At 44.3% G+C, this 122,682-nt stretch overlaps 1 protein-coding gene and 1 long non-coding RNA gene across 7 annotated transcripts; both read left to right on the forward strand.

Annotated features, from left to right (window-relative positions):
• The first annotated feature begins 741 nt into the window (after positions 1-741).
• Positions 742-20,239, forward strand: LOC148004277 (uncharacterized). The gene is made up of 3 exons (XR_015627366.1): positions 742-996; positions 12,710-12,835; positions 19,651-20,239. It is a non-coding gene; the product is annotated as an uncharacterized LOC148004277 (long non-coding RNA).
• Positions 20,240-29,689: 9,450 nt separating this feature from the next.
• On the forward strand, positions 29,690-121,577 carry Sh3bgrl2 (SH3 domain binding glutamate-rich protein like 2). 6 transcript variants are annotated; one of them, XR_015626900.1, is made up of 5 exons: positions 29,729-29,882; positions 59,255-59,440; positions 75,027-75,107; positions 79,252-82,459; positions 82,549-83,356. XR_015626900.1 is itself a non-coding variant. In NM_001389250.1 (4 exon segments), coding segments are annotated over 4 exon segments (324 nt in total). In that variant the 5' UTR covers positions 29,690-29,837; the 3' UTR covers positions 79,264-83,356.
• The last annotated feature ends 1,105 nt before the right edge of the window (positions 121,578-122,682 follow it).

Consider the following 122,682-nt stretch of genomic DNA (forward strand, 5'->3'; position numbering starts at 1 on the left):
TAGAATCATTATGGAAATCACCTCCGGATATGTCTGCTTATGTACTTCCAAGTAAGAGTGAACTGAAGAGGGATAGCCCACCCCAAACTTGGGGTAACCAGCCCATGGGCTAGGGGTCTGCATTGAATAAAAAGGAGAAAGTGGGCTGAGCCCCAGCAATTAATTCTCCTTGCTTCCTGACTGCAGCGTGTGTGATGTGAGCAGGTGCCTCCTCCAGCTCCTGCCACCATGACGCTCCTGCCTTGACAGTTGGCGTCCTCAATGTGTAACCCAAAATCAACACTTCACTCCTGAAGTTGCTTCTGTCAAGATAGAAGATCAGTGGACACACATATTAACACCTCTAATTAGCAAAGTGGTTCTTACCTTGTTTTCTTTTGAAACCAAGTTCTAGAAGTTGATCAGAAAGGAAACACTCATTCACACGTTTGAAAAGCATTTACTGAATACTTACAGTCATCCAAATTGTACAGAAGACACTGAGAATACAGTGTCAAACATTTCAAAACCGACTTTACCTTTTAGTGTTTGGTATTTTCTGGGAGAGACAAAAGTAATTAATTATTAACTAATAGGGACTATATAATTAATTGATAGAATAACTGAGGACTGGGAAGACCTCTTGGACAAGATGGCATTTAAAAACCAGGTAAGAGATGAAATGCCGTTCCCTCCCTGAGGTCTGACCGGGAGGTGTAGGGTTCCCACAATGCTCTTACACAAGACTTGACTTTGAAGTGCAGAGCCCAGAATATTCCTTTGTCAGAAAACTTGCTGAGTAAGGCCATAGACGGAAACAAAGACACAGCTTTGTAATCAATGCCTCAGTTTGTAATCAGTGATCCCTGAGGAGGCTCTAGGTGAGAGAGTCAAGAAAGGCGTTAAAGACGAGTGTAGCTGGAGGTTGGATTTTTCTCAAGAAGGCAACAGCTGCTTCTAATCTTTAACAGTGTGCATACCTGCTTGGATCCCTGTGACCTTGCCTCTGCTCAAAGGGTAAGAAAATTAGTCTCGCTTGGGTAAAATTTGGCTTTATAATTACCACACATATTTTACTTAAGTAAAAGAAAGACAAGTAAAATATGCAGTTATGTGATCAAAACGGTGCAGCTTGATATTTAAGATTTGAATAGTTTCCAGACTGTAAGCAGGGAAAGAGTTATTGAGAATCTATTTATTTGTTCTTTAGCCATCAGTGATCTGAAAGGGTGAGGTACAAAAGAGGAATTAGAAGGAGAGAGAGAGAGAAGGAGAGAGAGAGGGAAAGGGGGGGGGGGAGAGAGAGAGAGAGAGAGAGAGAGAGAGAAAGAGAGAGAGAGAGAGAGAGAGAGAGAGAGAGAGAGAGAGAACATAAAACGGGTATGATGTTGAAAAAAACTGACAGGCAGAAACAAGCTTAAATCTTGTTGCTATGGAAACTCTGTACCCTCTGTGTTCTACCCAACAATCAACACCGAACGGTTATATGACCTAGTAGTCAGCTAAATATTAAAGTGGCCCTAACAGTGGAAGGGGTTGATTTGTTGTTTCTGAAAATGGAATCTCAAAGTCAGAATGAAGTACTGTAAACCCCTCTTTACATCTAGTCTGAGAGCAATTTCCTTTGAGGGTCTCAAAAAAAAAAAAAAAAAAAAGAAGTCCCACGAAGGCATTGGTTTCCCAACCCTGCAAAGTACTGTTTCTATTTACCTCATAACTAGGCGATGTCACAACGCTTGATGCATTAATATGCTTCCGATTGCGATTGATTTAGCATTAAGCCAAAGGCGATCTGAGACAAAGGCTGTCCTGGACAGGGCAGGGAGACCCGCACTGATTAAAGGCAAACCTAATTTTCCTCAAACGTAGGAATGCGCAATCTACTCTCCTGTCACAGGAAAGAGAACACTTTAAACCCACACCGCTCACTAGAAACAGAATCTTCTAGACCAAGTTCACAGGAATTGTGATAAGAATTGTGGAATCATGCCTGACAGAAAGCTCAGCCGTTGCCCAGAAATATGATATGTTAGAACTGCCAGCCCCAAATAAACAGCTCCCAAGCCATAATAAGCTAGAACTGGGTAGGTATGGGATTTTAGCAGTTTCAACCAGACCTCTTCCCAGTCTCCCTAGAGAATCTACTTTGAAGATCCCTTCAATACCAACCATTTCGAACCCTGTTTGTGGACATGGATATCACTGAGGCATCTCAAGGATTCATGTGTCTAAATATTGTTTTAGCTTCCCCACGGGGTATTACATGTCTTCTCTATCTCAGGTACTATCCAACCTGGAAAAGTCTAAACTTCCTTAATGTCCTTCGGCTGTGGTGCCTCACCTCTCACCAGTCAGCCTAGATTTTTACTGGTTAATAAACAAGTATCTTTCTATCAAGTTTACAAGACAAGTAAAATGGGAAAGTGTGTGTGTATGTGTGTGTGTGTGTGTGTGTGTGTGCGTGCGTGCGTGTATGTGTGTGTGTGTGTGTGTGTGTGTGTGTGTGTGTGTGTGTGTGTGTGTTGGTGGTGGTGGGGTGTTCAGAATGATGCCTGCCTCTAGTAGATGCTCAGGAAGGGACAGTGACTTTCACAGTCACTCCTGGCCTAAAGACTTCACAGGATCTTAACCCATCTTCCCAACTCCAGCTTCCCTGACTCTTTCTGTGTGGCATTCTCTGCCCATTTAGAACTCCAGTTTCATAGAATATTTGTCCCTCACAGCCTTCCTGCCCTTGTTTCTTTTTTATTCGATGTCCATGTGGAGAAGACAAGTAGCCTAAAAAGTTCACCAGCTTCCCAAGAGAAAGCGCTTCTGAGCCATTCCTTTGAAGGCTTCGTCTCTTTCTTTTGTACCCGGGTGATGACTAGACCCTAGACTTTGAGCAGGCACTGTTCCAGAATAAGCCTTGGTGGGAGGTGGTGACCAGTGTTTCTCTAAATGAAAGGAACACGACTTAGCAGAGAGGGAGTAGTTTCAAAAGGAGGCTTTGCTGGGGTTTCATATCCCATAGGCCTTTTGCAACATGATTTTCCTCTTTTCTCCTCAAGAGATGGACTCTCTTTTCTCACTCTTTGAATTGGGTTGGCTTAGTAAGTTGCTTAGATGACTAAAAGGAGGCATCAACAATGTAGATCTCAAGGCTTTGGTGTCATAGGTTCTAAAGCACTGTTTTTCAATCTTGGAGTGATTCTTCTAAGAATGTTAGTTTATGAGATCTGGTGGCTCTAATTGCAGGCTAAGTCAAGAAGAACACAAATCTCAAGCCTGCTGAGGCCACAGAGTGAGCATAAGGCCATCCTGGGTACCTTGGTAAGAACTGGTCTCAAAGTAAATAGGACTCGGGATGTGCCTCAGTAATACTGCCTTGCTCAGCATGCTTCAGGTCCTGAGTTCAAGTCCCAGTAACTCCTGCCTCAGAACAAAGACAAACCCAAGAAGTATAACAGAAAACCAGGACACTGCTTAAGACCCCACACTACCAGCTAGTTCTGGTTTTCTAGGGATGGACACATCGTCTATCACCACACTGGGGCTCACAGCCCCAGCTAGCCCAGGTCCCAATCAGCCACAGGGATGGAACTACTACTGGTGCTGAGAGAGATCAACAGAAGAATCCTCCAGACAATGACAGAGTTGTAGGGGAAATAGCCATTCGTGGGGCTCTCAATGAAAATTTTCATGGTCTGGTCCCAGTCCTGTCAGAGTTCAGCCTTTTATTCCTGTCCTTGAAATTGCATCCTGAAGTTAGACAATATTATTATGATCATGACTTTTTAAACCCAGCACTCAGGATGTGGAAGCAAGATCTCTGGATTCAAAGCCAGCCTGGCCTACATAGCAAGTTCCACAATAGCCAGGGCTACGTAGCGAGACTCTGTCGCAAAAAAACAAAAAAATATTTTAAAAATCATAATTTTTATCACAGTGTTATCTGAGTCATTTTGGATTTTCAAAGTTATGGTAAATATGTAATATTCATAGTTACTTTATAATAGGAGTTAATCCGATGAATAGTACCTAAATTCAAATTTTAGGTTCCTATATAAAATGTATTGGGATTCCAGAAACCAAATAGGCAGTTCTCCTATACAGGAGCTGCTGCATAATAGTCTGTGGTGGATCCTCAACACAGGAAGTAAAAGTTTAAGTCTCACAAAGATCTTCAACATGTGTCATCACCTTAGTCAGTCTGATTAGATAAATGATACATTATCCCCGTGGAGTGATTAAGAAACAAAACACATGCCAGGAGGATTTATAGTCACCAGGAAACAAATTTCACCTGGACAGAGAATCCATATATATATATATATATATATATATATATATATATATATATATATATATATATGTGTGTGTGTGTGTGTGTATATATATATATATATATATAATCAGGATATATATATATCAGGATATATATATCAGGATATATATATATATATATATATATATATATATATATATATATACCAGGATATATATATTATCAGATATATATATTACTTCTGTTACTTTCTCCTGGGTATTCATTTACAGCATATTTAAATCCCAGATCGGAAGCACCCAGGGGCTGGCTTAAAATAAACAGCAGAGGGTTCAGTTGATAAAGGCATTTTTGGCTTAGCCTAACAGCTCAAGTTTGGTCCACAAGATAGGAAGGGAAAAACAGGCTCCCTGCAAGTCGTCCTCTGACCTCCACATGTGCCCTGGGGCACAGCTGTGAATAAATGTAAAGGAAATAAATGTAAAGAGTAATAAATAAAATAAGCAATGATGTATTGACATCTTGTTATCATTTGTAGACTAATGAGAGACTGGTGGGCCATGAGAGCCTGAGAACGGATACCTAGGGTGCACATGTGGCCAGAAGTGGAAGTCAGGCAGAACGGCTAGTTAGTGGAAGTTACAAACCATCCGGCCTATGTCAGCCTTTCTACTGAAGGAAAGGAAAAGTCTAGTGTGTTTAGAATTCCTGGTGTGACTAAGGAAAAATGCCTCCACACCACCAGTAGGGTAGGGTAGTGAGAAACAGCTTTTGTTTTCCCTCTTTGCGGTAACGTATATATTTACTTTTGTATACCTATCTCTTTTGTGTTGTCAGGTCTCTGGGAAACTTATGCTTTCATGTTCAGTGTTAGATGTCCTTTCTGGTAGAATCTAGACCTTTCTGTTGTCACAATTACATTTACAGTACATTTCTGCCACAACAATGAACACAGCTGGCTCCTGATTCCAGGGCTGACACTGGTGTTTCCTCACAGAAAAACAACCTGGCCTCTTGGTGCCTGGTTCACTGAAAGTCTTTTCAGAAACCACATTAATAATAATAATAATAATAATAATAATAATAATAACAATCATAATAATCATAAAAATAGTTTTATATAATTATCATAATAGTAGTAAATAATAGTAAAAATAATAAATATAACTGTAATGTATAATAAATGCAATAAATATAAAATGAATACAATCATTATTAATTACAAAATAACAATGATCATATAACATATTGTTATATAATTGTGGCATAATATAATTTTGTTATTATGATGATGTCACAGGTTACTGTGACAAGAGCATTTGATCTTTACCATTTTAGAAATCAGAAACCTACATTTTTCCTTTTCAGTTGATACTATAGTTTTGTTATTTAAGCCCAGGAGGACTTAGATAAGTTTTTATCAGTTGACAATTTTGTCATTTATTTTGTATGCTATAATTCTACTAAAAATATACATTTTTAAAACATTGTAGCAATGCATCCTTTCAATTTAAAAAAATCTATTTTTGCTGTTTTGTATCCATTATTTTTAGAACTAAGCATAAGACTTCAGTTTAAAGAAGGACATAAACAATTTCTTTCTGGTTGTTTAAAAACAAAACACACTCTGCCTCTTCAATAGAACTGAAACAAACACCATCCCAGTGTATTTTTTGGAATCTGTTGGATCTTTCCAGGGGACTCATTGTTAACTTTACTATGTGACTCCAATTTATCTCTTTCCTCCCTATGGGTGCGTGAAAATGAACCCTTTGCACATGGGCCTGGTGGCTTCTAGTTGCATTGTGGTCTCTGCCCATGACTTTTGGCTCAGCTGAAATTCCTTCAACTTCAACTACCTGCCTGTGAAGGTTTGAGAAGGAATGGCCCTTGTAGGCTCATATTTTACTGCATAATCATCAGGGAGTGGAACTATTTGAAAGGATTATAAGGATTAAGAGGTGCGGCCTTGTTGGAGAAAGTGTGTCACTTGGGGTGGACTTTGAGGTTTTCAAAAGCCTGCAGATCAGGATGTAGCTCTCAGCTACTGCTCCAGCGCCATGCATGCCACCGTCTCCCTGACATGGTGACAATAGAGTAAACTTCCTAAAGTGTCGCCAAGGAAATGCTCTCTATTGTAAGAGTTGCTGTGGTCATGGTGTCTCTTCACAGCAATAGAACAGTAACTAAGACTGCTCTGATGACTGTGGCTTTGAACTCCAGGAGCATAGCTCAGGCTTTGCTGGTCAGTAGGAAAGAATTAGAAAATCAGCAACTGCCTGTAGAGAGAATCTCTTATAAACATCACCTGTCAATAAAAAAGCCAATGGCCAATGACCTGAGGCAGGAAATTGGGAGAGAGGATTCTGGGAAATAGTAAGAGATAAAAGAGAGATGTAGGGAGAGTCACGAGAGATTGGACAGGACTGACCAGAGAGACAGACATTAACCAGCAAGTAGATGAACTCAAGGAGACACTGAGAGCGACTCAGAGGAGACAGGAAGGAAGGAGGAGGCAGGGGCTGAAAGAGAGGTAACTAACCAAGTGGTAGACATAGAACAGTTTAAATAAGTTAAGAGCTCGTCAGGGAATGAGCCAACGTTTATGGCCTACCCAATTAATAATTCTAGAAGCAGGGGCTGGAAAGGAAAGAAGAATTTAAAAGTTATTTCAGCAACCATCAGACAGAGCCAAGGGTGGGCTGCAGAGCCTACTGAATTAGGCTTCAAACTACCCTGCTGTGCTTCTGAATTACCAGACAGAAGACAGACTTCTCCTTTCTGAACTGCAAGTGGCTCTTCCTATGTTTTTAAACTTTTTCTTTTATTGACCATAGATGCTTTCCTCATACAATGTATCCTGCTCATAGCTTCCCCTCCCTCCACTCTCATCTTACCATGTTTATTATCACTCTACCCAGTCTTTAAACCAGCCGAGCATTTACTGTCGAATACAGCCAATCCTTCCCCTCCAAAATGCCTCATTCTGACACTGTGAGAGCGGTGGCACCCGGGACACTGCATGCTCTAGTGTTTGCTCTATTACCAGGAGAAGTACAAACAGAAGCTACCATGTGTCCCTTTTGGGATAGTTAGCAATGGCACCAGGACCACCTCCTCAGTACCTTTTGCTCTTTCAGTCTCTGGATTTCTGCCTGGTTGCTCATGAATGGAAATCCGTCTTTCTGCAGAGTGGGTTCAGTGTTAGCTTCCTGCAGATAGAAACACCCTTAGCTTGTGCTGCACAAAGGGATGGTCACATTACACCTGTTCTAAGAAGTTCTGACTGAATGTGACCTAGAGATTCTCTCAAAGAAAATTGCAGCTTTAACCTAGGGTCCTGACACCGGGTATTGTGACCATAGTTATATAAATATTTATACAATGCCTCGGTAGTTATTATTCTGGGGGGATGTCTAACATATAAACATATGTGTGTGTGCATGTGCGTGTGTGTGTGTGTGTGCGTGTGTGTGTGTGTACTCATGCGCACCCACACACGTGCACACACGCGCGTGCACGCACTCACACTGCTTGAAAATTCAGCCCAGGGGTTGGGGATTTAGCTCAGTGGTAGAGCGCTTGCCTAGAAAGCGCAAGGCACTGGGTTTGGTCCTCAGCTCCAAAAAGAAAGAAAGAAGGAAAGAAAGAAAGGAAAGAAGGAAAGAAGGAAGGGAGAGAGAGAGAGAGAGAGAGAGAGAGAGGGAGAGAGAGAGAGAGACAGAAAGAAAGAAAGAAAGAAAGGAAGGAAGGAAGGAAGGAAGGAAGGAAGGAAGGAAGAAAGAAAGAAAATTCAGCCCAGGAGGATGACTTCTCACCTTGGATATATCTTAGAAGTACATGGAATGCTTGGGGTTTGTTTGTTTGTCTGTTTTCCTCAGTATTGGGTATTGAGCTCCCAGGATGCAATGCCAGTGGCTCTCCCCCTGACATATATCCACAACTTCACCCCCTTTCCATTTTCTTTTCAGACAGGAGCTCTCTAAGTTGTCCAGTCTAGCCTAGAACTCACCCTGTAGCTCAGGCAGGCAAAGAAGTCATGACTGTCCTACCTCAGCTTCCTAAGTAGCATGGATTGCAGGTCTGTGCAATTGCAGGTCTGGATTGTGGGTCCAGTTTGGAGTGTTTGCTCAAACCACAGATGTCACCCCTACTTAGATTCCTTCATTACAAATTCGGACTCATTAGACAATAGATTCCAGCACCGTGTGGCCAATGCAATGGTATCATACCTGTTGGGTCTCAATACACTGTCCTCATAGAATGCTGATATGCAGAGGCCAGTGCTAAAAGGGGGGCAGAACCAATTCTCGCCCCATGCAGAATGGCTGGGGAGGCTGAGGGCGCAGCATTCCATGGGCTTAACACTGTGCTTCCTGTCAGGGCTGGAATAGGGAAAAGTGAGGATCAGGTCAATTGTTTATGCTGAGCATGCGTTGACTAACAGAATTTTCCATTCTGTGATAAGCACCTTTCCGTGTAGGACATGTGATTTTAGCACACCCGTTTGTGGCTGTTTACTGATTGTCACTGTAGTTAGCTTGCATTGGCTAGAAAATGAAAGTTCTGTTGGGGCAAAATAAAAGTATGTGTAAAAGGAGGGGATCGGTGCTGGTAATATCTGAAAAGTCTCCCTTTACCTAGTGAGGTCACTGCTGATGCAGCTGAGTGATTGACTAGAAGAGGAAAGGTCATATCCAGGACTGGCATGAATTCAAGAATTTGTCTTCGCTTAGCAGACCTGGGTCTAGATCCGCATCTGTGCTGACCTCTCCCCTAGATGGTCTCCTGCCAGGTCTTCTCCCCACTGTCAGGAGCTTTCCCAGTCAGAGAAGTTTGCCTTTGTTCCTTGCTTTTTCTGCTGCAAACGTCTGTCTGGCTTTATCATCCCTGGTAAACACGCACGGATACAGCATCAGAACTATCAGAGTTAGCAGATTTTTTTCTGACAATTATTAATGGTTCATTCCCGCACAGTTGATCTAACAGACACATCGATCCAAGCGAGCCCCATAGCTCCATTCCTCTCATTGGTCAGGATTTCAGACGCAGAACCGGTCACATGTCATCCTGACTGTCGGTTTTCCAAAGACAGTGTTGATTTCTTCTAATGCGGCAAATATACTGTGGACACAGAGCTAGACTAGGCCGGCTAACAGCTTATCCACTTATTGACTGAGGAAGGCAGGCCACTCAAGGACCATTTCCCTTGGATTGCAGCAAACGGAAGTGCGATTGCATTTCTGCACACACACGGAAAGTGCATTTCTAATATCAAATTAGAGGACTGTAGAAATATCATTATCCAATCTGTCTTAGGAAAAATGCTTACTTTCCCAGACCCTGGCTTTACATTTGCTTCTTCAAAGATTGCAAGGCATTTTGCTGACATTCGTATTTTACAGAGAAGTGGGGAAGGGCAGGATGATACAGTTCTTTGTTGTAAAGGGTGAAAAACCCCAAAGCAGCAAATCGGGAAGATAAAATAGAAATCAGACTGAGGCTGCAAGTTCAAGACCTCTGTTAATTAGTTAAACCAGGCTGGATGTCCATTTAACCCATGGGCTCATCATTTGCCTTAATCCCACGTTTCTTCAATTCTATGTGTTTCTTAAAAATGCACAGATTAAAAATGGAAGATAATTTTTTTTTAATTAGAAAGGCTAGAGAGATGCCTCAGTGATTATGAGTCCTTGTTGCTCTTACAGAGGACCTGAGTTTAGGTCCTGGCGCTCACACTGGACTGCTCACAACTTCCTGGAACTCCAGCTCTATGGGGACCTGATGAACCTGGCCTCCACAAGCACTGTATTCATACTCAAATACTACCACACTGACACACACACACACACACACACACACTATATATATATATATATGTATATATAGTATATATAATTATACTATATATCATTAAAAATAATAAAAATGAATCTTTAAAGTGTGTAGAGTCTTACAGCCTCACAAATTAAGGGTATCATGAGCTCACTGCTTCAGCTGGGAGAGACAGCAGCCTTGAAGCCAATGGGACAGCTGCAACCTAAGCCTGCCTGGTGCACAGTGGGCTCTGCTCCTCGTCTTCAGGAAAACTCACAGTAGATCATAAATCATGCACATGGCAAATGTGGCCCATTGTTACAAACCCCGATGCTTCTCATTAGCCTTATTAATGTCGTTAAGATAAATCATCCTTGCATTCAGCGAGGACTGACATCCAAAGGTTTGGAATTCATTTCTCGAGAGAGAAATCAGTCCGACCGTAACTTAGCATGGCGGTTTCCACACTCACAGGTAGGATCGGGCCTCAGCTGATGCTCTGGCTCTGCCCATCCCCTCTGGCTTCAGGGCAAACTGAACGTTTCTCTTACGGTGATCCATATCTGGTTTAGGTCTCCTGTGCTGACTGCTTACTCTGTCCTACCTCCTTCTGTTCAGGATCTGTGTGAGGAGTGAAGACCTGGCTACCTATAGATCATAGATAGTCATGTGAGAATTATCTGTTCAATTGAGTCTATATTTTAGCTTGGATTCACACCTCATTAGATGACATGTGAGTCTAGAGGTCAATGTTCTCAACCCATTTCTCCCCATGTAAACGTAGGGGCATTCGGATGAGTCACCTTAAACAGGTTCCAACCCATTGTTTTATCTTAGTTTTAGCCTCAACTTGGATCCAAAACCAAGTTTTCCTAAGTGAGGCCCCACCCCTCCCCCACCTGCTCCATGAAAGTGTGGTACAGATCCTCTCTACTGGTTGTCCTCATCTGTAGAGGTTAACAGCAGTGAGATTCGTCTGTGGCTTAAGTGAACTGAGGATCTGAGACACCTAGAAAACAGTCCGAAGGCACTCAACAAATGACACCCATTGCTGTATTCTCTGTTAGGTGACAGTTTTTCCCTTAATTGCTCAATCAATTTGCCTCCAATTAACTGTAGTAAATAACCTAAATCTTGAGTCTAAAAATAGTTGTTATAGACTTAAATATTGAGCAACCCCAAATTCCAGGGACAGTGTAGCTATTCCTGTGTGGCCCCGGATGGGTCACATGATTATTCAGAACCTCAGTATCCCCATCTTTTAAAATATAAAGCATTTTACTGGGGAGATGCATCAGTGGGTAGGTAACATCATTTGCCATGACAGCCCGATGACCTGACTTCAGATTCTCAGAACCCACACACAATCAGGCATTACGGCGTAAGCGCCTGTAGCCTCAGTGTATCGGCCCAGCTGGTCTGGTTTCTACAGTGCAAAGAGACCCTGTCTTAAAGTGGAAACACAAGGACTATCACAGACAGGCTGTCTGTCTTCTGACCTCTACACACGTGACACAGCATGTAGGTGCTCTCACACACACATGAACACACACTTGCATATTGCAAATGTACACCAAAAAAAAATTTTTTTTTCCGGAGCTGGGGACCGAACCCAGGGCCTTGCGCTCGCTAGGCAAGCGCTCTACCGCTGAGCTAAATCCCCAACCCCCAAAAAATTTTAATTAAGTGCATCATTTTTGTATCTTTGGTTCTCCATAAGGTCATTAGTATAGGTATAGAATTTGCCAAAAAAATGCCCCAAAGAAACCGAAACATCATAAATTCAGTGTTAGACCAAGTGAAACCGGGGGTTTTATAACTTCATCTCTGGGGAAGAATATGTTTGTTTGCCCTATTAAATGCTATTTTCCTATTTGTAGCATGTAATGACTTTTGCCAGGATTCTCCACAATAATGTTATTCTCCCACCCCACCTTGGCCCGAGAACTCTCAGTTTGTCAGGGATCTGATAAGTGGGTGGAAACATGTTTCACGAGATAGGACAGTCACTGGAGGCCCTTCCAGCGATGATGCCGTGAAACACAAGTCCCCGTGTAATGGAGACCAACACACAACACAGAATCTCATTGTACTTCAAACTGAACTTACTGTCTCACTGTATGGTTTCTATTGCTGTGCTAAACACTATGACCAAAAGTGATTTGGGGAGGGCAGGTTTTATTTGAGCTTACACACCACAGGCCATCCTCCATCACTGACAGAAGTAAGGTAGGAACCCAGAGACAGGAGCTGGAGTAGAGACTACGGAAAATGCTACTCTGGGTTTGCTCAGCCTGCGTCCATATACAACTCAGGCACACTTGCTGAAGGCAGCACTCACTGCTTCCCAAGGGCTGGGCTCGCCCACATCAATCATTTAAAAGAAAAAAAGCCTACACACTTGCCCACAGGCAATCTGATGGAGGTGCTTTCTTTATTCTTTTCTTTTAAGCTTTTAATTGATTCTTCGTGACTTCCACGTCATACACACCAATGCCACACATCCCCCTGTCCCTTTGTATCTGCCCTCTGCCCTTGCAACCTTACCCCCAAAATGAAATGAAATAAGATTTTTTAAAACATCTTGTCATGGACCCTCACTGTGTCCCACAGTTTACCCTCCTGTGTGCACACCTTTCCTTGCAGATGTTCCTTGCAATGAGTCGTCCGTCTGTTTCGAGGCCTCTGGCTTCTGCTACACTGTCAACAGGATCCTCATGGTGACTCCTCTTGGATATCTTGCTGCTGCTCAGTGTCGTGGAGAACCTGCAGGTTTGGATCTCTAGGGCCAGCCTTCTTACCTGCTCCAGCAGAACACAGAGGAAGTAAATGTTGGGAGGGCCAACCCAAAGCCTTGGATCTTGGCCTGGGTGTAGCTGAGTTGGTCAGCCCACCAGCTCTCGTGCACCTACACATCAGGATGAGCTCTGGAGCACTGCCCCAGCGAGCTCACCCATTGCCACAACTGTCCTGCTCTCATGTCCTTGAGCAGGCTCACCTGTGCCTGAGCCACCAGAGCCAGCTCTACAATGCTGCCCAGGCAGGCCCAAAGGCCAAGTGCTCCCAAGTGCTGCAGCCAGTGAAGGGCAGGGCCAGCCTTCCAGCTTTCATGATCTCAGGGCCCGCTCACCCTCCTGTCCCAGGCATCGAGGAGGGAAGGGCAGGGGCAGGGCATCTCTCCTTCACCCCAAGGCAGAGGAGGGGTGGGGCTTCCCCTCTCATTCTCACACCTGGAGGCATTTTTTTTTTCCGGAGCTGGGGACCGAACCCAGGGCCTTGCGCTTGCTAGGCAAGCGCTCTACCGCTGAGCTAAATCCCCAACCCTGGAGGCATTTTCTTAATTGAGGCTCCTGTCTCAGAAAACTCTACCTTCTGTTAGGTTGACAATAAACTAACTGGCCCACTCAAGATGTTTAGCAACAAATGTCCCCTCTAAGTGCTACTTAAGGTAAAAAACAGTTCCCATTACTTGAGCTCATATCATCAGAAAGCAGGAAGAGGCACCCCAAAATCTACTTGGTTTCAGAGAAGTCCACTTTGTTCAGTGTTGTTCAACAAATCCTCTAACACAAATCCTCTAACAATCCCCAAAATGTATAGACCCAGTATTTGTCTAGTCACTGGGTGGGAAATGCTGCAGGATACTGAGTCTATGAGTTTAGCAGACACTGGCCAGCCCCATCCAAATGCATCCTTCCCGACTACCAAAGGTCTGGGATTAGACCTCATTAGACCTCATTGCTGATTCCTCATTTCTCATCCTGATTCGAATTGTTTTGGCTGCAAATATGTTTTCCACTACAAAGGTGCCCAAGATAAACAAGTTATGAGGAGGAAAGGTTTACTTTGACTCTTAGTTGTAGACATGTCAGTTTAGCATTGGTCATCCCTGCTGTTCTGGGCATTTCATGGTGGGAGTGGGAGGCACTTGTCTCATGACTAGGATGTAAAAAGGAGAAAGAGGATGTACCCGGCATCTCCTTTACCCTGTTCAAGGACTTGTCCACAGTAAAGGCCTCTCCCTAGATCCTATTCTTAAATTTCCTACAACCTTCCCAGGCCTGGGAACAAATCTCTAATACATGTGCCTTTGGGGGACATTTAAAGTACAACTCATGGCACTTGTGAGTAGAGGTTCTGACAGCCTGTGGACAGCCAGTCTGTCTGGGACTTTTCTTAACTGAGACACAGGGGGAGGAAAGCTTGGCAGAGCTGGTTAACCACCAAAGCAAGCAACATGCAGCTGATGAAAGACAAAACCAGACCATATCTTTCAGAACCAGAAATGAAAGTAATCTGTGGTTCAAAATGAAGCAAGTTTTGAAGTTCCTCTTCATTTTTATCCTAGAACCAAACCCTGAATCAAAGTCTATCTGTTCAAGTATCTGAAATTTCAATCTTAAGATGCTTGAAAAGCACAGGCTCGTTTTAAACCATTATCCAATTGTTTATAGTATATCTTACGGATTTTCATTGGGAGGGGCAGACTTCAAGGGAACTGTGTGGAAGGGGGATTAAAGTCATTCGTTCTCTGCATCTGACACTATTTGCTCCCAGTGATAAGGCTCTTTTGTAAACTTGAGACAATGTTTGCGTGGACTTTGGAACACCTACTTGCAGTTACTCCTGGGTAGAGGGGGGAGATTTGGATTTCGCCTTTCCCTGAAGAAACACCATTCTGAACATTTAAGTGATGTGAGACAGGGTCCTCTCTTACCTGAGCTTTAACTCCAGAGAGGTGGTTGGGAAAGAATTGTGTTGGGCACCTCAATGAGAGGGCAGGAGACTTCGGTGGTACCCAGGGAAGATGCTCTATGCATATGTGATACCGTGGTTGAGCATCACCCCAGTTTATAGCTTATGGTTTTTCCTCTGTAAGCATTCTCTGTGCTCTCCCAAGTCTCCAACATCATCGTTGCTCCAGGGAGATATGGGACACGATGGGCAGTCAAACCCTTGGAAGAGGAGCTGGTGATAAGGACAGGCAGATGACTAGGGGACATGTGAGGGAGAGCCACCCAATCAGAAAGAGCCAGCCTTTCCTGGGTCTTAACACAAGAGGACAATGAACACAGTTGGCCCTACTAGAATTCTGTGTTAAGGATGGGGCCATGCCTCAAGAGTGCTTCCTATAAGGACACTTCAGGTTGAGCAAAGAACATGTGGCAGGTGTAGAGTCAACAGACTTCCCCCACCGTGGAGTTCCTAGAACACTGTGGACTGAGTACCCATGTCTTAGGAAACCTGGCCTTTAGGAAGTGTCTTAGTTAGGGTTTTACTGCTGTGAACAGATGCCATGACCAAGGCAAATCTGATAAAGGACATTTGATTGGGTCTGGCTTATGGGTTCAGAGGTTCAGTCAAAGTGGTAGCATGGCAGCATCTAGGGAGGCATGGTGCAGGAGGAGCTGAGAGTTCTACATCTTCATCTAACAGCTGCTAGTGGAAGACTGACTTCCAGGCAGCTAGGATGAGGGTCTTAAAGCCCACACCCACAGTGACACACCTACTCCAACAAGGCCAGGCATATACAAACAATCCAGGAAGCAATCAGGCATAAAAAGGGTGTGGATAAACACTCTTGGTGATTAGATTATGATCTTGAGAGATAAGATTTGAAATTGTGCTTCCTGCAGGAGTCAAATGCAGGAACTTAGCAAAACTAGAACTTCATTTCAGTACGTCTTACTACCACACTATTAGTTTATAATAATTGTGACTTTAAGGAGGACTAGTTTTCTCATGATACACAACAGGAAGGGAACCGTCTACAGATTGTAGTATGATTTTGGAAAAAAAATAATTCTTTCTCTTTTTCTCCCCTCCCATTTTTGTTTATGTATGTTTGGTGGTGGTGGTGGTGGTGGTGGTGGTGGTGGTGGTGGTGATTGTGGTGAGGGGTGGTGGTGGGGATGCTACACATGCATACAAAGGCCAATGTTGATGCAGGCTTTCTTCCTCAATCCCTCTTCACCTTATTTACTTATTTGAGTCAGGGTTGGCCTCTGAATCTGAAACATGCCAATTTGCCTGAACTGGCTGGTAGCAGGCAAGCCCCAGAGATCCATCTATCTCTGCTTTCCAGTGCTGAGATTGCAGGCCTGAGTCTCCACAGCTCCTGTTTATGTGAGAGATGGGAATCCAGACTCAGGACCTCATACTGGTGTGGCAAGCACTTTACAGACCAAGCCACCTTACCACTCGACTTTCTCCTCCTCTTACCCCTCGTGATGGTTTGAATACGTATGCCCTCCATAGACTCATATGTTTGAAAGATTGGTCAATAGGGAGTGGTACTATTAGGGGTGGCCTTGTTGGAGGAAGTGTGTCACTGTGGGGGTAGACTTTGAGGTCTCCTATGCCTAAGCTACATCCAGTATGGTACACAGTCTTCCTCTGCTCTCTATGGATGAAGACGTAGAACTCTCAACTCCTCCAGCACCATATTTGCCTGATGCTGCCATGCTTCCTGTCATGATGATAAGGAATGAGCTTCTAAAACTGTAAGCCAGCCCCAATGAAATGTTTTCCCTTATAAGAGTTGCTTTGTCTCTTCACAGCAATAAAATCCTAAGACATGCTCCAGCCCCCGCTTTACCTTTCCTTCTTGCCTTGGAATAGCTGTATTTAACAAGGAGCTTCTGCTCACAGGGCATGTTCAGACCCTGAAGGACTTCTTTAGCCCCAGCAGACAAAGATACTGAACTAGACACCACGTCACCCGAGAAGTGTGGCGCCTGTTATTGTCCTATCATGAACTCTTGAATCGAGGAAGTACAGCCTAAAACTGCTTCATTAGCAGGATCTGAAGTTGCTAGACATTGGTGTGGATCTCTTTTCCTTAAAATATCATTTCCTGCTCATTCTCAACTTTAGATTTGAAAAGAGGCGCCCCAAACATTCTACATGTTTTTTTGTCTTAGAGCTGGAAGTTCTTTGAGAAGAGTTTTAAGTGTTTCCACCAGCAAGAAAAACATGCAATAGGATCCCCCCTCATGCCAAGACTAAACCCTAATCTCTATATGTTCTCTTGTTTGCTGTTTATCATCCTTTTAAAAACTACATTTGTATTTATTTTGTGCATATGAAGTGGGGGCTGGGCCCATATGCCAGAGAATGCCTGTGAAGGTTCGAGAACACCTTGGTAGATTCAAGTTATTTCCTTCCACCAAGTGGTCTCAGAGGTCAAACTCAGGTCACCAGGCTTGGTGTCAGGCACTTTTACCTGCTGAGTAATCTCATGAGCCCCTGATTGCTGCTCATTCTAAGTCATATTTTACTATTTGCTTTGACCTGTTGAGTTAGGTCCAAGCTAAAAAATGCTATCCAAGTTACAATTCAATTTAAATCACTTGCTCAGAGTCACACAGAAACAGTTATAGAAAAATGAATGAGGAAAAGCAAGAACTAGAACTCAGGCCTTCAAATTGACTTTCATGGTGTGGTTCAATTATTGGATCCACAGTGATAAATCATTAAAGAAGCCTCTTTGGAATAGACAGTGTTTGATGGAGCCAAACTGACCAATCAGGAGTTCCTTATTTTTTTCAAACCAGTGTAGAAGTAGTCATTCCTTCTCCAACTCATGCTATTGGAGGGTAAAGCCAGGGTAACATTTATCCACCATATTCATCCATCCATCCATCCATCCATCCATCCATCTGTCTGTCCATCCATTCACTCAATCCCTTCCATCTACTTAATAGACCTAATGTTGAAGGGAATGAACTTGGATGTATAAAGATAATTAAATCTAATATTTGTAGTAAAGGAGATCCTACTCCAATAATTTATGATATAAGAATCGTGGGCTCAGAGCTAGCATGGGCTTTCAGGGTGCCACAGAAGAGGATAGTTTGCAACTTTAATTTTTTTCAAAGCCTATTTTTAATGACGGTTCTTAAATGCTTCAACCTCTCTTTTAGTTCACCACCCACCAGAAGTCGAGGAAAAGAAAGGATATGAGGGCAGGGACAGAGAGGTTCTTTGGAGCAATTCCCATCTGTGTTGTCTAGAAATTGGCAGTTCAGTTCACAGGTTAGCAGTAGCAGCTTGATCCACTTGCAAACATGGGTATACCAGAAGTCTAGTTCAGTAGAGTTGGAAGAGCAAACACAAGTCAGCAGCGATGGCCCTACCTAGCAGAGACAGCCAGGCCTCAGCCTCAGCACAAGTCAGCAGCAGGGATCAGGACCAACAGGAACACCAGAAGCAAGCCAAGCTCTGCCTCCATCACTGTCCATTGAGTCCTGTTTATATCTCTTCAAACATCAGTGTACTCCACCGGTCTTACGTCAGCACATGCCTTGCCTCATCATATATGTCTGTCTTCGCTGACATCATCTGCCAATCAACTCGAAGTCTGAGGAAGTGGCAAGAAACCGCAGCACACCCCCAGAAGTTTTTTGGTGTGTTTCTCTCTATGGAGTCCTGACAAACGGAGGTCAATGTGACGAAATGTAAAGTGGACCAATAAATGATGTCATTAGCAGAGAATCCCTCATCACGTGCCCTTTTCACATGCTTGCTTTAGCAGAACATCCTTTCTCCTGTGTCTGTTTCAACAAAACATTTCTTCACAGGTCTGCCTTAGCCCTTCACCTGTGTCCACTTTGGCTAAGCATTCCTTCACGTGTTTGCCCCAGCAAAACACAACTGACTTTCCAAAGAACTGTTAAGTTTCCACTTCAATAGTTAAATAAACTTGATGAATCTAGGAAGATTTCCCACAGTTGAGTGCTGAAGAAAGTCCCTTGACATAGTTTAGGCCAGCTTTTCTCAACCTGGGTCTAAGAACCCTTCAGAGATCGAATGACCCATTCACAGGGGTCACCTAAGACCACAGGAAAACATAAATACTTACATCATGATTCATAACAGCAGCAAAATTACAGCTATGAGGTAGCAACAAAGATAATTTTATGGTGGGGGGTCACCACAACACGAGGAGCTGTATTAAAGGGTCACAGTGTTGGGAAGGTGGAGAACCAGAGCTGTAGGCAAAACCATAAAAAATAAAGAAAAGAAACAATTCCAAAAAAGTGAGGAAGTAAGATAGAGTGGAGAGAGGCACTGGGGGCGTGGGGTGGAGAATGAGATTAGTAAAGTTAAAATATAAAACCCCATGTACTGAGGAACACATTCTGCCTTACAAACACAAATGCCCTATCATCTTTGAAAGCACAGGACAAACCTTCCAAATCTGTTTATGCTTCAAACTGTCTTGTGAAAGGAGAAAGTTTCATCCCTCAGAGGGCTGTCATGAGGATTAAGTGTGAACACACCAGCAGAGTGCCTCTTCTAGCTTCTGACACTCATTAAACATTTGACAAATTATTTTTAACTTTGGAAGCCTTTGGCTCTTCCTGTGTGGGCTGTAGCTCGCGGTTACACTAAATGTCACATTTTTCTGGGTTTGTATTTTCTGATATTTTGTATTTGCATAGGGGAAAAAATCTGTTTTCTAAACATCCCCAATGTCTTCGGGGTTTTATCTGATGGTTATGTGGACTGCAGCCACCTCCTTCTGTTGTGCTTGGAAAGCAGCAGGGCCCTGAACAGCTGTTGGTGACATTTTTTTCCCTCAGCAGAACGACCCAGCATGGCTCCCATCAGATGGCAAAGCCTGAACAACCCAGGAAAAGCAGGAGCTCATTTGCACGACAGTCCTGCACATGGCATGACTCCTGAGTACTCACTCCATCAAGAAGGATGCAGAAAAGGTTATCTGTAGGAAAAGCACCGAGGCAGAAAACACAGGGAGGCTGCGGAGGCCCTGGGGGCCAGTAACAAGGCCAGGCAGTGTGGCAGTTGGATCTCCTCTGAGTCCTTTGTACACATTTTTTTTTCTCCCCCTCAGTTTATTCTCACAATGGCTGTGTGAGAATCGTTCGCCATCCTTGTTAACTGATGAGGAAGATGCGTCTTAGTGACATTAACTGCCTTGCTCAAGATGTGCAGAAAAGCCTTGCATCTGTGTCTCCCTCTTTCTGGAGCTCTGTCTCCCAGGAAGAACAAAGCCTCAAGGAAGCTAGGCCTGACTCTCTAACAACCTCTGTGTTCGGGGCCTAGCTGTCCTCGCTCATGGCATTCTGGAGTAAGAGAATATGGTCTCCACACCCCCTTCCACCTCTTGTGTGCTCCCTGGTCACATTGGGGAGCTCTGTTTGATTTTTCAGAAAAGAAAAAAGAAAATGCATGGACTGTTTATGTGGTTCTCAGCCTGTAAGTCATGACACATTTGTGGTTGAATAACCCTTTCACAGGGGTCGCCTAAGACCATCTGCGAATCAGATATTTATTTATATTATGACTGTAACAGTAGCAAGGACAGTAATTTTATGGTTAGGGGTCACCACAACACGAGGAACTGTATTAAAGAGTAGCAGCATTGGGAAGGTTGAGAACCACTGTCTGTTTGTTAGAGACCAGATATTATCTCTGTCTCTACTTTGTATGTGAATTTTCACTGAACTTTTGATCATAAAAACATCACTTTGATTTAATAGTTAATACTTTGCCATTTTTTGATTCTTTGGTATGTATGCATTAACAACTAGGTTCATTTTTTTTACATCAAGTAATAGACGCCTTGGAACTTCACCCCTGCAAATTTCATCATGAGTACTAATAGACGCTAACAAGCTGCTTTTGCTCTACGCCGTTGATGCCTCCCTAGGGCCCACGCAGTCACCAAAGCACGAGGAAAGCCTGGCATGGATGTCTTCATTTTTGTGTGTCTTCCTTGTTTCAGATCAGACTCCTGCTTAATTTTGATCAGGCTTGTCAATCACCAAGGTGTGTCCATTTTAAAACAGGCAATACCTACCTTGTGCCATTTCTTTTCGGTACTGACAAGTTTCGAGTCCTTGTTCAAAACCTACACCCCCCCTTAGAGTTCAAAAACTCCAAATCCTTGCAAGATAGATCACCCCTAAAAATGAGTTAAATTTTCTCCGATGAAGAGGCAAAACCCTAGAGCAGAAGTGACATCTCACCGGAACCAGATTCTTCCTCCTGCTAGTTCACCCAGTGAGAAGATCACTACTACAATTTTGAGCCATATTTGGAACAAGCTTTCATTAAACACTGACCAGGGCGACAGACTCTAGCCAGGTCCATTCCTGGGATCCCACAAAATGACAATGAATCACATTTTGCTGAGGCTTACAAAGGCAAACCCATAAGGCCATATTTCCCACCCAGTCCAATCAGGGGCAAGCATATATCCTGACGTACTTCCTGCCTGCAAACTATCCACCTACTTGTGGTCAAGCACATCCAGTGTTGTTTGTGGGAGCAGAAAACCTGTGACTTGTTATCTTCTATGAATAGCCTCCAGCATCTCAGGAAGTATCTATCCTTGGGCAAGGGGCTTCCAGACGGCATTTTTTGTTTTATGGATCCCTTAGGCACAGTAATTAAAACTGAAACTCTAACTCTGGCTCTGACACTCCCAAGGGAGGGCAGTGAGAACACCTTCTTTGGACCACTTTGATGACCAAACCCAGAGATAACCAGAAGCGTTTTAACGAAGGCTGCTTGTAATTCTTCATCTTTAAATCTGAAGCTTATGTCAGGATCTCACAGATAGGCGGAATCTCCTTACCTGCTCGTCTTGATTTTGCATAGATCACACCTAGAAAACACCATTAATTCTTTGTTTTCCATCATTAAACCACTGTTTCCTTTTTATCACCTTCATGAGTGTTTTTAACAGTGCATGCCTCTCCTTCAGTTACCGCGTCAGGGTTCAGCAGCCCTGTACCCTTGCTAGTCTCTGAACAAAGCAGTTCCGCTTGTATCGCTTTGCTGTAGGCCTTTTGCTTTTATTTATCCCCTCTCGTCCTCTCAGACAGCTGAGGTCTGGACCAACTAAGGCTTTCCAGATGAGCTGAGCAGGCAATGTCCGGTACAGCTGAGGCCTACAGGATGCCTGCTGACAGCCCCACTTGCCCTTGGAGGAGATACAGGCAGATAAGGACCCGGCTGCCGCCACTGCTCTCCTATCAGATCATTTCAACCACAGTGCTGGGCCCTATTAAGATGGAAAGATGGAGGAAGGTAGGGGCTTTGATGCAGCCTCTAGTAGGCACAAGTTACTGCTTGGATTTTATGGAAAGTGAGGAAGAATTACTCTGTATGAAAACTCCCGTTTTCAAAGCAAATGTTTCCTATTTCTCAGACTAGGATTCGGCGTGTGCTCGTCCGATCGCTCTCGGATGGTTTTTCCATGCTCCTCTCCAAAGCCCACAGCACACAACTCCCCCCGCTTTCCTCTTCCTGTCTTTGGGTTTCTTTTTGTTTTATTTTTTCCTCTTTTAAGTAGGGAAGCGTGATTTTATTGTTTTATTACAAGTGGAAGAAATTGATGTTTGGCGAGAGTCGATAACTTTCTCAAATTCATAGTCACAGAGCTTGTAAACAAAGATATTTGAAAAAGATTAAGCAAGGCAACAAACGCAGTGGAACCCAAAGACTGTGCTGCTCTTAAAGAGGACCCTGTACTCCCACATTGCTCTGGCTAGGGCGTGGGTTCTCCTCCAAGGGTTCATGTGCTGGTATTCAGGGTGGCTGTGTTGAGGGACAGACTGGTAGGAGACTGGGCTGGGGATGTAGGTCGGCGGTAGAGCTCTTGGGCACCTGCGTTATGAAGGGATGGTGAACCTCCAGTCTTTCCGGGACCTGTTTTAGCATGCATTCTCTTGTTCTCCTGTGGTTGTCTGCTACAGTGGCACCATCCACCATGAGGCCTTATCAGAATTGGTGCAATTGCCGTGGACCCTCTAGACCTGTGAGCTTAATATCGCCCTTCTCCTTCTAGTTACCCAGCCTCGGGGATTTCACAGTAGACACAAACAACGGACCAATGGAACCTCAGTCACTAACTCATCTTAGACACTCACTGTAATGATAAGAGTTGAGTCCCCCACGCCCTCCTTTACGAGTTGAATTTGCAGCACCTTTGCTGAGACTGTGTTTAGAGAGGGGACTGTTAAAGTTACAGGTTAAATTAAGCCCTGTGTGCATGCAGAAGGGGGGTTGAGGTCCAGTCTTGGGTGTAGCTTCTCTGGAGGTATGGTTTTCATTTTTTTGTATTTTGAGAAAAGGAGGAGGAAGAGGAGTGGTAGTAGTTGGCCTTTGGGCAGCTAGTGAGCCCCCACATCTATGTATGGTCAAAGTGATAGAATCCTGACGAGATTCTACCATGAGGCAGGCAGGGAACAGGCCTTCCTTCACTGGACACCTAGGCTGCTGTTGCTTTGATGGGGACTTTCCAGCCTGCAGAACTGTGGGAAATATGTCCCTGCTCTTTGCATGTTCTTGGACACATTGTTCCTATTTTTTTTTTAATAAAAACTAAATGTCACTACTGTTGCTGGAAGCTTGTCAGGTTTAGCTAGGTCAAGTTGACTTGAAGCAGAGGTGGATGGGGGAACAGAGAAGCCTGTCTTTAAGACTGACAGGTTGCTACTCAGTACTGAAAAATGCCATCTCAGACATTGGCTATCTCCTGAACTTAACTCCGTGGCAGGCAAGCAGGCAGGCAGGTAGGCAGGCAGGCACACACACTCGAACACACACACCCCTAAGTAAAATGTGGCAAACAGAGGAAGCAAACACTGGGGATGTTTTAACTATCCAAACTATGACTTTTCTACTGGTCACTTTGCTCATACTACAACAATGTTTTTCAAGGGACTCACATACAGTGTTCACTTTAAATAAGAAGGCAGAAACATTATTAACATTTTCCTGGACTTGAAAATTATTAAAAATTGCCGAAGAGAGGAATTTGATGGGTCACTAATGGGGAGCGTGTCTTCAACAAATAATTTGAACGAAATCAAACGGGCTGATCTATTTCCAGCAAATGTAAGCTTCGAATAAAATGACAAATCATTTATTTCCCTATGTTGCTCTCTGAAGAAGAATTTAATGAATTTTTCAAACATGTCAGATTTACAACAAGAGAGAGATTAACACCAGATGGCCTACCCTCCATTAATGAGTACTTTATCTTGTCAAGGACTTAATGGCACCTGGATGAGATCAGAGGCTCAGAACACAGGTAAACTATGCTCAGAGAGAAGCATTCCTCAGACTTCAGTGTTAAGGGAATTCCACGTGGTGCAGGAGGATGCAACTTTAACCCCAAAACTCTGGTTGTGATGTAGTGTTGGGTGCTGCACTCCAATTGGACTCTGATTGGCTGGGGAGGAATGATGAGCTCCTATCAAGTTGTTCCTTGTCCTAATTTACCCTTTGGTTTTACTTTCAGGAAAGAGTTGAAGAATTAAAAGAAAGCCCTGTTACTCTTTGCAAAATCGTGTGTCTTCTGGTATTAAAAATCAGGGAAAAAGCCAGGTACAGTGGTACTTGTCTGAAATGCTAGCACTGGGAAGAGTGGAAATAAGAGGATAAGTTTGAAGTCAGCCCAGGCTATATGTTGTCTTTAACAACAACAACAACAACAACAACAACAACAACAACAACTAACACCAAATGTGCGAATTTTTCAGTTAGCAGGTCTTTCAAAACTTCAGGAAAAAAAAAACGATAAAAATATAATTGCTACAACAATTCGATTTTCTATAATTATGTATATAAACATCTTCTTATACTTTTGCTGTTGCAATTGTCATAAATGGCCTTTATAAGCTTGGCATAATGAGAAATTAAATTGAATTCAGGAAAGCCATTAAGAATGTACTTCTGAGGAATAGAAAATAGTTTCTGAATTCAGCTAGAACCTAAATGTAAAACGTTATGTTTATTGTAACACGGTAATTGTTTACAAGATAGCAGACTAGTAACTAAAATTTAGAGCATTAGAAATTTCTATAATCTGTGTCACCTAGAACTACTTAAGCAATAACCTGTTTTAAGGGACTACTTTTATGTTTTGTTATGTGTATCTGTATGTCTGTGTGTGGGCATGTGCATATGTAAGTGCCTAATGAAGACAGAGGAAGGTGGAGTTACAGACAGATGGTTTAGTCTCCAAGCATCAGTAAAGATCAAGATGACTTTGAAAAAATGAGAATATTCAAACAAGTAGGTAAATTAGATGTTCTGTGCAGCCTACTCTGCTCCTCATGCTGGAGGGCACTAATGCTATATGAATATATGTCCCCTGAGCCCTGCCTCTGTCACTAGAAGAATTCCAAAGAAGCATTACTAATTGTCCATGCTTTCCTGGGTGTTCTGTTCCACTTCAGCTGGAGGGACCTCCTTACACCAGTGCAAGATAAAAGGGAGGGGTTAGGAAGCAGCAACTTCTGGGTAGGGGCTGACAGACATGGATCTGTGAAAATAAAGACTGGGAATGAGGCCACGGAGGCAGCAGTCTCTTAGCTTGTCTTTCTCCCTTTGACACAGCATCTCCCACCCTACGCCAGCTTCCTCTCCTCACCCACCATTTTAAATCTCTTATTGCCCCGACTTACACAGGGCGTCTTGCTCTCTTCTCACAACATCACAGCATCCTCCATCACAGTTCACTACCTTTTCAGGATCGCTACTGTAACATCCCGAATGAGGAACTTGCTGGACCACGATGTATTGTCAAGCTCTCTCCCATTCACGCCATAAGCTGCGTTAGGCCATCTTGGACCAAGACAGGGCTCAAACACTCCTGACTACACAGACTAAGAGGCTCAAGTGTGATGCGAAGTGACCAGACCGAATTGACACCAAACAAGTGTAAGTTTATTGCAGCCCTAGGGCAATGTTCACCCATTCTAGGTCATGGAGACTCTGGGGCCAGAGAAATCTCTAGAAGGACCAAAGATGGATGGCTCTTACGGTCCCAGGCAAGTGGAAGAGTGATGTGTCAAGCAAGAGCTGCCTTTTTTCCCATATATGGACCTTGGTTGAGTGTCTGATGGTTGCTTAGGAGGGGCTTGTGCCACCGGAACTCGGTTTTGGCACCATCCATCCGGTTAAGCGGTGTTACAATGTGGGCGGGGCTGTAGGGAGCGGCTAGGTTTTCCAGCTTCTAGCGCAACCCAGATGAATAGTGTAGTATCTGTTGCTTTTAGTGATTGGCTAGCCCTTAGCTATTATCACGTTTCTGAAACCTAAACCTTTTGGATCCTGTGCTACTGTCTTCTCACTTCTATACTGTTCTGATTGTCCCCCATCCCATCCTTTTCCAATGCCATGTTCTTTCTCCAATTCTCCTGTCTCCTCGTATACTTTCTTCCTTTGCTAAATCTTGGCTTCTACACATTTGGATACAGCCAGACACCAGGACTGCTCAACCTAGGTTTCCTGGAGCCTCTTCCCATCCCAGCCTAAAGGCCTTATAGGTGCAAGTTAGAAGGTTCATGAACATGACTGAAAGAAAAGACCACGTCCTTGCTTTGTCCTTGAATACTAACTAAAGGACACCTGTGCCTTGTCTTAAGCATTTGAGCACTCTGCAGTAGCAACACTTGTGGTTTTGTTACCAAGTCACCATATTTTTATGTTTTCAGATTATCATAAATGTCTTAAAATTTTTTCCCCATTATTACTTCAAACCCATGTGGCTACCTGATTGGTCAGCAGAGCTTCTTCCTGAATGCAGGTACGAGGAAGCATACACCTATACCAATGTGTGCTTAAGATTCTGATAACCTTTTGCGATAGTAGCCCTTCCTCTGTACTCTGAGTTTGGTTTTTTTAAAACAACCTTAAGTACATTTCTTTTGGAGAAAGGATCCAGGGTCCCCTGGTTTTCTCCTTGAAATGCTAAAGATGTTGGCAGATGGTCTAGTGTGAGCCCTGGAGGAGATCAAGCCTAATGTGACGAGGTTGCAGTTCTGAATCTCTTGGCCTCCTGAATCTGGTCATCAAGCTTGACCTACCAGCTTGATCTATCCAGAGATCAGGATCTCAGGAGCTCCAAGGTACCCCTCCAGTTTGTTCTCTATCTCGGTCTCTGCTTTCCTCACTTGGTTCCTGGATTGAGCATATATTTTGTCTTGCATATAATCTCTAGAAATCAATTTTTTTTAAAATCAGAGGTAGAAAAAAAAGCCCCAGAGTTATTATCTCAATAATCTTTAATTTGTCCTTGGACTATTACAGATTAAGTATGAAATTGTTTGGGTTCTTTGTGCAAAACAAAAGCCACTTGTGATGGCTTAATCGAGTCAGAGAATTTATGATATAGACAGAGGTGTGTCACCCCACTCCAGTCTGTGTTAGCAGAACAGGCTAAACCAGAAATGGGTTGGCAAATTTTCTCTGTAAAGGGCAAGGAGATAGAGCATCAGACCAGGAGGACTGTGGCGTCTTTCATATTCTGCCCTAAGCAATATGGAATGTGTGCCGATAAAACTTTATTTGTAAATATGGGCAGAGGGCCAACATGACAGGTTGTAGGGTGAGAACCCCTTAACTCACAGCGTTGCCAGGGTTGTTGGTGCAGCTGTCAGTCCCCATCTGCCTTACTGTCCTCCTCTTACTGGCTTGCTCCTTTAGCTTTCTGGGTCTTATAAAGCAGACAACAAGACCTGGCTTCGATTTTGTGAACATCTCCCAACGGCTCATGCACTGAAGCCTTGGTTTCCAGTCTGTGGGGGCTCTACTGGGATGCAGTGGGACTTTTAGGAAGTGAGGCCTAATAGAAAAAAGGCTAAGTCACTACAGACATGACCTTGGAGGCACACCATTGAGATCCACTCCTTTTCTCTTTCTTTGCTCTCTGGTGCCATGAAGTATGTGGTCTCACCTCCTCCAGCCTTGGTCTCCCAAGTGGTGGGATCACAGACCTGTGCTACCTCACCTGGCTGACCTTCCCCTCTTTAAGTTGTCCTAGGTGATCTGTCACAGCAACAGGAAGATGACTGACACAGTTCCCCAAAGCTGTGAGTTCTGTCACAGCTTCATGCTGCCTGACTTCTCCAGCCCCAGTTCCAATTTGCTGACTGAGGAAATGACTTAGTCAATTCCTTTTATCCATTCTGCTCAGAGTGCTTCCGAGTTTGGCTGTTAGGCTGTTAATCTCCATTGCTATATTAATTCTATACTGCCGGAAAATGGTTCCTTTTGTAAAGACCCACATTTATACAGGAAATAATGTATCTACTTCTGTGAAAATTACTTCACATTTCATATGCCTTCGTTTCCATGTTTGCGATAGCAAAGGTTAAAGAAATTTACAGTGTTATAGCTACAGCAGAACTAATATTTAGGTTTTTAACATTAAAAAGAAATAAAGACCTGCCAGGATTATATACTCTCATTTTACTAAATTTAAAGAGGCCTATGACAAAAGTGGATTAAGATAAGCAATGAAGGGGCCAGTGAGATGGCTCAATGGGTAAAGACACTTGCTGCTAATCCTGGCCCACAGGGTGGAAGGAGAAACTCCTACAAGTTGTCCCACAACGTCTACAAGTATGCTGTGCTGAATGGATCTACACAAACAAAATACACACACACACACACAACTGTTTAAAACAGAAGCAACAGGAAAGTTTGGAAACTTGAAATATTAGTAAGCCTAAAAAACAAAATCCTTTAAGAAACCATTTGTCCCAGAAACTTGCCAACGTGGGCGACTTCCTTCTCTCTAGAATTAATTAACAGCGTTCCCAGAACGCTGCTAAAGTCCCCTGCTGAAATGAAGAAAGTAAGTACAGTAATGTGAGGAAAACTGGTTCACTTCTACAAAACTATGAGCGGCTTGAGCCTTAGCCAAGCCAATACAACCTGCTAAAGCACTATTCGTAACCTCTTAGCCACTTTGTGAAAGCTTTCTCTTTAATGGTATTCTCCTGGGATACAGCGCTGGAATGCACAGAGGCTTCGAAAAAGGCAGAGATTTGGCTCAACTGTAAATATCAGTAGGGACACAAAGGCAAAGGCATTGTGAGGGGTAGGGGGTGGGGTGGGTGGGTTCTGATTCCCAGTGTTGATAGGAGGATTTTCATTTCTATCGGTACTTTTTTTCTACTACAATTACAGTTTTGCAACGAAAAATAAAATATCGGTTTTGTTCTCATTTGGGTTTGCAATTTTCAGTGTCTTTAGAATAAAGGTGAAAACCGGTTTCATTTACCTAAGAGATTCCCTTTGCAAACTAGGCATGGTGATACCTACTAGGGAGGCTGAAGGAAGAAAGTGAGTTCCAGGCCAGCCTGGGCTACACAAGAAAACCACTTCCAGGAAAAACAACAACAACAACCACCACCCTTTTCCCACGGTTGTTCAGGGTTGCAGGAAAAAACAAAGCTCAAACCACTGTCATGCCTGTCTAAGCCCCTGAGCTGCTAAGGTCTCTGGGGCGTGCCTGTGCACGTATCTAAAACAGTGGGTCTCCGCAGCTCTGTGACTATTTCTTATGGAGCATGCTCCACCCGTCTCCACCGCAAACAAAACCCAAGCTTTGGTTGGACTATGCACCACCCAGCCTTTGTCTAGTTTGCTGCTTCCTCGTAAGCTGGCTTCCCGCCACATAGCTTCTCCGCCTCCGGGTCCTTCCTAAACCACCTGCGTGTACGATTAATTTACCAAAAGCAAGCGTGGGGTGGAAGGGGCGCAGTGCCTGGTCACTCTAGGCGCCACGGAAACTACAACTCCCGTCAGTCTCCGCGGCCGCCTGGCCCCACCCGCCTCCCGCTCAGCCCGCGGCGGAGGCGCTGGGCTTTCATCCGCGGAGCGGCGGGAGCCAGACGTGTCTCTGCGGTCTTTCCCGACGGTCGCTCGGGAGTCGGCAGCAGCCTCAGTCGCGTTCAGCTTCTGTGTCCGTGTCAACAACGATCCCTGACGCAGCGAGAGGATGGTGGTCCGCGTGTTCGTCGCCTCATGCTCAGGCTTCGTGGCGGTGAGCCGGGCGGGCGGGATCGCGGGAGACGCGCGGCGCGTGCGCCCGTAGAAGACGCGCGGGCAGGTGACCGCCGGGCTCGGACCCGGTTGACGCGCTGGGGTCACACTGCCCGCGCTGGCCGCTGGCGAGGGGAACCATGGGAGCTAGTCCCCTGCCGCAGGTGTTGGCTCCAGCGGCCCTTTGCTGAGTTTAGAGGTTCCAGACTTGGAACACCCCGTCGGCTTCTGTTTTTTATGGGAGTTTAGACTACTTTGATTTGCTGACCTGACGTCTGGAGGAAACACTTTTTTTTATTTTAATTGCTCCTCATCTTCTCGATCCCAGCAACTCTTTTTTAGTTTTACACCTGAGCAAAGAGTAAACCACCTGAGTAAACCACACTTGTCCTGTTAAAGCAGTTATTTGATTTCTTTGTCGCTTTTTAGCCTAGGGTGTTACAGATACTTTTTTACATTTGCCCTTTCCCTTGTTCTTCAGCTATGGTAAATTCCCTTTTAAGAATAAATAGTGTTTTCTATCTTTAGCTACTCTGTTTGTCGAGCGTTGACTTCTTTGGGGAATATTGTTCTTTAAAAGAAGTTAAATCACTAGAGATGTCACACTTTAAGAATTAATGGACATGTGTGATGGAAAGTCCACTGAGACACACGTAATGCATGTGTAGGGGGTCAGTCATGTTTTACTTAATTATTAAGACTTGATTGCCTTAGTTAAGAGTTAAACTGTATCTCTAAAAGTCTCCTTTGTCAGATACTTAATCAGATGTGGAAGAAAGTACAAGAATGATTGTTGTAAAGTTTAGTCTGGCTAGTTGCCTGCCCAGTAGGCAGATTGTGTTAGAATTTAAGTGGGTGGGGTAGAGGGCAGAATAAAATACTACTTAGAAAATCCCCGTAAACCACTGAAACTCTTAGCCCAATCTTTTTACTAGAAGGACCAAGTTTTTACTGGACACGGTAGCTGGGGAAACCCTGCCTTACCTGTCTGTGCGGGCAGGTTTCGGCTCTCAAACTCCTCGATTTTTTGCTATTGCTTAGTCATAGGTGCCTCTTAAACATTTTTTCCCTGTTAAAGCCGAGCCCAGTGGAATGTACTGTCTCCCACATAGATTTATTTAAATGGATCACCATAGAGCTTTTGGTCCCACCAAGAACCTACCTGCTTCGGTAATTATTTCAAAAGCAGTTTATTGATTTCAGAGGTGACTCTTTCGTTGTGTTGGGAAAGTCAGAGGTGAATTACCTGTCTTCCCCATCATGTATCCAGACCTGCATCCTGTGACTTGGATTCATCAATTCCATTAACACACGAGTATTTGGTGTCTGCCTACTGTGGGACTTGAGTCTGGGTTTAATGTTTTGTACATGGAACTTAATTGAAGAAGTAAGTTCTAGTGTGCTGCCCAGTGTGGGGACCAGCGCCGCCCAAGCTCTGCCCTTCTCTCTCTCCTGGGCCATGAAGGCTTTTGAGGCCTGCAGAATTGTGCTGTCCTTTCAAAATGCTTTCATCCTGTCAGTTGAGTGAATGTGGGTGAAGCTCATGCCAGCTTGTTTCATTTGAACTGTAGACTGGTTAGCTTCAAAGTGGAGTTCTTCCACTTTGGTTTTTTAACTGAGTCTCAGATCCCCGTGGTCTGATGTGGTTTTTCAGATTGGGAGGTTACCCCCAGTTACCACATAGACACAGCCTGTAAACACTAATTATGCACTTTGGTCTGCTGTTTGAAAACGTACTCTTTTCAGGTCTTAGAAACACTCATCTAGTCTCCCCATTTTGTAATATAATCTCTTATTTCATGTACAGTTTTTCTGTGCAGCAGTATTGATATTTTAGGTTATATAAAGTTTATGCTTATCTGCAAGAATATTGACTTCTTAGCCATAAGGAACTCTTAGTTGAGGAGGCTAATGGTACTTACAATATTAATCTATATTAAGGTTTTGTGGGAAGGCTGTGATTTTCTTCTGCTGGTGTTGGTTGACTGGTGGCACTTTTTTTTTTATCCTGTACCCGTCTGTGAAAGAACAAACAGTGTTAATTCCCATCTCAGATTGGTTTTAGCTAAAGTATGTTAAACTGCAAGGAAGGAATGTGACGGGAATTAGACCTAGCTAAGTAAACCCAGGCAGCAGGACATTTACACAGAGTGTTTAGGGAAAGTCCTCCTCTCCTCTGGTTCTCATGAGCTCTGGAGCTTCCACAGTAGGAATGACTAACATGAAGGGTCAGTGTCTTTTCAACCTCTCCAGCTTCAGGGAGAAGCCTGCTTGTACTAGGTAATAAAAACTACACCACATTATACCATGGGCATGTTTACCATTACAGGTCATTTAAAATATTAATTTATGATGTATGTGTACCTGACAGGGGAGGTCTTGGTAACTTTGTCCAGGAAATATATTAAAATATTTGTGACTTTAATTTTAAAAGGTTATTTTCACTCTTGTACTAAACAGAATTTGCTTTGGTCTGCCCCTACCCTGCCCAGCTCTGTCCTTGATCTTGACAGGGAAGCCTAAGAGATAGAGGTGTGGTCTCTGTTCTTGAGGCATCCACAGACCAGGTGAGGACATCAGCTAGAAAAGGTGCAACCTTCCGTAATGACTTGCAGCTCAAGGACATACCTCTTACGGGAATGGGAATATCCTATAGAAATGCCACAGGCAGCGGAGGGATATATTGCTGGATGTAAGATTCGGAAAGAATACGCTAGGATCATAAAATATGCACGTGGCGGCAGCCTGCAGGGAGAGTGCTCTGGAGCTCGCTTTCTCAGGCTGGAGGTGGAGGTGCATGGGAGGAGGGTGAGCTGCAGATGCCCCTGTGGACATCTTCAGATGACAAGGTGGACTCTTCACGTTCCCAAAGGAAGCCTGTGGATTCAGACTCCACAGTGCTCTGCAGCTCGGAGATGTTTTTAGCATCTGCAGCCTGTCTGCTCCTTGGTGCCTTTTGTCCTTCAGACAGCAGGGTTCTGCCCTTCACGTGGAGACTTCAGGCAGCAGGGTTCTGCCCTTCAAGGGGAGACTTCAGGCATGGGATTTTCAGAAGGCTGCTTTCCTCCTTGCCTGGGACTAAAATTTATCAACAAGCAAATAAAGTCTTCATTGACGCAAGAGGTATGCTTTTTGCATGGCCATCTTTTGACCATTTATTAAAGTTCTGTGGCTCCGTTGAGAGTTAGCAGGAAGCCCAGATCTACAGAAGTGAAATTCAACCACAACAGTTTCACACAGAAGGGAGCTTGGGCATAGAGGCGAAGTGATTTGCCCTAATGTCATTTATGAAGTCAGTGCACAGTAAGATGCAAATGGAAGCCAGATTCTTGCGTTGATTGATTGATGCATGTGCTTATTTTAAACATCGAAACCTCAGTACCAGGCTCGCTCTCACTCTGTGTGTGTGCGTGCGCGCGTGCACGTTGTAGAGGCCAGAAGAGGATATCAGACGTTCTGTTTTATCGTTCCCCACTTTATTTCTTTGAGACAGGGTCTTTTCCTAGAACCTGGAGCTTGGCTGCTGGCCAGCAACCCTCCTGCCTCTACTGCCCATAGCACTGGGGTTACAGGTGTGTGCAAGGCTTCCTTCCCTGGCTCTTTAGGTAGGTTGAAATTCAAACCCAAGTCCTCACAGTTGTGTAGCCGGTATCTTACCCACTGAGCCCTAACCCTACTACCAAGTCAGATGGTGTTAAGTACTGTATTCTAGCTAGGATGGTCAGGAGAATAGACACGGCCCAAATCATTGCTGCCTTCAGCTGTGCATGCAAGCTAAGCTGTCAAGGACTGCCAGCGGCTCGAGGGATGCTTTCCTGAGTCCGGGAAATGGGCTGGATGGCAGTATATTGTATATCTCCGAATGTTGGAGAGTCACCATTCGGGAACAAGACAAGATGACATTGGAAAGGAAGGTTGGAAGCAGAGAGCTTGCTGTGGCCTTGTGTTAAGGTGAGGTGGGTGTGAAGGGGGAGGACAGCCAGACACCGCCTGGAGTTGCCTGGCTCTTTGCAGCTGTGTCCCACGTCCTTGCTGCTGTGCACAGCTGATTATTATCTTAAGCATGCAATTAGCAGTTCAAGCTGTTGCTTCCCTGTAGCATGTGTTCAGTGAAGCTCTTCAGTAAGAAAGCCTCAGAAAAGTGTTCTACAGAAGTAAAGTTGGGACAGATCATGCGCAGTAACAGGACTCTAGGCTAATTCGCTTGACTCTCATAGGAGCTAGCAAGCTGTTGCTTGGGCTCTCTGGGACTTTTACCTTCTTAGATCTTCACTGTCCTATGGCAGGATAGCTATTGCCGGGTCACAGGTGACGAGGCTGAGGAGAACCGACTCAAACCAGATCATGTTCAGTTGCTATCCTGACCCAGAGTCAAACCCTGGTTGACAGCTGGCTCCTAAGCTTCTAGAGTGAAATTCTCTCCGTGGTCTCTGTCACATTGTACACACACACACACACACACACACACACACACACACACACACAGAGGGAGGGAGAGAGAGAGAGAGAGAGAGAGAGAGAGAGAGAGAGAGAGAGAGAGTGAGTGTGTGATGCTGACATCCTGCAGTTTGCAGGTCAATCTGCACAGAGAGCTGCCCTGTGGGTCAGTGGCTCCCTGGCCAGAAATGGTGCTGCAGGGCACTGGTGGAGGAGTGAGGAGCAGTCTTCCAGATGAGGTTGTGCAAGAAAAAATGCAAAGAGGCAAGGATAACTTGAGGCCCAAGGGCGTGGAGGTGAGGGGAGACTGCGATTGTTTCCTAGTGCTGTGAGGCTTGATTTTATCAGAAATGGGTTTCATTCTTCTTGCTGCTGGAGTTAGAGATCCAAGTGTTGGTCTTCTGAGAACTGTTAGGGGGAATCTGCCCCTCGGATCTGTTGGCATGTCTTGGCTTTTGTGTTTATGTGGCATTCTCCCTGTGTGCATGCTTATGTCTGTCTTGGTGTTCAAATGCCCTTTTCCCCCCTTTTCCTTTTTTTTTTTTTTTTTTTGAGTTGTTGCAGTAGGTCCTTTTCTAAAGACCTCATCCTAAGAAACTCATCCACAAATATCCTACTTCCAAATAAAGTCGCATTCACAGGTACGGGAAGTTGGAACTTCAGTATCTTTGAGGCACGTTTAATTGAGTCTAGAGCCATGTCCAGTGTGAGGGTTGAGCTATACAGTAGAATTGTTCTCTTTAACTGGAAAGATTCTGGGCCAGTTTCTTACACTTACTTTAAAGTTAGCAGCCAGATTGCAGCTTGCATGGACATGTAGTCTGTGCGAAGTTGCTGCTTGGAATGGAGACTATTACCATCGAAGGGGAACTCCTGGCCTCAGGCTTCCTGTATGTCTTAATGCTTCCCAATTTTGACACTTCTACCAAAAAATTAAATTTGTCCATATGAGTATGACTGAGAGCATGGATTCCTTTGTGAAATTAGGGACTTTTTAATCCATTTGTGTTTAGATACATAGAGTCAGCATTTCAAACCATCTGCCTAAGCTCTATCTTGACAAGTATTTGTCATATGAAGTTCAGGGTGGTTTCTGCACTCTAGGCAGAGTCCAAGACTACATCATTCTTGTTTTGTTTTTCAATTTTTTAAAAATAAAACAAGGGCTGGAAAGATGGCTCATTGGGTCTGTTCTTCCAGAGGTCTTGAGTTCAATTCCCCGCAATCACATGGTAGTTTACGACCGTCTGTACTGGGATCTGATGCTCCTCTTCTGGCGTGCAGGTGTACATGAGCAGATAGAGCTCTCATATAAATAAAATAAATACATAAAAAGAAACACAAACAAGGAAAGCTAGTGTGAAAAAGACTCAAAAGTTCAGTGGGAGTGTGTGTGTGTGTGTGTGTGCGTGTATGTGTGTGTGTGTACCCTGAGGGAGGTGTACAGAAGTTCACACACATGAAAGTGGAGGCCTAGGTCATCCTTGGGTGTCTGCCTTTATCACACCCCACCTTACTATTGAGAGAGGGTCTCTCACTGATGGTGAGCCTGACCAGGGTGGGTCAAGGACCCTCCTGTCTTCTCTTGACTCCATGCACTGGGATTACAGGTAGTCAGATTGCCTGGCTTTTTTGATTTTGTCTTTAGACACAAGTGCTGGAGATGCAAACACGGGTCCTCATGTGTGCCCGATGAGCACTTTGTCCACTCTGTGCTGGAGTAATGTCTCCAGCACAGTTACAGTTAGTTTCTTTTTTTAATATTTCATTTATAAAACGTTATACTTTTCTCAGATTAAAAAAAGAATGACAGAATAGAAAGTCTATATTTACAAAGAGATTTTACTACTTAAAATGAAAATTGGCCTGATTTACCGATCATTACATATACGGAAATGTTAAGTATTATATTTTGAAATGCAGATTTTAAAAATGAGATCAAGAAATTATTCACTTACCAAAAGTCAGTTTATAAAAACTCAGCAGACTGTTGGGGAGAGGGCATCATTCTCTTCAGTGGTATAGCTACTGGCTAGAGGCCCGTTCTTCAGTAATAATCTCTACCTGCTTCAAGACACTCCCATTAAATCCAGTGGAACAGACAGACAGACAGACACGCATGCGCGCACACACACACACACACACACACACACCCGTCGTGGAAGGAGAGCCCATTGGGAGGAAGAAAGGGTTCAGCAGGAGTGCCAAGGAGATCAAGCGAGGGTAATGGAGGGTGCACGTGATCAAAATATCTTACATACATGTATAAAACTGTCAAATAATAAAATATTTAAAGATGAAAGACAACTGACTAACCACACACAGAACACATAGGTCCATTACAGTTCTAAATAGGTCTGGGAGCAAGAACTACGTCCCAACATACTCTCCTGCAGCAGTCTACTGAGTAGTCTGTCCCCGCAGCTTCCCTCTCTCCTCCCTAACAAGCTTATCTGCTGGCATCTGCTGCTGACTTAGGAGCTGACTAGTACTGAAGGGTCAGAAGTGTTATCTCTTGTATATTAGGTTATTTTCTTCCCCCAAACTCTAAAAAAGAAATCCAACTTGGAAAAGCATGTAATTGAATGTTTCCTTTCTGGAGTCGGAACAACTTTGCAGTGGAACCAAAGGCTGAATTACAGCCCCGTCCACCTGAAAGGCACTTTGAGGGTCTGTGTTGTCCTGTGATGTCATGTGCTGCCTCCTCACCCAAATCCGACAGTTTTGACGGTCACCACTGACAGCTTATCCCTGAGGGAATCTGACTGTTCAGGACTGGCTCAGTGCCTGGCAGAAATTAAGGAGGGGTTTCCTGGAACTGACCTGCTGATCAGGCCTAGGGTGAGGTGTACATCAGGGTGTGTCTGCGTTGTTATAGACCTTGGTGGCCCCTGGCCAGCACTACTTTGGATCTCCCAGAACAACAGCACTGTGTTGGCCATGACTGAAGTAGCCAATTCTGACTGCTGAAGGATGTTTCCCCATGGGTGGTGGCCCAGTGCTTGGAAGGGGCAGAAGTTTTTTTTGTTTTGTTTTGTTTTGCCCTTTTGGATGTGGTGAGCTGGAGAGAAGGATTGAGAATAAAAGACCCAGTTAAGTAGCTTGCTTGACAGGTCAGATCAGTGGTGTTTGGTAAATGTCATATGTAAGGCAGCAGCTACTGCTGCATTCCAGCCTGAAATAAAAAACAGAGCAAAGACAACAGCAGCAGCCAGCCCAGCCGGCCCAGCCAGCACCCGGGTGGGATGCAGAATACTTAGTTCATGGCATTCCGCTGTGGCCCGCTGCTGCTCAGAGCCTCTTTGCTTTAGTGGTGGTGCTCCTTTGAGAATTGACTCCTCCACAAGCCGGGAACCCTGATTGACAGGAGCCTGAGTTTCATGAGAGCTTGGGAGGAGGGGGAAGTGTATGTTCATATGGTACATATATGTATGCATGTGTATGTGAAGGCTAGAGATCAACCTTTAGTCATCCCCCAGAACCATCAATCTCCATTTTGTTTTTATTTTATTCTTTTGTTTTGTTTTGTTTTCTGTGTCAGGATCTCTCGTGGTTTGGGTTTCCCTGCCTCAGGGATCTGCCTTTCTCTGCCATACTTGGGCCAAGGTCTACAAGTATGCACCACCACTCGGACTGTTCAGATGGGTTCTAGGGATCGAACTCCAACTCTCAGGTTTACACAAGGAGCATTTTGCCAACTGAGTTAACTTCCCAGCCCTACACATTCCTAATACTTACTATTATTTAAAAAAAAGAATAACTTTGTGTTGAGTATGAGTCATCTTACTTAATTTTAGATTGGATTTATGTTCAACCCCTACACACACACATCGGTTCATGGGATAGGCTGTGCACATTGTGGTTGAAGCAATGACTGTCAGAGTCATTGGCACCACTGATGAAGGGTGAATGTGCTGGTTCATTTGTCAGCTTGATACAGACAAGTCTCCTGGGAAGAGGGAACCTCTGTTGAGGAGTGGCCTCCATAAGATTGGCCAGCGGAGCATTTCCTAACTTGTTGGTTGCAGTAGGAGGATCCAGCCTGCCTGGGAGTGTGGGGCTGAGCTGTATAAAAGGAGCTGAGGCAGTGCAAGGAGAAGCAAGCTGGTAAGCAGCATTCCTCAGGACTTGTGCTTCACTTCCTGTCTGGAGTGACAGGTCGTGACCCAGAGGTGGAAGGTAAGAGCTGGAAGGTAGCTGAGAGACCTCAGCTGCTCATCTGTAAATGTGGGGTTTGTGACAGATTAGATTGCTGCTGTGAGAGTTACCCCACAGAGTGCCAGGATGATGCACTGTCCTGGTCACTGTCATTCTCCTCAGAAGCAGTGGAAGAGTATAATAGGTGCAATAAAAAATCATGACCTTGAACCTCGTGAGTTCCTTAAGCATCCCCAGATGGATCGAGTAATGCTCAGCTGAGAGTGCGTTTTGAGATAATTTTAGGAGAGTTTTGTAGTAATTTAAGTGTAAATGATTTTCTGTTTGAACTTAAATTAACAAAGAGCATATTATTTGGACATAAGCAATTACTGTGTCTTGCCATAATTTTTTTTCACTTTGTTAGGTGATTCATTTATTGTACTGTCATTTAAAGCACGGCTTATTGCGGTGCCAGTGTGTAATTTGCCAACGGGTAATATGCCCATGAGTACTCTTCTTTCTCTTAAAGTGTCCAGTTTTAGAGTCCTGGTTTGACTTACAGTTTCTGAGACTTGCCCTGTTTCTTCCTAAATGGCATAAAGGACTAAGGGCCAGTGTCTTCCTAGAGAGCTGCTTTGGAGTCTGTGATGAGTAGGATGGGTGACTTCTAGTGGGACCTACAGGCTTAGAGGAACGAGGGTCCAGGCTGGGTCCCCAGCTCTTATTGAAAGGTCTTAGACTGCACTGTGTTGTGTCTTTGAGAGTTGTGTAAATGGATGCGGAGGATTTCAAGTCTATTAGTAACAGGGATGAGAAACATGAGACACGGGTAGAATCCATGGGTAAGTGGCAACAGTCTGTCTTACACCCCACAGTGGCATTTTCCACAGTTAAGACTCTGAAGTTGAGGTGCCTTTGTAATTTAGGGCAGATACTCTCAGCCCTATCAGATGGGCAGGTAGGTGGCGGTAAAAGAGGCAGAAGGAGGGGCCTTTATGGAGAATACCACGGAAACAGGAGGAACAGACGCCTGGAATAGGCGTTCTGATTCCCAGACCTGTAGTGTTTAAAGGATGGGTGAACAGTTATTTTTCACCTGTACACAGCAATATGGTAGGGTTTTTTTTCTCTACTTAATCCTTGCAAGTATCCTCTAAACTGTGATTAGTTAGGCCAGTTTTATAGACGAGAATGTGAAGGCACAGGGTGGTCACATGTGCTGAGATCTAAGCCTCGTCCTTTAGTTTTGTGCCCTGTGCTTTTCCCATCCCCACGTTGCCCACCAGAAGAACCCCTGACTGGAGACCGGGAGAACATGTGCTGTGGTAAACCATCAAGCTGACTAGAATAACTGGAGTGCGCAGGCTTGAGTTTTACAAATGGGGTGGGGCAGAATTCTCGAGCAGTTCCAGAGTCCCCACTTTGCTGCTTAGTAGGTAGCTATAGGCACAGTGTCTATAGGGCAGGAGAAAGCTATGGTTCTGCTTCTGCAGGAACTGGCAAATGTTGAAAAGGGATAAGGTTTGAAGTGGAAAGGTAAGATTTCCTAACAGTAATAGTGACTGCCATTTATACCACATGTAGGAAGATCCAGGGGACTTGGTGTTTATTACTTGTATTCCTTGCAGTAATAAGATGTAGTCATCATTCAATTTCCTGTCTCTATCCCAGAGGAAGAAACCCTATTAAAGGGAAGGGAGAACAACTTAAGGGACTGTTTAATGTTTTGTTGAGTGACATGAAACTCAAATGTGTGATTTGCTTCAAATATGATGGTACTGCTGTGTGTGACAAAGTCAGGTAGAACTGACTGTATGTGTCAGATTGGAGGGAGATAGGGTAAAAGGAAGAAGAGCGGTTGAAGGGATGTCTGGAACCCAGAGGTGAGGTCAAGGGTGGAGATATTTGATTTAGTGGGGCCGTGGATCAGTAGGAGATCTGCTGGGTTAGGTGGTAGGTGGATCAGTGCCCTCCTCTTTTCTGTGTTGGACCTTCAGTTCCTGGGAGAAGAATGCCCACGGCCTGGTCACTACTGTACAAAAACAGTATCCAGGGGGCAGTGTCAGTATGTTGCTGTGAGAGTTCAATGCAAGAGAGGAGGCAGAGAGTGGAGGCAGTTCAGATTGTTGGTGACAGAAGGCCTGTTGGAATGTGGGTGGCCTCCTAGTGCAAGGGGAAGGATGTGACCAGCACATCTGCCCTCGGGCAGGAGTGGTCGACTCAGTTTCAGGAGATAATAATTCTCGTCTTTGTGATTCTCCAGCTTTAAGTGAGCTATTAGATTGAAACGAGGAAAGAGTTCCTGTGGTAATCAGACAATGGATCCAGAATTAGGTTGAACCCAGCCTCAGGAAGACCTACAGCTAATGCCGCTTATGGAAGCTAACGTGGACTCCACAATTTTGGAAATATTGAGCAAGTGTATTTTAGGTACTGTAAGGTATCTGTGTCACAAAATCATAATCAGGGTGGCCTCTCTTCCTGAGGTGGGTGAAGAAATCCTGTGGTCCTCACACCTCTCCTCAGCATAGCAGCATGACACAGGTCCCCCAGAGTTATGTGGGTGGTACCTTCATCAGGAATTAATACCCTTGAAGTCTCCACAGCCCCTACCACTCCCAAATTTTCCCAACTGTAAGATTTGCCACTGAGCTTGTGCCTTTTTTCTTACAGTAGACGTGGGCATGCGCGTCTGTCAGAATCGGGAAACCCAGGTCTACGTTGATGGTGATGCATGCTCTGTGAAGACGGGAGCCAGCTTTGGGAAGGAAAGAAATAAAATCCCCAAATGCTTGTTAAATGTCGGTGGGCTTCATTGCCTTGTGTTGGCTGCCTGACACCCTGACGTTTAAACAGAAGCAGTGTGTTCACACAGTCCGTTATGGGTTTGTTGCACAGATAAAAGTGAGCACTCCCGAGATTGGTGGTAGTGAAGTTCTGGTCTTGCAGTCAGCAGCCGCAGAGCTGCTGCTCTGACAGACCCTCATGTGCGTTCTCACTGTGGCGCTACTGGTAGATTGGGCTGGGTAGCTCTTTCCCATGTGACAACAGTCCTGTGCATTCTAGACAGAGCAACATGTATGGATCCTATCTGCTAGGTCACCCTTGGCCTCAGTGCCTGACAGCTAACATGTTTCCAGACATACTGAAATGCTCCCTGGAGGTAAAAGCACCCGCTTCCTGTTGAGAAGCACTGCTCTGCCTATAGGACCAGCGGACAGACAACATTGCATCATAAGGTTGCCTTAGAGTGAGCAAGCTGGGCTCAATGATGTACCCTGTTATTGTTATCCCAGGACCCCAGAGGCAGAGGCAGGAGGATCTTGAGTTTGAAAATAGACCTGGTTACCAGGGTGACAGTATCTCAAAAAAAAAAAAAAAAAAAAAAAAAAAGGAAAGGGAAGAGAAATCTGAGTGTGTGACTGTGTGCTGTGTGACTGTGAAGTGCCTGGGTTGAAGCTACACTCCTTTTTTAGCTCATAACGTTGTCCTGGTTCTTGTAGAGGTGGCTGCTGTGGGCTCCAGAGTGTAGCTGCAGTGGTTTCCTTTAGTCAGCTCTGAGTCTTGAACAAGATACTTGACTCCTAAGAGATTAGACTTCCTCTTGTATTATTGTTTGTTTGGTTGGTTTTTTAATTGCGGTGTAATGCACATCCTGCAAAATTTGCCTTTTAAAATTGTACATTTAAGTGGTTGGAAATGTGTTCACTCTGTTGTGCAACTATTTCATTCCAGAACATCACCTGAGAAAGCCAGCTCATGTCCTTTACCAGTCACTGTCCTCTCCCTCCTTCCCCTTGCTACTGACAGCCACTATCCTGCTTTCTAGCTCCCTGTCTGCCTTTGCTGACATTTTGTGGGGGTACAGTCATAGAATATGGACCCCTTAGGTCTGGCCTCTTTCACTTAGCACAGTGTATTCAGGGTTTGCCCCTGCTGTAGAATAAGCCAGCGTTCTTTGTATGGCTGTTCTCTTATTGTATATAAAACATTGTGTCTGTCCGTTTACCAGTTGATGACTATTTAGGCTGTTTTCACTATTTGGCTATTATGAATAATGCTTCTGTCCACATTTGTAAGTTCTTGTGGGCACAGGTTTGTAGTATGCCGAGGTGTAGAATTGGTGATTCCTAGGATGTGTGTGTGTCTTAGGTTTTTCAGGCACAACCATATTGTTTTCCAAAGTTATTGCATTTTACATTTGCATTGACAGTGTAGGTATCCCTGGCTCTGTATCCTTGCCAACCCCAGTTTTCAGTTGTCTGTCTTTTCTTTTTTTCTTGAGACAAGTCCTTGTATAGTCCAAGCTGGCTTTGAACTACCAAACACATCCACCTTTTGGTACTGTGCAATGCGAGCATGATAACAGCTGCCCTACGGCGACACCTACCCTTTTGATGCTGCAACATCTACAGAGCTCTTGCTCGGGAACCATGAAATCAAGTTTAAAAGCGGAAATCACAAACCGCTCCTGCTCTAGGTAAACATAGTGACTTTTGTGTTGGGCTTACTCATAGCTGCCCCAGGCAGGACATGTGGCCCAGGAGACACAGGCTCAACATGCCTGCACACCATATCGGCGAAGATGGGCTTGAGCTCCTCCCGTTTCCACCTCCCAAATGCTGAGATCACAGACATGCGCTGCCAAACCTGGCCCTCTCTTTCTAATTCTCACCCTGTTAGTGGTTGAGGAGAGGCGTGCCGGTGTGACTTCTAAGTTGAATTTTTCCAGTGGCCAATAAAGTTGATTTTTGCTTTTTTGAAAAGTTCTTTTGTAGCTCTGAGGTCTCAGATTCTTCTACCTCATACAAACCGTTGTGACTAATGGCTCAAGCCTGGAGGAGATCATATCTTGGAAGTGATTTGAGTTGGTGAGTTGCTGTGTGTTTCCGGGGACTCTTACTTCCTAGTGTTTATTTTAGGATACAGAGTGAGTGTGCAGCCGTGATCCCTTCCTCCAACTACTCATGGTCTGTTCATGGAACAGAAACCAAGTATCAAGGGCAGCGTGGGGTCATGCGGAAGCTAAGCATAAACTTTCCTGTCCTTTAGGTAAGTCACAAGGCCAGATGTGTTTAGTTGAGTGAAGGCCACATAGAAATTTTGTCTCTTAAGTTAAGATCCTGTTTTTATGGCTGGAGAGATGGCTGAGTGGTTAAGAGCACTTACTGCTCTTCCAGAGGTCCTGAGTTTAAATCCCAGCAACCACATGGTGGCTCACAACCATCTGTAATGAGATCTGATGTCCTCTTCCGGTGTGTCTGAAGACAGCTACAGTGTACTTACATATAAAAAAATAAATCTTTTTTAAAAAAAAAAGATCCTGTTTTTAAGATTCTAGAAATATTTTAAGTAAAAGCTTCTGGTGGACAACTAAAAGACATTTTCTCCTCCAAATATTTAACCTAAGCTTGTGAAATGGAGTGGATGCTGTGGGATTTGTTCTTTCTGCCACAGAGATGGCGTGACTTGCCTGCCTCATCACCCTTTGCTGTAGGCCTGAGGTATCCTTTCCTGCTCATATTCTGTATGTTAGCGGCAAGGCAGATGGAGACTGCATGCTTAGTCTCGTGTCGACCTTTTACTGGTGAGTACCAGGTTCTAAGAGATAATTAACAGAGATGAGGTGATTAGTAATTTACCCTTTGAATTCTGCTTCCGTGTAAAAGGAAAAAAGTCATTCTGTTAATGAGATGCAGTCCCTGTGTTAGGTTCAGGTGGCCTGGCAGAGTCCCATTGGCCCTCAGTGGCTAACACCCAAATGTCTGGATGCTTGGCTTGGCACTTGGGCAGTCTGACCTGTTCTAGTCTATCTGTGCAGCTTTCTCTCACCATAAATACGCCAGGTTCCTCCTCCACCCTGACTGATCCTGTGGTCTTGTCTGAGAACTCCTTATGTGACATCCAGTTCCCTTCCCTCCTCTCTTCAAAACATAGTACAGGGCTGTTTCCCCTTGGTCCCTTTGCCTCTCTCCCTTCTTGCTGTCCAAAGTGGGAGGGCTCTTCCCTCTCAGTCCACCATGCTACCTGTAGGGTGGATCTCAGGGCCTTCTTCTTGTGACTTATTGGAATTCTAACTTCTCTGGGTCAGGGCCTGGCCTGTGTGTGCCTTTTGCTCTTCCAGATTTACTATTAGAGATCTTGGCATTTGAGTGGATACATTGAAATTGTTTCTGAAACAATATATGTATGTATGTATGTATGTATGTATGTATGTATGTATGTGTGTATGTATGTAAAAAGCTAATCAAGAGTTTATGAACATTCCAAAGAACAACAGGAATGAATTTGCAAATAGAGTCTGCTTTAAAACGTAAAACCTTTGGAGACACAATTTGTTTCACTGCTTCTTAAATAAATGGTTGAAGAATCTGTTATGAAGACAGTTTATTGTATTATTTGCTTCTATTTGAATATCAGTCTTCTAGAACCCCATTTGGGGTAAAGTTGGAGTCCTGGGAGGGGAGCACAGTTGACTTTACTGCTCTTAGGCCTGCCTGTTCAGCTGCCCAGGAGGATGCCCTGGCTTACACTGTAGTGACAGGCAGTGTTCAGACCTACTGCCGAGTCAGACAGTCGCTGCGAACTGGCAGCTGCCTTCCTAAGGGCAGATCTGTAAAATTCTAGACACAGTTTAGACTAGTCTGGATAGTAAAGCAATGGATTTTGACCCATAAATGGTCTTTGAGAATGTCGGCACACCCCATCAAAGAATATACAAGTAAATCCCGCCTGTTCCAGAGCTGATTAAATCAGGTTGGGTATATTTGGGCTCAGCATGTTTGGCTCAACAATAGAGAACATGTGCTGTATTTTTGGAAAGTGAAATAGAACAATGCAATGCCTTTGTGGTTAGGTGTGTAAACATGATGACAGAGAAAGCCTCAGTCTCTCCCTCCTGGAGAAATAACTAGTTGGTCCTTGACTAAGCCTCTTCCTTTCAACCTGTAGACATTCTTTTTTGTCTTGAGGCAGGTCATTCAAACTTCCTCTTGTGTTTGTGACACTGGGCTTGGGTTCTTTGCTCCCTCACCACTAGCTTCCAGCACTTTCCTCATGAGGTATTTGCGTGCCTGTTGGCTGCCTTGGCCTTACAGCCCAGTGAGCCTTGTACTAGACCGGATTAGAGAGGCCTTGTTTTTGCACTCGAGTTTCTCTTTTATTTCCTAGGGTGACAAATAGAACATCCTAGGAGCTAATCAACAACTGTGCATATCTGAAGACATGGAGTTTTTCTTCTTTCCCCATTGTCTCTCTCTTTTTATTAGTTTTAATTTTTCTGTTGTTTTAAGTCAAAATGGATGGAGAATTCTGAGGCTGATGATGTAGAGAAGTTCCACATAGAGACCAGAATTAAGAAGCACATACAAATCAATGATGGTTACTGTATCTTTGTGGGATGCAGACAGTGGTAACCTGTGGGCAGAGCAGGTTACTGAGGAGATTTGAGCTGGCTATCGGAGCTCCTGGAGGCAGTTTGCTTAGGAGTGAAGCATCCAGCTGAAGCCGATGGTTGTCATTTTCCCTTGAGAAGTAATACTAGTTGGGTACGGTGGTACTGGCTTCTGATGCCACCACTCAGAAGACTGAGGCAGGGGAATGGTGAGTCCAAGCCAAGCAGCTCCCTTCCTGAGGTGGGAGGAAGGAACTGATAAGCTGATGGTGGCCCACCAGAGGAGCCTGGTCCTCACAGTGCTGGTTAGAGCATCTACCCTTCATTGCCTAATTTATGCCTGCTGTGGTGATGTGAGCAGATCACAGCCTGCAATTACTGTGTATAAAATATAATTATGAAAATGGCCTGCTGCCCCCCACGTGATCTTTCAGCTGTAAATAGTTGTTAATCAGCTCTTCAGTCACTCCTCGAAGTTACCAGTTGACTGATGGAGAGGTGGGAACGGCGAACACTCCAGAAACAGGCTTGCAGAACCACACCGCAAGCCTCTGAAGGTGCTGCCTCCTTGGGCAGCAGTCTTACAGCGTGCTGTGGAAAATACCTTCGTCAGCAGGATTTCCTCCCAATAGCAGGGTTTTGACAGTTTTAGCAGGCTTTGCTGGAACAGCTCTTCCACACAGTATCCTCTAATTGACAGGAAGCACATGCATGAGTTGTTTATAATTTGCAGAGAGAATCTCACCAAATAGTGGCATCGTAAATTCATATTTTATGCTTGGCTGACTTTGGGGGGGGGGGTAAACATGTAATCTTGATAGAAAACGTAAAGACAGTAAAGGCCGACCTACCCACACCTTTCTTCCCAAGATAAATCTCTTTCCCAAGTGATCTGGGTTTCAGAGAAAGTGAGGAACAAGCACCAAGAACAGGGTTAGAGCCAGCACATTCCATCCCAGAGGTGAGAGAGGAGACACAGGATGCACAGATGACATGCAGAGGGGTCTATGGTTAAATTGACGGAAAGGCTCAGAAGCACCCCAGTGATACTCAGCAGTCCGACCATAAGTCATTAAATGCCAGGTCATGGCTGCTGTGCTTAATAGTTAGAGTTTGATGAGGGAGGTGATCTCAGTGGGTAAAGGGTTTCACCCTTAGCACTGTTGAACTTTAGGTTGTGGAGTTCTTAATGGGGACTAGACCATGCATGGGAACAAGTTATGACAGCCAACAATCCCTTTGGACATGACATATCTCTTTGAGACTAAGGTTACCGGGGACCGTGCAGTGGGGCCACCTGAGGGACCATGTGCATTTGGGACTGAGCCATGAGGAATAAGTAAATAGTAATAAAAGAATAGGAAGGCTGAGTGATGGGGGAGGGGCATCATGGGGAAGAACCAGCCAGACAAGACACAGAGGGATGTCTGAACAGCCCTCAGGAAGTGTGGGTGAAGGTAGTAAGTAAGGGAGCTGAGGAGAATCATTTGGAAACTCAGTAGCAACTCTACAGGACAATTCTACATTTCTCCACTGGAGTGATGGAAACTGTCAGCTTCTATTGGGTGTTCTTTGCTACTATATATTTCTAGGTTTTCTTTCTCACTTTATAGAAGTATCATTGTGTGATGGATGGGGGTCTTCAAACATAAGCACCACCAAGCTGGTCCTCTGTCGCAGGGACTCTGTGCTGGGCTGGATCTTGGGTGCTTGGGAAGGAAGGAAGACGGGTGAGGGGTGAGGCTGGCCCAGGGGATTGGTGGGGGCAGAAGCTGGAAACATTCCAGCATGGAGGAACATCAGAGATCGTTCAAGCACTTGGCACACTTTATGCCACATTTTAGTAAATGTTTTCAGGACGAGTAAATGCCTGGGAAACCTCCAAGCAGAGGAGGATGGACCTAGGACAAAGGAAGGGTCGTTTGGTGACATTTTTGACAATGGGACTAACTTCTAAAAAGGTTCACAATGTCATTTAGTCTCTGGTTTTAGGTTTTTGGTCATCTTGATTCTTCCACACAAAACCTTTTTGTTTTCTCTTTATGGGCTTCCAGTCCTGAGTGCTGGAACTTGAACCTAGGGCCTTGTGTATGCTAGCCAAGCACCTCACCACTGAGCTAGGTTTCCCAGCCTTGGGTAGTTTGTTTGTTTGTTTGTTTTATGTGTGTTTGTTTCATACATTCATACATGTGTGAACACATATATATGCAGGTCCATTCGCTGAGGCCAAAGGAGGACCTTGAGCAGGCTCTCTCTCTCTCTATCCTACTCCCTGGAAAACAGGCTCTTTCACTGAAGCTGGTTAGCTGTTTAGGGATAAGTTGGTGGCCAGCAGGCTCCAAGGGCCCGCCTGTGTTTGACCACCTGTGTTCTGGGTTTACAGGCATGCACAGTCATACCGGGCTTTCTGTGCTCCTGAGGCAGATCTGAATCCAGTTCCTCCTGTGTGTGGTGACCACTGACCCTTCTCCTTGGAAACGCTCTCTAGTTGCTGTCTCTTGAACTGTAAGCCTCAGCCTGGAATAACTGCCCATTTGAAACTGATTTATACATTTTAGAGCATAGGGATCACTTTGTGTAGGGTGGCCTTTCTCCTTGAGGTTGTAAACACTTTTTATCTGGTACACAGTTACTTTGGCAATGCCTGCAGCTGTTTTTATGGAAACAAAGAATGTTTTTGTTTGTATTCTCTCTGGGCGGAGGGTGGGGGGGGGATTTAATTTTTTCTTCACTCCCAGATTGGCAAATCATCAGATTGGTTAGTCTTCGGCCATAGACCTGCACTAATCTTTGGGGCACTTATGTTCTAAAGGATCTACCTGTGACCTTTTTTCCCTCTCACTCCCTAAGCTGTAGTCCCCTGCCATTTTTTCTCCTGGAACAAAATGTAGTGTTGTTCAGAGTTTTGTACAGGAGTCAAATCAGAGATTAACATACTGGGATACTTCAGAAACAGTCATAAGACAGGCACGGTAATATATTCCTGCATTGCCAGTACTCAGGAATTTGAGGGTTTGTGAGCTTGAGAGAGCCTAGGTTACAAAGGTAGACCTTTAACAAAACTCGGCAAACCAAAGAACAAAGTAAATACAGCATGTAATAGATTCAGTTTTATTTCAAAGGGAAACAAAAATAAAGATAACAGTGTCTTCGAACACTGGAGAGCACAGCAGGTGCGGTTTTTAACATGCAACACGACCTTCTAGGCATGAGAGAGAACATGTGACTCAGGCTGGAGATTTAGGTCAGTGGTAGAGTGCTTGCCCAGCCATGCTCAAAGCCCTGGGTTTGATCCCCAACATACAGTGAGGGAGAGAGTAAGAGTGAGCAAGGAGAAAGGGTGATATGAACAGTGACATCACGGAGATGATGAAATTGAAGGGACTTATTATATTTTGGGCCAGCCATGTGATGTTCCAGGACTATGCACACTGGGTTCTGGTGAACACTGTCACCCATCCTACTCACCACTATGCAATAGAAGCCAGGACTTATATCTCCATCTTTGTCACCTCTCGGTTACTTGTTCCCCAGCCTTTGTCCTTCCCTCTCACGTCAGCCTCCCCAGCTTCTGACATCACAGCTTGTGTGCAGTCAGCTTTTTATCGAGTGACACCACGTGGTACTTGTTTTTCTGTGCCTTGGGCTTGTTTCACTTAATGTAGTGACCTCCCCTGAGCCTTGTTGTTGAAATGACAGGATCGCAGCCCTTCCTGCAGCACTGCTGTATTCTGTGGCGGCTGTAGACCACATTTCCACCATCCATTCACTGGCTGATGTGTCCTTTGTTAGGAATCAGAGTGGCATGTTTGGGAAAGATGCGGATAGGAGGTTACTGTCCACAGCAAGCTCTATTCCAGAGGGAAAGCACCCCAACCACAAGGACTGGTCCAGACTTGAGTGGAAGCAGAATTAGGAGTGATAGAGATTGTAACAAACAGACGGAATGTGATGAGGCCTTAAAGGGGCTTTGCTCGCGGCCTGGAAAGGAGCTCCCTAAGAGAGATAGTGTAAAGTAAAATCATAAGTCAGGTGGCACCATAGGCAGTAGGGGTGGGGGTGAGGGTGCTGAAGGGAAAGAGAACACCTCAGGAAATCCTATGAGCTGGGAGGAATAGCCTCATATTCATAAGTTTTAGCAGGGTTCTGGCAGGAAGTTTCACACTACATGATTTAGTCTGACATTGCCTGTGCAACAAAGGCCAGTCATTGTAAGGGACCGTATACTTACCTTGCAGTTTCAAAGATGAGGTGCAAAGTGCAAGGCCACAGCAGTGTCTTTTAACTATCCCAGAGAGAGACAGAGACAGAGATTGAGAGACAGACAGACAGAGACACAGAGAGATGCAAGGAGTGCGGCCTTATTCCCCAGGCTGTCAGAAAGGGTCTCTTAGAGTAACTAGCCTCTTAAAGGGGCAGGCCCATGGTTTGACACACTTATGCTGTTTCTGTTTCTTGGCTGTTGTGAGCAGGGCAACAGTGAACACGGGCATGCCTATGCATGTGTGTCTCTGGCCTGTGATTTCATTTCCTTTGGATACATTCCCCAAAGGGGAGCTAGCCATGGTAATTTGATTTTTCTTGTTGACACTCTCTTCCATGGTGGCTGCACTGACTCTCATCTCTGTCATGAGTTTGTGGGGGGTCTCCCTTTTGACACATTTTCACCTGTATTTGACTCTTGTCTTTTGTGTCTACTGTGGTTGACACTATTCCTGGGCTGTGATTCTGGACTCTCTAAGGAGAAGTAACAAGTGTTAGCATTCTGTCTAAGCTCCACCCCCACCTGGCAACAGCCAGGTGTGCCTGACACTATGAAAAGGGCTGCTTGCCTCCTCCTCGCCCTCTTGCTCTTGCTCTCTTGCTCTTACCCTCCCTTTGTCCCTTCTCTCCCCATTACCCTCCCCCCTTCCTCTCCATGTGCTCATGGCTGCTGAGGCACTCCCTTCCCCCAAACCCTCATAGAGCATATTCACCCCCTCTCCCTTTATCTTTTTTTAAACACAACATTTGTGCTGAAACCTGGGATCGAACCAGGGACCCGGGAAATATCCTCCTGTCTTTATCTTTTTATAAACACATCAACAGGAGAGTGGGGTTGTTTTGTTTTGGTGTAGTACTCCACAACTTCAGTCTGGTATTCAGTTCTGATAGTGCTGATCTCTGCGGTCATGTCCCCCCACTTGTATATACTTGGTCATATGGAACATGCTTACTTTGTATTCTGGTCGTCCTCATCCCCCATTCCTCCGTTTCCTCATAACTCTAGGTAAAGATGCCTGTGTATGTCCTGGACCAAATTTCTTAAGTTCTGAGTGTTCGTTCACTTCCTCCTTGCTACTGTCTCAGAAGGAACTCCTTGGAATGATACTTTAGGTCTTGTATCGTCACATAGCACCAAGAACACCGACCACAAGTACTTTTCAGGACTGCAAATATCAGGCTTGCCAATGTTCTATTGGCTAAAGAAGGTCATGTGACCAACACAGAGTTAAGGGGAAGATAGCCCACTGAGAGGAGCTGTGGTTTCTCGTTTGTGTGCAGATACAGAGGAAGGGAGAGTTTAGTGGCTTTGTTGTTTTCAGTATTTTTTTTTAATTATCACAGTGTATAACACATTTTTTTATTATTCTTTCAAATTAATTTAAAAAACATTTTTGATAATGAAATAGTTAAAATGAAATTGTTTTATTCATTTATTTGTGAAATACTGCTGTGGATTAAGTTGGCTTCTCATGATTACACAGTGGTGTTTTGATTAGAAAACAAATCATCTTTGATTCCTGGACCTCTCTGTGGACCGACAGGTGAGATTTGTGTCATGTTTTGTTTGACAGCCTGTCCACTGTGGCACAGAGTTGAGAATCTTTACTCTGTTTTAGTTTCTTCTAAGCTAAGAAATAAAAACTTTCCCCATTCTGGAAGCAGGTTCTCTCCCATCCCTACCCACCCCAGTCTCTCATCACCATCTGTTTTCCCTATCTGTGTGCTCCACGCCCCCTATAAAGTCCACACCGTCACATCCTGGCCTCTTGGATATCCCCTCTCAGAGGCAGACTTTGTCCCCATTTTCCCAGTAAACCTCTATTTATTGAGGTCTGTTTCATGATGTGATTTTTGTGGCATTCCTTGGGCCTCTAATTGCCAGGATACCCTTTTGCTACAAAGCCCTTTCTGGTTTGGTTGTGTGCCTTTTTTCTGATGTCTCTGCACCATTACAAACAGACGCCAATGAGCGTGCCCCAGATATGGCCTACTGTCCTTACAGATACATAAAAAGGTCTTAATCAGTCAAGCATCCACACCAACTTAGGGGAAAGGAAGCCATGTGTTTGAACTGTGGAAATAGGTGAAATAAAGACCTGGCGCATCAAATACCTACATCCTTTGAAGCCACCTAGTGGAGAATCAGCCTGTCTCCACCTTATACTTAAAAGCAATCTTATAGAAAAGACAGACTAGGTTTATTCCTGTTTATGATTAAACCTCTGTTTCTCAAGGGTTAGGCTATGTCCCACCCATAACCTTAACTACAAACGGTCTGTGCTGCCTCTGACTGTCCAGGAATGTCAGTCATGTCTTTGTTTCAGTAAGTTGTTTATAACCATCTTGCAACCCTACCTTTGTTTCAGACAGTTGTATGACCACCCATGACCATGTCTGCCCAACCATGTCTTTGTTTCAGGAGATCTGCTCCTAGAACCCTGCCCATTTGGCCTCCAAATCCCCATTTGGAAACCCTCTACCCCTGAGCTATAAAAGTCTGTCTTTCTCACATCCAGTGCTGACCTCTCAAATCCCACCATAGAGTGAGGCAGCCTGTGACATGAATAAAAAGCTTTCTTTAATTAATCACTTGCTTTAATTAATTTGACCATGATGATTTGGGTCAATGGTCTTCCCCCATCTCTGGGATTAATACTAGAAGTCACTTGATGGTTTTGTATAAAGTCACATCTTGGGCAAAGAAGAAAAGCAAGAACATTTGAATGAAAGAAACAGTCCAGCATAATCTTAAATATATCGCCCTTCTCCATTCCCCAGTGAACCCATAGAGAAGGCTCTCTCACCCTTTAGGCACCTGAGGCTGGGAGAGGTGCTAAGTAATTTTCAGAAGACTCTCACCCTGCAGGACTCTGATTTCAACTAGGCCAGTCTGTTCCTGCCCTGCCACCCCAGGTTCTGCCCTGTCTTCTGTGTGTGCTTAATTTGTCTGTAATTAAACTGGCTTGCCCACTGTCATACTTATTAAATCTCAATTTAAAAAAACAAAACAAAAACCACATCTCACTTAAATTGATTATGCCTCCTCATTTACAAGTGAGACCGGAAGCTCCATGGAGCCACATAAGCTATGCACACATGGAACTTAAACAAAAGGTGACAGGTCTGGAAGCCCACGGATGGACTCTGACAGGGCTGCTTAGTCATATAAATTAACTGGCACGCTCCTGGGAAAGAACTCATCCTACAAGAGAGTGGAGTCTATTGGAAGCCACTGCCACAACTAGAATCAGCCTGAGTCCAGTGCAGTGCGATTTGTTTAGCCTGTCTCCCGATCACTCCACAGAGGTTGCTGGGGCCTGTGAAAGCCAAGAGCATCTTTACGTCGATTTACAAGGGTCACTGAGTGACCATGCCTCGTCAGCAAAGCCTGTAGTGCAAGGCCGGACAGCTCACTGCTGAGGTGCCTAGGGGTGTGTCATTAACACTGGGGTACAGGGATCGGGAGCTCTCTGCAGATCCCGGGGAGCATAACTCAAAGGAAGAGGTTTGCCATGCAGTGGTCAGGAAGGTTGCTTGCTGTCAATCATGTCTCAGGAGATTGCCATAGAGCCTAGAAGCATTTGGCGAAGTGGTTAAGGGTAATAGAGTCCCAGGGTAGCAGTGAGAAGTCGATACGACAAAGCAGCGTACTTTGATATTCCGTTAGCATCAGTTTGCACCTCTAGCCACAAATAGTAAAAGCAAAGCACTAAGTTACGCTCTTGTGTTTAAAAAAATAAATAATAAAGCTTAAGCAGGAAATGTTTAAACAGGAGTATTACGTAGTGAGGACCGACTTTTTCAGTGACTGTCAGAAGCACTGTGTTCTCTTACTCGCAGGGGCCACCTGTCCCTGAATCACTGCAGCTGTGTGCAGTTAGGTAGATGACCCTGGGTATACTGCCTTTAAATTCACATAATCTTAAAATGGAGAAATCAGAGTGTCTGAACCATATTTTAGTGGGTTGGCTTTCATTTAAATCAGATTGCTTTTTGGCTTAAAGAGCTACTCTCCTGTACAGAGCTTGAGTGGGGATCTGTAAACTTGCAATCAAAGGTTCTCATCCAGGACGGACTGGGTGGACAGTCCCTGGGTTTATAAAATCCACTCTGTGGAGAGAGGTCAGACCAGCAGTAAGGAGTAACCGATAAAAGGTTAGCATATGTAGGTTGTGAAGTGCCCGTACATGGTTAGAGAGGGCTGAACCCAAGGAGCTAGTGCTGCTATGTAAGTAGTTGCTTCTAGCTACCTGTGAAAACTGTGTGTTCATTAACAAGTATTCACTGTGTGTCTGCTGTATGTGCAAGGTACTGTGTAACGTGCTGTGGACAGAACAGGCAAAACTGCCTGTTCTTGGTGAGTTTATGTTCCCTGTGAGAGGACAGATGTGTTGACTGTGGGGGAAAACGGAGGACTTCAAAGGGAGTAGAAAGTTCTAGAATGGCTGGATAAGAAGGGCTCACTTGGGGACTGAATCAGAAATACTAATTTTTTTTAATATGGTCTTTTAGACAGTCTCATGTAATCCTAGCCAGCCTAGAATTCTCTGTCGACCAGACAAGCTTCAAACTCGCTACAGTCTCTTTCCGGCACTCAGATGCAGTGACTTACCTTATTAGGGCTTTGTTTGTCTAATGGGGAAGGTTCAGAGTAAAGCAAAGGTCGGAGTGGCAGCTGTAAGATGTCACCAGGGACCGAGGCTCCTGCTTTCCCCCTCAGAGTCCCTAGCAGATGGTGTTTGGCTCACATTTGTGAAGTGTTTTCTGTATCTCCAGGTAACCGACCGTGGTTGCTGTTAGGCAGGGAAGAAGGAAATGGGGAGGGCATCCCACTGAGTAGCCCAGGCCGGTCTTGAATGCTCCTCCCTTTTTTGCTCAGCCTCCTGCTTGCTGGGCCGGCAGACCAAGCCACGCCTAGCTAGGATTTGCCTCTAATTCCTGGGCTCGCTGCCTTCCATCTCACCAGCCAGAACTGTGTTGGGGATCACTTCCTGCTTTAAAGACTCTGGGAAAACTGTCTTCTGTAGTTGAACAAGGGCTGTCTGGAAGCAGACTTCTGTTATTAAAAGGGTGGGGTTGGCAATGGGTAAATAACCATTGTTTGCAATGGCTTCTAAGTGTATTTGAGTGAAAACACAGTGTGAGCTACATGTACCTTCCAGCTCGGATGAATTGACGCAGATGGATGGGGCCAACCACCATGGTTCCTCAATTTACCCCTCTTCTATTTGCCCAGCAATGAAAAAAAATACTACTTAAAAAATTTGAATCTTGGAGAGAACAAAATTCTCTCCAGAGGATATGTCGTGAGTGCCGTTTATATTTGGATTCTAGTGTGCTGACCAGCACTTCCTGCTGTCACGGGGTGCACCCATCAGGCTGCATATTCTGTCTGGTGTCCCTGCCATTGGAAGCCGGGGGCCTCACAGCTCCACACCACCTCTGCAGCTTGTAAACAGCCAGCCAGTGTGCTGTTCCTCATCTTCCTTCCTGCAGCCAGAGCCACAGACATCCTCTGGGACATTTGGTTTGATTAGATTTCCCCTACCCTGAATATCTAGTTGATTGACTGAGCAGTGTTGGCTAATCTTCTACAACCTTCCACCCCCTCATGTCTTTTTTCCTGTTACTAAAGGAACCCGGAGTCAATGACAAAATAGCTTTCTTCCTATTAGTAGGGGGAACTTTACTGTCCCCTCAGGCAGTTCTCTATGAGATTCCACTCTGTCCTTGACGTTTTGAATAGTCACACATTGGTAATGTCTAGAAGGCTGTAGAGTGAAGCCCTGGCTCCCCCTTTCCTCACTCACCAGCTCCTCCCTTGTCCCTCGCTTTGTCCTCAGTCTCCCAGCACCTCCTGCTAGTTTCTTACATGACCTTCAAGAGTTTTCCTTTTCAGTAGAACAGGTATGTTCCCAGTTTTCTTCATTGCTTTTCTAAAAAAAGAGCCAGGTCTACACACTTTTTAAACCTGCTGATCAGTCTTGTAGATTTTTCCAGAATGGTGTTAACAGTTCACAAGAGGGCTGCTTCTGCTTCTGCTCCTGCGTTGTTCTTAAGCTGGACAGTGCTAAAACTCTCCCTGAAGCACAGACCTGGCTGTGCCTCTTTTTGAAATACAGATCACCTCTGTGCTGAATAGTTTTATTTCAGCTTGACACAAGCTAGAGTCATCTGAGAGCAGAGAGCCTCAGTTGAGAAAATACCTCCATTAGATCAGGCTGGCAAGTCTGTAGGACATTTTTTAAAAGTAGTGATTGATGGGGAAAGGGCCCAGTCTGTTGTGGGTGGGGCCACCCCTGGGCTGGTGGTCCTGGGTTCTATAGGAAAGCATGGTGAACAAGCCAGGTAAACAGCACCCTTCCATGGCTTCTTCATCAACCCTTGCCTTCAGGTTCCTGTCCTGACTGAGTTCCTCTCCCCACTGCGTTTCATGAGACTGTTTTATAGAACTGTGAGTGGAATATACCCTTTTCTCCCCAAGTTGCTTTTGTGTTCCTCACTGTAATAGTAACCATAACCAAGGCCATCTCTCATACCTTTACTCTGTATAGTAATCCGTCAATCATCGCTGTTGTCTGGGACCTATCTCTTCATTTCTGAGCATTGTCGGTGTTAATGTCTTTGAATTTTAGTATTCTGAGTCATTTCACACAGCTTTGAGGTCTTGGCCATAAGGAGGAAGGATGTTGAAATCCAGACACTCATGAGAACACTGAGTATGGTCCTGTGGACTGCTGTGGCCTTGGTGAAAACAGGTTAGCACTGGCCCATTAGGAGCCTGAAAAATATCTGTGCAGTTTGACAATTGAGTTTCACTCATAATGCCTATTGTGGTAGCACATGCCAGTCAGATGTGTCGAAGGGGCAGAGGCAGGGGGATCACAAGTCTCACTTGTAGGACTTTTACCTGGAGTGGTATTGGGACATATACTGGGAACATTTATAAAGATGCTATTGTGGACTAGCTGTGACCCCTCAAGTGTTTGTTTAAATCTGGTGTCTAATACGGAATTGGGAGGTGAGGAATGAGGTTAGTGCCCTCAAGGATGAGGCCCTAGGGAGCTGCCTTGTCTCTTCTACCAAGTGGGGTTGTCGAGAAGGGTTGCTTCCATCCATGACCTGGGAAGTGGGCACTGGCTGGATACCTATCTACTAACACTTTGATCCTGGGCTTCTCAGCTTCCAGAATGAGGAGGAGCAGGCTTACTGTGTCACAAGTCACCCAGTCTGTGGTGCTTCACTCCAGCTACCCTGCAGACTGAGACAGCAGTTCGTTTTCTCATCCCATGGTGCTGTTCTAGTAGCATAAGTTCCAAGTGCACCAAGTAACCAACAAGATAATGTGCTGCATGTGTTACCTGTACGAAATGTAAGAGGCTGCAACTCATAAACGCACAGTAGTCTCCAGCCAGGGTGCTCCAGGCAGCGTTGGTAGGCCCTGAGTGTTGTAGTGGCCTTCACAGCATGCTGAGAACACTGTGTCCAGAACCTAGGATGCAGTGACATCATGCCATACCTCATGGATGAAGACTGCCACCTCAGGCTCATTATATGTCGAGTTTTGAGTTAATAGTTGACCTATTATGAATTCAAGACCCGTTACCGGTTTTTGCCACCCCTATCCCTGACAGTTATGAAGGTTAGGGCAGTTTTAAGAAGCTGAGCTGTGTCCCCGCTCCGCTGGATTTCGTTATGTGTTGCTGCCTGGGTTAGTAGGACTGTAGGCCACTGCTTTATGATCTCAAAATTCGGGGCTTTTTATGGTCAGGAAATGGTTCATGAAAGACCTGCCCAGAAGTGTGCATGGTTAGTCCCTCAGAGCAGAGGGAGGATAACAAAAGAAGGATATAAGCGGGAGAATGGCATTGAGTGTTTTAACAGCACACCGGCTGGCTGTCAGACCTTGATCAAACACTGGGGAACCACTCTTGACCTTGGCTTTCTTAACTGTAAGACAGAAGCAGTAAAACCACTTTCTTAGTTTTCAAGCTGAGTGAGTAATTTTTACACCCTCAGGTTAAAGTTTCAAAACAATATAATCACATTCCTGAAATTATGTATCCCATGTGAGGGCAGTCATCTTTTCCAGAAATGAAAGATGGCTTCATTATCTATTTGGATTTATAACACCACACAATAATTCTCAGATTCGTGTACGTAAGCTTATCAGTGTGCTGTTTTGGCAGCATTTCATCTGTGTCTGGATAGCTGCCCCATCCTGTTAGTCATTCATGGACCCAGTGATCAGAGTCACATGCTATTGGTGGTTTCTAAGGGGATCTGGGGGTGGAGGTGGAGGAAATCTGTGTGAGAATTTGTTCCTCAGGCTTTGGGCTGTTTGTTCATTCCTTCCCTTTTTTTACGAATGCCTCTTCTTCGGTCACTTAGAAAGGACAGCCATGTTTTGTGTGTCATATGCTTAAGCCATGTTTTGTGTGTCATATTCTTAAGACATGTTTAACATTGAATATGGCTTCCCACATTTGAGGACATGTTGATGCAGCTGACACACTGAGGAGCACACCTGACCCCTAGTGACTGGGGAGGGAACCATGGAGGGTCAGAGGACTGCAAAGGGTTAAGACAGAGTTGGCTGAAAGATGTTTGTGGCTTAGTCTCTCGCAGAAGTGAGGAGTGAGTAGTGTTTCCTCTTGTGAACTGATGAAGGAATTATTTCCTGGTCATGAGTGTAGCTGTGGCATATCCAAGAGGAATGGTCATGAGTGGTAGCTGTGGCATATCCAAGAGGAATAACAGGACTCTGCTTTCATTGGTCACCGAAGTGCCCACCATAGATGGGGTATGCATGGCTTGCAGTGATCGTACAAGTGATCCTGCCCGCCATTGCATGATTTTAAATGTCAGCCTTCAGCAGGGTGGGACATGGGGAGTGGCTGTCTCCCCTTCCTTTTCCCTCCTCCTCTGTCCTTGCAGGCATCAGGGTTGGGCCTCAGCCTCCTGGGATGTCTGGGTGTGGGAGTCTACTGCACTAGAACTGGCTCAGTCCCGGCCTAGACAGACGGTGAGGGGCAGTGTGCATGTCCCTCCCACCATGGGCAATCTAGATAGGCTGGTCTGCAGATGCGTGCTGACTGTGTCAGGTAAGCATTTCTCTTTGTTTATCTTTTCTCTAGATCAAGAAGAAGCAGCAGGATGTGGTTAGATTTCTGGAAGCCAACAAGATAGAGTTCGAGGAGGTGGACATCACCATGTCGGAGGAACAGAGGCAGTGGATGTACAAAAACATTCCCCCTGAGAAGAAGCCTGCGCAGGGCAACCCTCTGCCTCCTCAGATATTCAATGGGGATCGATACTGTGGAGTAAGTGGCTGCACCGTTCCCATACTCTTCCCCTTGTTTCCCATAATGCTATGGGTGTGTAACCCACGGTACATTTGGATCCTTTACAGTAAAAGCAGTAACTTCGTGCAGCACCCGTACAAGGTTGTAGGGCTAGCAGAGTGGAGCTCAGTGCAGTGACAAATGCAGCATCACAGACAGGGAGGGGCTGTTCGAGAATTGTGTGGTGTGTAATAGAGTTCAGGGGTGTCTGTCAGTCTTCCATCCTGTCCCTCTCTCTGCTTTGAAAGGGAAGTGGAGAGCAAAGGTTTGTTTTGTTCTGACTTTTCAAGCGTGTCTCTTCAGTAAAACATTTGGGGGCCAGACTGAAGAGGTAATTATTCTTGAATCATTATTCCCCACTGATAGCTGATTAGAAAACAGAATTCATATTCAAGAAAGATTACCAACAGAGGGATTGCTGTGAATATCTAAGATCTGCTTTGGTGCCTTCCTGCTGGGTGGTGTATGAGAAAGTGAAGTCGGTGCCTAGTTATCCACCTAGCTTATTTCCTAGGTTAGGAAACAAAATCTCCCTGCTGAGAAGGTCGGGATTTGACTTTTACCACAGCTTTAAGTGCCACACACGAGTGTTTATTTTGGGACTGCAGTCCTTTTAAAGAGCGACAGTGCAGAGAGTCACAGAGAGTCACTGTAGGTGGCTAGGTTGTCATCAGGGTGGAGAAGGGGTAATGGTATGTTTGGTGGCTCTAGAGGCAGAGAAGAGAATGAGAAGTCAGTCAGTAAGGCTGAGAACCACCTCGTCCTGCAGCCATGACACTTGTCTGCCTCGTGTTGTTCATGGCACCTTCAAGTTTCCTATCGACGTAAGCCTCAGTTCTGTGATCCTGAAACCCACTACGTCCTCTTGCCCACCTCCCAAGTGGTGGGTGTGTGCACTGCCACTCTGAGCTTTCCAAGTTTGTTCCCTCATCTGCAGGTGCACCACCTCAGGGCCACACCCAGCTCTAGTTTTCGGCTCTTTGAGCAAGAGTTGTGACTGCCCCCAAAGCTTTTCTTAACTAAGCCATCACATGAAGATAAAGGCCAGGGGTTGTCGTTAGAGCATCACGTGTTCGTACTTTATTAGAGAGGTGTGTAGAAACAACAGGCACGTACCATTCATGATGGCCGGTGCCGATGGTCTGCTCGGCTAAATGACTAGAGTGAGGGACAAGTAGAAATGCGTGTAAACTGCAGTTCAAATAAAGCTACTGGGATTGGGTTGACTCAAAAGGAATTGCATGTTAGGGCATAAATTTTAAGTCACTGTGACTAGGCTCAAGTATCTTTATTAATCAAAATTAAAACCACCGCAATTGACTTGTTTTTGCCAATAAGATATGTTTACTTCCTTCTATAGTGTAAAAACTCTGTGCCTCAGGATTTAATGAATTCTCAGAAAACCTCCCTTATCCTGCTGTCCCTGTAAAAAAGTCATCACGAGCCTTGAAGAAATGAGAATCAAGTTAACAGGATGGTTGAGGCCGAGCTCCAGAGCCCAGTAGCTCCTGAAGCATTGGTTGTGTGACAGGTGGCAGGGCATTGCTGGGGGAATTGGGTCCTTTCTGTGGACAGTGTGGGGAAGCCTTGCAGCTTCCTGTGCATCTCAACCATTTGAGGAGCTACCTTGCAGGTGGAAGGGTCCCACCATACTCTATTGGGGTGGGTCAGCTGGGCAGAGACCACCGGTGACCTGGGGGCTTCTCAGTCCAAATGCTAAGCTGGCTGCCACCAACTGTCAATCACACATCACAGTCCAGCCGAGAAATGGTTTGTTGTTATTTCTAGAATTAAGAGAGGACAGTGGTTAAAAAAAAATGACAACCCCCCCTCTCTCTTTTATTGATCAGTTTATAAGGCACCCACTAAGCAAGCTTTTTCACTTTTCAATTAGCTTCAGTGCCAAATGGCCACCATTTGGTCCACACTGACCTTCTATCTGTGATGGTAAGAGGATTAGCTTTAGCAGTCGCTCTCAACTGGTCATTGTCAACTCCTGTGGCCACCATATGCTCCTCATCTTCAAGGTCTCCTTTGCGAAGTTCATTGAAACATTGCCTAACTGTATGTTCGTGAGCAGTTCCCAGACAAATGTGTTCTTGTGTTCAGAGTCGTCTCTACTTCTCAGCCATCCATTTTTGAACTCACATAAGAAATCCCCTAAATTTGCTTTTTGTCTAACATCATTTCCATATTATATAATACATGTAAAATAGACATGTGGTAATAAATCATTAGCAAAGGAAGGAAGAGAGAAATGGGTGTTAAAGTTATATATAACATAACCACATTTATTTTAAAATGTCCTCAAATATTGGATGAGAAATTGCAGCAGTGGAAAACTGCAGTGATTTTCGCACCAACGTAATAAATATGTCAGAAAGACTGACACGAAAGCCAGTGGCTCTTTCTCCCTGGGACATGGATGGTATGAGATGGCCTTTGTTTTGTTTGTCTCTAGGTGTAGAATCTTGGTGGGAAAGAACTGTGACTGCTTCATTCTCGTCTGGGCCAGGGACGGAACGCAGATGTCAAATGCCGTCTCTGTGGTCCTGTGGGTGTTTGTCAGTTTCTGCTGTGAAGAATTGGAAGGTTGTAGCACACTGTGCATTCCAGAATGAAGTATCTTCTAAAGTTCCTTGGGGAGTGCCCAGGAAGTTGTGCGAACACTTTGTACGTGCCCTTCTGGTGCTTCCTTGAAACGATCCTCCTTGCCAGTCTTCTGAGTGCCCATTAATTTGGATATTGGACTTTAAGACTGATTTTGTCCCATTTTATGTTTTCCTCCATTGCCTGCCTCCTTGACTTTTTGTTTTCTGGGGAGGTCTCTTTAATTTGTGTCTTAATCTTTATAGGGTATATTATGTCACAGACACACACCCTGCTTCTTGTTCTGTTTCTTTCCCTCTTAAGTGTTTTGTTTTATGGTATGATGCAAGGTCATTACTCAGTGAGGATACTCAATGTAATTTCTTTGAAGTTCTCTTCTGTAGCAACTTTTGTCCTCACCCACACTGATCTTTCCTCTGCCCCTCCCCCTCCACTCACCCCTTCCTCTCTCCTATTTTTCTTCCCCCTTCCCCTTTCCCTACTTTCCCTGACTTTTTCTCTTCTTTCTTCGTCTCTTCCTCTTTCCTGTATTGGTGCTGGGATTGATCTGAGGGTACTGTACCTCCTGGGTCAGTAACTGAGGTACACCCGGCCCCAGATTGTTTGGCTGGCTTTTTCCCCCAATGCGTAGTCAAGTACAAACCTTTCTGTTCATGGATAGAAAGCTGCACATGTGTCTTCATGTGACCGCAGCTTCTGGGCATAGTGATGTAGAATGACCAGGCAGCCTGTAAGCCTACTTCTGTGGGTTCTGTGCAGCCAGAATGAGCTCTCAGTCTCTTGTTTTGGGAGCATCATCCTGCCCACAATGCTTTAGCACTGGCAGAGTGAAGGAGTGGGAAGGCCTTCGTCATGCATTTTACATCACATCTCTTTCTACCCACGCTCTTCAGTGTCCACACTGTAAAGCCTTTGCTTGCAGAAGACAGGTCTGCTGATTATACCTCCAAACTCCTTAGAGGAGAGCGAGGCACCTTGGGAGCTGGAGGCCGGTTATATAGTCTTCCCATCTCTGCAGCCCGGGCCCTCCACCGTAACCAGGGTATCCATTGACTGTGGCCTCCACTCTGTAGTTCACTTCTTATGTTGCTGTCATTGCTGTTCTGCTCGGTAACACCTGCCACCTCCTCCCCATTCACTGACCCCTGGTGTTGGGGTTTAGGCTGTTGATGCTTCAAACAGTGTCAGAATGAACTTCTGTGTCTGTTTGTTTGTGTCTTTTTTTTGGTTAGGCTTTTTTTTTTAAAGACAGGGTTTCTCTATATAGTCCTGGCTATTCTCTAACTTGCTCTGTAGACCAGGCTAGCCTCAAACTAACAGAGATAACTTCTGCTTCTACCTCCTAGGTGCTAGGATTAAAGGCATGCCCTACCTTGGCTCTCTTTCTAGTTTTTTTTTTTTTTTCTTTTTTTCTTTTTTTCGGAGCTGGGAACCGAACCCAGGGCCTTGCGCTTGCTAGGCAAGCGCTCTACCACTGAGCTAAATCCCCAATCCCTCTAGTTTTAATCTCCCTGTGTTGTGACCTTTTGAGAGAAAGGTACTAGAGACATAGATGCTTCTGTCTCGGTAGAGCAATCTGTAAAGGGTTTGAATCAAGTGAATCAAAGACTGTAATGTTGTAAAATGGGTTAATTTTATTCTTCTTTGTACTTCTTTCTGCCCTCTAAGCCTTTCTGTTCATTTGCTCCACAGAGTGTGTGGCACTTCTTCAGACTGTGTAGGACTTGGCTCTCGTATTGATTAAACTGTGGGATCAATGGCTACTCCTCTGCCTCAGCAGCAAAAGTCCCAGCTGGAGGTGGCAGCTGCCGCCTGGTGTCCTGTCCTCCTTCTGCTAGGACAGGACTGTTAAAGGTGACGTCCAATAATGATGCCCTTCCCAGAGCATCAGCAGAGCAGTAACAGTAGGTGCCATTGCCCTGCCTTCCTTTGTGCACCGTACTTCCCAGCAGTGGTGAACGTGGGTCTCACTTGATTGGCTAATTTGTGGATGCTGTTATGTTGCAAGTGACAGGATTCAAACAGTCTGCACAGTGTGCTGTACAGGATTCCCTAGAAACGTCTCACTTGCTTTTAAGTGGATGAGCCCTAGAGTAAGCACCTGCTAAGCTCCCTGGTGACTAGTGTGGACATGTGACTCCCTTCTGTTTAGGATGTGGTTGTCCTGTCTGGGAGTTCCTTTCTGCTTGAACGAACTCCCATGACAGTCAGTTCCTCCCTCCCTGGAATTGAGGGAATGATGGAGAAACATGGGTGCTGCTGAAGGCTCATTGTAATAGTGCCTGTGCCTGAGGGACAGGGGCCCACTTAGCTGGGGCTTTGAGAACTGACCGCAGGGTATGGCCTGAAGGAGTTCTTGCCTGCTGGGCAACAAGATTTCCTCCTGTTTTGTTTTTTGTTTTTTTGGTTTTTTTTTTGGTTTTTTTCGGAGCTAGGGACCGAACCCAGGGCCTTGTGCTTCCTAGGTAAGCGCTCTACCACTGAGCTAAATCCCCAGCCTTCCTCCTGTTTTTTAAACTCTTTGTCCAGCTGTGATGATCTCTTTCTCACCTGGTGGTACACCTCCATAAATTCCTTCCAGCAGCCAGACGTCTTGTCAAGTATTACTCCAAACCTGTGTAATTGCCAGCCGGCTAACCCCACCGTGCTTGATGCACTGCGCATCTGTGTGAGGTAGGGATCTGGTGATGGAGCCTGGTCCTCCTGAACCCCCAACACCGAGGCCCTTTGACACGTTTCAATGCCTGATTTGGATTCTGCACAGCTTAGCTCTGGAGTTTGAGGTTTTAAGCCTTTTTCTCTCTCTGAGCTGATGTGTGTGGAATGTACTAACCATGTGCATGCCTCTCCACAGAAGGAAAACATCCTCCCTCGTTCGTCTCCTTCCTCCCTGTTAGTACACAGGTGGTTTGGATCATCACATATGTTTATTTCTTGTTAAAACAAACTTTTTTGTATAGTGAAACACATAAAATTTACCGCCTCAGCCATTTTAGGGTATGCAGTCTGTTATTGAATTTACTCGCATTGTTCTGAAATTGACCCTGGAGCATTGTGCCTTGCAGAGTTGGAATTTTCAGAAATTGGGCAGCAGCTCCTCTTTGCACCCTCCTCTAGGCTCCCATAACTACCGTTCTTTTATATCTAGGAATTGACTATGTTATAAAACCCATGTGCATGGGATCTCGTGGTATTTGTCTTCATCTGATGGCTTCTTTCATTTAGCTGGTGTTCATGCGTGTTGTGCTATTCTGTCTAAAGACTGCATAGCATTCCATTATGTTTCTGTCCTGGCGTTGTTTATTCATTCATCCATCATTAGTCTTTGGGTTGCTTTTATTCTGTCGTTTTGAATAGTACTGCTGTGAGCACTGGCATGCAGATACTCTTATGATTCTGCCTTCAGCTGCCTTGCTTTATAACTAGAAATGGGGTTGCTAGATTACATGGTAGCTTTGGGTTTATTTAGCTGTCTGTCTGTCTAGGGAAATAGCCAAGGACTCATTTCCTTCCTGTTACCAACAGTGCCAGGAAGTTCCTTCCAGCTTTCAATATTCTTACCAACATGTCTTACTCTTCATGTGTATGTGTCTTTTAATAAGAGCATTCCCATGGGTATGAGGTGATCCTCACTGTGGATTTGATTTGTATAATGGATAAGTAATTTGCTGACTGGTGATGTTGTCAGCTGTCTACTTGCAGGCTTTCTTTTGAGGAGTATCTGTTCAATGCCTTTCCCCTCTTTCAGTCATTACTAGGTTTTGCTGTATTCATTATTTGTTCTGGGTATGATCCTTCAGGAGTGTCTGGTCTGCTGGTGTTTTTCTTTGCTAGTTCATGTTATTGATTGTGCTTTTCAGTGAATGGAAGTGTCCCAGTTTGATGGACCAGTTGTCTGTTTCTGCATCTGTCATCTGTACATACCCATAGCTCCTCCAGTTCTGGGTTATTGATTTTTATAGCTTTTAATCTTCTAAGCTAATTTTCATCTGTACCAGAAGGATGGGGTCCTTTATTTTTGTTGCACAAGGACATCCTGTCCTTCCAGTACTATTTATTTAGGAAACTGTCCTTTCCCTACCGAGTCACATGTGTCATCATTAGAGCATGTATTTATGGTTTCTTTTGGGCCTCCCTGTTTTGCGTCACTGGTTAATATATTTTTCTTTCCATAAATGACATTCTGTTTTGATTACCATAACTTTGCAAAATAATTTGTTCAGAAAGTATCTTTTTCTAAATGGGTTGACTATTTGGACTCCTTTCATATTCCTTGAAATTTGAGGGCTTTTTATTTTTTCTGTTTCTAGGAAGAAAAAAAATACTTTTGTAATTTTAGTAGGATTTTACTCCGTTTGCAGTTCCCAATGGGTAGTAGTTACAGCTTAACAAAATTAAGTGATCCAGGTGTGAACATAGAATTTTAGTTATTGTGTCTGATTGTTTCCACCACATATTATAATTCTCAGTGTACAAGTCTTCATCTTCCAGGCTAGGTGCATGAGGAAATACTGTATACTTCTGAAGTTGCTCTTAGCCTTCTTTTCCAGCCCTCCATTTTTTCTTTTCTTTTGTATATTTTTTTTCTTTTTTTACCGCTATGAACAGATACCACAACCAAGGCAACTCTTTTCATTTTTTATAGATTTATTTATTTATTATATGAGTACACTGTAGCTGTCTTCAGACACACCAGAGGAGGACATCGGATCTCATTACAGATGGCTGTGAGCCACCATGTGATTGCTGGGATTTGAACTCAGGACCTCTGGAAGAGCAGTCAGTGCTCTTTAACCTCTGAGCCATCTCTCTAGCCCCACCCCATTCCCCCCTCCATTTTTCTTGTATAGAAATATGGATGGTTGCCAGTGTGTACAAATGGAGCCAACCTGTTCTGTGTACAAATAACTGGCTCTTCCTCTGAGCAAATGCAGCAGACTATGCCTGTCGATGTACAAGTGCAGCCGACTGTTCTTGTGCACAAATGCAGCCGATTTTATACACAAGTGCAGCTAACTGTTCCTGTGTACAAATGCAGATGACTGTTAGTGTGTAGAAATACAGCTCAACCTTGCTGAATTCATTTTTTCCCCCTTTTTAGAAAACTAGCACTTAGAAATTCATTCAGGATTAAGTTCATAGTAATCGGTTTATGGCTAACCGTCAAGGAATGAGACTTGTTAGCATTCAGGAGTCAAGACATACTCCTGAGCGTCTGGATTCGTCAGAGTCCGGCTGCAGATGCCCTTGCTCCTCAGGCATGTGTTGACCAGGAGAATGTAGAGTGGATGTGAAATACTGCTAGTTACTCAAGAGTTAAGTCCTTTATTCATGTCAGATCTTAATGACAAAGGACAGGCTGCTTGAGATACAGACAAATGCCTTCCCATTAGACAGGTTAAACGTTATTTTTTCTTTTTATTATTTATTTATTATTTTATTTACTTACATTCTAGTCGTTGCTCCCCTCCAATCCCCCCTCCCACAGTTCCTCACTACCATTTCTCCTCCCCCTTGCCTCTGAGAGGGTGCCCTCCCCCATTAATGTTTGAAAATTGTTGGCTGTGTTTTTACATGTTATAGATGGTATTTATAATGTTAAATATATTCATAAACGTTGGGCACATTGCTAGCCAATCAGGGATGATAAGCTATTGCCCAGTTTGTTTCAGTGACTTGGGGCCCAGAGTGGCCTCCTTCCCACCGTTACCTGTGGTTGGTTGAGCCTCGCTGGGTTACTGTCCAGTGGTGGGCAGGGTATTAGCCCTAACCCCCTTCTTCCTATAAAAGAAGGTGAGCCTACAGTGACCACAGTGGAGCACACCTATGTACAGCCCCCGTGGTTCTCAAGCACAATGTCTCTGCAAGACCAGGTTGCATTTCCCTTTTATAAAGCTCAAAGCCACATGCACTAAAAGCAAGCTGACCAAACCTGCTTGTAAACTTTTACAGCGAAACCCATTAAAATCGCCACCGTGAGAAGCTCACCTGTCTCACACATTTTCCTGGCAAACTTCATCCTGTTTTAAAGTCCTGCAGTATTTCAGCACCGTCTGTGAAAGACAAGTCGTCTAGCTGAGGAGGGTCTTCTCCGTGAGCTGCTTGGCTGCACATGTTCGAGTGTGGCACCCTCCCACATTTAGTCAGGGACCGTGGGGGAGCAGGGCTGGTTTTGATTCTCACTGCTGCCCATCCCTCAGCAGCCGCTATTGGTATTCCTTGCAGCCTTCTATTTTCTTACCATGGTTTTTATTCTGCTTTCTATAAATGTTTAATCTCCCATTTTCACCTCACCGAGATGTTTGCCTCAAACCCGGGCAGTGATGAGTCGCTGGGATGTGACTGTCACGAAGATGCTGAATCGCGCTGCGCCTACAGCCTCCATCCCGAAAGTTTGAGGCCACCGGTGTTGGCAGGCATCAGAGCTCGTGTCCAGACAGGCAGTTTCCTTTCTAGTCACATAATTCTTGTGAGCCATCTGCAACTACATCAGGGAAGAAAGTAGAACTGAACAACAGTACGGTCACATTAACGTCTGTATCAAGACTTCAAAGCCTGCTTATGAGAGGATCAGAAATGAAAGGTCCTTCCTGCCCCTCCTCCCCTACAGGCTCCCTCCAGGGCAGAGCCTAGATGCCACCTCCACGGAGGCCTTGCCTCCCGTCCTCTGCTCTTCCCTTCTGTGCTTCATACACTCATCTAGATCCTTTGATTTTAAGGTTTGGATGGTATTTTCCTTTTTCTTTGAAAGAGAGGGGAATTGGCCTTCTTACGGTTTCTCATTCCTTCCCCATTTTGATACGTAAACACACATTTGTGCGTGCGGCTGCTGAAGTTGGTTACATGCTCTCCTGGAGCTATAGCTGTGTGTACGTGTGTCTTAGATTGATGCAGTTCTGTAAATACTGATTTACAAAGCTGTTTAGCAGTGTGTACAGCCACAGGGAAGGACATAGAGTCCTAAGTCCTCGAAGTTTACAGAGAATGACACAAATGTCAGGATCAAGGAATTCTCATAATAACACTGAGCAAAACCTCTCCGGCTTTGGCAAAGATTCCAGGAAGGTAGTTTTTCTTGTATTTCTTTTTTTTTTTTTTTTGGTTCTTTTTTTCGGAGCTGGGGACCGAACCCAGGGCCTTGTGCTTCCTAGGCAAGCACTCTACCACTGAGCTAAATCCCCAACCCTCTTGTATTTCTTTTATTGCTTAGACTTCTGTCTGAAAAATATTCCCATAGCATGGTACACGATCCTGTAAGCATTCTAATTGTCTTTTTTTTAACTTTCATTTCTACTGAATAATTACATTGGCCACAGAATTCTAGATTTAAAACTATATTCTACCAGGACAGGCAACTTCATTTTCTGTATTTCCTGCTCCGGTTAGAAGAACCCACGTGTGTGGCAGCAGATTCTTAGGTTGGTCTGCCTCTCTCGGAGACTTTCAGGTTTGTGTCTTTGTTTGATTCTTTTTTTTTCTCTCTCTCTCTCTCTTGACCTGAGGTGTTCTTGTCTGCTGAGCTAGCTTCCTTAGCTTCACTTATTTCTGTCTCTGGAAGCTTTTCCCTTGAGGTGTTTTGCTTGTTTGTTTCCTGAGATGTGGAATCTGCTGCCTGAGAACCAGTGCTGAGCAATTGGTAGGACTTTGAGCCTGAACACTGGCCCCTCCTTTGGGGAAGTTTTCATATCTCTTTGGCTCCTTCATTTTCCTCTTGGTCACCTGCAGGATTTAGGGTTTTTTTGTTCAGTGCCATTATGGAAGGAAGGAAGGAAGGAAGGAAGGAAGGAAGGAAGGAAGGAAGGAAGGAAGAAAGAGGGAGGGAGGGAGGGAAGGAAGGAAGGAAGGAAGGAAGGAAGGAAGGAAGGAACTATTAATTTCCCTCTTGATCTCAGTGCTGTTCCGTGCATGCAGGTGGCATGCTTGAGTGTATTTTCTAGGTCACTAGCTGCATGGAATTCTTTTTCATCTCTACATCATCTGATTCTACGTTTGTCTCTAGCAATCAGATTTAATTTCTAGTAACCCCTTTGCATTACTTTATTTCTCCTTTAAGATAATGTCTTGTTCCCCTTTTATGGCTAGAGCATCTTAAATCTTTCCAAGGATATTGATTCAAAGTACAAGGTATAACGATTTTTTTTCCTGTGGCCTGTATATTCCCAAGGTTGATCTGGCTGTTGGTTTTTGACATTTTCTTTTAGGAGCCAGGGTGATGCCTCCCCCAACCCCGGGACTTTCACAGACCCATTTCCTTTGGGCAGGAGAGCAAAGGAGATTGTATAAGAGGTTGGACCCTCTGGACTGCTAACAAGAGAGAGTTACAAAGGCATAAAGGCCAGTGTTGCTCTTGTAAGACAAACCTTTCCATCTCTCTGTGTCCTAAGTGTACACAGTGACCAGCTAGTCTTTTCACTTCTGGAGCCTAGTATGTGATTTTCAGAGGATCCCAGTCATACCAGCAGCACTGGGATAGAGGAACCCCCCAGCCTTTGCAAGTATACCTCATGTCCTGCAGAAGGCTGCCCCACACCTCTCTTCTTTGGGATTTAGTTTTCCCCCGATGTTTTCTATACTAGTCCAGTTGTATTTGCTATACATTATAGGTGCTGATTAAATTTTATTGTTGGGTGCTTTCCTAAGCATAACTCTGTCCTGTTGCCCCTGCCCCTCCTCATTTCAGATGGCATCCAGACAAGACAGTTGGTGACTCACATGTCCACACTGTATCCTGAACCATTGTAGTCAGAAATATTAAACATGATTTCAGAACTGAACATCCTTAGTGTCTAGCGTAAGAATTGCTGACTGGAGCTGTTTCGAAATGGCTGAAACTTACCAACCCACCCTGCTGGGATTGGGTCAGCCAACTTTTTTTCTTTTTCAACATCAAAGTTTCATAAAATAGAATAAAGCATTAACAGCTCCTAGTCCGAAATTCTGCTTGGAGGCTCCCCTCCAGCTCCAGAGAAAATCTAAGCAGAAGCCTCTGTCTGTCTTAAACACCAGCAGTTCCAGTGCCTCCAAAGGGCAGGCTTTAAATTTTCTTCTGTTTGGATAAGCCGGCTTTTCCTTTGACTTCTGTAGACTGACCGCTGCCTGTGTCCTTGCCCCTATGTTGTGCTTCCAGCAGCCATCTGCTTGCCTGTGCCCTTGGGATGTGGAAAGAATGTGGTTCTCCTACTTGCCGTTAGCTGAGTCGGGCGAGGCCACACACTCTCAGAAGTGGCCTCTGTGGGCTTTCCTAACCACTCTCTTAAGGAACTCTGGAAAGGCAAAGAACTTGCAGATCTTTGTCTCCAGTGCCTGCTAGTCCATAATGGTCTAATCAGAGGATGAGGGCGATGTCCTTTCCTGGACTCTGTGGAAGAATGAGGCTATTGTATTGTTAATGCCACCTGCTGCAGATTGTATCATGGGCTTGTAAATGTCTCCAACATTGGTTTTCACTTGACCGAAAACAGAAGTATAGGCTACCTGAGTCTTTTTTCTTTACCCCTGCGTTTCTTTAAATACCTCCATGGCTCTTTAGCCTTCTTCTTAAAAGCATTTAGGAAACCATCCCCTCGGTGGGTGAAAATGTCCAGTTATGCTTGATCTGTGAAACCCAGGCTTTCCCTTCCCTAGCTGTTGCCATCAGAAGAGGTGACTTCCTTCCATCCTTTGTCCAAACTGTAATAAAATGTATCAGCTGACGAAACCACGCACATTCGCCTTGAATATGATTTCTGCATTTGTGCCCTTTGCAGAGTCAGTATTAACTGATCTTTATAGCCCGAAGTCACAGAGCAGATTACCCTGCAACGTGCAGTGCAGTCTCAGAGTTTATTTACAGCCAGCAGCTTCAAAGAGTGCCTGCCTAACTGTAGGGAATTCAGTGGGTCTGCTTTAGAAGCCTTGTGTGAATTTGTAAGCCATAATACTTTTCACCTTTGGGAAGAAATTCTGACACACACACACACGCACACACACACACACACACACACACACACACACACACACAGAGAGAGAGAGAGAGAGAGAGAGAGAGAGAGTTTGACTAGTGAAACGCATTTGATAAGAAAGCATTAATTATTTTTCTCTTAGAACACATGGCCTAAGGTCTTACTATAAGACTCCAAGACTATATTTTAAGAGGAAATTATTTTTAAAATTCCATGACTGTGTTACTCTTAAATGATTTCACATCATACTGTTTTGAGTGTGAAAGGAATATTAAACAATTAAAATGTTCTAGTTTTTTAATTTTCAATAATTTACTTTATCCAAACATGACCAAAAACCTATTTATTTTTGCATATTTTAGGACTTGGCAGGACTCTCAAAAGCCTCTGAATGTCAGAAAGCAAATGTTTTTATACTGTTTCAGAACAGGCAAATGCTAACACATGACATACCAGTCAATAATTAACAAACACAGTTGATCTGCCAACCTGACATAGGTTTCACTGGTAACCTGTATGGCGTCCAGTACTGACCACATACTGACCTAAAGAGTTACTGTGTGAGCTGGCAGGTCTAGAAAGCCTGGTGACCATGCAGCCTGACTCCTGGCATTCGGTCCTGAAGTTGTGCCTAAGAGTTGTTCTCCCTGACTTTCCTCGGGTGCTCTGGCATGGCCATGCCTCCTCCACGTCCACACATATCATATGCACAATAGTGATAAATACAGCTTTTAGATGGCTCTCAGCTCTTCTGCTTTTTAATTAACCTGGGTATTTGTCACTTTCTCTTAGGGTTAGTTATCTTAATAAAAGCTGCTAACCTCTGCTGAGGAATCTGAGTTCAGTGCTTTTAGGCCAGAAGTCCCCAAGCCCCAGCTACATGGCACTGAGCTAAAAGTTGATTAAATAAGAATCATGCTTATCACTTGTGAAGACATATAGTTTAGGGGATTTTTTTTTCTTTTTATAAGTTAGAAATATCCTGAGATTTCTCAATATCTAACATTTGCATATATGTTTCTTGGTGACTAACACTTGTAAGGACAGCTTCATTTCAGTGTGGATAATGGGTATTGATACTGTTGCACGTTTTTCCTACCTCTAAATATTTTTAGGTGTTTTTAAAAATTGCACGAAAGTTTGTTTTACATTTAAATTTGTGGCTTGGGGAATTATGATCATTTTGAGGTTTATAAAGATTATAACTTGAAGTACAAACATTAAATCCTCTTGGCAGTCTTTTTATTCTTTTACATAATGCTTCCATGTTACCACTAAGCTCTTTTGAAAGCAGAAAGAAGGAGGTGGCCAACTATTCCAGTAGACATCTGCAAACACAACACACCCAGGTAGAGCCTTACTCCTGGATACAGCTTCAGTCAGCCTCCAAGAGCTGCTCCGTTATCTCCTAGGAGTCTGTAATTCCAGTGGAATTCGGTAACATGTGGTGTAGGGAAGAAAGCTGGAGAGGTGTAAAGGGCCAGTCAGGTTTGTGACCTAAGAGGTTATATTATGCCCAACATTATCCATGACTGAGCCTCTGAATACCAGAGTCAGGATATGCAGGGCCTTCAAGGCCATGCTCAGTTTCTCAGGCATATTGTATGAGTACCCGAAGTCTTCCAAGAGCTGTGACCACAGGGTAGAAGGGTGAAATTGATTTTTATTGACAGAATATGACAATAAATTAGAAATGGGTGCGCTTAGGCAGGGGCTGATAATGAGGCACTGTAGTTGATGTCCAGCTGGGGTTAGGCTGCTGAAGACAAATCCAGAAAGCTGAGAGGCTTAAGGGATGTGTCAAGTAGAGGAGGGAAGAGCAAAGGCCTGCAGAGCTCACTTGTATAGGGTGTGCGGTGGTCACTAGAGAGGTGCTGTTTTCTGAGAGGCCCATATTGGAGACGGAAGGCTGAGAACTGAGGTTTCCCTGCAGGATGCTGTCAGCCGGTTCTCAGTAACAGTGTTCACATTTCAGTAAAAAGCTCAGCAAAAAGATATCTAACACAAGGTTGGCAACTTAATAAAATGTGTGATGTTCTGGTACCACTAGCAGCCTTCAGTCCCTCATCAAGATCTGCTTCAGTCAGTTGTCTTGTGTTTCTCAGTATGTTCAGCTCAATGCCAATTTTCCCATCAAGGGAAAGCCAGGAACCTCTGTACTGCTTACTTGTCTGCCATCTCCATATCTAACCCCAAAACAGCCCTCGGTCTCACCTTTTGGACATGTCTCCTGACTGTGCCCATTACCTCCACTCTGATCCTGGCTGGCACCACTGCTGGTCTACATTACCAAGTCCCCCCTTAACTTTCTCTCTGGTTTTCTCAACTCTTCATTTCTGAGACATTGGCTCAGCTTATGCCCAGTGGCCAGAGTGCATGTGGCCATGCCCAGTTTCCCCCCGGGCTGGAGCTGTATAGAGTGCAAAGAGCATGAAGTTCAAGGGCAGTGCAGCAGGCAGGAGGCAGTCCCCGCTTTGGAGCTGTCCCGCTGGGGCACGTGCTTCTGTTCTCAGAGCCCATCCACAGGAACCTGCAAAAGCAGAGCAGAAGCCTTCCACTAAGACCGACACCTGCAGACCCTCGTGACTTCTCTGGTGACCAGTGTCTTATTTATTTATATTTTCAGTCTTGGACAGCAAAGTATCAAGCATGGCATTGGAATGTGGCTTTCCTTATTAGTGACTAGGTCACTAATCTAAGGTCAGGGTGAGTCCAGACAGATAAATTCTAGTTTGACACACGAGGAAAAAGGAGTGTTTGCTCCTTTATTTCTGTTGCCAAATTTTAGTCCTGTCCTAACTTTAGATTTAGAAAAAAATACAAAACTTGTTACAATAGGCCCTTTCAACTCCAGCACAGTGAATCCAGTAGGTGCATGTGGGCCTTCCTGGGCCTTGACAGAGCAATGCCAAATTAATTGCTTCCTTCATGTAAGAGATTTTTGAAAGCATCAACCAGAAAAGTAATTGCTTGCCATGGCTCACTGGCTTTATTTTCCTTTCCTCTTTTTCTAGGACTATGACAGTTTTTTTGAATCGAAGGAAAGCAACACAGTCTTTTCATTCTTAGGCCTAAAGCCACGGCCAGCGTCCACGGTAGGTAACCTTGTGTGTTCAAGGTAGGCGAACCCTCTGTACCTGTACCGTAGTTCAGCATCCATGGTAGTTAAGCCCTCTGTGCTCTCAGAATTCATCTCAATGGAGTAGACCTTAGGGACTGGGGTTGAATGGGTGAGAGGCGCTTATATCCACTCTGCTAAACTTTCAGTCTCTCCAGTAAATACAGGCTGCAGTGTTCCACACACAATTTTTGATTTCTTTAAATCAGTTTACTAGTTGACTTTTAATTTATGACCCTATTCTTTGAAGAGGAATTTAAGGTAGCAAAATTGGTAGCTACTTTTTATTTAAATTATAAATTTGTATTATGTTTTACCCCGTGACTATACCTTTCACATTTATGATTTGTTTGATCACAGATCGAAAATATTGAGGAAAAAAAATCACATCTTTGCTGAGCATGTACAGCTTGTGCTGTCCTCATTTCTGTTTGTTTTGTCGTTGTTTTTTTTTTTTTTTAGACAGGGTTTCTCCCTGTAGCACTGGCTGTCCTAGCACTCTCTCAGACCAGGACACCCTGGAACTCAGAGATCCACCAGCTTCTGCCTCCTGATGCTGGGATTAAAGGCATTCGCCACCAAGCCTGGCTTCATTTCTTTTGAGACAGTGCCTTTCTGTGTCTGTCTTAGAACTTACTGTTGATTGGGCTAGCCTTGAACTCACAGAGATCCTTCTTGCCTGTGCCATGCACTAGGCGTTCCTGTCCTTATTAAGTAATGCAGCATAACACCTGTTTGCATAGATGTCTCGTTAAAAGCATTCAGTCACCTGGAGCTGCTTCGAACCGTGGCGGAGACAGGAGGGTGTGCACAGAAGTGCAGATGCTGTGTACTGGAGAGAGTAGAGAATCCTGGGGTCCCAGCTCAGGTTGGATCCCCACAGATGCCAAGGGGCAGCAGCTTTGTGAAATGGCAGGAGCAGAGCCACATTTGAGAGGCATCTCTGGAATCAGACTTGAAAGACGTGTTGCAGTTCCTAATCCGATCTGAGTATTTTTAAAGCTTCTTTATCAAGTCACATCTTTTGGATAACATGAAGAACCTGAGTCTGTCTTATGCAGAGACTTAGAAATAATGGATATTTTCACAACCATATAAAGCACAAGATTTACTTTAAAAATAAAAAGGTTCTTACCAAGTAAGTTAGTAGTTTGGTTTTTTTCATTTAAAAAGACTTCTTGTGACTAGGAAAGTAAGTTAGGCTTATTCTTTTAAATTATAGAGATGTAAATATGTGTGAACTAGAATATTGAAATCACTACAAGAGCCAACCATGTTGACAGCTTTCCAGTGTGCCTCACAATCCTCACACACACAGTGACTGAGGCTTGGCTCCGGCTCCAGTCGGGGCTCAGTTCTGAAGTGCATTTGAATGCAGCTGAACCTGTAGTGCATTGTGGAGGCTTTGTCTGAGTAACAGGTCCTTTGAGGCTGCCTGGGACAGGTACTGTGGGAAGCGTCAGAGGGAGGGAGGCAGTGGCCTTGGATAATAGAGGCCCTGCAGCAGCGCCTGTGAAGCAGAGCCTCCACTGTGACAGCACGCTTTGTCTGTACGTCAGCAGGCCGCAGATGGCCCGTGGGTGGTCCTATGCACAGGTTTGTTAGCAGAGGCACCCACACAGAAAGTATTTACAGGTTCTTAAAACTATTTTTATACAAGTCAGACATTGAATATTTGTTAAGAAAATTAGTATTTGTATAAAATATATCACCCAAAGATATTAAACAATCCAGATTCATCTTCAGAGAACTGGGGGATGGAGCAGTGTGTGTGGTGGGGAAATGCTGAGGCAAGGATTACCTTACAGAGGCAAGATCCCAGTAGACTGGGTCAGAACCTCGTAGAAAATTCTGTGTGCACACCATCTTTGTTCTTATTTTCTCCCAAGGTACAGATTCTTCAGAGATTCATCAGGCTGGTGTTTTTAGACTTTAGACCAGTGGTTCTCAATATGTGGGTCATCACCCCTGTGGGAGGGTCAAATGAGCCTTTCACAGGGGTTGCATATCAGCTATGAGGTAGCAGTGAAAATAATTTTAGAGTTGGAGGTCACCACAGCATGAGGAACTACAGTATAGGGGCAAAATATTCGGAAGGGTGAGAGCCACTGCAGTAGACAATGAGTTTGTCCACTACAGTTCTTGTTTAGCACACATGAAATCCTGTTTCAATCCCGAGAACTGACTAGGATGAGCATGGTATGATATCCCTGTAACTCTAACACAGTAGAGATGGAGAACGGGAATCAGAAATGTGAGGTCTTCCCTGGTTCTATAGCAAGGTCATGGCCAGACTGGACTGCTTGAAACCCTGACTCAAAACAACAGTAACAAAAGCCCACAATGTATTCTCCTTAGCATTTGTAAAGAAGTTACAGTCTATGCAGGGTTCATGATCTTTGTGATATCTGGTCTTAGTCCATTTGAAGTTGGTCCCTCAATAGGTTGGAAGCCTGGGAACGAAGTTCCTGGGCAGGAATTGTTGGGAGAGAGCACAGAACTGGCTGGCTTGGTATCTGAACCGTAGAGTGCAGCAGCCCACATACTTCGTCTTCCTCGGACATAAGTGGAAGTGTAACAGCTCACAGGTGCCTCCCCCTTCTAGTTGCTTAGTTTTACATTAGTTATAATTCATTATAAAGTGTGCAGTTTAAGGCTTGGACAACGTGGTCACAGATGTGATTCAGCAAAAGTGACCCTTGTCCTCTGTCTGCCACCTGTACCATGCGTACGTAAGAGGAAGCCAGCCAGCAAACACAGAAGCTCACTGTTAACATCTGTAATTGCCCCCACACGGTGGTAGGAGATAGCGTTGATGATTCACAGGCAGGAACGAGTTGCCTCTGACTGGGCTGTGCTCCAAAGTAGACAATGGGAGAAGGACAGAGATCACTCAATGGTGGCCTAACAGCCACACTGGCCCAGGACATATTGTTTGTCTTGCATAGGACTTGTTAATGTAAAAGGTAAATGTATTGCCTTGTAGAATTAAAGTTTCTACTTCCATCGAAGCTGAGAAAGGTGGATATAACAGGATGGGAGTGTGGAGTGACAGGAGTTGACAGTGGCAGGCCTCCATGGTATCCCCTGATGAGGAAGGGGGCCCATTCACCAGCAATTGTCAAGAAAAGCCATGAAGTGCGGTTATTCTTTTTTTTTTTTTTTTTTTTTAACTTGAGTATTTCTTATATACATTTCGAGTGTTATTCCCTTTCCCGGTTTCCGGGCAAACATCCCCCTAATCCCTCCCCCTCCCCTTCCTTATGGGTGTTCCCCTACCCATCCTCCCCCCATTGCCGCCCTCCCCCCAACAATCACGTTCACTGGGGGTTCAGTCTTAGCAGGACCCAGGGCTTCCCCTTCCACTGGTGCTCTTACTAGGATATTCATTGCTACCTATGGGGTCAGAGTCCAGGGTCAGTCCATGTATAGTCTTTAGGTAGTGGCTTAGTCCCTGGAAGCTCTGGTTGCTTGGCATTGTTGTTCATAAGGGGTCTCGAGCCCCTTCAAGCTCTTCCAGTTCTTTCTCTGATTCCTTCAACGGGGGTCCTATTCTCAGTTCAGTGGTTTGCTGAAGTGCGGTTATTCTAATAATCTCCAAGGAGATCCTCTTAGGGGAATATTTGCTGCTAGGAGGTGATTACCAAATCCATAACAGCTGATTGCACTGCACTATTGCAGCAAATGCACTGGCTTCTTGGTGACATTTGTTCATTTGCATCATGTGACAGACAGAATAGCACTTGGACAATAGGGATGGTGATGCTTTCTGAATGTTGTGACCATTTTGATGATGTCACTCATCTGGGATCACCCTTAACCAGTGCCTCTTCATGCTCCTGGGTTACAGCTACCTACTGTGAGCTAGCGGCACAGCCGTGTTCAAAGAAAGACTCAGTGGCTACTGAAAAGTGGAGCTTTTCTTTGCGTGTTTGCAGTTTGGGTGTGTGACTGAAATGGAGGCTCTGGCTTAAAAGCCAGGACTCACTTCTATCAGTAGCGTGGGGTGAGTCATCATAGCCCTCCTCATACCTGTTCCTGACATTAAAACAACACTGCCAAAGGCCATGTTCTTGTCAATGCAGCATAATAACCGTGCCTTTCCCCCTTCTGTTCTGTAGGCTGAACCTTAGAGGTAGAGTGGAAGGTGATGAACTTGCATTTTGGAGCATCCCCTGGTACTCAGCACTCACCTGCTTACCTGATGCATCACTGTGACAAAGCCACACACACAATCTGTAACTTCGCTTGACCCGGAGAAGGTGTTTTTGGAGGATGTGGGAATAATGGGGACTGCGTGATTGCTCTGAGCCAATCAGGACTGTGGTGGTGGTTCTCTTATTTTTCTGATTTGTCTGCAGTTGCTCCACTCACCTGAAAGTACTCTCCTCTGTGACAGGTCGGCTTCCTTAATGACTGACAGATAATTGGGTAGCACCATCAGGGAAAAAACACTGGACCTACCCTAGGGTTTATTAGAAACCGGTCTTGCAGAAACCCATTCCTCTCTAAGCTGCCTGCCTGCCATCCTTGAAACCATTTTGCCAGGATGGTAACATCATTGAATCCAAAAGAAGAAAGCAGTGCTGGCTGACAAAGGACTCTGAGGGTTCTTGTGGTAGCGTCACAAATGTCACTACTCTGCTACTTAACGCCTGCTGGAAAAGCTAGATGCTCTCAACTCCGTTCTGTAGTGGAGACCCTCACTTCTGTATATTCTCCAGGTGCTTCCAAAACCACCATTGCAAGATCTAATGATCACAGCCAAGTTACAAGGCAGAAAAGAATTGCTGCTTTGGAAAATGTCTCCTTCTTTATATCTTGCAAGGGGGAAGTTTCACTGTATGCATAAGCCTCCTTGAGAGGTCTATTTTGAGAGGTGCACCGCTCATATAGTAAGTTAATAGAGTTTGCTCTGTCAGTGTGCAGAAGCGTTTTCAGCTCTTGTAGTTTGCTTGCACACACATGCACATATATTTTTAAATGCAGCTCCCCAAAGTAACAGCTGCTGGTTCTATTTTGTGAAGGGATTATATTTTTGGAGAAAGGAAATGCTTGGTTAGATATATTTTGTGAGCCATTGACGCCAGTCCTGCCGGGGCTGGGGCTCAGCGGTAGAACAATGCATAGCACACACAGATTCTGCACTCAGCTCCAGTACAGTGGAAAGGAAAGAGACACCAGGCTGGCTGCCTCGTGTGACTTCCCATGTTACCTACCTTAGTCTCTACCCTCCTAGTTCTATTTCAGTCCAGCTCACAGACTTGGGCTTTTCAGAATAACACAGATAGGCACTCTTGCACTCTTGAGCACAAGTGAGACTTCAAGCAGCACAGACAGGAAGGGCTGTCTAGAGCATGGTCCTGAATGTCTTTGGGAGGCAAAGTCCCTGCTCCCCCTGGGTGAACACTGACGTGTGATTTTCACTCGCCGGGATCATGGCATATTTAGAGTTAGTTTCGCACATAGGGATGGCCTTGAACAGGAAAGAGGCTGATTGAAATCTCGGCCTAGTCCTAGCAGGGTGGTGCTGGCCTCTCGCTCTGATTCTGAGAAGGAAATGTTTGCGAAATTGAAAGGTCAAACAAGCGGCCCCCTTTGCCAGCCCACCTCAAGCTTTGCTGAACGTGCTCTGCTCCGCATGCTGAAGCTGAGATCCTGTTGCATCAAGAAGAGAGGAGGACAGCTTCCTTTATGAATGACCAAATGACCGGTGCACAATTTTCTGTCCAAGGAAAGCTTGTCAAGTTGTGGGTATTAGTGGCTGACCGGTATTAAACAAGATCCAGGAAAAATTCCATTTGGTAAATCCCGGGGAGGTTCCAGGGTTTTGTTTTTGTGTTTTGTTTTTCCTCCTCTAACTGGATATTGTGCTTGAATTTGTGAGTCTTCTGAGGAATGTTTTTAAATTGTCTTGTGAAATCAACCCAGGTTATATCGATCTACTTACTTACATCGAGTCTACTCTTGCCAGTGAGTGCCAATAACAGTTTGGCAAAGTGAAATCTTAGCATGTTTCAGTTATAGGAGCAGTAACCTTACAGTGTTGAGGAAACGGAGAAAGCTACTAAGATTTGTCATGTAACTTTTTAATTGTCCATACCATAGCTACTATGACTGTGTTAAGCGCACTGAATAGATGGTGTTCTTAGAATGGCTGTCACAGCTACTATCATTTCCACCACCATTCTTCTGGGGAGCACTGGGGACTCAGCAAGAGAAATGAGATTAGAGGTAGTGACTTGTTTTAGTGTCCAGAAGCCCAGTATGGAGTCACCACAGTTCCCAGACAACAGTGTGTGCAGAGCGTGCTGGGTCTTATATGATTTCCAGTCTGCCGGTCTGACTGACTTCTCCCCTCCCCTTCTTCCTTTCCCTCTCTCTGTTGGTTGTTGTTTGAGACAGTCTTGCTACGTAGACCTGGAACCCACTTCTGCTTCTGCCTCCCAAGCGCTAGAATCACATGCTGCTGAAATAGCGCTCTTCTGATTCCCTTTAGTTAGCTTGCCTTTAGATTGAGTCGCCACCGTCTTCAAAGCCTAGCAAAGAAGTGCAGACATGACTGGAAGGCCAGTAGCTTTCAAGGCGTAGTGTTGACTTCCTGTAGGCTTGTGGGACAAAGGAAGTGTGCTGCTCATGACCAGACAGTGCCATTTGAACATCAGGTGAGTGGGAAACGCCATACTGCTAGGTATCTGCAGACCAGAAGACAATTTAAGTTCAGGAAATTCTTTGCCAAATTCTGGGGGTTTATTAAAATCAAAGAGGAGAAAAAGGAAGTTTTGCCCTTGGATGCTAATATTCTTTAGGCTCTCCTTTTCTGCTTTATGAAGTTAACCCAATATTTCATTTTCATATTGTGTGAATTTAATCATCTAAATATGTTTCTCTTTTGTTATTGAAAGGTACCAAAGGCTTCTTATGTTTTGTTTGGCTCATTTGATTTTATTGTGGGTTTTTTTTTTTTCTAGAAATACCTTTTATATAGACATGTCCCCAAGTGTCTGGGTCCACTTCAGTCTGTGTCATTGTTTTTTTTACCTCAGTTCGTTTGTGTTTGTCTCTCAAGGGAGAATAAATTCCAGAAAACATGCATTTTAAAACTGGAGTTGTTTCTTCCCATTCCCTCTCCTTTTCCAACTTTTATTCCTGAGTTACCTTAGATCCTTCCTGTTGTGTTAGGAACCTGAGCTTTTGCTCCCATCCGTGAAAGGGTTAGACTGTTACAGGCCAGAGCTCCTGCAGCGACTCACTTGAGAAGAATGCTTGTGGTTTTGCCTGGGCACACTGGGAAGAGAACAGAGCCCTCTCTGGCCGCCCAGGACTAAGGTGGGGCTCCTCAGCCGCTGGCCTAGGTGTATCCTGTGTTCTTCCAGGCACACTGAAGCCACTAGCCGTTTGTTCCTTACTGGTTGCAGAAAACACTGGGGTGGCCATAACTTCGCTCGCATGACCTTCCTTTGGAGCCACATTTGGAAGCAGAAGACTTCCCTGGAAGCCATGTTTCTGAAGGTGGGGTCCAACGCCGAAGTCACCAAGAAGCAGTTGCAGAACTTAAACCCCAGGACAGATGGGGAGTGGGGGAGGGGTCAAAGGCAACAAGCTGTAAGCGGACAGAAATATGTCTGCTCATGAAACCAAATCAGCAGATAGCCCTGCCTGTTTGTGACCTAGATTCCAAAGGGAGTGCTTCTTAGTTCTAGACACACAGGCCAGATTAGCAAGGCTGTCTTTCCTGCCAGCATGAATTAAGCCCTCTCAGTGTGATAAGTCCTGTCTAAGCAGTACAGGAGGATGAGGCGAGCAGATGGGAACATCCGGTACAGCCGTGGTCAGTGGCGGGCCAGGTAAGTTGTCAGCACTGGTACGGCCCATCCCCAGAAAGGTTAATGGTTTCTTCTTACTAAACCATCCTGACTTTTTAGATCTTATACATGCTATGGACTAATATACATACATACATACATACACACACATACATAGGTACTGAAGATACATGCATACATATCTACTGAAGTATAGAGTGATAATAATAACCCCCATCTGCCTCCTGCCTCCCTCACTGCCATTCTCCCAAGGCACCCCCTGCGCCCCATCCTCACCTCTGTCTCCCTGTTGAATATAGAAAGCCTCACCCTGTATTTGTGTGGATTGAAGTCTTCCTGCCCTTTTCATTTTGTCCCCATGTATGTATTCTTAAAGAAAAATAAACAGAATTAAACCAGATACAGTTTTATTTTTGCTTCTCACAATGGGAACTCTTGTTGTTAATCATTATTCTAATGTGTGACTAGATAACATTTTTTTCTCCAACTGTTGACAGTTGAACATTGGTGTGAATATTCTTTCATTTGACTTCTGGTATAAGTAAGAGATTTCTTACCCAAAAGTGAAGCCACACCTTAAGTCGTATTGCTGGTTGTACAGAAAGAACACGCATTAGCTTTAAGGACAGAGACCGATTGCTTTCTCGAGCTATGGTACCAGTATATACCTCCCACCAGAATGCTAACATTTTTATGACTGCTAATCACGAACAACCTGTGTGATTGTTAGACAAATCTATACCCAGCATCTAATGTAAGATGATATCTTGTGGTTTCATTTGGCCTTTTTTTTTAAATCATTAGTAAATCAAACATGTTTATTATGGGGCTCCTGTGTCAAACTTCTGTGCTACTTGGATATTTGGCTATGTTTTAGTTACTGGAGTGCTCTGTATTCCTGGGGATGGAACCCAAGGCCTTGCATATATGAAGGAAATATTCTACCTCCGAGACATACTTCTAGCCCATGAGTTACTTCTTAAAGCGAAGAGAAACCAGGAATAAACAGTCCTCTGAAGCCTTTTCCTGAAATGTGAAATGCACATGAAAGTTTATTCTGTTTTTAGGGAATAAAGCTAAGTATGTTGATTGACAGCCTGTCTGTCTGCCATGAGAAGTGCTGGGGACGTCTCTAGGAGACTGTCTCTGAAGGTGCCATAAGGTTCGTCACTTTCCTGCCTTGTTTGGCAGGAAATCAATTGGATTTATGCTCTGCCTCAGTTTGCTTTACTGGATTTCACCAAGCGAAAATCTTTATGCAGACTTTATGCTCACGTATACCTGTTTGCTTAGGAGATCAACATACAGTGGGCTTGGAGCCATGGCCAAACAAGGTGTGGCACTTAAAAGAAAGCAGAAAACTCTTAGACAAGGTGCTTGAGCTCAGACTGGGGGAGTCCCCAGGCGGAGAAAAGATCCAGGTGGTGCTAGGCATAGCCCAGTGAGAAGCAAGGGTTTCCACGTGTGTAGAACTGCAGGGGACTGGCTCTCGTCCCTCTAAGGAACTGTTTCAGTAGATGACACTGGCATTTTAAAGTGTTTTAACAACTGTTATCATGAATAGAATAAAATTGAGGTCCCTTTATAAAACAGCTATCTACACTACTATACATAATATAGGGCCCCATAATAAAAATCATTATACCCAAACCTTCCCCTGAAGAAGCTTTAAAGCAAGTGCCAGTGTTCACCAGCGTTAAACAGAATGAAGCTCTAGTTCAGAATGCTGCTGTCCACCAACCAGCAAGCCCCGTGGGTCAGAGCCCTTGAAGGGTGCCTACCCAGGTTTGTGACGTGGTTTGAGTGTAAAGATATTCCAGATTTTATACTTATTGTAAACACTCAAATGAGCTTGTGGATAATTTTCATATCATTTATACATTAAAACAGTCTGAATATATTGAGTATTAAAATGATCTCTTGTTCCCGTAAGTGTGGCCCCTGGGATATTTTAGGTTTAACGTTTGGTTTTCATTATTGCCCTGCTGGACAGCACTGTTCTTCACACTCCTGCCTGAGTTTACAATAGAGAAATAAATGCATTTGGAATATTTTTAGGTCTTGAGGAAAGTCCTCCATTTTTAATACTGAAGGAAACTGCAAACATCTTTGGGAGCATAATTTTCTGATACAGATGCCAAAATGACTTTTTCATTCTGCCTTTTGCTCCTGTAGCTTTTTTTTTTAATAGTGAAGGAAGTGTCTTCTCCTGGACATGGCTGTGCCATGTGTTGTCAGAATGTGTGACCTCTCTCTCTGCAGCCTCCTGTTTCCTGTTATCTAACTGAGCTCATGTCTGGAGTTGTCCTGTGTCAGAACTAGGTCACGATGGCATTTGTATTTTCTGTTTTCAAGGGGGGAAGTAATGACTCACTCACTCAGACGCCAGCTATAATCTTCAGAACTGTGGTGAATGTTCCTGGGATGTGAGTCCTTTATTTGCAAAGTTAAAAAACAAAAGTATATGGATAATCTGCCTTTTAGACATTTCTTTCTGGTGGTAGTGCCAGAGATTAAAACAAACCTGCCCAGGGTTTTAAAGTAGTTTTTGCTATTCTCTTAGAACACTAACTTTTAGGTAAACCTGTAGTATTCTTGCCATTAAAATAATTGAGTGATGTATTTTTCTTCTTTTCATTACTTTGGGAGTCTTCTCTGTAGTAAATGAATTAGCTCTTGCAGGACTGAGAGACGCCAGCCTTTGCATTCTATTCAGCTCCTCGTCCTGTTGCTTTGGGGCCATAATCTGCCATGTGAATGAACTGCGTACCTGTGTGCAATTTTCCTTTCTTGGGTGGACAGAGCAACGTGTTCAAGATAAATACTCTTGTTAAATCAGCTTTATGTTACTAATGTTATGATCCCACTTCTTTCATCTGCTTAAGTTCTCTGGTTTTCCTCCCTGCTGATCTAGTTCATGTCGCGCACAAATGAAATCACATTAGTAGATCTCAGAGATTTGGGGCTGGGGCAGTCTGAAGCCTGGCTCCATGACAGATGCCAAAGACGATCATCATGCCTAAAGGCCAGCAGTTTGCCAGCCGAGGGTCTACCCTCTCGTCTTGCTTCCCATTGTTGTGATAAATCACTGTTGATGTGCTCTCAGAAATGTGGGCACCAGCTAGCAAGGGTGACAAGATGTGGCAGGAGCATCCCCGTCTCCAACATGGGAACCTGAGTAATCCCACAGCTGTCCTAGTAAATGTTCATTACCATTCCAGCATCCTAATCGTGGGTGAGGAGCAGAATATTGGCAGGCTATCCAGCCTGCCCAGAATGATTCTGCAAACGAGTTTAGCTGCTACGGTGACTATAGCATTCACAACTGTGGACAACTTCTGACCAACAGCAAAATACTTTCCCTAGTCAGGACTCACCTAGGGCACCATGCTGCCTGTTAATGAAAGAGGCCAGTGTGACCAGGTCTCCTAGTGCAGCTTCACTCAAACCCCAGTGTGCAAATAATTGCATCTGCAGTAAGTGCAAACAAAACACGGCTGGAATCTAGACAGCTGCAAGGGTTGTATCAGACCCACACAGTGACGTCAAGGAGGTGTCTCCCTCAGGTGACAAACCTTCAGCTAAGTGCGGAGGGTAAACGTTGGTCAAGATCGGTTCTCTGTAAGGTTTTTCCAGTAATAATAACTGCTTATTAGTGACTTGGGCAAGTGGCTCTTTATTGGTACTATTTTCTGTATGTTATAATTTACATTTTTTTGTGATTTGCTTGTGGACTTGGGATCACATACATGGTCATTTGTACTACATAGCAAAAGGAAAAAAGACTCCAAATAAGGTATGCAGGCAAGGCCTGAAAGTGTGTGTGTGTGTGTGTGTGTGTGTGTGTGTGTGTGTGTGTGTGTGAGAGAGAGAGAGAGAGATGTATTCTGTGTGTGTATGTGTGTATGATGTGTGTGTGAATGTGTATCTGTGTATGATGTATCATGCTGTGTGTGTGTGATGTATCATGCTGTATATGTATATGTGTGTGATTTATCATGCTCTGTGTGTGTGTGTGTGTGTGTGTGTGTGTGTGTGTGTGTGTGTGTGTGCGTGATATAATGCTGGATTGTACCAGGGCTTCCTACATAGCTTCAAGCATTTTCACCATGTCCCTACCCTTTAAGCCTTTTTTCCTTATGTCTTTAAGTTAGTGAGCTTTCTAAGAAAGGGAGTGGGGGTGAGACAAACACTTGTTTCCCTCTTCAACAATGGCATAATCACCAGTTCATGCCCAGATGCATTTAGTTCAAAGACAGGGCCTTGCTCTTGTCTTCTGGGACCATTTTGTGGAGTTTGCTGATGGTAAGTTGAATGTGTAAGTTTGTGTGCTGCTGTTGGAGGACGCCCAGTGCTTTTGCTATGCAACTGTGAGTATAAATGTTGACTGTATAGTGTTGCAGACATCACGTCTCTGGTGTATTTAATTGTCTTTAGTTTGCCCTGCTTTTGTACAAAGAGAGTCATTACTTGTGTGTCTTTACTTGTGGGCTATGAATTTGTCACAGAGCTGCCTGTCAGATGAAATATGTGTAGTGTTAGAGTGTGCACAGTCTGTTTGGTAATTGACTATATGGCCATGTGCTAAGAAGTCCTGGCTTTTTTTCTTACTTTATCGCTGGAACTCTAATTCCTTATCTTTTTTTTTTCTCCTGCTGACAGCTATAAGTTTGAAATATGTTAGCCTAAGACCAATTAAGAGATAAGAATCACACAGTGATTTAAACAAGGGAGATGAATATAAGGAATTGCTGAACTCTGATTTTAAAAAAAACAACTTTTTTTTAAGCCTGTCAGATATAAGAATCCCCTGGGAGTGATGGAGACTATCCAAGAAGGGGAAACTTGAAGGGAGGCTGTCCTTCAGACGTCCTTGAAGGAGATCAGGTAGCAGTTCCTGGTTGGTAGGAAGTTTGCTGGTCAAGCAAGAAGCAACCCATGGAGTACAGGCTAGGGCCTGCTGAGCAAGAGAGCAGCCATGCTTTTATTTATTTATTTTTTATTTTTTTATTAACTTGAGTATTTCTTATATACATTTCGAGTGTTATTCCCTTTCCCGGTTTCCGGGCAAACATCCCCCTCCCCCCTCCCCTTCGTTATGGGTGTTCCCCTCCCCATCCTCCCCGCATTGCCTCCCTCCCCCCAACAATCACATTCACTGGGGGTTCAGTCTTAGCAGGACCCAGGGCTTCCCCTTCCACTGGTGCTCTTACTAGGATATTCATTGCTACCTATGAGGTCAGAGTCCAGGGTCAGTCCATGTATAGTCTTTAGGTAGTGCAGCCATGCTTTTAGAAGGAGCAGGTGGCAGTATCAAAAGGAGGTCTGGCCCAAGTAGTGTCCGTGCCAAAGGGGTTATCACACAGCTCAGGCCAAAGGTGCAAGGTTACTAAGGGACTTTGTAGACATAAGTTGCCCACACTGCTGACCTACTGTGCAGCAGTCGGGCACAGTAGGAGAGCCACTTCTCACCTGGTGTCCCTCCTGTATCCTCTACTAAAAAGTCTAGCACCTGACCCTTCAAGAGTACAACAATTAATGGAATTCTCTCCCTTACCACAAAGCAGCAAACAGAAAAGTGAATTTGCAGCTAAAAAAGTAAGTCAGTGACTAAGATGTGCCATCAAGGAATTCTGTAAAAGGAATCTCTTAGTGACATCTGGAACCAGTTGTGTTAAGAGCTAAAGGATGAGATTGCCAGTTTTGTAAAACCTCGGTAATTTAAGTAAAAATGTCTTACAGGAAATATGTATGCCTTGCTGACGTGACCTCCTTGGAGAGCTAGTGATTGACTAAGCTGAGGAATGGCCTCGTCACAAACACAAGTGCATCTGGAAGATACAGAGTTGAGGCTTGATCCAATCCTTACTTTGATTGTGTACCCGATTTCATTAAGCTGTTGAAATTTAATTTCAGCCTGTGAGTGATTACACACCTGTAACACTCCCAGAACTCGGGAGGCTGAGGCAGGATTGAAAGTTCAAGGTCAGGCTGGGCTACACAACAAAACCCAACTTGTATTTATTTTAAATAGAAAGGAAAAAGAATACTATGGTGCTGAAGTGTGTGTGTGTGTGTGTGTGTGTGTGTGTGTGTGTGTGTGTGTGTGTGTAGCTTATGATGTAACTTCTCATGTGAGCAGGGACTCAGGATAAGCACTAACCTGTTTTTAGAGCATTAGCCTCAGCCTAGTCCCTTGACTTCCAAAACAGTCAATACAAAAAAACCAGTAATTCTAAAGGACTTGGTTCTTAGGGCTTGTGCTTGGGCACACTTGGGTGTTCCCATCACCCCTCCCCTCCTTACCCTTGCAGCAAGTAAAAAACTGCAAAAACACAAAACAAAACAAACAAACAAACAAAACAAAAACAAAAACCCGAACCAAACAAAACCTCTGTAGCATCTGACCTGTTTGCCCTGAAAAGGTCATCCGAGGTGGAAGTGAAGGACCAGGCAGGTCTCAGGAAACGGCAGGTGCTGGCTCCTGTGATAGCATAAACCCCAACTCTCAGGTCAAGGGATCCAGTGAGTGATGCCCGTGAGTGATGCCTGGGCAGTGCTGCGCTCACCTCCGCCCTAGAGCCTTGGTCTGTCCCTGGTCCATGTTTTGATGTTCTTGTGTACCTTGGGGATCTGTGTGCCACTAAGACACGTCGATCAGGTCAAGAGTAGAAGCTCCGTATTCAGAGGGCCAGTACCATCCTCCACCTTGATGAGCACGTGATGGGCACGTGAACGCTACTCCCAGCACGGCTCCTCACAGCGCCCTCCCCATTGCATGGGCCAGTCTGCCTGGGACAGGCGCTGTAGGGGAGGAGGCTGCACCGGACCCTCTGCACCAGTGGGCTCCGCACTGTGGATTTTGTGATTGTCCACAGGCAGTGCTGAATACTGCTATTACCTAGATGCTGACTACCTTCATCAGAAAGCCCAGAGTTTGTCAGACATTAAGTGTAGTGTAAGCCATGTAGGGAGAATGGGGACTTTTATCTTAGCAAAGCGTTATTTAATTGAACAGCCTGGCTTTTTTTTTTTTTTTTCAATAGCTGAAGAAGGCTGACTGCTTCTGCTGTGCTACACAAATATATCCAAACCTGGGACTTTTCTATACTATCTATTTTTCAGTAGGAACAAAATTCATTTAATCTCATGCATATTTTATAGCCGTTAACTACCCAGTCAGTTTAGACAGCGACAACTTTCGGGTTGTTGCTCTGAGTCAGAAAAAAATTCTGGCCTTCCTGGGTTTCATACTAGCCTCAGTCTAACGTCAGAAGTCGATAGACACTGCTGGTAGAAGCATGACGGGAATCTGACAGGTTAGAAGTTACTAGATGTAGCCCTTAATGTGTGAGCTAACTGCTGTTCAGTATTTTTCTTAGTTAGAACAAGTGGGTAGATGATAAAAAAGCAGCGTGTTCTCTTGTCTTCTAGGAGCTGTAATTATAGTCAAAGTGAAGTTCTGTGCCTAATAATAACTTCGGTTACATTGGAAGCCAGTGGGGAATGACTGCACATATATTAATGTAAGATCAAGGAAGCTCTCATATCTTGATTGATATGTATGTAGATATATTATATAACATGTAATATATATAGTTAATAGTTATATATGTCTTAGTGGATATTTGTCTCAAGTTTTAGTTCTACTGAGTTGCAGAGACAAAGCCAAGAAGAACATAGGCTGTCCCTATGATTTAGCCGAGCGACATTGTCTGGGCCAAGAAGAACATAGGCTGTCCCTATGATTTAGCCGAGCGACATTGTCTGGGCCGAGGCTAAGAAGCATGACCTTCAGCGACAGGAAGCCACGAAGTCAGCGTAACTGCGGAGAGTGGCAGCCAGGCAGTGCTGTGGGGCTGGAGGGATGGCTCACCAGGTAACAGTGCACACTATTCTTACTAAAGACCCAAATTCCGGTCTCTACATCTACAGCACACATAGCCCATAACTCCCAGCTCCGGGGAATCCAATGTCTCCAGCCTCCGCCTGCACTCATGTGCACACACTCATGTGCACACACTCATGTGCACACAGCTAAAACTAAAATACACTTTTAAAAGGGAGTGATGCTAATGTCAAAAGGAATGGCTCAGCCAACGGCGTTGGACAAAATTGCCACATTTTAGAATTGAGACAGGATCCCTACATATGGTCATATGGAGGAAGGGACGGAAGGTCATGGAAGGTCATATGGGACGAGACAGTTCTTGATGGCAGACTTTTCACCTCCCTCCATGGCTGTCCTGGGTACTTTTTGTCAACTTCATACAAACTAGTCACATGGGAAGGGGGAACCACAATGGAGACTTTGCCTCTATTAGAATGGCCGGTGGCCACATTTGTGGGTATTTTCTTGATTGATGATTGATAACGGGAGATCCCAGTCAACTGGGATCGGTGCCACCCCTGCACAGGGAACCCTGCCTTGAGTTCCCGCCCTCACATCTCTTCATGGAGGACAGAAGCTGTAAGATAAAACAACGCTCTTTCTTCCTAGGTTGCTTTTTATCATGGTATTTGTTACAGAAACCAAATAGAACAAAGACCTTCTACGTTCTTTTATGTAGCATTCTTATTTCAAAATAATTTATAATGAGCAAACTCGTAGATGGGGAAGGCAGCAGCCTTTAGTGACTCAGATTGGCCACGGTGCTTCCAGATCTCTAATGCACTCTTTGATGCCTGCTGTTTCCCACTACCTTGAGAAGCAAAGTGACTCACAGTTAATTCTAAAACTGCAGATAGATCTAATGGGAGGGAAACTACTGGAATATGCTATACAAAGATAATCGGTTCTGTGTGCATATAGATCGGTGTATACTTTTAATAAAGAGATAGTTAAATAATACATCCAGCTTGTGTGGTGGCACACATGTGCAGCCTCAGCTATTTGAAGCAAGAGCATTACAAATCTGAGGCCACTGAACAGAGGAGCAAGACCCCTCTAACAAAAGGAGCCTGGGTATTCCAGTGCTAAAGATGAACGTAGAACAAAGGAATGGCGTTTACAGGTGACCAGGTGCACTATTTCATCCCTTCATTTTTATGCAGAACACACACACGCGCACGCACACACACACACACACACACACACACACACACACACACACACACGCTGGATAAATCTTGAGAAAGCAGTTTAGTGCTCAGCCACTGGGTCTTAAGCAGGCTGTCCTTCATTTGTACAACAGGGCTTGGGCAGCAGCGACACCTAGAGGCCTGATGTCTGGATACAAGTAGAGGGCTTCCTGTTAATTTTAACCATCACCAGAACAAATAAATAGAACCCTGAAGATGGCAACGGCCTATTCAGAAGCCTCTTGCGGGAAGCCTCGTTGTAGGAGGAGGGGGGACGTGTGCTCCCGTGGAGGGGAAAGATGAGCCCGTGTGGAAGCAGGCCTGCATGCATTTACCTTCTGCAAGCTTCTGTCCAAGGATATAGAGGTTTCTTTAAAGTGAATCATGGAACAAATCAGATTCCCCATGTCATCAACCATAGGATCTCACAGACTTGGCAAGAGAAAATATAACTATGGTGTAGGCTCTGGAGGAAGCCACACAGTGCTCAGGGCAGTACTCGCTGGACCAGCAGAAAGCTAAGAGCAGACCTGCTATGGGCCAGAAAGCTGCAGTGATGAGCCCTTCACTTGCTAACAAGGAAGCGGAATAACCACACAAGAGAGGAGGGAAGATGGGCACAGGGGTGCATCCCTGTTGCACTTTACACAGCAACATTAATTAACAGTGCAGTGACTCCCGCTACTCAAAAGCCGCCTAGATATGGTGGCTTACAACATGGACACATGTAGAATTCAGGTTAGATGTCTCACAAGCCAGTTGTCAAGCGCAGTGACTTCTGTGTGTTCCAGAAGAAAATCAGCTGCCACCTTCTCAGCCCCTGGAGGCTGCCTGGTTGACAGTCACATCACACAGACCAGTGTGTTACTTCCTTGTCTCTTCTCTTGCTCAGACACTCTTCCTCGTTCTTGAAAAGACCCCGGTGATTGCCTTGAGTCACCACACATAATAATCCAACATAACCTCTTCATCTCCAGAAGTTTCCACCAGCAAACCTGCTGGTGCCGGTGTAAAGTAGTGCGTTCACACGCTGTCTTCAGCAGAGGACATTATCCTACATATTGTGAGCATTGCATGTGCTAACCCTGCGATGCTGGCTAAGGATATTTCAAGTCCCTGGCTCTAAGGAAGGAAGGATGTGGATCAAGCAAATAAATCAGATTCCTAGCAGTGTTAACTAGGAGGTTAGTTCAGATGAGGCGATTAGTTCAACGTCTGACTGATAAGAGTTAGCCAAGCAAATGGCTTTTAAACAGAGCAAATATCAATACGCAAAGGTTCTGTGCAAAGGTTCAGAAATGTACAAATGGTTCATTAGTTTCTATGATTAATAAGATATTGGGTGATATTGCTAAAAGTGGCAGATGAGACTTAGCTATGTTGTGAGAGAGATTCTTGGAGGCAGGGAGGAAGGGAGGGAAGAAGAAAGAGGGAGAGAGGGAGGGAGGGAGGGAGGGAGGGAGGGAGGGAGGGAGGGAGGGAGGGGGAGGGCGGTTTCCCACAAAAGCATTTCTTCTCTGTAGGATGTCATACAGGTGAATGCAGGTAGAAGATAGAACGAGGCCTGTCATTGGACAAGAAGGAAGGATGGGCGGGAGAAAAGTTTTAGAGAGGGGAGGAGACTGGAGGAGGCAGGAGAAGCAATGGAGAGAACATGGAGGCTGATGTTAGGATTCCTCTCTGTGTATTTACAAGTTGTTATGAATATTCTTAAGGGATGGATGTGTACAGGGCTGTGTATGTTTAGGTAGGCAATTATATCTTATCAGTTGGATCAGAGGTTGTTGTGTTGTGTGTTCCTTCATGTGGAGATTTAAGTTTAAGAGAGTATGTGGCGGCCAGAGACACAGGGCCGCCATGGAATCGGGATGGATATTTCTGGCATGGCGGCAACCTGCCTTGGGAACTGGATGGGTAGAGAGATTGTTGCCAGGCTCAGAGAGAAGCCTTCGGCAGTGTGATAGGGGTTGGAGCAGAGCGGGTGAGGTGCTTTGCTGACTGAGATGAAGATGTCTACCAGATATCTTGGGGCACTACGATGCCCCGACCTTGTGCGGGGGTGGGTGAGGGGAAGACAACATTTATTATAATTTTACAGCAGCACTTCTCTGTCCTGTAGGAGATTGTACAACCTGGCCAAACAGTCAGATACTTGAGATGTATTTTAATCTACCTCTTTGTTAGCCGTCTAATGATAAAAAAAAAAAAAAACTATAAAGCTAGAATTGGTGACCCCATGGAAATATTAAAAGAGCATTTCTAGAAGAAGATGTGAAATTTAATTTTTGTGAGGCTCTTACAAGTTCTGTTCTTTTACCACTAGCCTCAGGAACAATTTAGTGAAATTTTCACTAAGTTTTAAAAAAAGAACAAGAAATCTCCATGCTAACGACCCAGATGTGAGTTGTTAAGAAACACGAAACAATTGTGCTGTCATTGAACCGTTTCACACCAAAGAGCTTGTGCAACATCCCTTCCCTACTAGTGTGGGGATTGATTTTGGTTTTTAACTTCTGAACGTGGCCTCATCCACAGCTGGTGCATATGTCAGAGGTGATCAAAAGGGATGTGAAATGTGACTGGAGACCTGGGAGGGTCAAGGGTCTCTGCAAGGCCTGTGAGGAGGGTTCCCTTAAAGAAAGCAGGATGAACAGTAACCAAAAGTTCACTATGTGCCAGACATTGAGCAAAGGTTCTTGTGATGGCTGACCTTGGTTGTCAACTTGACTACATCTGGAATTAAGTAAAACACAAGCAGCTGGGAATGCCTGTGAAGGTTTTTCTTGATTGCATCGTTTGAAGTGTCTGGGTGACACTTTCTGATGGCAGCCCACATGTAAGGCACAGAAGGAGGACACTTTGCCTATTTGCCTGAAGCACCCCTTTGCTGCCATTAAAGCCTCCTTCTTTGGGTCTCCAACACAGGTGATGACCAGCAGCTTACTAGGACTCCAGCCAGATCAGGACATTTGGGAAATCCTGTCTCATGGACTGAACAACTACCAAACTCTTGGTTTTTATATTATATTATTTCTTAGCCTAGATATTAATTTTACCAGTTCTGCTCCCTGAGAGAACACTAATACAGATCCACCCCCCCCCCAGGGAACCACGGACCGGCTACATGGTAACAATGAGAAACAAATGTGTGCTAGTCATTCTATTGCTTTGGATATTAAGTGATTACTTCAACGGGGTCCACTGGCATACACAGTGGCTTGATCTCTAGCACTGAAAAAAAAAAAGGCATCCAGAATAAACGTGCTATTAAAACATAGGGGGTGGGGGCTTTTAAACCCATTTCTGTCATGGACAGACTGCCAGAAATACCTCATTAGAGAATCTTATTTGAAAGTTCAAATTCTGTCTGTAGAAAGGAGTTTCTCAGGAGAAGAGCCTCCATCAGCAGTAGCATCATGTGCACAGGCCTGGGGTGGAATACAGATTTGACATCAGCACGGGCAACTGTGTGTCCTGAACAATGGCCTGGTCGTAAGGGGCCTGGGACTTCACACTGAGATTTTAATCTTTAAACACCAGCTACTGCAAGTGTGTCCCAAAGACCAGAGCATCTCTGTGGCAACTCCAGTGAAAATTTCATTTTAACAAGATCCTTGGACAATTTGTGACCACATTAATATGTGAGAATTGTTGTTATTGGCTCAGAGAAACACTGAAGGATTGTAATTAAGAGTGTCAAATAGTTATGTTTGTGTTTTAAGGAAATGAGTAGATGGCAGGGGAGGGGTTGGGGTGAGGGTCATATGAGGACGAAGAGGTCTATGGACTAGTTGGAAAGTCACCTCAGAGATGAAGACTTGAACTGAGGTCATGATCACAGAGACCTTTTGTTTTCTCTTGAGGAAGAAGAGAAAGGAAGGCACTCAAATGTTAAAACTCAGCTAGTGGATGGAATTAATCCAAGTAGGGAAACAGGCTGCTTTTAGACTGCCTCATTTTGAGATGCAGGTAAAATGGCCAGCGTGAGCACGCAGGTTCATCCTATGGACATCCTGGTGGCCGTAATAAATTAGTCCATGAAGTCCCAAAGGGCAGAAAAGGAAATATCAGTCAACCTGAAAAACCGATACTCACCATTATAGGAAAAGGAAGGGGGAGAGAAATCTCAACCAAACGTTGACGCAGCCTTTGGATTGGACTCTGTATAAATTTTTGGGTGAACTGCTCCAGTTTTCCTGAAGTCCTGAAATAGTAAAAAGAAACGAGATAGATCCAGCCATGCCTGAAGAGAGTTACTAAGGGCGAAAAACAAACAAACGAAAAGACATGTTTGGGGAGGTAGTATTCCAGTAGCAAATACGCCGGCACCCCACAGAACACAGGAGAACCCAGAAATCAGGCAGCGAAAAGTGAGAACCAGGAAGGCAGTGGCATTGGCAGACCTGTGGAGGTGCTGACAGAAGGGAGGCAGAGAAGCAAGTTAGACTAGCTGGTGGGCAGTGGCTGCATCCTTAAGAGCACTTTCGGCTTTGTGCGGGCTCTCTCATGGCGAGTATACCCTGGTAAGCCTTCCTGTTGGCTTAGATAACAGCTTCTGAGCCAGCTGCTCATGCTTGGCCAGGGGCCGGAAGCGCTCTGTACAGGCCTGCTCCTCTTTGCGTTGCCCTCCTAAGTGTAATCCCTTAATGCCCTAGAGACTGGAAGGGCTTCAAGATCTTAATTAAATATAGTCCTAAAGTTATCACAGTCTCTGGGCTGTAGAACGCTGTTCTGTGGTAAATCGATTTTATTTAGTTGGTTGGTTTTTGTTTTTGTTTTGTTTGCTGTTGCTTTTTATTTAGGAAAAAAAAAATCCACCCATCCACGTGCTTTTTGGGATCCTTTCTACACAGCAAGCAAAGCTTGGAAACTTTGACACAGACTTATGGCAAATCCTCGAGACACCTGAGTGACCAGCTATGCCCAAAGCTACTGTCTGCTAGGATAACTCAAGGAACCTGAATTTGAAGATAAACTTCTATTTCCATAAACACTTCCCTCCCAGTTTTTCTTAATAAAAGTTAAAATGAGAGAATAATTGTTATGTTTGTAGGAGTCCTTATTTTTACTCAGTCATTGTGTACCCCTTCTCTAAACCAATACTAAGAAAATTTTCTTTTAATTGCCTACTAATTGATTTAGTTCAGTTATTGACCCAACAGGGCGGTTTCCCGTATGTGCCATGCATTACCTTAATGGTTTTTAAGGGTAATAATTCTAGTTTATAGCCTTCTTTCCTCTCACTCACTTGGTGCTGAGTCCAGCTTCCAGCCTCTTAAGCCCACTACTGAGGCGTGACCTAAAGACCAGCCACAGGTCCTGGGGCCATCACTTGCCAGACAAAGGCCAAAGACCACTGAGCTTTGTCCCACAGAGAGAACCTTCTGTGCAGAAGGAATCCTAGCTCCACGTTCTCTCTGAGTAGTTAAAGCAAAGGACCCCATGTCAAGAATCAGGGAGGGCCTTCATCAGTCTGTGTCATGTACCTGTTCCACGGGACAGATGACCAGAATTGGTTCCCTAAAAGACAGTGAAGGGCTTTGGCCTGGTGACAGAGGTTGTGCTGCCTAGATGAACAGTGTAGACATCTACTGCAGCCCAAATTCGCCATTTATTCTGAGTTTGGCTACCAAAGCAAAGCAAGATGAAGTCTGACCTTGGGAGAAACAGCTTTGTTCATGGTGAAGTCCAGCATGTGATGTCATAAGAGATCACAGCATCAGATCAGAAGTGGGGACAACAAATGGATGGTCATCTTTATAGACAAAGAGCAGTAAAGCTTAAAAATTGTCAGCAACCCTGGTAAGGCCCCAGGTAGGATACTACAGATCCTCTTAGAAACTCCACTGAGCACGTTTGTTCTAAGCCAGTGGCTATCCAGGGTTTGGTTTTTGTGTTACCATGAACTATATGGAAAATGTATATTACATGTTAAAACTAAATATACACATATGTACTATTTAATTAAATTTTATAAACATCATTTCATTGTACAGAGCTCATAGATATTGCCTGGTCAATTTTTTCCATATTTCTAAAATTTATGCCTATTAATGTTCTGAAAGCTCTAAGGTCAAGGTGTCAGCAGGGTTAGTACTAATGGGCGCTTTCTCTCCAGATCTTCACACCGTCTTCCTTTGTGGTAATTATATCCAAATTTAATTCGTGTAAGGACTCTAGTTATTCTGGATTAAGGCCCACCTCCAATGACCTCATTTAATTATAATCGAAGCCCCATGAATCATAACAAGTCCTGATCAGACTTTGTAACATGCAAAGCTTCAGTCAGCAGCGTCACGGACAGGACGATCTATAATGCTGTTTCCAAACGCAGAGACATTCCAAGACACTGAAGGTCATGGTTTCGGTGTCTAAGTTTTGGTTGAGATCATATGCTGGTACCATCTTGACTTCCAACAGCAAGTTAATGTCACAGCCTGCTATCAGTGGTGACATGCAGTTTGTAAACATTGTGCAAGGGAAAATCGAGCACCCTCCCTCATATAATTTACTGTTGATTCAAAGCTTAATGTGCTTTTTCTGCTGTGGGCCAGATCGTAAATATTTTAAGCTTTGTGAGCCATGCACTCCTCTTTGTTTTCTTAACCCTTCGAGAAGGTGCAGTCTTATCTTGCCCCTTGTGTACAGTGGAGTTGATGTAGTAGTGTGCGGACTTGTCTGGCCGCTTGCCTACTTGGCAGACACTTCCCTCAAGCACTGCAGAAGAGGACCTATCACTCACTCAACTTCCTCCAATCTGGTTCTAGGTATAAGCAAGCCTAGAGATAGTCTGAGTGCCTGAGCACATTGCCCAATTTCTAACAAAGGAATGATAACTAGAAAGCGCAAATATGCGGCGTTAATATCTGTTTTCAGATTTGAATCAATAAGTCTGTCACAATGAAGGAAGGAGAGGTGTTTGTTTAGTCAGATTATCTCAGTTTTAGTTGGGAGGCTGACCCTACCAAAGACTGGACCCTGAGGTGGGTACCAGTTTGCTCCACAGCATGTGGCCTGTTCTAGGAATGCAAGAGCTGTTTTCCTCACCATCACCAGTGCTGTACAGGGCCAGGAGAATGAACAGGGCAGGAAAGAGGCTAGTGTCTGCCTCTCCATATTTAGCAACAGCATTCCCCTTAGGGAGGGGAAGAGGGGAAAGGGTCCTAGCATCCCCTTCAGGAACATGACCCCTGTGTGCTAACTTTCTTCCTCTACTTCCAGATGTTCTACTCCTCTCCGTGGCATCCCAGGCTGGACATCAAGTAGGTAACACATGGGCTTTTAGGAGACACTTTAAGGTCCAGACTACAGAAATATGCTTGTATAAATTTAACTACAAGATCAACTCGGATGACTGCCTCCTTCTCTCCAGATTCCTGTCACCTTTCCTATTGAATTGATGTGTTGGGTTGTCTGTGGGCCACGTTTAGCTAAGGGGAAGTTGAACTGAGGAGAGTTAAGGACTGTGTGGCTCACTATCATTGTCTGCACTGGGATCTTATCCTCCGGGCATGGCTGGCTGGAGCAATCCCCTCTCTGCTGATGGTGCCACCTCTCATTAGTGATGCAGTGATGCAGGGCCTAGTGGGCTCATGTTATACCCAGGCCCAACACCAGCTGCCAATAGAGGTAAAAGCCAGAAAAGGCTGATAGTATAGAACACCATAGCCATAAGCTAGTCTGTGGGAAATCCTGACCATAGTCAATGTCTGTGGGAGATCCTGACCATAGTCAATGTCTAGACCGGAACCTTGAGTTCTTCCTCTGGCTCAATGTTCTCTCAGGTTGGAATCTAAGTGGCAAGGGTTATGCATGGTTATAAAGCAAATGCATACCTCTTTGTTTTGTCTGTTTCTTTGACTCTGTGTGTGTGTGTGTGTGTGTGTGTGTGTGTGTGTGTGTGTGTGTGATATGTATGTATGTATATATGTGTGTATCTATATGTGTATACACGTACAAGTAAACTATAACACATGTGTAGAGATAAAAGGACTACTCTTCTACTATGTGGGTTCTGGATACAGAACTCAAGTCTTCAAATCTAGCAGCAAGCACCTTTACCCACTGAGCCATCTGATCAGCCCCGTCCTCCTTCTGGTCCTCCCCGTCCTCCTCCCCTCTTCCCCTCCTCCTCTCCCTCCCCCCCTCCTCTTCTCCCTCCTTCCTCAGTTGTTAATTACAAGTTGTACTTTGTAACAAAGGCTCCAAAAAGTCTGTTTTAAGGTGAGACTTCATTTTTCTGACTCAGGGTCTGTCCTCTTGGAAGGTTTATATTCAAAGTTTGCTAAAATCTCCCTTTTGGGATAAAGAAGCCCCCAAATCCTTTCACACCATTCTTTCTAGAGTCTATATTCTCCTTCCAAGTGAGAAGACGATTGGATGCCACATCTGCCCGGGTAGACAGTTGAATCCAGTGTAGCCAAGCACTGGGAGAGTGGGAAAGGCCTGAGTGGGATTCAACTCAGCAAAAACTAATCTTGTTTTCCTAGTTTTAAATAACCTCCAGGTCTCATAAAATTTGAACTCGTTCCTGGACACTAGAAGAATACTTTGAGCAGTTCAACACAATTCAAACAGCCTATTTTCTCAAAAGAGCAAGATGATGTAATAAATAATTAATAAATCGCAGGGGTGGATTTGCTACCCTTTCCAACGGTTGTTTTGGTCCTGAATGAAATACGCACACGGCCTTTCTATTTTAATATGTCTTAAACAGCACAATACCTGGGTCACCGCCTACCCTCCACTACCTCCCGCGGATAATCCCAAGTTACTACTTACTAAACTCTGTGTTCTGTCTCAGCTACCCTCTGGCCTGAGCTCTTCTGACTCCTTCACATGGGGTCTCTGCCTCTCTGTCCTGCACTCTCAGGCACAGTGGATCTCCCTCCCTTCTTCCCAGTAGGGTAATCTAGTATCCCATCTCTGTCTGTCCTCCCCAGCTATTGCCCGTTGACATCTTTATTTACCAATCAGAACCAACCAGGGGAGGGAGGGCAGGTTCTCAGAAGCTACATGCAGACACCAACAGTTTGGGGGGAACATAATTAGCATTTGTAATACAAACAACTACAGCAAGGCCTCATTGTCCCTGTGATGCTGACCCTCAGGGGTGGCACATCTTGCACCTGCGGGCACTTCTCTCAGTGTCTGTCCTGGAACTCCAGCTCCCAGGCTTCGAGCCACATGTTTGCCTTGGGGCGTTCTGCTGTTGGAAATCATCATCTTGTTGATATTCAGGGGACAGTTCTAATCTCTGTTTGAAGCTTTCTTCTGTCACAGTGAATAGAAGTCCCTAAACCTCGGAGTCACTGTCAACTACCTCTGTGTCAGCACTTGTTGGCAGGTAGCAGCCCCATGGTCCACCCTACTGTACGTCATGATGGGCTCTGGTGCCTAACTCTGGATGAACCTCTGATTTGTTTCCAAACAATTGTCCCTCGATCTGGGACTTCTTACTGGTCCTCTTCTGAGGCAAAGGCTGCACATTAAATAAATTATATTTAAGTTCCAATTCGAACTATTGGAATACTTTCACCTGCAGCTGAGTTTTGCTGCCTGCATTTTTATTCCTATTTTCTTTAAAATAAACATTCCTGTCAGAACAGCTCAATTTAGGAGAGAAGAGAGAGAGACACACAGAGTCATCAAAACTAACAACCAGGCGGTGGTGGCGTTCACTTAATCCCAGCACTTGGGAGGCAGAGACAGGCAGATCTCTACGTATAAGTCCAGCCTGGTCTACAGAAAGAGATCCAGAGAAGCCAGAGCTACACATGTTGTAAGACCCCGTAGTGGCCTCACCTCAGGAGCGCAACCCACAGAGCACAGATTGACAAAGTGACCACTGCAATAGCATGAGGGTATAAGGTTTTTAATCCACGTACGTGGGGTTGCTCTGCCAAACCCCAAAATCACACAACTTTTATTCGTCACAGAGGGCAGACCTCAGCAACAGGGTTAGCTGGCCCATTCTCATTGGTGGTACACAGGACAAAGGATCTGGTCAGGTGTTGGCTGGCCTGCTCAAGGGGCTGTTCTTGGCTCAATTGGTCACTTTCCAGCCCTACACTTGGCCTTGGTGAATCACTGGGAAAGGGCTAAGTTGGCACTTCTCTTAGAGGGGGAGGAACTAGGTGGTAGGGCAAGGTCAGGATGACACCCTGTGGTTGTTCTAGGAATTTACCACAGGGAAGGGTAGGGGGCGGTTTTTCCAAGAACAGTCTTTTTGTTTTGTTTTGTTTTGTTTTGTTTTGTTTTGTTTTGTTTTGTTTTGTTTTGTCTTAATCAGCTTAGTCAGAATTGCCTCAATATCTTGATTACCAAAACTTTACCATATCGCTGGGCCTTCTGACGTCAGATGTATCTCTCAGAGAGATCACAAGTTTGTCATAGGCATCCCAACATTGGATGTATCTCTCAAACCCTTGTTTTTACAGTTTTGTTTCTCCACATCTATAAAACGTTATTTCTTCACACAGAGAAAACCCATCTTGAGAAAAAACAAAGACAAACAATCTACGATTCCCCCTAGGAGTTCCCTTCTTCTCTTGAATTCTTCTCTTGAATGTTCTTCTTCCCTCAAAGGTATATTTTCTGGACCATACAATGCCTCACACTTGCCAGGTTGGCTAACGGGAGGAGATTTAGGTTTGGATTAGAAAGTGGGCTCCCAGCCCACGAGTTTTTATTCCCCCTTCTTCCCCACGTTAAGCCAGAGTTGAGTGTATGCTGTTTGAGAACCAGGGCAAGCACTCACAACCTATTAGTATTCACTGAAATAACTGCCCTGAACTTCATGGTTTTACAATTAACCTCATTAAGCACTCAGTACTGGAGTGTGCTTAATTTTAATGGGAAAGGTGCAGTTTTTCATGGTGGTAATTTGCCTTTTCTTACAAGGTTTTGCTTCTTTCATTGCTTTTGGAATTGTGTCCTCGAATTTCCCATAATCTAATTTTAATCACCTAAAGCATCACATCCAAATGTAACAGAAAGGGTTGACCCCAGAAGTTTTATTTTTTAGTAGGAAAGGTTGTAGATTTACTCTCTCCAAACCGATTATAATTTATGTCTGGCTGCAATCATTTTTCTTCCCTCTGTGCCGACAAAATAAATCTTGTGCTTTATTCTTCTTAGGATTCACTTCATTTCTTAGACTATTTATTCCTCTGGGTCTATCAAACTGATCTAGGACACGGTGTCAATGTCAGTGCTGTCGGGATCTGCCCGTTGTACTTACTAGGGTGATTGTGGTCTGATGAGCAAAAGACGTGGATGTTGGAGCACCTTCTGAAATATAAAGTCGTAAGTTTCTGCTTTCACCAACCGTACTAAATCCGTTCACCTGGAGACCCGTCGCTCACCAACGAATCGCGGGATAGATTTTCGCTGCTGCTGTTTTGTGTTTTGGTGCTGGGGACTGAGTCTAGGACCTTGATCATTCTAAGCACTTCATGCCACAGATCTACACCCCCAGCTTGGTTTGAAGTTTTTATTAGCTGTCTGTTCATTTATTTATTGCAAGCGTGTTTCTTCAGTCATGCAACATCCATCCAGGATAACGGATCCTTTCTGTTTTGTGCCCCAGGAGTCACCTTAGCGAAGGGCTGCTTTTCATTTGTAGCTCTTTTTCTCTAGAAGTGGCATTGTTCTTTTTAAAGATTGCACGTGTGTGTGTGTGTGTGTGTGTGTGTGTGTGTGTGTGTGTGTGTGTGTGCGCGCGCTCATGCGCATGCCCACAGAGACCAAAGGAAGACATTGGATTCCCTGGAGCTGAAGACTTAAACAACTGTGAATTCCCTTACATGGTTTCTAGGAACTAACTGGGCTCCTTCAGGAGAGCAGCAAGTGCTCTTAACTGCTGAGCTGTCTTTCTAGTCCCGAGATTTGTTCTTGTTATTGTTTCTTTTTCTTTTTTGTTTTTGTTTTTGCTTTTTGAGGTGTTATTAAGTGAGGTATGTGCACGTTTTGGTCAGAGCTGACAGGAAGCCTGCATAAAACAACACTAGGCTTTAGGCCATGCATCCCAGAATTCTCCTGGTTTACTTAAATCGTGGGTTACTCCTGTAGCAATTAAAATCCTTTAGCAGATCACCTCTGGTATGTGACAACTCAGAATAAAAGCCATATCTAGTCATCACTCCATTGGCAAAGCTAAAAGATTGTTATTTTACTAAAAAGAATTGGTTCTATTGTGTGAGTCAAAAATCATAGATGTGTGGTCCATAACCGAATGGAAAAAAGTCTTAGATCTCAAGGGTAGCATCAGGAAGGTGTCCCCTGCCATTAGCTATTTTAGAAACATTTCTAAATGGCAGCTACTTGTCTCTTTGTAGCATGTGTATGGACCAATGCCCATGGACCCTCATATGGACAGCAAATGGCTCTGATAATTCCCATCTTGGGCTCAGGGATCTGGCAATTGTTTCTCAATATCGTCCGTGGAGAAAAGAAGAAAGAAACAAAAGGAATGGGGGGAGAGAAGGGAAAGGAGAAAGACAGATTAATCAGGAAAGTGTTACCAAGAGATCTACCCAAAAGATCATTTGCTCCTCTATTTTGGTCATTGCCTCTCTTGGTTCACTCCCACTGCTGTGGCAAAATACCATAGACTAGGAAACTTACAAACACCAGAAATTTATTTCTCACAGTTGGATGGTGACATTTTCAAAATTACTACATGCCTGGCTTCTTGGTTTCTGTGAGATCCCTTCCTGGCGTATGGATGGCACTTTGCTCTGTCCTCAAATAAAGGAAGGGGTAGAACAGCTCTTTGGGGGTCTCTCTTACAAAGGCACGAACCCCATTTATGAAGGCTTCACCCTCAAGACCTGATTACCACCCCCAGGAACCCCTCCTCTACTGCTTCTCTGGACATCGGGATTTCAGCAGGTGTACTCTGCCGGCCACAGAGGCTCACACCATAGCAACGGCCTTAGCCAGTGGCCTTCGGATCTCCCCTGTGGAGACATGCTGACACTAGTCCTTCCTCCAATGTGGGAAGTGTGTGTGATTCCAGAGTTACTAAGGACAACTTTTCAAGCCAGTCCAGTGCTTAACTCATCTTCCCAAAGAGACTCATCAGATCCTCGTGCAAGCAAAGCTATGGGTGTGTGGCCAGTGTGTGCCCGTAGTGTGATGTGCCCAAGGCCGCAGCTGGCTGAGTTTCTATCTCTGCCCTTAGTGCCTCACCGTGTTTATTCTCTGGCACGCTATGCAATGTGTCTGTCAATTAGAAATATCCTTTGTTATCCTGTAAGGGCAAAGACGTACACTGTTCCTCGCTGTTCACGTCTCTCCTACTGGAATACCATCTGCCTTCTCTGTTTCCTCTGTGATTACCCAGCTCTGTCTTCTGCAGCTGGTTGCTTTGACAAAACTGCCCATGTACTTATTATCCCTCCTCTTTATGCGAACACACTGAGTCTACTCATTGTCAAATGGATGACGCTTTCATCCCATAGACAGGTTCTTAATCCCCAAGCGCTGCCTTCCCTGTCTGCCTTTTTCTCCAGCTCCCTTCCCTCCATCATTCTCATGGACTTCAGCCTAATTTCTTCTTTGGGGTGTGCCTCTCTCCCAGTCTATCCTGAACTTGTCAGCCACCCCAACCCCAGCCCACCCCACTCATTATATCCCCCCTCCCTCCTTTGGTGTCAGAGGTGGTAGTGGGGATAGGGGTTAGGGTGTGTGTTCCTGACTCCCTGAGCTGAATTTTAGCTTTCTTTTCTGAATTAATTCTATAAATTGTTTCCAGGATTTCTCAGTTGCTGCTCCTTATCACGGATAATTTATCTCCCCGCAGTGGTTACCTATTTGGAGAATAGAGACCACAATTCTATTTCTCTGTCTTCTCTCCCAATGGCTTTGACAGTTTTCTTCCTATGAAAAGTGTTAAGAAAGCATTTACTGAGCAAAGGACTTGCAGCATCTGAGGGTGAATGATCCCGTGCCACAGATGGACGTTTGCCCGCTGACCAGCAGATGGCCAGTTTATTTCCCAGGCTTCGGGGGTTGGGGAGGACAGCAGAGAGTGTCTGTCCATCTGTCCAGTGTGGGTGCCCTTCAATGCTTCTCATACTTCAACTGTGCTTGCTGTGGAGAGATTTCCTGGCCTGGCTGCTGCTCTGTGATAACCTCCTTGGCTATCTTAGAATATTTGCCTCCACAGTCAGTTTCCGTGTGTGGTGTGCACCCTACTTCTTAAGCACGCTTTTATAATCAGTAGGAATCATACCACACATGCACATGAACAACTGCATATGGATTTGCCCTTGAACATCAAAATAACGTTGAAATACGAAGAATGCCTGATTTGAACTGGCCCTCAAAACAGGGAGGTGATTGTCTTAGTTCACGTGTTTGTCTGATTTCTTGTTCACTAGCAAAAAAAAAAGCAAAAAAAAAAAAAAACCTTAATATTTTACATTTGATAAAGAGGATTTTTTTCCTAATGAGAAATTCTCTCTTCCTCCCATTTTCTTCTAAACCTGCTGTGTTCTGGTATCTCATAACAAAGTCATCCATCCTCAGCGCCCATTAGTAGCCTCCACAATTTATGGTATCTCGCACGCAAATCCCCTCACTCTATATTAATGATGCAATATGAGGGCTGGCAAACATTTTCTATAAGGGTCAGAACGCACGCACTTTCAGCATTTCAGGTGACACGTCTCTGTCTGAGCAGGTCAGCTTTGCCATTGCAGTATAGAGTCAGCAAGAGATGGCACTTAATGAGGTGGCTCTGTGCCAACAGAGCCTTTATGAACATTGACATTTGAGTTACATATAAATTTTGGGTTGGTTAAGTGGATTAGTAACAACCTCAGAGTGCCCAAAATGTGTCAGCATCGTGTTTGGGAAACGGAATCGAAGCACTACCAAAGGCGAGCCCGGATTAGATTCTCTACTTCCCTCTCCCTGTGTCTTCTCTCGTCTTCTGTCTGTAATCCGTCTGTTGTAGGAAGTTGACTCTGTGGTTACTGTCTTGGGAATCTGTCTGTCTCTGTTTCTGTATGTTGTCTCTAACAAAGAGCTTTTGCTCTGTGTATATTGAACAGCACAGAAAACAGCACATAAGGGAAAAGAATGAAGAATTCTTTACAGAAATGTGAGTTTTACAAGGGATGGAACTTTATCGAGCCCAACTGAACCAGATAACAAACGGCGCTGCACACAGATTTATCAACCGGTATAAATTTATGGTAGAGATTTGTTTTATAAGATTGCTTTCAATTTATTTGGCTCTTTGAATAAATGAGTATCACATCACACTTACAGATACGCATGCATTGAGCTCTGAATCAGGGGCATGGAAAACATTTAAATACAGAATACAGTCATCCCAGCAATGAAATACTAGTTCTATTTTTAACCCCAGTGCTGGGGATTGAATTTCCTTTGTGCATTCTAGGCCAGCGGTCTGCTACTGAGCTCTACTCCCAACACAAAGTCCAGCCCCTTCAGTGGCAGCTGCCATTGACCTGTAGGCCTTGCCATACCTAAAGGACAACCATTTCTAACAATGGCAGTCATCCTCCAGACTCTGGCAAGCTGGGTAGGAAGACCAGGTTAGAAACTTTCTTCACTCCATTAGCCATCTGGGAGTGCCTTGGCAGAATACAGACAGTCCCCAACACACTGTGGTTCATTGGACAACTTCTTGACTTGCCAATGGTGAGAAAAGTGATAAAGCCTCGGAAACTGGGCTTGGAATTTTGAGCCTGACATATTCCCAGGTTAGTGAAGTTTTCTCCACTCAGCAACCATGGTGTGGTGTGAATAAAAATGGCCCATAGACCCATAGGGAGTGCCACCATTAGGAGGTGTGGCCTTGTTGGGTAGTGTAGAGTTGTTGGAGGAGGTGTGTCACCAGGAAGTTGGCTTTGAAGTCTCAGAAGTACAAGCCAGAATAGTGTGGATCCAAGTGTAGAACTCTCAGCTCCCTCGCCAGCACCATGTCTGCCTGTATGCCGCCATGATCCCTGCCATTACGATAATGGACCAAAGCCATTCTGAACTGTAAGCCAGCCCCAATTAAATGCTTTCCTTTATAAGAATTACTATGGTCATGGTGTCTGTTCATCACAGCAATAGGAATCTAAGACACATGGTCAGAGGAGAACAGCCAGAACTCTACAATGTACTACATTGTTAGCGATGATGTTCATTTGGCTAAGTGTATCCACCCTATTACTGACTTACAATAGGTTCCATTCATGATTTTCGTGAGGATCCTATTGTAAGTGAAGAGCCTGAACTATAGACTAGGTCACTTAAATGAAAAAAAATTATCTTGTTTCTAGAGGCCTGATGCCCAAGATCAGGGTGCCATGCCAGACAGTCAAGTTATGGTAGGGTCTGTCTTCTTCCTGTCTTGTATGTGGTCACATTCTTTCAGAGTCTGAAAGAGATCAAGAACAAGAATAAACTTTGTTTCTTTTTTATAAGGACCCATTACTGTTAGCTTCCTACTCAGATCTCTCAAAGGCCTCATATACAAAGTACCAATTTATTAAATCTTTGGACATGGACATAGCAATTTCAATCAGCCCCTGGCATCTTTTAGTTTCACTTTCAGACAGGTGTGTGACACATCAGTATAGAATTTGACAGTGTTGTTCCTCGTCAATGATAGAAAGAAACACATGATCTGGCAAATGCATTTGGGCCACGAGATAACACATTTTCTGTAGCTTGGTGATACAGGTGAGCTAGAATTGTACCCAGGCCATGGGGGAGAACAAAAAAGGAAGGAGCCATACCCACCGTTGAGAGAAAACTAAAGGAATGAGGAGAGCATTTGAATGCACCAGGTTGCAGTCAGCATTATTAGATGATACAAAATAAGGGTAAAGTATTTAAATAAGATGTAAAACACTCTTAGGGGCCCAATGGAGATTGGGAAATAAAAATTACTCCTTAATGTATAATATGAGTTTGATTTTTAGATTACTGTAGGAGATTCACTGCCTTCTCATGCACATCAATAAACCAGAGTTTAGTTTTCTGTGCTTTGTCCTACTCCCAGCCAAGAGAGTAAAAGATCCTTCGAGAAGCTATTGTCTTCTTTGTAGACCCAGAGAAATGCAGGATGAAAAAGCTCAACCTGCCATCATGACACAAGACATTTACATGGCTTTGTGGGTGCATTGGAATTTCATATATTCTGGAGCAAGGGTTGCCTGGGTTTCCTCATCAGAGAAATATAGATACTAATGGTGCTCACCCCTGAAGACAGTTTTCTGCTAAAAGAAGCATCTGAAGCAGCACTACCCACAGAGGGTTAATAGTTGCTATAGTCCACAGCAATTTAATGACAGGAAACCGAGGCCTTACAAGACTGTGTAGACAAAAACCTCTTCCTCCAGATTGAATCATTTCCCCGCTGGAAGGAGAGGGGAGCTCCTTAAGACTCTGGAAGTAAACAGTCTTTCAAGGCCTAGGAAATAAATACACACAGCAAGTCTCAGGAAATTCCTGAAACTCACAGGATTCACAAGGCTCCTCTTCATGACTATGCACACAGTAATATACTGAGGAGAGGATACTCCAGCTGCCTGAGCTGCCTATAGGTCACGCAGGGAACTTTAGGGATGTAGCTTATGTGAATTCTCATCCATGTCGGGAGGCTTTTTTGTGCTATAGTTGCCTTTGATTAATCCAAACTCCTAGAAGTAACCCATCCCCTGTATTCCTGTTTGAAACTATAATAAACGCACTGGTCAGCAAGCTAGACTAGGGTGGAACTGTTTCTTTGGTCTATCATCAGTGTGTCTCTGGGATAAATAGACATTGCTCCTGTCTTCCTGGGAAAAGCCATAAAATAGACTAATTACCTACCCAGGGCTTATGAAGGACCCTAGTTCTTACTGAAGTGTAAGAGTTATTAAGAGGCTTGGCCTGGTAGAAAGTAGGTAGGTTATAGGGTTCCTGTGAAGGACCCTAGGTGCTTTCGCCGGCCTTACACTCACTACCTCAGGTCAAGATTAGGCCAAGTACCAGCTTCTCGCCTCAGGTCAAGGCTAGGCCAAGTTCCATTCTCCACCCACAGTTCTCAGGAGGAGCAGGGACATTCTTGAAAAACCACAGAATGTACTGACTGATAGTCACCTGACCCTCTGGTCCCAGATAGAGTTCGAATGCATGTCATATGCTTGCTAGCCAATAGATTCAAAGGTCAATATGTTTAGCCAATAAGTTTAAACTGTAACCTTGCTGATATAACCTGTACCCCTAAAAAGTATAAAAACTGCTTGTTATAGTCATTCGGGGTCGCCTCCTAATCACTTACCACGAGGGGCTGATTGAGGGTCGACCCTGACGAACTGGAAAAATAAACCTCTTGCATTTGCATTGAATTTCGTTCTCATGTCTCACTTGGGGCATCTCCTGGTAGTTAGGACTCACTTCCAGCCTTACAGTTACAGTTGGTGTATAGCTAAGCTGGGTGTAACCCCACACTGGGCCCCCAAATCTATGCATGATTCAGAGGTCCAGTTCCTATTTTCTTTTTCTTTTTTCCTATTTGCAAGAATCTTTTGATGTTTTTCCAGGATTCTATTGAGAGGTTATTTCTCTGCTGGTGAAATGAACCAGTTCAAACCAGATTAGATTATACTAAAGGCAGGTTTATTGGGAAACTGCTTCCAGGCAAGTTTACTGGCCCTCAAGATTGATGCCAGGGGAGTTGCCATAGTAGGTGAGGGGAGGATATGTGCTATACACAGAGATGAGGGTGGGGAGAGGGAGGGAGGGAGGGAGGGAGGGAGGGAGGGAGGGAGAGAGAGAGAGAGAGAGAGAGAGAGAGAGAGAGAGAGAGAAGCAAAATGTTAGATTATATAGGGAAGAGCCTTGGGGAAAGGGCAGCCCAGCCCCTGGACTGGAAAGTTCAGGTTTGATGCCAGGTAGGCACTGAGGGATGCTGGGAGAACCTGGAAGCTAGGTCTGCTTTGGTCTGTAAAATATGCACCTCAGTTCCTCGTCCCAGGGTCCAAAATCAAATACCTATGTTAAAAGGGATTCTCTGCCTGGTACTGTATACCTAGCCATTTGAAAGGAAAAATTCCTAACCATTACTTCTGGTTAATAACTTCGCACTGTGGTCAGTATAATACTTTGCTTTCCCCTTTTTGTATCAATAAAGCTAGATTTCCAAAATCTAAGGCACCAGATTATTTAATAAAGATTTTTGGAAATAAGCGAATTGCTGGTTTTGAACATTAGATAAAACACCTCTAAATGTTTCCCCTTGCTAAAAATGCATGCTTATGTGAAGAGACTTGACGAAATCCCTTTTCTTAAACTGCACTCCTAATGCCCAAAATGCTAAACACATTCCAGAATAATTATCTCTGTGATACCAACAGTACTGGAGTCCTCTGCGCCAGAGAAATCTCTGCCCTCGGCTGAAGGTGGTCCGTTCGAGCGAGCGACACAGCAAATGCTCTTCACTGTAGCTCCCAGCTGCAATCTAATGGACAGTGGAAAGGTGTGTTTTAGCTGAACAAGACTACCTGAGCCCAGACCTGACTTGTGTCCTTTATGTCCTTTATGTATCCTAGCAGGAACTCAGTGAAGATTTGCAGAATGGCGTGGGGAATCAGGACACACAAATGCCACATGCTGGCATTTTCTCTCCTCCTGGAGCACCTCCCCCAACGCTCATAAATTTCTCTATAATTCACGATGTGCTCAGACCAGCTGTGAAAACAGCGCACGTACAGCTTTTCTCTCCTCGAATACCTGCTTGTGTTTCTTCCCCCTTGCTTGCTTGCAAAACCAACAAAGAGACAGGATTCTGCCCACTCTGTCCTAATGGAGTGGCTGGTGTCTGCTGCTGCTTTCTCTGTGCCTGTCAAACCCTACTGTTCCTGTGTGAGGGATCTTTGAGACAGTCATTCCGTCATTTATGGCCTGGCTGTCGCTAGAGTGCTACCGGGAGTCCAAGTGTTTTCAGTTGCAGTTGTCTGGATTTATATCTGCACAGTGAAATCACTGGGCATAGAGAAAGCCACTGCCTGCCTGCTGCTCCTGCCAGCCACAGACACCCTCCAGGCAATTCAACCTGCATGCTGCGATGTTTCAGTCATGTGCACTCGGGTTTAATCAACTCCACCAGAGATGTGACTCACAGTGGATCTCTTTGTTTCACTTAGCATCTATGAGTACACACGGGGAGCTCATTTAGCCCCAACTCCTTCTCCTCAACTCCCGTCATAAACATTGATTCTATTTGCCTGGGTCAGAAACAGAGAAATCAATATGTAACATGGTGAATGGTACTTCCTCACAGCTTTTCACTCTGACTCCTTGACAGATTTTTAAGCATATTACATTGCATTAATTTTAAGGATTAAGTACGAGAGCTTATAGATTTAAATGCCAGTAAAGGCAGGGATTGCCCATGGAACTGATGACATTAAACTTTAAAGCCACAGAAGTTATTATTGGGCCCCACATAGGGAGACAGTGCAATATTTTTTCATGATGAGTCACTAGCTCATTTACAAGTTAATTTTTTGACTAATCCTTTGACACACGTTAATGTAGAATCTAGTATTTTGTGAAGAACTTGAAAAAGTTAGGAACCGCCATTAAAATAAGTGCGTTGAAATTGTCAAACATCCCAAAACGTATCTGAAAGTACTCACTTTAATTTATGTGCAAAACAATTAAAGACGCCCCCCAAGAATGACCCAAGCCTTATCCTAAGAACTGTAGCTACACAGATGAAGCCGAACTGGTCTCCATTCTCTAGGGTTCACGGGAAAAGAAGCAGATAAAGACGGGAGGAGAGGATTAGTAAAGAAGTACGCTATGGTTCACATCCAAAGTCTCTGACTTAGTTTGCTGAGAGAAACATCCTGAGCAAAAGCAATGTGGAGGAACGTGTTTGGCTTACAGGTTATAGTCCACCATTCCGGGAAGGTGAGGCAGGAACTGAAACCAGAGTAGCGATGCTTGCCGGCTTATTTCTTTCGTCCCATGCTCAGCTTGCTTTCTTGTGTAACTCAGCCCAGGGGTTGCACCACCCACAATGACCTGGGTCTTTTCACATCAATTGGATCGAGAAAATCCACATCACCGATCCCCTCTCCACACACACACAGACAAGGCACAAGCCAATCTAATGGAGGCAATTTCTCAATAAGAGGTTCCTTCTCCCTAAGTGTGTCCAGTTGACCACTAAGATCAGACGTCACATCCCCGCAGGCTCGTGTGTTTGAACATTTGTTTCCAAGCTGTTTGGGGAGATTGTGGAGCTTTTAGGGAGAGGAAAGGGTAGATCTGGGAGAAGTTGGGGGATGAATTTGAGAAAAATGTATTCTATAAAATCCTCAAAGAATTAATTGGATGCTATTTTTAAAAGACTTTACAAAATAAAATCAAGTGCATGAACTTGTGAGGCTGAGTTAGAGGAAACAAACACCATCATAAGAGGATATCTAAAAAGCACTGAGCATGAATCGACTAGATAGATAGCCATCACTCTTTCATGTTTTGTATGCGTTTGTGTCTTGCTTACATACGTGTGCACATGGAAGTCAGAGGTTGACCCCAGGTGTCTTCTTCAACTGTTTTCCACTTTATTTTTCAGAGATAACTTCTCTCACTGAATTGGCACTTGTCAATTCTGCTAGAATGGCTGGCTGGAAAGCCCTGGGGATTTTTCTGTTTCTTCCTCTCCAGTGTCAGCCTTACCATCTTCACGTGAGTGCCAGAGGCTTGAACTCAGGTCCTCATGATTACAGGGCAAGTTCTTTACCCACTGAGCCATCGCCCCAACCCCTCACACACTCTCTGTGGTGTGTGTGTGTGTGTGTGTGTGTGTGTTTTCAATTAAAAACCAGATTTTAAAAAGTAGCAGAAGTTGTTGAATGAATAACTATATCATCATAAACCATATATATATGTATATATATATAATCATAAGGACATAGAAATTATATCACTACAAGAAATGAAAACTGAAAAAACTTCAAGCATTTACAGAAAACGTAGTGTTCAATCTCTAGAAAGCTAACTTAAGGGTAATGTTCACTGTGTAAAATGCAACATAGAGCTTCTAAGCTGTCAGAGGACTGGAAAAGAAACACGAGAGAAAATACAGGGTCATGATAAAGGCAAGTAGAAAACACAAACACGACATCAGTGCTGGTAATATCCTGTCAGCAAACAACATCAGTTCACCGTGGGGAAGGTGTGTAAATAGGCGTTTGAACAACTTTTCAGAGGTAAACAATAGACTATGTCATGTGACTGGGCCAGGGTAACTACTGTTAAAGTGGAAACCCAAGTACAGGGCCAGGCATGTGTCTGTAAAGTGAATTGTATCTGGTTGCCCATGTGTGCAGAGAGAGAGCAGACCCTGAAATGGACAAAGCAAACACCTTTCCCTTATGGCCTCCTTGCCATATATTCCTCAGACTTTTATGATTCTTCTCATAGGGGGCTCAAAATTCTCTATGCGCTCGCACAGTATTTCTGCTGATTTGCGCACTCTTTCGGTTTTTAATTTCAAATTCTCTAGCAAGTGGGAAAATGGCTGCTTTTAAGTTTTAACAATCCCTTCGGCATCCCAGGGACTGTTGTCTGTTCTGAGTCCTTAAATCTGCAAGTCCCCGCAGTCTCACTTTCAGCACGGCGCAGAGGTGCCAACTCAGTCGTAAACTTGGAATCATCCAAGCATGGCCTTTCACTTAATTGCAAATCATAATTGAGTTTGGACAGCCACTAACTTTCCAAGATACTGAATGAATTACTCAGTGATTATTGCTTTTTTTTAAAAAAAAATAGAAGTCAGTGTGATTATCTACCTGCTTAGTATGCTCGATGCTATAACTGATTAATGACCCCCAAGTCCCCAATATAGAACTTCCAAACTGTCAGGGGATTGGAAAGGAAATATTTCCTTTCCGGTTTCACATTTACTACAGTCTATTTTCAATTTCTTCCCTATATGTTCACAGAATATTGAAACTGGTAAAATATACAGTTGTGTGATTACTAAAAGTCACACAATTAGTAAATAGTAGGAACAGGACTAAAGTTTTCTCTGTCTGTCTAAATCTTCTGTGTCTCTGTCTTTCTCTGTCACTGTCTCTCTCATCTCTTTGTCTTTGTCTGTCAGTCTCTCTCTCTCTCTCTCTCTCTCTCTCTCTCTCTCTCTCTCTCCCTCTCCCTCTCCCTCTCCCTCTCCCTCTCCCTCTCCCTCTCCCTCTCCCTCTCCCTCTCTTCTGTTTGGTTTTGATTAGATAAAAGTCCCACTATAGATTCTTCAGTCTCTGCCCCAGCCATGCTGGGATTGCAGGTGTGATCCCAGCATCCGTCTGGATTTGTGTTTTAAAGGCTGGAACTTAGGAGTATGAATGGTGGAAAATGGAATAAGCCAGCAGAGTTCAGCTCTTCTCTTCCCCTTATCTGTGTTCTGAGAAGTTAGAAATTCAGGTGAATATTGAATGTTTTGTTATCTGATTGCCTGAGGAAATCCACCATTGGTCCAATGCTGAATCATTATTGTTAATAAATGAGTGTGTTTTCATTGGAATGTAGACTATTATCCTATCCAAATCAAATGTAACTAGGAAATGGAAATGCCTCATGTTCTAAGCCTACGGGCTGAAGGCCCAGTCAGAGCAGAGTGTTGGGAACTTATTGACTCAGACGTCACACACAGGATGATGTGAAAATAAAGAATGTCTGTAAGAAGAGAACAATTATGTACAACTTTTGTTCAACCTAATAACTTGAAGGACTTGCCTTAAAATTAAGCAATATAGAGCTTGGTCTTCTCTATACAGGAACAACCAGCGGCTGTAACAAATTATCACTGACGTCCTGGCTTGAAAGCCACCACCATGTCAGCAGCTCAGCCAGGCCTGATAGGGCACAGCTCTGGAAGCTAGGAAGTTCTGGAGGGTCTAATAGGTGTGATAAGTAGTGAAAGCCAGTCTCTGTACTGTCTGTGGCATTCTTTCAGAATGGGTGAATGCTGTGTCCTCCTAAGGAAAAGGCCTAGGGAAAGTCTCTCATACAGACCCTTCATCTCATTCATAAAGGAGGAGCCATTGTGACCTACAGAGCTCTAAAGGCCCTACCTCTGTGCATGATCATACTGATGATCGAATTTCACCCTGAATTTGGGGAAGCATATTCAGTTCATGGCTATTTTATTCATAATCACCAAAACTCAGGCACATTCAAATGTGTCTCCTCTCTAAAATGGACAAAGATACTGTAATATAACCATGTTGTAAAACATTATTCAGCAACCAGAAGGAGTAAACTTCATCTGGGTCAGGCGTGAACAGATGGCCACTGCTTTGTCCTTACTTACTCAGGGGTCAGTTATCTATCCGGCTTGCAAGCCAAATCCAGCTACGGCTACTTACAGATTGCCCGTGACTGCGTTCAAGCTATGGTGACAGAGTCGAATAGCAGCAAAAGCAACCAAATGTCCTTCAAAGCTGGCAGTATCTACCACTTGTCCTTTCGCAGAATTTTGCTAATTCCTGTGCATGATGAAGGGGGTCAGGTGCAAAAGGCCACATGCAGTATTATTTCCTTTACAGAACATTCTAGAAAAGGCAAAAATTTTAAAATTTAAAAAAAAATACAAAAACAAAACAATCAAACAAAACAAATAAAACTCCAACCTTTTAGGATGGAGAATGTATTGTTCCTGGGGGTGGGGATGAATATGGAGGATGACTGAAAAGGATCCAGACCCAGTTGGTGTCCTTCCCCTGGGTCTTTTTTTATGTTCCTAGGAACATGTCAAAGCTAACACAACTGATCCAATTGAAAAAAAAAACCCTAATAGTTTAAAGATGTTGTTTTAAGCTTCAAAATGTAGAAGCCGAAATGGAAGGTTTTTAAAGGGAAGATAAGTGTTTGCACATAGTGGCAGCAGTTCCACCTCAGGCGACAATTCCTGTGGGACCAGGGGATCTAGAGATCGCTCTGCTTCAGTTCTTTTTTCTGTCACTTTCAAGTCTTTTATTTTTGGTCACCTCCCCTTACTGGCCTCCATACAGTGTGACCCTGTTCTCTGAAGCTCCAATTTAGAGACCTGACTGGGAAGAGAGAATTTTTTCAACTTAGTGCTCATTTATCAGTTCCAAGGAAGGATTGGCCTTGCTAGGATACACACACACACACACACACACACACACACACACACACACATACACGCACATACACACATACACACACGTACACACACGTACACACACATACACACACGTACACATACACACATACACACACACATACACATACACACATACACACACATACACACACATACACACACGTACATACACACACATACACACACGTACACATATACACACACATACACACACATACACATACACACGCACATACACACACATACACACATACACACATACACACACACATACACACACATACACACATACACACACGTACACACACGTACACACACATACACACACGTACACATATACACACACATACACACATACACACATACACACACATACAGACATACACACATACACACACATACACATACACACACATACACACATACACACATACACACATACACACACATACACACATACACACATACACACATACACACACACACACACTCACACACACCACTCCTTAATCTAGCAGTTTTCAACCTGTAGGTCATTTCTGTCCCCTTTGGGGGTCTAATGATCCTGTCAGGTGGTTACCTCAGGCCATCAGAAAACAACACAGACATTTACATTACAATTTGTAGCAGTTATGAAGTGGCAATGAAACTAATTTGATGGTTGGGGCTCACCACAACAGGAAGAACTGTATTAAAGGGTCACAGCATTAGGAAGGTTGAGAACCACAGCTCGTTCATCAAAGAATGAAGACCTGAGATCCTCATCCCACCACTGTGACCCAAGGACCGCCATCTATTTTGGAAAAAAAAAAACCAAAAACAGAAAGCTTCTAACACGGACAAAATCCAGCACCGGCTCAGCCAACCTTACTAGCTACAAATTAATAAAAACCAACAAACTGACACTTTCTAGTCACATGTATGGTTTCAAGGTAGCTTCTTTATACCGGAGCAGAATTAATTTGATAAGATAGGTTGAAGGGGTTAGGGACAGATTTTGAAGCATTCCATCAAGTGGTCTGTGATTCACAGATCAGGAAGCCCTTCTTAACAGGGAAGGTATCTATTTCAGCTTCCAGTGCATTGCACTGAAGACTTGGTGTTTCAAAGGGAGACAGAGAACTGGCCCTACGCTGTAGGTAGAGCTCAGGTTAAAGGCCCTTATTATGTAGATCAGGATGGTGCTGTCTGCCCCTTCTGGTTAAGCCTTTTTTCTTTGAAGTATCAGCCTTTACATGTTTTGGGGTCTCCCTCCCTTCCAATCAAATCTAGACAGCTTCTTATTAAAGGGAAAAAGATGGAGAATTCTAAAGATTTTTCTGAGGAAGGTTTCAATTATCATGATTGCATTCTGCTAATTTCCCTGCCTCTGTCTGCAAACTAGAAACAGTATTCCCTTTAAACGGGAAGGAGCTATGCACAGCCTTTCTTTCTTTCTTTCTTTCTTTCTTTTTTTTTTTCTGTGCCATGTATGTTATAAAGAAACCATCAAACCAAATCTGAGCCTCCTTCCAAATCAAAAGCCACCACAGGAGTTTCATGGTGTCTGTGTTCCCCTTTCTTCATTTATTGCAGGGGCTCCACTTGACGGGTCAGCTTACACAGAGCAGAGCAGCCTGTCACTGATCTCATGTGTTCAAATTACCAGCCAGTCACAGAAGGAAAAGAGGCAAAGAAAGAGCTGGCTTCCGTTTGCTCAGGCTCCCTGGGTCATCAACCCAGGAAAACAGACAGCACAGCTCATTTGCAGAGCTGCCTCAATGAGACTTCTCCCCGGAGGGAGCTGCACAGACAGCTCTTTCCCTCAAACTCCCTGGCCTGGGGAAGCAAAGGCAGAGGAAGAAATTGGTCTTCAACTTGGCCTAATGGCAATTTGCAACCATTTCGGAAGGGATTTATGTCATGGAGTCTTAAGTCTGTGAGCCTGATTTATTAGGTCTACATCTTCAAAACAGTACTGCACAGTGAGGCACCATTTCATTTTCAGCTAAAAACAGCCACAACAGCAACAGCAGCAGCAGCAGCAGCAGCAGCAGCAGCAGCAACACATGTTTCCAGGCAAGTTACCCTGATACCACAGCAGCTGGGAAAACCAGTGAATTCATATTGTCTTGCCTCAGTGTTCGTTCAGATGATACCATTGCCTATTTTGACAGATCCATTGCCATTCCGTTTTAACACTTCAAATGAAATCGAATACTGCGGGATACTTTAAGGTAAATCTTTCTTTAAAAAACGCTACTAGAGGGGTTGGGGATTTAGCTCAGTGGTAGAGCTCTTGCCTAGCAAGCGCAAGGCCCTGGGTTCGGTCCCCAGCTCCGAAAAAAAAAAAAGAAGAAAAAAAAAAAAAAAACGCTACTAGAAGCTCAGAAAGTAAAAAAAAAGAAGCTCAGAACGTAGCTATCAGTCAAGCAACTGCGCTGCAAACATGAAGACGTGGGTTTGGATTCCCAGTACCATGTGAAAAGCTGAGCATGCCACACACACTGTCATCTCAGCCCTGGGAAGACAGGGTCAGGAGGACCCCTGGGCTTGCTGCTCAGCCACTCTAGCTGACTCAGGGAGGCCCAGGTACAGTGAGAGACCTTGTCCCTTACCTCAGAAAATAAGGTAGAGTGTAACTGAGGAAAACACATGATATCGAATTCTGGCTTCTACGTGCATGCACGTATGTGCACGTGCACATGCACATACACACACAAGAAAAAAAAAGATGTCATTAGAGAACATTTCAAAACTATCTACTGAATTGAAAGCGCTGCTACACATTAAGCCATGTCAACTAGGGACTATTAGACTCAGCAGGAGACATACCAGGACAACAGTATCCTGGTTGTTCTATACTGTGTGTGTGTGTGTGTGTGTGTGTGTGTGTGTGTGTGTGTGTGTGGTGTGGTGGGGAGGGGGTGATCAAAAATCTTTCCTGTTTGCTGGGATTGGAGACATAAAGTACTAGGTACCCTCACGTCTAGTCAAAGAATGATTAGAAGTGTGTCTAATATAGTGGTTCTCAACCTTCCTAATGCTTCGACCCTTTAATACAGTTGCTCATGTTGTAGTGACCCCACCACCACCATTATAAAATGATCTTTGGTGCTACTTCACAACTGTAATTTTGCTACTGTTACGAATTGTAATGTAAATGTCTATGTTTTCTGGTGGTCTTAGGCAACCCCCTTGAAAAATCTTTTGACCCAAAAGACCCCCAAAAGTGTCGCAATCCACACACAGGTCGAGAAACTCTAACATCTGAGTTTGCCAATCTGTCCTGCAGGCATCCTGGTTTACATAGGACGTTCAGGACTCAGCAGGGATGAAGAGGAAGATCAGGTTTGGGGGGGACACACTGTGAAAAGAAGGGCACCCCAAAATTAGTACTGTTTTGTATAGGCTGACCTAGCAAATGTGCAAGACTAATTCATTACTGCTTCATACCCTTCTTCTGTACACAACAAAATTATTTCAGCCTGTGGGGAAATTAATGCATTTTCAATCTTGGCAACGTCTGTCTTTGTCCCTTCTAAATCAAAATTTTCCATTGTGATATGCAGATTTTAAAGTTACCTGTGCTTTAAAAAAAAAATTAGGTGCTCTAACCTTCTCAATGAAGAATGACTGTCGTGTAATCCACAGTGCACTATACTGCATGGCTTTGTCCTGGGGGAAAGGCCAGGAATGGGGTGGGGTGACAGGGACAAGCCTGGCATCTCCGTGCCCTACAGGTATGTGAAGATACCTGTCTACACAAGCCAACTCTTGTGAGCGAGTTCCGGATAGCTTTGTGCTCAGAAAAGCACTATGGCCATGGTGTCCAGAAATAAGTCATAAATAATGGACAGAAATGACCTAGAAACAGTGCAAATATGATCATGATCAACAAGAAATTAAAAAATTAACAGTGTCACAGAAAAAAATGTTGTGTATTATTAAGTTTTAACAAGCACTTTGCATTTTGAAGTCAGGGGGAATGATGTCTTTAGATCACTGTTCCACTAATGAGTATCAGTAATGGGTGTGTTACAGCTTCTCCATAGTTCGAGCTTCAGCATGGCAGATCCTCCTATGTCCACTGCCCCTGGTTGAGTAGGCAGGTTTGCCCATCAATCCACGCTCACTCGTGGTGGATGTAGAAACACCTTTTATTAAGTCCGATCTCAAAAGCCAGGTTTGGAGTTGGGGAGTTGGATCAGTGGGTAAAATGTTTGTCCTCAGATGACATTCAGTTGGTTTTCAGTCTCCGTGATGGTAGGCGACACGATGAGTGTTCCGGATTTTTTCTACGAAATATTTTTACAGCTTGCCTTGCGACTCATCGTTCGAGGCTGACTTTGACTGCTCACGGGTATTTGGGGACCTTATTAGACCTGCCTAAGACTTTTGTACCAGAAATATATAGAGAGAAAGAGACTAGAAAAGAAAAATGTCATCAATAGAAAGGAACTTTACCATGATTCTCTTAGGTCCACATTCTTGTTTTTATTGTCCTAGTGCTTTGAAGGTTGCAATTAACTTTTTAAACTCCTGCGAATTGTGCAGCTCTGCTCTGTAATGAGCAGACAGACACAAGCTTTTTACTTTCACAAACATGCTCTGAAAGGGTTGTTTTTTTTTTTTCTTTCTACTAATGAAGTGAGAATCAGACAAATGAAAACATTTTTCCAAGTTTCCAAAGGAGCCGTACATAAAGCAACACTCCCATAGGGCTGAGGTTCGGACATGCAAAAGAAGAAAAAGTAAGGTCTGCGTAAGGCTTGTGAGTCTGTTGGTTTTGCCGTACATGATTATATCCATTAGAGCTCCCGCTTTGTCGGAGGAAGGAGCACCAGAGCTGATTGTCCTGGCCCTTGTCACTCAGCTGGCTCAATGTCTCTTCTTGAGTTCTGCAACAGCCCTCCAGAAGTCTTGCAGGAACTCAGGAGAGGGTCTTTTATTTTAACGCTATTGGTTTTACCTAGGCAAATCTGACCACTTCGTCATTCGGTTGGTGTGAAAGCCATGGAGAATGCTGGCCAAATTCTTGAGTTCTGTGCTTCTTACAAGTGCCTGGAAACAGTGCCATTGGTTCAGAGTTTCATTTTACTTGAATTATGTTTTAGTTTATACTTTAAAAAAAGTGTTCGGTCCCCAGCTCCGAAAAAAAGAACCAAAAAAAAAAAAAAAAAGTGTAGTTGAACTCACTCCTAAAAATATAATTACTGGAATTGAGTAAAAGCTTACAGTTCAAGTTTGTATAAACCAACTGACAAAACCAGGTCTGACTTCTTGGCGTTGTTTCACTTGCCTACCTTTTAAATCTAGAAACACCCAGTGGCCAAATAGAACCACAGAAATGGGGATTTCTGATTCTATTTCCTTCACTACCATCCTGTTGGAAGGAGAGACCGTGAAGGGCCACCACAGCCTTTGTTCCCAGAGGGAGAATCTATAATGGTGTGGTGTCAGAACACAGTCCAGGACGAGAGCTGTGCAAGGAGAATCCTGAGTGCTCC

The sequence above is a fragment of the Rattus norvegicus genome, chromosome 8, assembly GCF_021556685.1.
Source record: "Rattus norvegicus strain SHRSP/BbbUtx chromosome 8, alternate assembly SHRSP_T2T, whole genome shotgun sequence".
In the NCBI taxonomy this organism is placed as follows: Eukaryota; Metazoa; Chordata; class Mammalia; order Rodentia; family Muridae; genus Rattus; species Rattus norvegicus.

Coding starts and splice junctions, on each gene's coding strand:
- Sh3bgrl2 (XM_087563358.1), top strand. CDS start 29,838: ATGGTGGTCCGCGTGTTCGTCGCCTCATGCTCAGGCTTCGTGGCG. Junction 29,883..59,254: donor CATGCTCAGGCTTCGTGGCG/GTGAGCCGGGCG, acceptor TCTTTTCTCTAG/ATCAAGAAGAAGCAGCAGGA. Junction 59,441..82,548: donor ATGGGGATCGATACTGTGGA/GTAAGTGGCTGC, acceptor TACTGGTTGCAG/AAAACACTGGGGTGGCCATA.